The sequence below is a fragment of the Corylus avellana genome, chromosome 10 (assembly GCF_965113065.1).
Source record: "Corylus avellana chromosome 10, dhCorAvel1.hap1.2, whole genome shotgun sequence".
Lineage (NCBI taxonomy): Eukaryota > Viridiplantae > Streptophyta > Magnoliopsida > Fagales > Betulaceae > Corylus > Corylus avellana.
In genome coordinates this window covers 863191-998012 of record NC_142499.1, presented here as the reverse complement: position 1 = coordinate 998012, position 134822 = coordinate 863191, and the positions used below count along the sequence as shown (strand labels likewise).

Genomic DNA, 134822 nt, shown 5'->3' with positions numbered 1-134822 from the left:
ATATATAAGTTAATTTTAATTTAACAATTAAATTGGTCCCACCTTTTAAATTTCAACTCATTAGTTTTATGATAGATTCGTGTTGGTTCTTAACTCATATAAAAAATTGTTTGTTTTTTTTTTTTTAAAGCATATTTAAATGTTGCGTGTTGAATTCATATCGTATTAATGCATGTGTATAAAAATATATAGATCAATTATAACTTAATTAATTTAATTAAACAGATCAGACCCTTTAACTCTAATTCGTTAATCTCATATTAAGTTTGCTGATCGTATCCAAAATTGTCAAAATCATGATTAAAGGTTTGTTGTATTGTTTGGTAAATTTGGTTGTTTCTATTTACTCAAAGAAAACATGTTAATTAAATACATTTTCGTTAGCACAATTTTCAAAAAAGAAAAAACGACTTTAAACAATATACGACATTCTAATAAAACTTTCCGACAAAGGGTTTTAGTACGTGTTTAGATTTGCTGACCATCAAAATCTTCTTCAAAGTCCAAATTGAATGATTATGTGGCATGCTCAAAATACACGGTGTTGACTAATTCCAAACGCATGAAATACTTGAAAGTTTCCTATCTACATGATGCCGACAAATTATCAATTTTCTATTTTTAAACTTCTTAAATTATAGACGTATTTGATGAGCCCTAGGGCCTAAACCCATGATTTTTATTAAGACTTTTTTAATTATCCCGGGTTGAATCTAGCATCTTTCTTTTATAGCTAGAAGGACGTCATGATTAAGATAAAAGGATCAACGATATAATTAATCAGAATTACATGATAATATTGTATAGAACAAGAGAGATGTTGAGGCAAACCCGTAACTTCCATGTGTAATTCATCAAATAAATCATGATATGGAGATAAATAACCAAGAACCCCACTCCAACAAAGAGCTTAAAAATTTGATTAGCATATGTGTAAAAAAAAAAAAAACCCAAACAAAGGCGAGTAAGTTGTCAAACAATCTAAAATTTATTTGAACAAATGAATTTTTTATGGATCGACTCACAATGTGACAACAAATTATTAGAGGTTCTAATTCTCGATAATTACCTCTAGGAAACGTTAGAAAGGGTCACCATCTCCAAAAACATGTACTTTTTACTCAACTCGTTATATTTCAATTTTTTTTTTTTTTTTTTTTTTTTTAAGAATACTTTGCATACTTAAGCATCATAGACTCACCGATCTCCGCGACTGACATCTTTCTAACGACCTTCTGTTGACATTTCAAGAACGTGTCAAATTTACAGAGAGATCAACATTGTCAATGTGTGGGCACCATTGAGATCTGTTTGTACTTTCAAAAACTAACATGGATAGAGAAAGTTCTCCTTCCAATTGGACTACGAGTAGCCGTAACTTTATTGGAATTAATTAATGAGAAACTGCTGGTTTGCTTGAGATGAAAGGAAGACATTTAACCGAAATCTTGCTTGATAGAGAAGCAACATTTGGATTTCAGATCCAGGAACACAGCTCCTTTTTATGGTTTGTGGTTGCTCAGCCAAGGTTGAAATGGTAGATTATTATACAATTTTGGTAACCAAATCCACCTAACACAGAATGCTTAAACTACGTATTACCTAAGGCATTTAAAAAATAAAACTTAATTAAATTAAAAATAAAATAAAATAGACAGGGTGAGGCATTTGGATCAACATGGGTCCAAAAGTCCTGGAAGCTAACAACAAAAAACAAATCTGTTTTTGCAGCACATGTGGGGTTTAAAAAAAAAAAAAAAACTCAGTGAAAGAGGAATCTCATGTGTTCTTGCCAACAACATATATATAAATATGTTTTTGGCACTCATCTAATTAATTAATTAAGTGATGATACCTCCCACAAAAAAAATAAAAATTCCTAAAGATGGAAACTTTGTGCATGCCTACATTCCAATTCAATAAAAAAGAAAAAAGTCGGTTTAGGAGCGGGCGAAATCAAGATTTCTCATCGAGAGACCAAACGTAATTTTGATAAAACCTAAGCCTAATTGGAGGGCCGTGGCCCTCCTAGGCCCCTTGGTTCTGTGTCTGGATTTAGGCGTATAATTAAAAATGACTTAATCATCATACACTTTAATTATGTAATGAATTACCCAGCACAAAAAGAAGTAAAAAATAAAAAAGAATACATAATGTGTAATGTAAGATTCATGAACTGGTTGGATTTAATATTTATAAGCTGAAGGCCACTTCCTCTAGAAGTTTTTATAGAGAATGTACACAAATTCAAAGTTTCCTCACGCTCATGTTCATTTACAGTTTTTCTCTTTACTTTTTCCCCTAGCAGGCGCACAAAAAATGCATATTCTATGGAGTAAATGTGAAAAGAAAAGCACTAAAAATAAATAGGGAGATTCCCTAGTGATGAGCATGTGGGGTTAAGGAATTTCAAGTCCACAACACATTAATTTATCTAAAATTCATTTTCCAAGTGGTCACAATTCAAATTCAAAGATTAAGATTTTTAATAATTTGCCGTTCAATGTTCACAATTTAAGCAGTATAATGTAAGACTGTTCATACTAGATCAATTTACCTAAATAAATATTGAACAACTTATTTCGATAAGTAAATTTATATGGGCTCTCTGAGGTTATAAGGATTGAATTACTTGTAATTTGAACAATAAATTGTTGAAGATCCCAATGCAACAATTTAAGTGTGTTACAAGGCGGGAATCCAATTATGCAGCTCATGGTTTGGCCAAATACGCCGTGCGGAATCAATTTGAAAACATTTGAATGGAAGAGATCTCTAATATTATTTTTGATATTGTAACCTCAAAGTCTTGTGCTCTTTCTGTTTAGAGTTTTACTCTAAATGTTTTTCTATGGAATGAAATGAAAGGAAGTAAAAACAATTTAAGTGGGCTAGAATTATTATTAGTTATAAAATAATACTATATATTATATTTTTATTTTACTTTGTCGTTGATGTGTCATTGTCAATTCATCGATAATGTAAAATAAAAATAATTTTCTTTAGTATTATTTTATAAAGAAATGCAATTAAATTAAGCAATTGTGGGATTTCCAATAAGTGCTTTGGTAAAAGGTGTAGCTCAAAATCAAATATACACTTATGACCTTTTGAAGAGTCCCAACGAAAAGAATAACAAAAGAAGAAAAGAAAAAATCTCTCGAGGAAGATAAGTTAAAAAATATATATATATATATGCTAATAGACTTGACTCATGACTGTTTGTTGTGACTTGAGAATTGGGGGACCACTGAGCAAATTTTTAATTTAATTCCTCTCTCACGCCAATTTGAATGAATAAGCATGAAAAAAAAATAAAGCTGCAGTGTTATAATTAAAGTGATATACACAGAATCCAAATCCTTTTCGGCTTCTCTCCATGTGCCTTGGTTATGCTAATTATCTCACATTCGCATGCGTCATTAATTAATAAATCCCCTTTTTTTTTGGGGATCAATTCCTCACCCTTTCTGCTTAATTTATTATATCAAACCCCCAAATTTGGTTGGGCCATGTGATTTGATAAAAACAGCTATTTTGAACGTTGTTCGTAATTTTTAAAAACACAGTTAAGTATTTGAAGGCTTCATTTACTTGCAACCGATCAAAATTTCTTGAACAAATAATATTGTGTCTTGTTTTTTTTTTTTTTTAAACAAACTTTCCATTCAAAAACAAATCAGAGAACAAAATTACAAATGAGAGGGGAGTGAATCTTTTCCACTACAGATAGAAATGGATGAGTAGAGGGGAAAGAGAGTGAGAATGCAGTCCGAGTAAACTCTTGCCATAGCCCAATAATATTGTGTCTTGTTATCATAGTATATGTACACATTTCACATGCGACTGTAGAGTAAAAATACGACAAGAAGGTGATATTATCATGTTAAGACAAAGAATGAAGGAAACAAATGTCGTATTCCACATACTCTAGTGAAAGAAAGTAGTTCCTGGGTCACTGGGATTTGGGTTTCCTTCTAGTAAACGACCCTTATTCCAATTCTCCCATATAAGCAGGGGTTTTGGGCACAAACCATTTTAATTGGGTATTTGCTAGTTTTTGTCCTTTAGGGGCTATTGATGTACCCAACTTCCATTGGGATACAGCAAATAACTCTACGAACGAATGGATCAGATCAAATTGGAAAATGGTCAGCCCTAGGTTTCCTCGGGTCCAAACAAGACCAGACCGTCTACTGCCGAAGAGCCCATAAGGCTCGTCAGCCAAAGGCCCGTCTTTTGAAGGGAGAGTATTAAAGAAATTAGCTTTATGGGCTATTGAGAATTATTAGTTAAAGAAATCAGCAATGTGGGCTTTCTAGATTTATAGGATAGGCCGGCCCATATTAGAAGGGACCGAACCTCAAAAGATCCGGAAAGATACTTTCACACCGTCTTTCTTGTTTCAAACTAATCCATAATTGTTGGGAAAAAATAATTTGTTTATGGCTAATATTTTGGGCTTATTTGTTAAATTATCTTTTATTTCAAAAGCACAAGTAAGAAATTAAGAATTTAATATATATTATAAATTAATATTTTAACACTCTTTCTCCTACTTGGAACTAGAAAACTCAGTTTGATTCACACAATTTTATAAGCATGTATGAGATTGGTGGTGAGAGTTTGTAGGTTTGTTTCGAGGATATTGGGAGTTTCTGCGTGGTTCATAAGAAAGATATTAGTTAAAATAAAAAATTGAATATGAAAATTATATTTTAAAAGAGTAAAGAACGATTTTGAAAAGCAAGGTGGTTAAAATAAATAAAAATAGTGAGTTTTTTGGCTAGTCCAATGCTAATGCTCTAATACCATTTGGAGAGATCGCAAAACTAATTGTGCCGAAGCATGAGATTCACAATTCTATAAGATTGAATATAAATTCAATTAATACATTGATATGCTTAGCATTTGACCATTAAATAAAAGAGACCGAAGATCCATTGTTTGAACTATAAAACTGGTATTTAACCAAAGTCATCTTTTCATGTAATTAGAAGGAGAGATAGAGAGAGAAAAAAAGTCATCTTTTCATGTTGTTTGGACTTGAAGAACCGGTCAAGGAGTAAAACAAAACACAAGAAGTAGTTGCTTGGTTTTTGGCTCCATTTGTAGACTCAAGACTGACGTCTTCATGTTTTGCCATAGTTGTCCCATCTACCTTTCTTGTTGCCCGTTGGGCCGCCAAATGTCATTTATAGGGGTATAGTTTTAGGATAAGGGGTGATTTAATTCTTTAAATTTTATTTATGTTATTTATTTTTTATTTCAATTAAAGGTGAATAGATTCAATACAGTGATAAAATATTAATTAAATTATTATATTTGTACATTTTTCTATCAACTTAGATTTTTTAAGTGATGATTTAACATACCCTATTAGATATGATGAGTAGTGCTATTTTTTACATATATTTATTAGACATGTTTCATCCGCTGATAAAGAGGGATGAAACTAAAAATTCAATTTTAAAGAGGCCTGACTGTATAAAAAATAAAAAAATTACATGAGCCAGAATAAAAAGAAAAATGCTTCTTTTTTTTTTTTTTTTTTTTTAACAAATTTAAAGATTAAAAATATATCTTAATAATTTTGTTTAAAGGTAGGGTTGGGGAAGGGAGCCATGGCCCTCACAAACCCCCTTTAGTTCTGTTTTTGCCGATTGACGTGACGTGTAATTTAAGTGACGGGCGTCACTAAAAATAAAAAATAAAAAACAATGAAAAGAGTATGAAAATGATGTAAACAGTGATATATACTCCTACAGAGTCCTAATAACTATAAACTTGTTGAGCTGAGGACAGTTGTAAGAAAGCATATCCTTAATTAGATTGCCCATTCGCCTTTCCAAAGGCAAAGGGCCAAACTCTGAAACTCCCAATGCTGGACAAGAAATCATCTTACAAACGAACAAAAAAATTGACTAATTAATTAATCAAAATGCACGAATAATTAAACACACACAAGACATCCATCCATCCCACCAAGGCAAAAACAATTGAGCAGCTAAACAATGACCACATGCAGCCTATAATACAAAACTACAAAACCCGGATCCTCTCACAAGCAAACAAAATAAAGTAGATATTTTTTATTAAATGGTGAATAAAAATAGATACATATGGAAAGGAAAGTGCTTTGTTGTATACAACTTTATATTTGTTACTTCGGTTACAAAACTAAATTACATGAATTTATAAACAGAAATAATATTTAGGAAACACTGGCTTTTTAGGAAGTCTGTTTAAATATTTGATTGGGTATTCGTACTCTCGATAGTAGTATTCATTATCAGTATGTGCCGTGGCAAGAATTTTATCGGGTTGCATTTGCATTTTTTTTTTTACCGTTTATGATTTCATTCCTATTTTTTGAGCTCTGGCTGGTTGAGATTTACGGTAAGCTTGTATAGAGAGAAAGGAAAAAAAAAAAAAGAAAAAAGGAATTTGCATACCGACCCGAAACGACAAAGCCGAACGACGCGGATAAACGAAGGTTGCAACTTTTACAACACAAAACTACAAAGCCAATCGACCCGAAACGACAGTTCTACGCCAGTATTATAATCACCGTAATATGCGAAAGCATAAACCTGAAATAATCCGATAGTCTCACCTCGGTTTGACAGATTTTCTACACTATATGGACTTGTCCCTTTGCTATCCTTTCTCCGTATAACAAATCTGCGCACCCACCTTCCCCCACCCTCTTCTTCGTCTTCTTCTCTTTCTTCTTGAGGTCAATGTTGCTTCAGATAGTTGGTGGTACGCACGTCTCAGTGTTCTTTCGTCTCAACGGTAAGTTATTCTTTGTCTCACTCACTCACTCACGGTTCTTTGACTTGACTGGTATTTAGTTATTCGTTATGGGTTTTAAAAATAGGTGATTTTGACTGAGATTTGGCTTGGTGATTCGTTTGTTGTCTGAGAAAATGTAGGAAGATTTCCAAGAAAATAAATGAAATTTGGGTATTTGAAATGTATAGGACCTAAAGCGAGCTCAACTCAGCTGGGTTAGATAATTGTGTCTTCTTTTTCATCTGTTTTCTGGGAAACCAAACGAGGGTTATGTTTAGCATAAGGGTTTTTTTTTTTTTTTTTTTTCTCCGGCGCCCATTTTTAGTTTTTGTATTAAATTTTGCTGCTGAGAATGGGGTTAGTTCAGCATAAATGTTCTCACTTTTCATTCTCCTTTCTGATCCTTAGATGCAATTGACTTTCTCACTGTAGCATAAATTCCCATATTCTAACTTTTTGACTTTCTAATTTTTTTGTTACGTGCTTGATTTACAGGAATTGAGGTTTCTTTTTGAACTTTTAGATTGGTTAGGTTTGAAGTGTATGCATTCTAATGGGGGGTGAGAGTGGGATTGAGTCGTGGTTTGGTAGTATGAGGTGGATTCCATGGAAGGGTGTGTCAGATGCTGAAAAGGGGGGGATTGAAATTTTGGCGTTTGAAGTTGCTAGCTTGATGTTGAAGGTGCTTAATTTATGGCAATGCTTGAGTGATAAGGAGGTTCATAGGTTGAGGAAAGAGATTGTGAACTCGATTGGGCTTAAGAAGCTTGTATCCGAGGATGATGATTATCTGATGGAAATTGCCTTGAATGAAATAGTTGAGAATTTCGTAATTCTGGCGAGGTCTGTGGCCAGGCTTGGGAAGAGGTGCAAAGACCCTTTGTATCACCGTTTTGAACATTTTGTTAATGACCCTATTCAGAATGGCTTTCAATGGGTGGGGTGGGAATATAGATGGAAGAAGATGGAGCGGAAGATGAAGAAAATGGAGAGATTTGTTGCCTCTATGACACAATTTTCACAAGAGCTGGAAGTGCTGGCGGAGCTCGAACAAACTCTTAGGAGAATGCAGAATACCGAGCTAAACCGGGTAAAAGTGCTCGAGTTTCAGAAGAAGGTAATCTGGCATCGTCAGGAAGTGAGAAATCTGAGAGAGATGTCCCCATGGAATAGAACTTATGATTATGTTGCCCGGCTTCTGGTGCGATCACTTTTTACGATACTAGAGAGGATGAAGCATGTCTTTGGAACTTATCAAGTGCCTTCTTTAGAGCGAATGACTGATTCTCAGCTTATGAATATTGAATGTTTTCCTCGCAGCCATTCCTTTTCCACTCTTCTGCATTCATCTGTTCATCCATCTGAGAATAATCTGCCTGGGTTCTATTCAGGACCTATTGAGAGGTCGGTTTCAACGCGAGGAAAAAATGGTGACATGAGTAGGAGAAAGGACAAGCAACGACATGAGCGTCATTTGTCATCGACCATACATGGAAACCACCTAAAAGTGGAAACCAATCAATTAGCTCATGTTGGATCTTTCAAAGGGTGGTGCATGAATGCTGCAAGCGAATCTCCTGTTATGCTGAGCTGTAAGCCAACCGGCAGCGGTTCTATGAGGTTGACTGGTGTTCGTATGAAAAGTATTGACAAAACCAGTAACACAAATATTGAATCTTTATCTTGCAGTGACAGGATATATTCTAAATTGTTGTTCTTCAATAAGCGTAGGTTGTTGACTGCACCCCCATCCACTCTTGGTGATTCTGCTTTAGCTCTCCATTATGCAAATGTGATTTTATTGATTGAGGATCTGGCTTCATCACCTCACTTAATTGGCCTTGACAAGAGAGATGTTCTGTACAATATGTTACCCACGACTATAAGAACTGCTCTGAGGGCGAGGCTAAAGTCATATGCCGGAACCATGGCCTCATCTGTTTACAATGCTGCCCTAGTAGTGGAGTGGAGTCAGGCGCTTGGGCAGATATTGGAATGGCTGGTTCCACTTGCTCTAAGCATGGTGAAGTGGCATTCTGAGCGGAATTTTGAGAAGCAGGATGCATTTTCTGGAACAAATGTGATGCTGGTCCAGACCCTTTACTTTGCAAATCAAGCAAAAACTGAAGCTGCAATCACCGAGCTTCTTGTGGGTCTGAACTATATCTGCAGGACTGGTGGACAGCGTCGTGATAAGGATGTGCAGGAGCCTGCTGGCTGCAGAGTTTATAATGATTATATGTCCAATAGGGATGACATTGCTGAATGCTGATGATGTTTTATAAATTACGAGAGATTTTTCTCCTAGGTGTCGTAAAATGTACATTATCAATATAGAGAAATGTTCCATTCAAATGGGATGTGATGGGGTTCAGAACATAGAAGACATTCCTTCAATTATTAAGGTATTGTTCTGAGCTTCCAGTTAACTTTTCTTACAGGGATTTGGAGATTCTTTTATTTGTTTATGTAGCGGATGAATTTGCCATTTCATGTAAAGCATATTTCATATTGTAACATGAAGCTCCCTGTTATCTCACATATTTAAATCACTCTTTTAACATGAGTAATTTCAACACAATATCTTCTGTTTCTTCCTTAACTGGATAGCACAATCATAATCGCATCTCTTTTCCTTACTTCTCTCCTGTTTTTAATGTGGCTGCACAGCCTTACGTTGCCTGTTTTGCAAAACCTTGTGAAGCCATAGATCAACTCAACGTGCAACCCTGATTGATGTTCCGCAGCTCTGAACTCAATGTTTATGTCTTCCTGAACTTGTGTGTTTCTGGTCTGGGGATTCACTTCCCCATGAAGTTGTCATTTCAGAATTGGGATTTCGTGGAACATTTTTGCCCAAATTTCAGGGAATTCAGCGTTTGCTAAGAAAATACCAACCAACGCTATGATTTGTATTGAGAATATTGTCGGTGTGCTGTGTGAGCTAAGAAAATACCAACGAACGCTATGATTTCGTACTCTTGCAAGGCAGCGTGAGGAGTTGCTCAAGTGAGCTTGATGTCATGTTAAATAATTCATTATTATAAAAGTTTTAAGTGGATAGAAAATAATGAATTTAATCATTTAATTATTATTTTAACACATTTATTTATTTGAGGACTCAATAAACAAAACCCAAACACCAAAAATATTTAATTGAAAATGAGAAATAAATTACAAAAATAACATTAGACCATGTTACCTTCGTTCTGATAGCTATCATGTTAAATAATAAAACAAAATAACATGTGCAAAAAGCAGAAACTAAGAGAGAGAAGACAGATAAATTTTGTTAGAGACATGTGTCCGCCACTAAAAAGACCCCGATATGACTACATTATACAATTGTATTAATGGTCTAGGAAAAACATGGTTGGCAAGGTAAGATAGAAAAGGTACAAACAACCATGGTAAATACATTACATTTATACTAGATGTTCATATCATTCTCATCCCATTTGACTGATGTGGTAATGCCCATCGGTCATTGTTAAAAAATAAAGATCAAGGGTTGAAATTATAGCATTTAGCATCACATCACCCTAACGAAATGAAAGTTTAGTACCTAACATTACTTTTTCAAGAAGTAGACTTCTAAACAAAGTGGTTCCAACTCTTCAGTGTCTATACAAAACATGTTTTAGGCACTGCCATCAATGGTTCTGACTTCCGCACTGTTACACCCAAGTTGTCCTTCATGTCCATCGTTTCTGGAGTCACATTGCCATCGAGTTCCCAGTCAAATTTGTGAAGCAATGAGCCCAAAATAAGGTGAAGAACTCTGTGAGCCAAAGGCACCCCTGCACACATTCTTCTCCCAGCTCCAAACGGGATCAGCTCATAATGTTGCCCCTTATAATCAATCTTTGTGTCCATAAACCTGTCGGGCTTGAAAGCCAAAGGGTCTTCCCAGACATCTGGGTCTCTTCCAATTGCCCAAGCATTCACAAGAACCTGTGTGTTTTTGGGTATCTGAAACCCCATGAAATCGGTGTCTTTCATTGCCCTTCGTGGGACTAGGAATGGAATTGGAGGATGTAATCGCAGTGTTTCCTTGATTACTGCCTGCAAGTATGGGAGATTGTCGATGTCACTCTCTTCAACCTTTTGCTTTGGTCCAACTACTCGCGCCAGCTCGGTTTTGGCCTTCATCATCGACTCAGGATTGCATAGGAGCTCTGTCATTGCCCATTCAATACTGCTGCTTGTTGTTTCTGAACCAGCCAAGAATATTTCCTGCATCAAACATACAACTATTATTACTTTCTTATGTACATTTTTGGACACATGTCAAAATTTTGTCGATAACATTTAGAATTTGTTGGGTGAAGAAAAGCCCAGAACCCACTTCCTATAATTTTTTTTACAGATGAATCACTCCATTGATCTTACAAATCCTTCCATTATTGAGCTATAAGACATTTTGCCACTATTTGCCTTCTTCATCCAAACAATGATACCTTAATTAATTTCAATTCAACTAAAACAATATCTCAATTAAATTGAGATGGACTCCAAAAAAAAATGTTCCCCTAAGTTATGAAAAATTAACTTATTATGAATTTTTATAATTTGTCCCAATCTAGCAGCAGCATAACCGATCAATATCCTCTCTACTACAATAGAAATGGAGAGAAATTTTTTCACCAAACAAATTAGATTTCATAAATCTAATATAATAAGTTGCTAATTTCACAAGATAATATTATATATAACATTTTTATCTCACAATACTAATAGTCTCAATCAATCTTTGAATAAGTCTTTTTTTTAAAAAAAAAAAAAGAAGAAGACTAAAAAATATGGTTCATAGCATTTTTTTTTCACATAAGAGTAATACTAAAAATTATATTTTTATCTCACAACTATTTCATAATACTAATTTATAAGTCCTTTATAAGTCCTAACTAATCAATTCTTATATATATATATATATATATATATATATATATATATATATAATTAAAAAATAAAAAACATGATATATAAAGTAATATTATAAAGTATAGCCTCTATTCATTAATTTTTCTTACCTACCCACTCAAATGAGTGGAGGATAAGGATGAAAAATGTATCATTAGATTCGTTACTGAATAGTGGAGGGTTACTAATTAAACTTACCAAAATAAAAATATTTACGTCCCTATCAGAAATTTTGATGGGCTCATCTTTTCCATTGCCTTCAAACTCAAGCAACACATCCAAGAAGTCCTTCCTCGTATCTCCGCCGGCCTGCCTATCCTTCATCCGCTCCTCCACAAACTTGGATGCAATCTCCATAGCTTTCCCAAGATCCCTCTCCATGTTCCTCCTCAACCCCTGCGGGTCCAGCCACCGCAGCCAAGGGAAATAGTCCGCCATGTTCGCATGCCCCGACCACTCCGCCAGCGCTATCATCGCCGTAAAAAACTCCGACACCTCCTTCGACTGCGGATCCAACAAGTCACGAGAAAGCATGAGGTTTCCGAGGAGATTGAACGTCATGAGGAAAACAAACCTCGCCACGTGCAGTCCACGCGAGGGCGCGTCAAGTTTCCTCGCCTCCTCCTCGATCCACAACAACATTTTGTCCACGCATCTCCTGCGTATGTCGGCCGACTCGTTCACGCGCTTGGCGACTAACATGTCGACCGTTACAAGGCGCCTCAGCACACGCCAGTAGGAACCGTAAGGCGCGAGCGCTAACGAGCCCTGGTGGTAGTTGTGGGCGCGCATGGTCTCGGTGACGGTGCGCTCGGCGAAAGAGAGATCGTGGTTTTTGAAAAACTCGGTGGCTGCTCCGACGGAGAGGATTGCCATGGAGTTTCTGGCGCCGAACCTTAGCCATATAACGGGGCCGTACTTTTGCCTTAGGCCCGCCAGGGTGCGGTGTGGCATTGCTCCAAGATCGAACATGTTGCCGAAGATCGGCCATCCCGGTGGCCCTGGAGGAAGCCGGCGATTAAGGCTTGACTTTCTACGGCGGATGAAGAGGAGTAGAGCTGATAAGAAGAGGATGAGCAAGCGCCACTCCATGACGTCAAAAACGAGCTGCTCTTGCTCTCTCTCCCCTATTGTTTCTTCTAAGCTAAGCTAATGCTTCTACTTACTCATTTATAGACTGTTGTTGTAATTAATTAAAGAAAATAATAATAAATCATCTACTAAAGTTCCTAATATTTGGTCATGTACTTGTCTGTCTAATTGAAATTGAGGAGTAGTTTATTGGTTTATTATTAATATTTAACTGAATAAGTAAAATAAAGAAGAGATGTAAATACTTAAAATTATTAAAACGATTCCTTAACTAAAGAATAATGAGCAGCCCATCTTTGTCGTGAGCTAAGATTTAATACGGTGATGCTTACTGTAAACTAGGATCTATAGAGCATTATGCTTAATTATGTTTTGCTATCTATAAATGTAGCTCTATTCCTTTAAAAAAAAGAAAAAAAATATATATATTGAGCCGAATTCTGGATGCTGTACGTACGCTTGAGGTCACACACATATTGAAGGAAATTAAATGCTTATTTTAAATATACAAATACAAATATATAATATTTCCGCTGACGGGATAGTCTATCCAAAAGGGAATGTATATTATATTAAAGGAAAGTTAGATACGGAAGGTACTGAAAACTGGCAAAATTTAATGCTATCCGACTAATTAAATCGGGCAGTGATTCTAAGCACGCCTAGCTATTTATTTATTATTATTATTTTTAATATTAAAAAAAATAAAAATTGCCAGCGTGCCGTTGTATTTAGCTTCACCCAATTAAATCAGAGATAAACTTCCAATACATTTACACCTTACGTGACTTTTTAAGTTATTATTAAATTTTAGATTAATTATTATTAAATTTTAATTGAATAGTAATTTTAAAAGCCATATTAGCGTAAAGGGGATAAAACGATGATCTTAGCATTACTCTTTTTCATGAACCTTGCTGCCAGCTGGATTGGATACTCACCAATTTGATTAGGAAAATGATCAAGGCATAACTTAAACTCAATTTTGGCTCAACTTTTCTCTTAAGTTTTTTTTTTTTTTTTTTTTTTTTTTTAAAAAAAATGTTTGTGGAGGAGAGAGAGCCTTAAACTAGAGAGAGAGAAATTTGGTCTAAAAGTTTAGTTAAAGTTAAGTTTAAGTTGTGATTAAATCACACCTCGATTGATTAATTGGTATTCACACTGCAACTAGAGTATCTATCTAATTTACTTATCAAAATAGGTGAACGGGTTATTAAATACTTTATTCAAGCTTTCTTAAGCTTGTGGTCCCAATTAGTAACAATTTAGACAACAAATTTGACGGGGTCTTTATCCAACCTAACTGGCAAAGTTTGACTTTTATGTTTCATAACTATAATATATAACAAGGGCACGGGCACATTACTCTAGTAGAATATGGGTGTAGTATATAGCGTTAATTTTTTTTTAAAAAAAAAAAGCTTAAGTGACCATTGAAATTTCACATTTTATCAAATCGCTCTCTAAAATTAAAAGATATCAAATCACTCCTTAGGATTCAAAATATTTCTAAATAACCCCTTTCGTCCTCAATTAATTTTTCAAGTGATATGTGACCATATACACGCTACGCTAGATTGCCACCTCAATCTAAATTTTAAAAACAGTACACATAAATCCCAAAAAAGAAAATTCTATTTTGAGCTCCTTAAGAAATAGTAGCATCAACCCTTTTGCCGTTACCTTACTACATCCCTCGAGTCGTTGTGACGCATCTCCATTTGGATATGCTATGGGCTTTAGTTTTGGCTTTATTGAAGCTCGATATGTCATCCTTTGGCAGCCGCACCCACCAATGCGCCCCTCCATTGTCTTCTCCAGCAAGCTCGCATCCCATCGCCACCTTATGCACATCTATTAGGCCTTCACGTGCCCACATGTGAATCTTACTCGCTTCTGCGTTCATGTCGTCTCCACTATTGGTGTTGATGATTTATAGGCGTAAAGATTTTTTTTTTTTTTTTTTTTTTTTAAACTAATTTTTATGCATGTATGTTATGTGTTGTTGCTTTCAACTTGACCCAAACCGTTAGGCTTTAAACTCTTTTTCTGTGAAAGATATTCCATTTCCATTGTTCATTTTAATTTTAGTCCGTCAATTTTATCGGAAGCTAATATAGATCTAAATTTTTAAAAATTCTCTTATTCTAAATGATTTTACATGGTGCAACTTTCATTGGTTGCATTCACAAATAAATTTCAATTTTCTTCGCATTGAGCTGTTAGTCGTTTGTGTAGATAACCTAGATTTTTTAATTGTTTAAGCTTAAGCTTGTATTTTTATTTTTTTTCCTATTTTAATAATGTTAAGGTTGTATTTGTTTTCGTTTAGTTCTGTTTGTTGTCCTTGTTGCTGTCCTTCGTAATTTGTTTTGGATGAGCTTATTAAAAAAAAAAAAAAAAGAAGCGAGAAAAACATTGGTCTGAGAGAGGCGGCAGAAGAGAACCTTCACCCCCGCAAACGTTAAACAGCTTTGAAAAATGTGCAGCCGCCCTGTAAGGTGAAACGTGACGGTGACTTCTTTTATATAATAATGTATTTAAAAATAAGTTAATTAATTCTACGGTCATCTCAAGGGAACACACCCGACTGAAAACGTACCTCTAATGAATAGGAATTGGAGGTACCTTTTATATAAACGTACCTTCTTTTATATAATAACGTACCCCTAATGCCAGCACGAACTTCAATACCAGGATACTGTAGCTTGACCTGTTGCCCACTTGCTGCGCTTGTTGTGTTGAAGCTACAGTGCCGTGGAAAAAGCTACAGAGTGCAAGAGGGGTTAACAAACATACCCATAGACAAACAGTATCTTCTTTGGATAAACTCATTCACACACGAAGCAAATAAATAAATAAATTATTTGCAGGTTAATTCATACAAAAATGAAATAAAAAAACACTTGATGAACTGACATCATATGTCCTATGTATTACCGATGAATTCAAATTGGGTGACCGATAACCACCTAAATTTTTAGTTAAGGAAAATGTTTTATTTTTTGTTCCTATTTTTCTCGGATAAAGTTTTTCTTTAAACTGAGTTTGAATAATTTTTTTCAATCTACTTTATAAAAATGACATATGTCTCTTAAACATGTGAGATGCACATATTTTTTTAATAGTAGAGATAAAGCTTAAATATATTTTATTTAAAACTCATATGTATCTTACATATTATTAAAAAAAAGAACACATGTTAATTTTATAGAGTGGGTTGGAGGAAAACTTTGTCAATTTTTCTCCTATTCTCCTACTTACTAAAATCAGTAAAATAAGTGAAATAAAGAGAGAGGTATTCTACTGTTAATATTTTATTAGTAAAGTCTACTTAACCCCCTCAAACTAACACTCTAATGACAATTTATTCCATAAATTATCAATTAAGATAATTTACCTCCAAAAACTACCAAAACAATGACAATGTATCCTCAATTTTAACAAATTGACGAAATTACCCTAACTACAATAAAAACAAAAATACTAAAACTTAATTTTTTTTTCTTCAAAATTTTAAGGGTAGTTTTGTCTGATTAAAATTTCTATATGGGTAATTTCGTTATTTTGCTACCATTGGGGGGTATATTATCATTGTTTTGATAGTTTTTGGGGTAAATTGTCGCAATTAATAGTTTTGAGGGTAGATTATCATTGTGGTGATAGTTTAAGGGGGTTAAGTAGACTTTACCCTATTTTATTTTATTACATTTAATATAATGTATATGGTTTCATTTAAATATTTTTAAATAATACAACACCATATTTAAGATATGGTAATATACACACTATTAAAATCTTTTACGTTTAATTCGAAATAAAGAAGATCCTCATTTATCAATTTACTGGTGTCAAATCAAACTTAGAGTAAGAACTTGCACTAATCTTATAAATTTGAGTGATGCAAATGCAATCATTTAACACTAAAATTGAGATGATGGGAGTGAGGAAAATAGCCATAAATCATGACGGGAAAGTGATGGCATCGATGTGCACACTACAAAGCCACATATTTATAACCTGAATGTGACGGTTTGAAAGGTGATAGAATTTAGTAGAAATTGGGATTTCAAAATATCATGAAGAAAGGAGATGCATTGAAAATAATTATAACTTTGCAAAGGGATTGGTACAATTGGAGCATATATGGACATTTGATAAATGATACCAAAGTCCTTGTGAACAACTTTTAATCATGGTATGTGGGACAATGAAGTATGCAGCAATTAAGTTAGATGCTGCCTTCCAAGCATGCTTGGGAGTTGGGGCTCATTTTACTTTCAAATCTTATTTAATTGTAGCATATAAGTTAAGCTATCGATCCCACCTGGACAAGTATGAGATTGGTTCATGTTGCTCTCATAGATTAGGAAAAATGAAAGAAAATTTATTGGGTAAAGTCCACTTAACCCCCTCAAGTAACTCCCAATGCTAGCAAAATGACGAAATTACCTCTATAGAAATTTAAATAAGACAAAAATACCCTTAAAAATTTGAGAAAAATTAAATTTTAGTATTTTAATTTTGTTAAAATCGGGGTACATTGTTATTGTTTTGGTAGTTTGAAAGGTAAATTGTCGCAATTAATAGTTTGGGAAGTAGTTTGAGGGGGTTAAGTGGACTTTACCCGAATTTATTTTATAGTCTAAATTTTATTTTGTTGCATTTTATGATGTACATGGTGTCGCGTCTTTTAAAATTACATATACATCATTAGACTTGTAAAATTTAATTTAAACCATAAAGGAATATTAATTAAATAATAAAATTCACTATTTCTTACCCGTTTAAGCTTTTAGGATAAATGTTTATTTAATATAGTATCAAAGCAAATGTTCTGAATTTAAACCCTATTTCTTCCATTCATCTTCTATTTTAATTAAATCTTTTACGTATTAAACCTGATTTAACATATTAGTCCCGAATAATTCAAGTTTCAATAAATTATTATGAATATGAAGCATTTTCCAAAAAAAAATTAATAATAATAATAAAGTCCAGAGGTTTTAGCTATGGCCAATCCTGTAACCTTGCTTAATTCATAGGGATTCCTATTGCTGTTTGGCAATTGGATTCAGGTTTTAGGCAACGCAATTAGCGCCATTAATGTTGGAAATGAATTATTAAAGCGATGCATAAAAAACTGGTTTCAAGAAACTGTTGGGCCTATTAATAATGGATTAGGAATTCCCTTGTCACCTTAATTGATGATAATTACTAGTCCGGGGCCCAAGGCCCGGTGCTAAGTCCAACTGCAAACTTTGCCACCATGTGTCAGGATCTCTTTAGAAAGATTTTGAGGCGATAAATAAGACATATGTTTCATTAATAAACATATGTTTCAATTCATCCCATGACCCTTGGAGCTGAGGTGGTCTCCCGTCACCCCTTAATTTTTTTTTATTTTTTAAATTTTTTTATTTTTTAATTAAATTTAAATTATATATAATATTTTATTTTTATTTTTATTAATAGGACATATGTCTCATTTATGGCCTCAGAATCTATCTAGAACCTGACCATTAACTAAATATTTTTTGGTCTAGACCGGAGAAGATCCTGTTCCAGGATCAGCAGCAGATTCAATTAATTCTTTTTTAAGATCATATCAATTATATAATAAGAAATTAGAAAAAAAAAAAAATTATATAATGAGAAGGAGAAATGGCAATGCTATATATGGACTCCATCCTCCTACCTTTATTTTATTAGGCTATGTGGCAGTACCTATAGGTTTTCAGACTTGTTTTTTTTTTTTACAACAATCAGTAAAACAGATATTAAATGGGATACATGTTATACAATCATTTTTTTAATTTTTATTTATTTTTTACAAATTTAATAAATAAATCATTGGATTTGTAACTTATGTGGGTCCTATACAAATTCAATGGTTTGATTCATCTATTCACTATATGGATATGGAGATAGTTAAAAGATGATTAAAATAATTAATTTTATAATTTTATAATACCTAAATTACTCTTCTATCATCTTTACATTTTTTGCTTTGACAAAAATAAAATTTGAGCAGTTCAAGTTAAAATTTTGCATGTACTCACATCGTGTTGAATTTTCCATCAATTTTAACGCTACAATCTAAAGGATGGTGTAAATAGAAACAAATGGTAGTCTTAACATCCCAAATAATTTTTAAGTTAAATAAATCATTATGAAATATGAATAGGGATAAGCTCATGCATTAAAATAATAATAATAATAAAGTTTGGATCAGGTTGGTGGGTATTGGGCAGGATGCTTTAGCTAGCCAATCATCCTGCAACCCTGCTTTCTAGGGAATCCTGGTGCTGTTTGGCTATTGGATTAGGTTTTAGGCAACGCAATTAGCGCCAATCTGTTAATGATGGAAATGATTAATTATTAAAGCGACACATAAAAAACTGGTTTCACGCAATGGATTTGGCTTACATGCTGTTATTAAAATAAGAGCATGTATACTGTAGTTGAATCAACGGTTAAGATTGAATTTTTCAAAATCTCTTTTTCATTTTCTCTCTCTTATTAAATGCTTATAAAAGTAAGTCAACTTTAAAATTCAATCTTGACCGTTGATTCAACTACAGCATACATGCTGTTATTAAAATAACAGCATGTAAGCCAAATCCGCAACTCAACAGTTGGGCCGTTGAATTTCTATCATCGGCCTATTAATAATGGATCAGGAAATCCCTTGTCACCTTAATTGATGATACTTCAAGGGATTGTCTTAATTAGAGATGCTGCTCATGTAGCCTTGCTGTCTAGAGTAATTTTAGGAGGCCTACTTGTGTTTTACTTGTATCTTACTAAGAATAATGTAGCTATTAAAATCACTCTTGGATCAAAACTTAATAATGATCAATCACAAGTTCAATGGAGATTTTAATAACCACATCATTCTTAGTAGAACACAAGTAGGACATAAGTAGGTCATTTAAAATTACTCGTCAATCTGGCCTCTTCATTGGCTTGTTCCTCCCCAATACTTGAAACATGATAATATTCAGTTAGTTGTATTGAATAAGTATTTTTGTTTTTTGTTTTTTTTTTTTTAAAATAACAAAAATACTCTTACAATACAACTAACTAAATATCATTTAGTTTAAATGAACTAAAAAAAGATCATAATTCCTAATACTTAAAGGAGACTCACTGTTGTCAGTCTTCGCCATCAACAAACCACATCTCTTCTCGGAATGGGCCAATGCCTCAATAATATCAAACACCCTCTAACAATTGCTTTTTCTAAAGAAGTGAACTGCTTCGAACACCTTTAGACATGCAAATTGATGCGCATATTAAGTTTCAAAATTGGCCACTTCTCACCAAATATTTGAAAGTATTCCCAATAATTCCCCATCCTCTCTTCTGCTATGATTAGAAGTTATAGAAGACCCTTATAATTGTTTCCCTTTTTATTTTTTATTTTTAATAAAATCGACTTTATGCATACAAATTTAGGACGACACACTAGTCATCATTGATATTTGTCATGAAAAGTTATCATGCGACATCGCACTAGTCGCATGTAGATTTTTTTTTTCAAATGCCTCTTTGTTATTATAATGATTCATTTGTTTGTTCTTTTATTAGTTCTCTTTTATTGTAGATACGACATTATGACAACTCATTTCCATTTGTAATTTTCACCATGTATATTCCATTGGCATAAATGAATAGTATAACAATTTATCTTTTATACACCCAATATTAATAACTTAACACTTATTTTAAACCAATGCTATTTAAATGGAGGCTTTGATCTAGTGTGTTGTAAATATTGAATGATACATGCAAGTTATTATTATTATTTTTAATTTTCCTGAGCTTGGATATGATGATACCTCTCCACATGTTCTTTATGTAAGTTTTCTAATATACCAAAAGTCAACTATATTAATTGCGTGAAGAAAAAAAAAAAACCTCTTGGAAAATCTTATGCTCCTAGCTAGCTAGCCGGACTTTACTTGAACCAAGAGTTAGTCCTCTGGGTCATTAGGGAGAAATTGGGGCTTGTTGAATGGATGTTTTTACCAGTATTGTACTCTTCATGTTTGATCAATATAAGCAACTATGATTTATCAAAAAAAAAAAAAAAAAAAAAAAAGCTAGCTAGCCGGACATTACTTGAACCAAGAGTTATTTTAATATAATATTTTCATATTTCTAAAAGCTACAATTATTAAAAATAAATTATTTTTGAATCAGTTTATACTTTAATGGGTCTCAAGTTATTTAATTGTGGTAACAATTCAAGGATTTAATCTCAATAAATAGTTTTTTTATTGGATGTCTACATAAGAGAATTTCTAGAGCAAGACAAATATGATGGCTAAGAGATGTGCGATAAAACGTAAGTTGGTGATGATGATGTTTACTATTCGATCTCATACTACTCGAAGTGCATGCTAATAACCCCATACCTCTTTCTTCCGCTCCCACTCCACTACCATCCAACCTTCAACCCTTCCAACTTGATCTATATGAGAATATGACTTATATTCATCGTTGCCTTGAAATCTGTTACGTTTTCGGGACTCCGAGCGCGTAACTGGTTTATGAACTGGAAAATTACCAGGATCGTTTCTCCTTAGCTTCCTTATTATTGAGAAAATAAGCAAAACAATTCTAGCGGTAGGACTTTCGAGGAATCCTGGACCTCCTTTGGTAGAGCAATTCGAGAAGCTCTTAAACTCCCACAAACACAAAGTTTGAATAAATTCTTGACTGACTTCTTATTCCATAGCAATGCAGTATTTAAAGAATAGAATTACAACTGAAATATAGTCCCACACGTGTGTGACTTATGACTCCTAAAGCAATAAAGATAGGAACTCCTAAAACAATAAAGATAAGACTCCTAAAGCAATAAGGATAAGATCTCCTCAAGCGATAAGAATAAGAACTCCTAAAATAATAAAGATAAGACTCCTAATGGAAATAATAAGAACTCTAAAACAATAAAGATAAGACTCCTAATGGAAATAAATTACTGCATTGTCTACGTTGACACACCCACCAACCCTTAGCCACTTATACGTAACACTCCCTTCCCCTTGAAATTGTCCTTGTCCTCAAGGACAAATGATGGAAACCGAAGCTGCATGTCATTGAAATTCTCCCATGTTGCATCAGCAGGAGAGAGCCCCTCCCAATGGACTAAAACTTCAGTAATTCCCTTCCTGGTGCGATACTCCAGTGCCATTTTAGGTCTTGGCAGCACCCTTCCCTCTGCATTATCCACATATGGCAGCGTGTCTTGTACCACAACAGTTGTCCCCACTTGCTTCTTCAACAATGATACATGGAAAACATGATGTATTTTGGAACCTGAGGGAAGATTGAGCTTGTAAGAAACAGCCCCCATTTTTTCCAGAATCTGATATGGCCCATAAAATCTAGGAGACAACTTCAAGTGTTTCCTCACTGCTACCGACATTTGTCTATAAGGTTGTAGGCACAAATAGACCCAATCCCCCACATTAAACTCCCTCTCTTGGTGGTGTTGGTCATAGATTTTCTTCATTCTTGCTTGTGCTTCTTTCAAATGCTCATTGGCTTCTTTAATAATGTCATCGCGATCCACCAAGAGTTGTTCCACTGCTGCTACCTTTGAAGTGCCCGGCACATACGACAACAAAGTAGGTGGTTCTCTACCGTAGACGACTTGAAAAGGAGTGCACCCCAATGCTGAATGTAGACTTGTATTATAACAAAATTTCACCCATGGCAGCCACTGAACCCAATCACTTTGCTTGGAGCTTGTAAAACACCTTAAATACATTTCAATGGTGCGATTTACTACTTCCGTTTGACCATCGGTTTGGGGATGGTAAGCATAACTAAAATTGAATTGTACTCCATTCAAGCGAAAAAGTTCCTTCCAAAAAGAGCTGGTGAAAGCTGGATCACGATCACACACAATAGTTTTTGGGATTCAATGCAACTTGAAAATATTTTCAAAAAAAACTTGGGCCACAGCAGGGGCTGTATAGGGATGGCTAATTGGAGTAAAGTGACCATACTTTGACAATCTATCAACTACCACAAATATAGTTGTCTTACCCTTGGAGGTTGGCAACCCATCTATGAAATCCATAGAGATGTCAGCCCAAATTGCTTCCGGAATGGGTAAGGGCTGCAATAGTCCATTGGGTTGAGTAGTAGCTGCAATGTGTTGTTGACACACATCGCATTCTTGTATAAAACTCCGAATCTGACTCCTCATTTCAGCCCAAAAAAATACTGACCTTATTCTATGAATAGTTTTGTGGAAGCCTTCATGGGTGCTAGAATGGTATTCCCTGATGATCATAGATATAAGAGGAGAGTTACCATCAAAGTATATTATGTTTTTGAAGTAAATCAGCCCTCCTTTGTACTCCCAAGGCCCTACTGCCTCGTCCCCCTCAATCTTCTTCACTAACTCTTGCAATTGCGGCTTTGTAGCAACTTCTTCTTGAATGGGCTCCAACCAGTGTGGTATGGGATGAGAAATGGCAGCCAACTCTCCATATTCTGCTCTCCTTGAAAGTGCATCTGCTACTGTGTTTTCCACACCCTTCTTGTACTCAATTGAAAAATCATAACCAAGCAATTTGACCAACCATTTTTGTTGCGCTGTAGTAGTGATAGCTTGCTGCCATAGGTATTGTAGACTTTGGTGATCGGTGCGAATAATGAAATGGCTGCCCAATAAGTACGGTCTCCACTTTTGCACCGCTGTGACTAGTGCAAGCATTTCCTTTTCATAGGTTGATAATTGAAGGTTCTGTCCTTGTAAAGCTTGGCTGAAGTAAGCAATAAGGTGCCTTTCCTGCATTCACACAACCCCTATACCACTCCCACATGCATCACATTCCACTACAAACTCCTTAGAGAAATCGGGCAACGCTAAGACGGGAGCTCGAGTCATGGCTTTCTTCAATTCCTCAAAGGCATGCTCCGCTAATGGTGACCACCCAAAGGCATCATTTTTTAATAATTGAGTAAGAGGCTTTGCTATTTCCCCATACTTCCTAATAAATTTTCGGTAATACCCCGTCAATCCTAGAAACCCTCGTAAAGCCTTTGTGTTTTTAGGGATAGGCCAATTTATCATGGCTTATATTTTTTCTGGGTCCATGGCTACCCCCTTTTGGCTAATAAGGTGGCCGAGATACTGCACTTCTTCCAACCCAAACTGACATTTCTCCATCTTTACAAACAACGCGTTTTCTCGAAATATTTCTAACACCCTATTTACATGTACAAGATGGTCCTTCCAATTCGCACTATAAATTAATATGTCATCAAAAAAAACAAGAACGAACTTACGGAGCAATTTGGAGAAGATGTCATTCATGAGTGCTTGGAATGTTGATGGTGCATTTGTGAGGCCAAATGGCATAACAAGGAATTCGTAGTGCCCTTGATGAGTTCGAAATGCTGTCTTTTCCACCTCTCCGGCGTACATCCTGATTTGATGGTAACCTGACCTCAAATCCAGTTTAGTGAAAAATTGTGCCCCATGCAATTCATCCAAAAGCTCATCGATCACCGGTATAGGAAATTTGTCCTTGATTATGATATTGTTTAAGGCCCGATAATCAACACACATGCGCCAAGAACCATCGTGTTTCTTTACTAATAAGACTGGTGATGAATACGGGCTTGTGCTAGGCCGAATCACCCCTGACTCTAATAAGCCATAAACTATTTTCTCGATTTCATTTTTCTGGTAGTGAGGATACTGATATGGGTGTACACTGACTGGACCCGTCTCTGGTTTGAGTGGAATGCGGTGATCATGTTGTCTTCTAGGAGGCAAACCCCGAGACTCCTCAAAGATTTCTGGAAAATTGTCTAATATTTTTTTCAAGTCTGGGTTATCTGAGCTGAGACCCCCTTGGGATGTGCCTAGGTTTATTGAGAACAAAATAAATCCTAATTGCTGATTTTGGATTCCCTGCACGATTCCTTTAGAATTCACCAATCTATTCCTAGGTACGGTCAGTCCCCATAACTCTACCTCCTTTCCCTTCCACATGAACTTCATATTCAGTTTTGAAAAATCGCACAGAATTGGTCCTAAGACCCGCAACAATTGTGCCCCCAACACTGCTTCACAGCCCTCCATTGCAAGCAAAAAAAAATCCATCACAAACTCAGCCTTATTGAGACATACCTGAACTCCATGGCAGCGACCTTCACTGCGAATTCGTTCCCCGTTTGCCACAGCCACTTAGCCACTTCGAAGCACTCAACAGCTTTTAACGGCAGACCCAATCGCTTCGCCACACCGATGCTCATGAAATTGTGGGTGGAACCCGTATCCACGAGTATCACGGCCGTGCCTCCCTTGAATTGGCCCCGTACTCGCATCGTCTGGGGTGTTGAAACTCCAGTCAGGGCGTTAAGGGAAATTTCGGGAACCCCAATTCCTTCAGCCGTGGGTTCCAACTCTTCGGCAAACAACTCTGTTTCCCCGTCATTCTCTGCTTCCTCCCCTGCGTAGATTCCCTCAATTACGAACAACTTCTTGCACTGATGACCTGGACGAAATTTTTCGTCACAGTTGAAGCAAAGCCCCTTCTCCCTTCGATCTTTCATTTCCGCTTCATTCAATCTTCGTGTGGGTGGGTTATTGTTGCGAAAAGAACCAGAGCCTGGTGTTTGAGAAGATTTCGGTTTGCTGTCTAGCGTGAAGGTTGGCTTTTTTTGAGCCACAACACGAGCCTCATAGAGTTTAGCTAGACCCACAGCAGCAGTCAGGGTACTTGGCTTCACAGCTTGTACATCAGTCCCTATAGGCTCCTTTAATCCACTCACGAACCCTCCTACCTGGTACGCCTGAGAAAGTTTTCCCACTCTACTAAGTAATTTCTCAAATTGACACTGGTATTCTTTGACACTACCGTTTTGTCTCAATTTTGAGAGATCTCCATAAAAATCTTCAAATTGTGTGGGCTCGAATCTAACATGCACAACTTCCTTCAAAGTTTCCCATGAAATATAATTTTACTTAAAATTATTAAAACGATTCCTTAACTAAAGAATAATGAGCAGCCCATCTTTGTCGTGAGCTAAGATTTAATACGGTGATGTTTAGTGTAAACTAGGATCTATAGAGCATTATGCTTAATTATGTTTTGCTATCTATAAGTGTAGCTCTATTCCTTTTAAAAAAAGAAAAAAAAAAAAATATATTGAGCCGAATTCTGGATGCTGAACGTACGCTTGAGGTCACACACATATTGAAGGAAATTAAATGCTTATTTTAAATATACAAATACAAATATATAATATTTCCGCTGACGGGATAGTCTATGCAAAAGGGAATGTATATTATATTAAAGGAAAGTTAGATAGCGGAAGGTACTGAAAACTGGCAAAATTTAATGCTATCGGACTAATTAAATCGGGCAGTGATTCTAAGCACGCCTAGCTATTTATTTATTATTATTATTTTTAATATTAAAAAAAAAAATTGCCAGAGTGCCGTTGTACATTTACACCTTACGTGACTTTTTAAGTTATTATTAAATTTTAAATTAATTATTATTAAATTTTAATTAAATAATAATTTTAAAAGTCATACCAGCGTAAAGAGGATAAAACGATGATCTTAGCATTACTCTTTTTCATGAACCTTGCTGCCAGCTGGATTGGATACTCACCAATTTGATTAGGAAAATGATAAAGGTATAACTTAAACTCAATTTTGGCTCAACTTTTCTCTTAAGTTTTTTTTTTTTTTTTTTTTTTTTAAAAAAAAAAAAACTGTTTGTGGAGGAGAGAGAGCCTTAAACTAGAGAGAGAGAAATTTGGTCTAAAAGTTTAGTTAAAGTTAAGTTTAAGTTGTGGTTATATCACACTTCGATTGATTAATTGGTGTTCACACTGCAACTAGAGTATCTATTTGATTTACTTATCAAAATAGGTAAACGGGTTATTAAATACTTTATTCAAGCTTTCTTAAGCTTGTGGTCCCAATTAGTAACAATTTAGACAACAAATTTGCCAGGATCTTTATCCAACCTTTCCGGCAAAGTTTGACTTTTACGTTTCATAACAATAATATATAACAAGGGCACGGGCACATTATTCTAGTAGAATATGGGTGTAGTATATAGCGTTAATTTTAAAAAAAAAATGCTTAAGTGACCATTGAAATTTCACATTTTATCAAATCGCTTTCTAAAATTAAAAGATATCAAATCACTCCTTAAGGTTCAAAATGTTTCTAAATAGCCCCTTTCGTCCTCAATTAATTTTTCAAGTGATATGTGACCATATACATGCTACGCTAGATTGCCACCTCAATCTAAATTTTAAAAACAGTACACATAAATCCCAAAAAAGAAAAATTTATTTTGAGCTCCTTAAAAAATAGTAGCATCAACCCTTTTGCCGTTGCCTTACTACATCCCTCGAGTCGCCATGACGCATCTCAATTTGGATACGCTATGGGCTTCAGTTTTGGCTTTATTGAAGCTTGATTTGTCATCCTTTGGCAGCCGCACCCACTAATGCGCCCCTCCATTGTCTTCTCGAACAAGCTCGCATCCCATTGCCGCCTTACGCACATCTATTAGGCCTTCAAGTGCCCACACGTGAATCTTACTCGCTTCTGCGTTCATGTCGTCTCCACTATTAGTGTAGCTGATTTCTAGGCTTAAGATTTTTCTTTTTAATTTTTTTCTTTAACTAATTTTTATGCATTTATGTTATGTGTTGTTGCTCTCAACTTGACCCAAACCGTTAGGCTTTAAACTCTTTTTCTGTCATAGATATTCTATTTCCATTGTTCATTTTAATTTTAGTCCGACAATTTTCTTGGAAGCTAATATAGATTTAAATTTTAAAAAATTCTCTTATTCTAAATGATTTTACATGGTGCAGCTTTCATCAGCTGCATTCATAAATAAATTTCAATTTTCTTCGCATTGAGATGTTAGTCGTTAGTGTAGCTAACCTGGATTTTTTAATTGTTTAAGTTTAAGCTTGTATTTTTTTTTTTTCCTATTTTAATAATGTTAAGGTTGTATTTGTTTTCGTTTAGTTCTGTTTGTTGTCCTTGTTGCTGTCCTTCGTAATTTGTTTTGGATGTGCTTATTAAAAAAAAAAAAAAAGAAGCGAGAAAAACATTGGTCTGAGAGAGGCGGCAGAAGAGAACCTTCACCCCCGCAAACGTTAAACAGCTTTGAAAAATGTGCAGCCGCCCTGTAAGGTGAAACGTGACGGTGACTTCTTTTATATAATAATGTATTTAAAAATAAGTTAATTAATTCTACGGTCATCTCAAGGGAACACACCCGACTGAAAACGTACCTCTAATGAATAGGAATTGGAGCACAAATAGACAAACAGTATCTTCTTTGGATAAACTCATTCACACACGAAGTAAATAAATAAATAAATTATTTGCAGGTTAATTCATACAAAAATGAAATAAAAAAACACTTGATGAACTGACATCATATGTCCTATGTATTACCGATGAATACAAATTGGGTGACTGATAACCACCTAAATTTTTAGTTAAGGAAAATGTTTTATTTTTTGTTCCTATATTAGTTGCTTATATTGATCAAACATGAAGAGTACAATACTGGTAAAAACATCCATTCAACAATCCCCAATTTCTCCCTAATGACCCAGAGGACTAACTCTTGGTTCAAGTAAAGTCCGGCTAGCTAGCTAGGAGCATAAGATTTTCCAAGAGGTTTTTTTTTTTTTCTTCACGCAATTAATATAGTTGACTTTTGGTATATTAGAAAACTTACATAAAGAACATGTGGAGAGGTATCATCATATCCAAGCTCAGGAAAATTAAAAATAATAATAATAACTTGCATGTATCATTCAATATTTACAACACACTAGATCAAAGCCTCCATTTAAATAGCATTGGTTTAAAATAAGTAAAGGTAGGGAGGATGGAGTCCATATATAGCATTGCCATTACTCTTTCTCATTATATAATTTTTTTTTTTCTAATTTCTTATTATATAATTGATATGATCTTAAAAAAGAATTAATTGAATCTGCTGTTGATCCTGGAACAGGATCTTCTTCGGTCTAAATGGACTAGAAAATATTTAGTTAATGGTCAGGTTCTAGATAGATCATGAGGCCATAAATGAGACATATGTTTTATTAATAAAAATAAAAATAAAATATTATATATAATTTAAATTTAATTAAAAAATTAAAAATTAAAAAAAAAAAAAAAAAATTAACCGGTGGCGGGCGGACCACCTCAGCTCCAAGGGTCATGGGATGAATTGGAACATATGTTTATTAATGAAACATATATCTTATTTATCGCCTCAAAATCTTTCTAGAGAGATCCTGACACATGGTGACAAAGTTTGCGGTTAGACTTAGCACGGGGCCTTGGGCCCCAGACTAGTAATTATCATCAATTAAGGTGACAAGGGAATTCCTAATCAATTATTAATAGGCCGATGACAGAAATTTAACGGCCCAACAGTTTCTTGAAACCAGTTTTTTATGCATCGCTTTAATAATTCATTTCCAACATTAATGGCGCTAATTGCGTTGCCTAAAACGTGAATCCAATTGCCAAACAGCAATAGGAATCCCTATGAATTAAGCAAGGTTACAGGATTGGCCATAGCTAAAACCTCCGGACTTTATTATTATTATTATTATTAATTTTTTTTTGGAAAATGCTTCATATTCATAATAATTTATTGAAACTTGAATTATTCGGGACTAATATGTTAAATCAGGTTTAATACGTAAAAAATTTGATTAAAATAAAAGATGAATGGAAGAAATAGGGTTTAAATTCAAAACATTTGCTTTGATACTATATTAAATAAACATTTATCCTAAAAGCTTAAACGGGTAAGAAATAGTGAATTTTATTATTTAATTAATATTTATTTATGGTCAAAATTAAATTTTACAAGTCTAATGATGTATATGTAATTTTAAAAGACGTGACACCATGTACATCATAAAATGCAACAAAATAAAATTTAGACTATAAAATAAATTCGGATAAAGTCCACTTAACTCCCTAAAACTACTCTTCAAACTATTAATTGCGACAATTTACCCCTCAAACTACCAAAACAATAACAATGTACCCCCGATTTTAACAAAATTAAAATTTTTGTATTTTAATTTTAACAAAATTAAATACTAAAATTTAATTTTTCTCAAATTTTTAAGGGTATTTTTGTCTTATTGAAACATCTATAGGGGTAATTTTGTCATTTTGCTAGCATTGGGAGTTACTTGAGGGGGTTAAGTGGACTTTACCCAATAAATTCTCTTTCATTTTTCCTAATCTATGAGAGCAACATGAACCAATCTCATACTTGTCCAGGTGGGATCGATAGCTTAACTTATATGCTACAATTAAATAAGATTTGAAAGTAAAATGAGCCCCAACTCCCAAGCATGCTTGGAAGGCAGCATCTAACTTAATTGCTGCATACTTCATTGTCCCACATACCATGATTAAAAGTTGTTCACAAGGACTTTGGTATCATTTATCAAATGTCCATATATGCTCCAATTGTACCAATCCCTTTGCAAAGATATAATTATTTTCAATGCATCTCCTTTCTTCATGATATTTTGAAATCCCAATTTCTACTAAATTCTATCACCTTTCAAACCGTCACATTCAGGTTATAAATATGTGGCTTTGTAGTGTGCACATCGATGCCATCACTTTCCCGTCATGATTTATGGCTATTTTCCTCACTCCCATCATCTCAATTTTAGTGTTAAATGATTGCATTTGCATCACTCAAATTTATAAGATTAGTGCAAGTTCTTACTCTAAGTTTGATTTGACACCAGTAAATTGATAAATGAGGATCTTCTTTATTTCAAATTAAATGTAAAAGATTTTAATAGTGTGTATATTACCATATGTTAAATATGGTATTGTATTATTTAAAAATATTTAAATGAAACTATATACATTATATTAAATGTAATAAAATAAAATAGGGTCAAGTCTACTTAACCCTCTCAATCTACCACCACAATGACAATCTACCCTCAAAACTATCAATTGCGACAATTTATCCCCAAAACTACCAAAACGATGACAATGTACCCCCCCTAATGCTAGCAAAATGACGAAATTACCCATATAGAAATTTTAATCAGACAAAACTACCCTTAAAAATTTGAAAAAAATTAAATTAACTTTTAGTATTTTTGTTTTTATTGTAGTTAGGGTAATTTCGTCAATTTGTTAAAATTGAGGATACATTGTCATTGTTTTGAAAGTTTTAAGAGTAAATTATCTCAATTGATAATTTAGGGAATAAATTGTCATTGGAGTGCTAGTTTAAGGGGGTTAAGTAAACTTTACCCAATAAAATATTAAATGTAGAATACCTCTCTTTATTTCACTTATTTTACTAATTTTAATAAGTAGGAGAACAAGAGAAAAATGGACAAAGTTTTTCTCTAAACTGGGTTGGAGGAATTTCCTTCAACCTACTCTATAAAATTGAGACGTGTTCATTTTTTTTAGTAACATATAAGATGCACATAAGTTTTAAATAAAATTTATTCCAACTTTGTCTCTACTATTAAAAAAATATGTACATCTCACATGTTTAAGAGACACATATCATTTTTATAGAGTAGGTTGAATAAAATTCTTCTAACTCAGTTTGGCATAGAGATTATCACAGTATGGAGTTCTGTATTTCTACCATCCTTCTTAGATGCCTTTTTAATGATTCAGATCATCCTAGAGATTATCCCACCAAAATTGCATTTGTTAGGATAAAGTGCGCTAATCTTTGTTCAGGAAAGTGAACCTTATTGGCATCAAATATGCCCCATGTATAGTAGCTAGATTGCTATGAAGGGATAATGAAGAAGCATTAAATATCTATATCTAGAATAGATGAGCTCCAAGTTTGGTAAATTGTTCTCAACTACTTGTATAACTTTATCTTTACGGATATGAATACACACATTTAAAAAGAAGATATTCTTCTACAATATATGCAATTTTTTTTTTTTTTTCTCATATGTCATATCGTAAAAGAACACTTCAACATTTTTATACACATACCACATTATGACTTGTTGCCCATTCCCTATATACACCTAACTTCTCTTACTTCTTGAACTTGTATTGGTGGTTTCAGGGTGACTAAGATGGCATTGACGGGGTTGGTGAGCGGGATGATCTTGAATAGTTGGATTATATGTATAACGTACAACTCCTAGTTTATTGCTAATTTATTTTTGTCTCTCTTGAATTATAAAAATATAGATATATTGATACTTTTACTTGATTTTGTATTTGAATTATGGTTGTTGGAATGACTGAACCCAAGCGTGTGTTATATTGGAGTCGTTCATATTATTATGCTATATGTGGGTTGATTCATGAGACCATGTTAAATTTTTTGTTATGCATGTTTAGTTCTCGAATATTCAGTCATTTGGATATATATTGAGACCTATTTTCATCATTTTATAATATAATAAATCTACCCTATTGAAAAATGAATAGGCCGATCCTCTCCATTTCAATTTTTCATTATCCTATTCCATTGAAAAAACTTAACAGATGATGTTAGCATTAGCATTATCACTAAGAAGCACTTTTAGTGATAAGAGCCACAAAAGCATTTTCTTTGAGCTCGAGGTTCATAAACGTGTATATATATAAGTGTTTCTAAAATGCAATTTAAAGTGTTTTCAAAACATAAAACCAAAAATAATACAAAGAATTAATCGGTGGCTGAAGCGTCCAATTCAAAAAAAAAAAAAAAAAAAAAAAAAAAAAAACAGACTTTGTTCATACAAATAGGTTGAAATAGCTCAACAAAATCTAAAAGAAAGTTTAAGAATTAGAAAAAAAAAAAAAAAAAAAAAAATTACAAAGTAAATCATTTCATCAAGCTAGGCTTCTATTTTAAGAAATTTTTATTACGAATTTCTGTATAAAAAATCATCATATATGGTTCTGGACCTCTGGTTAATCGAAGCCAAGCTAATTAATATTATTTCCATATATCAAAGTCCCATTTTATTGGATCCACGAACAATACCATCTTGGTGATCATCGATGACAAGAGATATGGAGCCATGCATTTCATATATACGCATAGCTTTTAATCATAATCTGCACGTACACATGTATTGTAAAATCCTATCCCATGAACTTCTTATATACCAACACAGCGCCGTTGGTAAGGTATTGGTACGGCCTTCAACGGGACGGCTTTCCTAAGCGTTATCCCCATCCCTTCGGCCATGTCCATCTCCTCCGGCTTAAGCCCGTCGGCCAAGGCCCAATCAAACGAGTGCAGGAGAGACCCGAGAGCCAGCGGAAGCACACGAGAGGCAAGCGGCATGGCTGGGCACATGCGCCGCCCAGATCCAAAGGGTATGAACTCAAAATGGTGACCCTTGAAATCCGCCGCGTTTGGCTCCAAGAACCTCTCTGGCTTGAAAACCAGAGGCTCTTCCCACGTCTTCGGGTCCCGTCCGATCGCCCAAACATTGACGAGGATTTGTGTTTCTTTTGGAATAGAGTAGCCGAGCATGTTGCAGGAATCCATGGACATGTGTGGGACTAGGAAAGGGAGAGGTGGGTGTAGCCTTAGCGTTTCCTTTATGACAGCTTTGAGGTATGGAAGGTTCTCGATGTCCTTCTCTTCAAGCTTCTTGTTTGGGGTTATGGCGATCCTCATCTCGGCCTGGACTTTTTTCAAAGTTTCTGGGTTGTGGAGAAGCTCAGCCATTGCCCACTCCAGCGTGCTTGTCGTTGTGTCGGTCCCCGCTGTAAACATCTCCTGAAACCATAATCAAATTTTGACAGTACTCCTGATGATCGATCCCTCATAAAATATAGGACCTTTCTCTATTTTTATTTATTTTTTTTAAAAAAAAAATTAAGGGTAAATTTATAATTTTATAAAAAATTGAGGGGTATAAACGTCATTTTATCACTTTTAATGTTTAAAATCTGACGGAGGGGGGTCAATTGAATCAAATTAAAAGTTCATGGGTTAAATTGAAAGCTTTTGAAATTTAATTAGGAACGGGCTTATCAAAACGTGCGGTAGTTCAAAGGTCTAAAGTGAAGTTTATTTTATTTTATTTTCTAAATTTTTATGATGCGAATCTCGTTAAGGCAGAACTCTTTAGACCTTTGCTTAGGGAGTAAATTTCCGATATACGACTTTACTTGCCAGAATCGTATATCAAGTAAAAAAACACTCCGTAACGCAGAATCGAACTCAAGAAATTTGAGTCTTTAAGTCATCCTCCTAAAGCATGTAATTCTTACATATACTTTAAAAATGCTTAAGAAAATTACTTGTGAGACATGTCATTTTAATATAGAATAAATTGAAATAATTTCCTCTTTTTGTCCCAAAATGATATATATTTTAATGAAGCTTAATTAAACATATAAAATTTAGGTTTATATGCGTGGAAGCTGCAAAAGATCGATAAGAAAGAAAAGATGGCTTACAAAAACGACGACGTTGATGGTTCTTGAAGAAAACCTTAAGGGTTCCTCCACACCGTCGCCACGAAACTCCAAAAGCGCATCCAAGTAGTCCTTTCTCTTGATCTCTTCATTGCGGCCATTTTCCATGCTTTCCATCCTCTCTGCGATGAACCCTCCTGCGATTTCGAAGGCGCGTTCGACATGGAACAGTGTCTTTCTTCTTATACCCTGCGGGTCAAGCCACCTTAGAATTGGAAAGAAATCCGCCACGTTCGGCTTCCCGGCGAACTCCATCACCTTTCCTGCATGGAAGAAGAACTTGGCCCCTCTCTCTGATTTGGGGTCCAGCAGGTCTTTCGAAAACATTAGGTTTCCTAAGAGATTGAAAGCCATCAAGAAGAAGAACCTCCCAACGTCGATGCCTTTGGTACCAGATGCACTAGCATCTTCTATGAACTGCACCATTTCATCGATGCACCTCCCACGAACTCCTGTTTGAACATATCATCTGTAAATTACTCTGTTCTATAGTTAATTAATGATTTAACTGCATATTCCCTTCACTACAAAAAAAAACTAGGAACGTTCAAATTGTAATATTTTGTAAATGTTCCAATTATACCGACTATAATTAAAATTATAAAGTTTGAACAGTGAAAATGTCCATATTTTCACTGTTCAAACTTTATAATTTTAATGGTGCGCACACGTCTCCTTTTAAAAGCTCCTTAGAATGCCATACAAGCTTTACATCTACTACATACCCCATTTAAAATGGGCATTTTTCAATGTTGAAATGACCTCCTCAAATAGGAGGGGTCGTTTAGAAGCGACCCCTCTGAGTGGGGTTATTTACTCTTGAAATGCTCCTCCTATTAAAACAATCTTTTTAAGTGGGGTATTTAACTGTTCAAACGACTCATCTCATAAGGAGGGGTCATTTAAACAGTGCTTTACTGTTTAAATGACCATTCTTTTTTAGAGGAATCGTTTTACTATTGAAATAACTTACAGTGAGATCGTTTTAACAAAACGGCCCAATTCCAAAACCTCATTTTTTGTAGTGCTCAAAAATAAAGATGATGGAATTAATAAGAGTACCCCTCATGGCTTCCAGACGGCTTGAGACGAAAAACTCGGCGGTGGACAAGCGCCTCAACATGCGCCAGTGAGAACCATATTGAGCAGTAATGAGGGAGCCCTCATTACCATAGTCTCCCTTCATGGCCTCATAAATCTTCCTACCGGCAAGAACCACGTCATGGTTCTTGAACATGTCTCGAGCCACTTCTTTGGACGAGATGACCACCGTGCTCATTGACCCTAGCCAAAGGGTCATGATGGGACCGTGCTGTCGAGCCAACTTTGCAAAGGACTCGTGGGGTGCCCAACCCAGCTGGAAAATGTTTCCAACCACTGGCCACGATCTAGGCCCCGGTGGGAGCCGATCACCTTTCTCCTCCAATCGAAGGTGTCGGCGACGGCGCCGTATCATTATCACCCATGCAACCCATAGCAATATTGCTAGGATCAACCCCAGATCCTCATAGTAGTACTTCATGTTTTTATGTTGGGTTTTTTGGTTTGTTTGTCGCCTGCAATGACTCTAGCTCCCCGGTCGGTTTTTATAGCAGTATAATTCTGCCTAGTTATGTGACAAATCTTTGGGAAAAATTATCGTATAAGGAATCTTGGATAAGATATGCGTCTCAATCTATATACATTTTTATTTTGTTTTTCTTCATTTTTATAATAATTTATTTTAATTGCTCCCCAGAACAATTAACAAAAGAACATGATGAACAATAATTCTCGTTGATGGGAACAGTATAACAAACAATATTATTGAAATATATTTGTTTGGGTAGCTTTCCAAACCATTTTTATTTATTAATTTTGACATTATCGATAATTTTCTTTTCTTCTTCTTGTCCCCCACCCCCCAACACTTTGAAATTATAAATTAACGCATATCATCACAAGCTCCCAAATTTGCACAGACACCGTTGACCATTGCTGGCTAGCACAAGGTCAAGTTATATATATATACAAGCTAACTTTGTTCTCTAAGGGAAAGCATCGATCGTAAGTTAAGAGTCATGACGACGTAGTCTATATATATATATTGAATTTGAAAAGGAAAATGATTGGACACTATAGTTTTTATTATAATTTTTAATAAATTCATTTGATAATCCACATTTTATGGAAATCATCATCATATATATATATGATGATGATGATTTTCATAAAATGTGGATTATCAAATGAATTTATTAAAAATTATAATAAAAACTATAGTGTCCAATCATTTTCCTTTTCAAATTCAATATATATATATAGACTACGTCGTCATGACTCTTAACTTACGATCGATGCTTTCCCTTAGAGAACAAAGTTAGCTTGTGCATGGGTTAAAAGTGAGGGGACCGTGGTCCATGCATGTATGACAAAATTTATATTTCTTCTTTGTTATCGTTGCAAGGCGACATATATTTTTATATATATTTGAAGGTACGACTATAGCATGTGACAGATATATAAATTTATATTAACAACTCGTTCAAACAAATTATTATATATAAATTGCATCATGGAATGTACGGTGCACGATTACATAATATATTATATGAGATATATGGAGGAAAATCCGTTCAAGGTTACGTGATTAATTAGCTGGTGATAAAAGGGCAACTCCAAATATGTCTTTCTTAAATATATGTCTGTTCCTTCGAAAGCTCATTAATTATTCTTTTTCTTTTTTCTCTTGAACCAAAGGTCATTGTTGATCATTACATCCCTCCATGACCATAACTTTTTGATAGTTTTATTAGAATAAATCAATAATAAATATGTTCTTTCTCCGGCCATGGCATGTATAAATAAATCTAACAATGGTATACCTTCAATATTCTTATGACATGCTTTACATATCTACCTTCATGAATCTCCTGTAGATTCATGAAGGTAGATATGTACGTAGAGGGAGACTATTACTCTCAACCATAATTTTCACATAATAACTTAGTGAAGCTTAATGAGCAAACCTCACTTAAATATAGGGTGAGATTAAATGGCTTCCTCATGTGTCCACAAAATTGACCCATCCCATTATGGGCCCAAAACAAAACAATTGATTATGCTAGTCCACCCAAAAGAAATAAATATAACAATCTCCCACTTGGACAGCCTAAGTCATTTAACCACAAGATAAACACAAATAAACATTCTAAACACACAACCTAATCAAAATGTGTTTGCAAGTAACAAGTTAGAATACACCGATAGGATGCATGACATATAACAAATACTTACAATCATGTGACCAAGGAAAATAGAATGCAAGTGTAAGACGCAAATAATATAAATAGTGATCACTATATTTTCAAATGAAGACCATTGAGACTAATACACAATGTCTCATATCACAACACCAATGCCATAGTTAACACAAATGCGCGTAGAACAATATATGGCAACACAAAAAAAATACTCACGATATACATAAGGCGCATAACTCCTACTAACTTAATAGAATAAAAGACTCTAACAACTACATATGAGTCGCATGCTCCTGAAACACTATAGGAGCCAAAACCCTTGGTCAGTGGGTCCATCAACATATGTTCTGTGGGGATATGCACTACACAAATGTGAGATTCAGCTAATTTTCTCTCTAGCAAACATATACTTTTATGTCAATATGCTTGTATAGTAAGGAGTTCCTAGTGTTCCGAAAGAAATAAAATTGCTATAGAATTAACACAAAATAACTCTAATGGCATCACAATGGCATCTAGAATGCCTAGCCCTGAGATAAAAGTTTGCAGTCATGTATACTGACACGTAGTTTCACAATAAATTACACATTATGTCTCTAAAGTTGAGGAAGCTATAAGTATTTGTATAATACTTTTCCACGAAATAGCTCTTCCCACCATCACAAATACACAACTTGGACAACTAAAATATTTGGCATTACAATATCCAACTACATTAAGAATGTCGGATTACCGTTATGTTAGCACAAAGTCCCTAGCACCCCCACAAGTACCTTAGTACTTTCTTTACAGCTTTCCAGTGACTCAAGTATTTCCCAAGTACACCAATAATATAATCATATAATGTTATGTACATACTTAAGTCCACATCAAGCTATACACAGTTGACTCAATTAATATGATTGCTTGAGGCAATTGAGACTTGGAAGCTATTACAATTTCATAATATGTATCTTTCCAAGAGAGATATGCCAGGATCGTTAGGATTGAAGATGTCACAATAAATTTATGATGTATATATAACAAAAAAAAAAAAGAAACATGCACTCATAAATATCCTCATTCACCAAATAGTAAAATTTTTATCTTACACATATGCTAGAGTTCAAAATAAACATTGCACTCTTACACATTATTTTTATCTCCAGTTCATGCTAGAGTCTCCAACACATAATGACTTTTACGCACTATTTTATGTCAAATCCATGCTAAAGTGTGCAACACACAATTGACTCTTACACATTATTTTTATCTCAAGTTCATGCTAGAATCTCTAACACATAATGAACTCTTACGCATTATTTTATGTCAAATCCATGCTAAAGTGTGCAACACACTGTTGACTCTTACACATTATTTTTATCTCAAGTTCATACTAGACTCTCTAACACATAATGAACTCTTACGCATTATTTTATGTCAAATCCATGTTAAAGTGTGCAATACACAATTGATTCTTACACATTATTTTTATCTCAAGTTCATGCTAGACTTTCTAACACATAATGAACTCTTACGCATTATTTTATGTCAAATCCATGCTAGAGTCTACAATACACAATTGACTCTTACACATTATTTTTATCTCAAGTTTATGGTAGAGTCTCTAATACATAATAAACTCTTACACACTATTTTTTCATGTCAAATTCATGTTAAAGTCTATAATACACAATTGACTTTTACGCCTTATTTTTATCTCAACTCCATGTCAGAGTCTATAGTACATAATGGATTCTTACGCATTATTTTTGTCAAACTCTATGCTAGAGTCCGCAATACAAAATTGACTTCTATGCATGATAAAAACAAAATAATTAAATACAAAGACTTAAAATGACCCTCTATCGAGAGGATAAGATTGGATAACCAAATGCAAAGTATCTAACCATTTTCTTCATCGTCCCAAACATCCTACTATATAATAATTTACCGATAGGGCAAAGTTATTATCTGTATGGACCTTGGTATAATTATTACGATTTACAAAATAATAACCCAAAATTTATTTATTTATTTAATTCGAATAATATCCGATAAAACCCAATAATTTATCATGGTTAGTCTCACGATAGTCAAGTACGTAACCACTTAAAATAATTCATTTTGATGTACAACAACATTATTCACATTGAACCAGTAAATCCCCATAATTTATCATGATTAGTCCCATGGTAGGCGGGTACATAATCATTCAAAATCATCGGTTTTAGTCTACAAAAAATTATGCACATTTAACAAAAAGTTCATTTATCCCTAAGTGAATATCATTATACATGCAAGTAGTTCAACTTCTATTGGAAGATAATAGAAAATCACAAATATTACCTCCAGTCATAATTAAAATGAACATTAGTCATAGATTGTATATTTCATTTAAAAAACTTTTCTTATGGAAAAGAAATCAATTTATAAGTCTCACTTAGTCCAAAAATATGTTCACATAACTCATTAAAATGATTACCAAGTACACCTTTACAATAATAAAGACACAACATATTAAAAATTACTTGATAATCATTATAAAATATAAGGGGAAACTTCACTTAGGACCCCCAAACTTCCACCCGTTTTGAAATACCCCCCCTGAACTTCAAAGTCTCTCAATTTAGTCCCCTGAACTTTCAATTGCTATCAATTTGGACCCTTTTAACTTTTTATACCCATTTTACCCTCGACTAAAACTACGCCGTTTTGGACTTAAACAAAACTACGTCGTTTTTACTCCAAAACTACACCGTTTTGAGCTTCAGAACTACATCACCACCCAACCCAAAACGACGTCGTTTTGGTCATTAATATTAAAAAAATAATAATAAATAAAATAAATTTAAAAAAAAAAAGAAAAAAAAAAAAGAAAAAGAAATCGGGGGTGGCTTCAGCCACCCCCTTGGCCAAAATGGGGTGGCCGGACCACCCCATTTTTGGCCAAGGGGGTCGCTCAGCCACCCCTGGCTGGTCTGGGGGTGGCCGGACCACCCCCTTGGCCATGGGGGTGGTCCGGCCACCCCCAAAAGGCCGAAAAAAAAACGCGGGGGGGGGGGGGAGTGGGGGATCGTGGGGGTGGCCGGACCACCCCCAAGGGGCTGGGGGTGGTTTCGGCCACCCCATACGGCCGGTATGGGGTGGCCGAAACCACCGCAGCCCCTTGGGGGTGGTCCGGCCACCCCCAAAGCACCCCGATCCCCTTTTTTTTTTTTTTTTTTTTTGGGCCACGGGGGTGACCGAACCACCCCCTTGGCCATGGGGGTGGTCGAACCACCCCCAGATCGGCCAGGGGGTGGCTCCAGCCACCCCCGATTTCTTTTTTTTTTTTTTTTTTTTTTTTTTTTAATTTATTTATTTTGCTTTTCTTTTTTAAAAAATAAAAAATAAAAAAAAATTAATGCATAAAACGACGTCGTTTTGGGCTGGGTAGGTGTTGTAATTTTAGGACACAAAACGACGTAGTTTTGGGGAAGGGTAAAATGGGTATAAAACATCCAAAACGACGTAGTTTAATGTTACAAGGGTCCAAATTGATAGCAATTGAAAGTTCAGGGGACTAAATTGAGAGACTTTGAAGTTCAGGGGGGGTATTTCAAAACGGGTGGAAGTTTGGGGGTCCTAAGTGAAGTTTCCCCAAAATATAATGGACAAATTGGATTTTGTTCCTTTAAATAAGAATTTTATATTCACAAATACTTTATAGATTTACCCCAAGATATATTAAAAACAAACTAGTGATTTAACCAATAGACACTAAAATAACATTCAATCAAAATAACAAAAAACTATGGCAAGCACCAAATTACACCACATGCACGGCATCATTGAATTACAATAAGGACAATAATGTATCATGTATTAAACATATCGATGCTCTCAAGGTTCGCAAAACCCTTTATTGAATTAACAATAAAATTCAACAATTTATTGCAGTTATTCCCACTATAGGTGAGAGAATAACTTGTCAAAATCATCAATTTTATGTATAACATAATTATTCGTTCACAAAAAAAAAAAAAAAAAAAATTGAATTTATGATAAAATCCAACAATTTATCACAGTTTGTCCCACGGTAGGTGGGAACATAACCAGTCAAAATCATCGATTTTTATATACAACACAATTATTCATATTACACAAAATTCCTTAATCTCAATAGGAATGTATATAAATTCACATATAAATCTCGAAAGGAATGCATAAAATTTCACAAGCAACAATACATGCACCCTTTATTTATTTATTATAGCACATGCCTTAAAATCAGTATTTGTTCATAACCAAATATTTCAGAATCACAAATATGATGAACAATGTATACAAAACAATATTGTATACAAAATAAGCTGATATTAACATTTATTTTCTTCAATATAATACTTACCCATTTCTTTTCATTTCTCAATGTGAGACATAACACTAATACATGAATTTACAACAAACCTCCCCCTCATGTGTGAGTTTTTTTTACATTGGCTCAACTCTCTCTTATATGTGAGTCATTTTACAAATCATAGAGTGTCATGTATACAAGAGTTATACTAATAGCATTTTATCAAATGATAGGCTGGAACCAAAGTTTTATGAGAAAATATATAACTCACTACTCCCATAAGATGACATATCCTCAAAGAAATAATACTGAAAATCTCTTGGGTCAAAAAAACGCTTGTTGACCATGACAAATGAAATAAAAATTTGGATTATAGGCTCCACATTTAACACGCATACAGGAAATTGTCAATCCATGCACCATAAAGCTTACATCTTTATGTTGAACATAAATATACTGTATAACACATTAACAATTTTTGCTCGACAAAAAATATTTCAATCAAAATAAACATCACATATGATTGAAGTAAATATCGATGGAGTTGTCAAAGCCCTCCTTTTAGGGATAAAAAATAATATGTATACTCAAAATCATATGTATATATACATAGAACAAAAGAGTGTGTATATTCACAAAAATAAAACACATTGTTGAAATAAATATTGCACAAAAAACTTATCAATCTCAAAATAAATACCGCAATTGAGACCAATCTCTTTTCCGCCCAAATCCTCAGATCCAATAAATCCAAGTTTATAAAAAATATAAACAACTCATGGTTGGACATAAAATGACATGAATTTAGGATAAGTTCACACATATTTAATCTTTAACCGCTTTGTTTGATAAATATGTAAATTAATGTCAATGCAAAAGTCTCATCACTCCATCATATATGCACACACCGTTGAAGTTCACACATATATAGCTCTATCACATGTCCATCTTTAACATTTTTTATTTTTTTAATAAAAATTTTAAGTCTTTATACTTCGTATGAAACAAACATACACGAAGGACAAAATATGTCTTCACATTTGCTTCTTTAACGAAAAAGAAAATTCTTTTAATTCAATACACAACCAAATTAACCCCTCCCCCCCCAAAAAAAAAGGATTAAAAATGAGACTCATAGTGTAGAAGCAAAAAAAAAAACCATGTAGAACATTAAAAAAAATAGACCCCAAATCGTATAGCATCTGACACACTATTAAGAAAAATTGAGGTGTCTAAATCATGCAATTTTCAAAAAAGATAATATACATATTATTTTAAAACAAGCTGCAGTAGCATGCTAAACAAATTGACAACCGTCTTCTACGCGTTAAAAGCCACATAACAACGAAAGAAAAATAGAATCACAATCCATAAAACACTGCCAATGGCTCTGCACGACGGCAATGCGAGATGGGGATGGTACGCTTAGATTACCCATAGCAGTGGTGGCGGCAAGAAATTCAGATCCACTACCGCCTCCACTCGAAACCAAATCTCGTTTGTTCACAATATTTTTCAGATAAAAAATATCAGTCTAAACGAGATTTATTACCGCCATGAAGAAAAGAAACAGAGGCTCTGATACCAATTATTAGAATAAATTAATAATAAATATGTTCTTTCTCCATAGCATGTATAAATAAATCTAACAATGTCATACTTTCAATATTCTCATGACAAGCTTTTCATATCTACCTTCATGAATCTCCTGTAGATGCCCAAACATATATGTAGAAGAAAACTGCGTTTTGTGTGTGGAGAGAGACTATTACTCTCAACTATAATTTTCACATAATGATCTAGTGAAGCTTAATGGGCAAACCTCACTTAGATTAAATAGCTTCCTCATGTGTCCACAAAATTGGTCATCCCATTATGGGCCCAAAACAAAACAAATGATTATGCTAGTCCACCCAAAATGAATAAATACAACAAGTTTTCGTCGGGCCCTCTCTTGGTTGACCCTAATTACATGGTAATTGTTCTTTAATATGAGACTATCGATCATGATCATGAATTATTTTTTCTTCAAACAATGACTGATTTTAGAGGTTGATTGGCATTCCATATCAATAGAGTGAGTCAACCTATAAGAGAGTATTTATAATAAAAGTTATAATATTTACTCACTCAGATTAATATTATATATTGTTATTATTATTATTATTATATATATATATATATATATATATATATATATATATATATATATATATATATATTATGCTTTCACCACGCTTTGCTCAGCAGCGACCATGCGTGGTCCAGATCATAATGGCAATTATATGGGTTTTAAAATCGAATTATTTTATTAAAGTTTGGATGATATATAGTATATGCACCAGCTGAGTATGATTCCAAAGTCATGGACGCACATTACCTCATTTTCCATATCAGATTCACACTAACTGTGTTTTAGGCCAATTGGTTCATGCATATTCCCGTTATAAGGTACTTTTTGATCCATGAACTTGGCATTGCATTGGGTGTTGGATTTTTGACATCAGAGAGCCTAATATCAAATATATTAACTTATATAAAAAAAAAAATTAAACTTAGATTGAAAAAGCCACATACATGATAATATAGCATTCAAAGCAATTAATTATTGATAGGATCGGAAGATGTCCCAACAGGGTAGTACTCAATCGGTTGCAGATCACACTTCATAAAGTGGAGGTCATATCAAATGACCTTAGCATAAGTATCTAATGGAGTCTTTTTTTTTTTTTTTTTTTAGGGAAATCCATTCTGATTTTATTAATAGAGTAGTCAAGAGCTAGCGTAAAAGTTCTAACAATCACAAAACATAAAGTTCTGAGAGATCAACAACATAACAAATTTAATAAAACACCATAACAAATTTGTTAATCCAAAAATCTTAAATCTATATATTTATATATGATTATGTTATAATAACTTTAATAGAGTAATTAATACTACGTACGTACATACACTCTCATTTCACTCTTTCTCTGCTCTCATACACTCTTTCTCATAATACTCGAAGTGCATGCTAATAACCCTATACCTCTTTCTTCCGCTCCCACTCCACTACCAACCAACCTTCAACCCTTCCAACTTGATCTAATGAGACTATGACTTATATTCATCGTTGCCTTGAAATCACACTTAATGAGTGTGTACCAGCATGGCATAGAGATTATCACAGTATGGAGTTCTGTATTTCTACCATTCTTCTTAGATGCCTTTTTAATGATTCAGATCATCCTAGAGATTATCCCACCAAAATTGCGTTTGTTAGGATAAAGTGCGCTAATCTTTGTTCAGGAAAATTGAACCTTATTGGCATCAAATATGCCCCATGTATAGTAGATTGCTATGAAGGGATAATGAAGAAGCATTAAATATCTATATCTAGAATAGATGAGCTCCAAGTTTGGTAAATTGTTCTCAACTACTTGTATAACTTTATCTTTATGGATATGAATACACACAATTAAAAATAAGATATTTTTCTACAATATATGCAATTTTTTTTTCTCATATATATATTGTAAAAGAACACTTCAGAAGGTTCATTGCCAGTAAGTTTTTTCTTGAAAAAACTATATTTAATCCTTAAACTAACATTTTTTTTTCTTCTTGTTGCAAAAAGAAGTATCATTTATGGTACTTAGTTCTTTCAAACTATCATTTCATTGCAATTTACGTACTTGGTTAGATTTGTATATTAAAGTGGATGAAAAGTTGCACATCTAATTCGCACGGGCGAATTTTAAACTTGAAATACCTAAGCTACTCTTCTATCACCTTTACCTTTATTTTTGTTTTGAAAAAAAAAAAAAAAAAAAAAAAAATCTGAGTATTTCAAGTTAAAATTTTGCACGTGCACATCTCATGCTGAACTTTCTGTCCATTTTATTGTTATAATCTAAGGGAAGGTGGTGTAAATAGCAAAAAATGGTAATTTTGAATGAGCATAATGAAGGTATTTTTGCAAGAGAAATGTCACTGTATGGGGTCTAAGCGTAATATTTTTTTAAAAAAAATTATCCACCACATTATGACTTGTTGCCCATTCCCTATATACACCTAAATTCTCTTACTTCTTGAATTTGTATTGGTGGTTTCAAGGTGACTAAGATGGCATTGGCGGGTTGGTGAGCGGGATGATCTTGAATAGTTGGATTATATGTATAACAACTCCTAGTTTATTGCTAATTTATTTATGTCTCTCTTGAATTATAAAAATATAGATATATTGATACTTTTACTTGATTTTGTATTTGAATTATGGTTGTTGGAATGACTGAACCCAAGCGTGTGTTATATTGGAGTCGTTCATATTATTATGCTATATGTGGGTTGATTCATGAGACCATGTTAAATTTTTTGTTATGCATGTTTAGTTCTCGAATATTCAGTCATTTGGATATTGAGACCTATTTTCATCATTTTATAGTATAATATACCTACCCTATTGAAAAATGAATAGGCCGATCCTCTCTATTTCAGTTGAAATTGAGAATATCTATTTAGTGTAAAATGAGTGGTAATATTATATTATTGTCTTAATATTAAAGTTGAAGGATAATTTACAATATTACCACTTATTTTATACTAAATAGATACTTTTCATTACAAATTTTCATTCGAAATAGAGAGGATCCTATTCAATTGAAAAAACTTAACAAATGGTGTAAGCATTAATTGCAGATTCCTCTTTTTTTTTTTTCTTTTTTTTTGAAGTGAAAATTAAGAAGCGCTTTTAGTGATAAGAGCCACAAAAGCATTTTCTTTAAGGTTCATAAACGTGTATATATATATATATAAGTGTTTCTAAAATGCAATTTAAAGTGTTTTCAAAACATAAAACCAAAAATAATACAAAGAATGTATCGGTGGCTGAACCGTCCAAGTCAAGAAAAAAAAAAAGAAAAAAAAAAAGGACTTTGTTCATACAAATAGGCTGAAATAGCTCAACAAAATCTAAAAGAAAGTTTAAGAAATAGAAAAAAATCTATATTTACAAAGTCAATCATTTCATCAAGCTAGGCTTCTATTTTAAGAAATTTTTATTAAGAATTTCTGTATAAAAAATCATCATGGTTCTGGTTAATCGAAGCCAAGCTAATATTATTTCCATATATCAAAGTCCCATTTTATTGGATCCATAAACAATACCTTCTTGGTGATAATCGATGACAAGATATATATATAAAAAGTTATATATTGAATCACACTGTATAATGCACAGAAGGTGCTTATATATAGGCTAATAATACAGACCTAGTATAATAAAAAAAGATAAACCTAGTAGACTTAGAATACCAAAAAAAGTAAATAATAATAACATAATATTATTAACAATATATATATATATAGAGCCATGCATTCCATATATACGTATAGCTAGCTGTTAATCATAATCTGCAAGTACACATGCATTGTAAAATCCTATCCCATGAACTTCTTATATACCAACACGGCGCCGTTTGTAAGGTATTGGTACGGCCTTCAACGGGACGGCTTTCCTAAGCGTTATCCCCATCCTTTCGGCCATGTCCATCTCCTCCGGGTTAAGCCCGTCGGCCAAGGCCCAATCAAACGAGTGCAGGAGAGACCCGAGAGCCAGCGGAAGCACACGAGAGGCAAGCGGCATGGCTGGGCACATGCGCCGCCCAGATCCAAAGGGTATGAACTCAAAATGGTGGCCCTTGAAATCCGCCGCGTTTGGCTCCAAGAACCTCTCTGGCTTGAAAACCAAAGGCTCTTCCCACGTCTTCGGGTCCCGTCCGATCGCCCAAACATTGACGAGGATTTGTGTTTCTTTTGGAATAGAGTAGCCGAGCATGTTGCAGGAATCCATGGACATGTGTGGGACTAGGAAAGGGAGAGGTGGGTGTAGCCTTAGCGTTTCCTTTATGACAGCTTTGAGGTATGGAAGGTTCTCGATGTCCTTCTCTTCAAGCTTCTTGTTTGGGGTTATGGCGATCCTCATCTCGGCCTGGACTTTTTTCAAAGTTTCTGGGTTGTGGAGAAGCTCAGCCATTGCCCACTCCAGCGTGCTTGTCGTTGTGTCGGTCCCCGCTGTAAACATCTCCTGAAAGTACCATAATCAAATTTTGACACTCCTGAGTGATCCCTCATAAAGGACACTTTTTTTTTTTTTTTTTTTTAAATTTTTTTTAATTTTAGAACCTTCACTCTCAATTTACGCCCATAAACTTTCAATTTCAATCTATTTACCCTATTCGTTAGTTTTAGCAATTAACTTTTAACATAAATGCTTAAAAAGACCAAATTACTATTCGATTTTCATTTATTTATTTATTTTTAATTTAAAATTAAGGGTAAATTTAGAATTTTATAAAAGATTGAGGGATACAAACGTCATTTTATCACTTTTAACGTTTAAAATATGACAGAGGGGGGGTCAATTGAATCAAATTAAAAGTTCAGAGAGTTAAATTAAAAGTTTTTGAAATTAGAGGGTCTTTTCGAAACACACGGTAGGTCAAAGGTCTAAAGTGAAGTTTTTCATTTTATTTTTCATTTTTTAAATTTGTATGATGCGGATCTCGTTAAGGCATAGCTTTGTAGACCTCTGCTTAGGGAGTAAATTTCGGATACACGACTTTACTTGTCAAAATCGTATATCGAATGATAGAAAAACTCGTAACGCAAAATCCAACTCAAGAAGTTAAGAGTCTATAAGTCATCCTCCTAAAGGATGTAATTGTTACGTGCATTTTAAAAATGCATAAGAAAATTGCTTGTGAGACATGTCATTTTAATATAGAATAAAGGGTTAAATACTTAATACCTCCTGAGATTTAGGAACTTTATTTTTACTCTTATGGGGTTTCATTTTTATCACAGGATCTCTCTAAGATTTTGATAAAGGATCAACTTAGTCCATCCGTTAGTTGACCGTTAAGACTGACACATGGACCAATCAGATGTTGACATGTGGCACCTATTTAATTTTTTTTTTAAAAAAAAAATGTATTTTTTTAAATTTAAAAAAAAAAAGGAAAAAAATTGGGGGTGGCTCGGCCATTTGGGGGTGGACCAATTTTTTTCCTTTTGTTTTTTCTTTTTGTTTTGTTTTTTTTATTAAAAAAAATACTTTTTTTTTTAAATTTTTGTATAAAAAAAATTAAAATAGGTGCCACGTGTCAATATCTGATTAGTCCACGTGTCAGTCTTAACGATCAACTAACGGATGGACTAAGTTGGTCCTTTATCAAAACCCCAGAGGGTCCTGTGATAAAAATGAAACCCTAGGGGGAGTAAAAATAAAGTTCCTAAACCCCAAGGGGTATTAGGTATTTAACCCTAGAATAAATTGAAATAATTTCCTTCTTTTGTCCCAAAATGATATATATTTTAACGAACTTAATTAAACATATAAAATTTAGGTTTATGTGTGTGGAAGCTACAAAAGATAAGAAAGAAAGAGAAGATGGCTTACAAAAACGACGACGTTGATGGTTCTTGAAGAAAACCTTAAGGGTTCCTCCTCACCGTCACCACGAAACTCCAAAAGCGCATCCAAGTAGTCCTTTCTCTTGATCTCTTCATTGCGGCCATTTTCCATGCTCTCCATCCTTTCTGCGATGAACCCTCCTGCGATTTCGAAGGCGCGTTCGACATGGAACTGTGTCTTTCTTCTTATACCCTGCGGGTCAAGCCACCTTAGAATTGGCAAGAAATCCGCCACGTTCGGCTTCCCTGCGAACTCCATCACCTTGCCTGCATGGAAGAAGAACTTGGCCCCTCTCTCTGATTTGGGGTCCAGCAGGTCTTTTGAAAACATTAGGTTTCCTATGAGATTGAAAGCCATCAAGAAGAAGAACCTCCCAACGTCGATGCCTTTGGTACCAGATGCAGTACTAGCATCTTCTACGAACTGCACCATTTCATCGATGCACCTCCCACGAACTCCTGTTTGAACATATCATCTGTAAATTACTCTGTTCTATAGTTAATTAATGATTTAACAGTATATTCCTTTCACTACAAAAAAACTATCAAAATAGTGATATTTTGTAAATGTTCCAATTATACTTACTATAATTAAAATTAAGAAGGTTTAAACAGTAAAATATGAACATCCCCTTTTAAAAGGGGACGTGTGAATGGTGCACACACGTCTCCTTTTAAAAGCTCCTTAAAATGCAATATAAGTTTCTTATTCAGTTCATGTCCCTTTTAAAATTGGCATTTTTCATTGTTGAAACGAACTCTTCAAATAAAAACAACCTCTCTAAGTGGGGTATTTTACTGTTTAAATGACTCATCTTAGAAGGAGGGGTCGTTTGAACAGTGCTTTACTGTTTAAACAATTATTCTTTTTAAGAGGAGTCGTTTTACTATTGAAATAACTTATGGTGAGATCATTTTAACAAAACGAACCTCTTTTAACTCTGAGAGTTTTTGTAGTGCTTAAAAATAAAGATGTGGGAATTAATAAGAGTACCTCTCATGGCTTCCAGACGGCTTGAGACGAAAAACTCGGCGGTGGACAAGCGCCTCAACATGCGCCAGTGAGAACCATATTGAGCAGTAATGAGGGAGCCCTCATTACCATAGTCCCCCTTCATGGCCTCATAAATCTTCCTACCGGCAAGAACCACGTCATGGTTCTTGAACATGTCTCGAGCCACTTCTTTGGACGAGATGACCACCGTACTCATTGACCCTAGCCAAAGGGTCATGATGGGACCGTGCTGTCGAGCCAGCTTTGCAAAGGACTCGTGGGGTGCCCAACCCAGCTGGAAAATGTTTCCAACCACTGGCCACGATCTAGGCCCTGGTGGGAGCCGATCACCTTTCTCCTTCAATCGAAGGCGTCGGTGACGGCGCCGTATCATTATCACCCATGCAACCCATAGCAATATTGCTAGGATCAACCCCAGATCCTCATAGTAGTACTTCATGTTTTTATGTTGGGTTTTTTGGTTTGTTTGTTGTCTGCAATAACTCTAGCTCCCCGGTCGGTTTTTATAGCAGTTTAATTCTGCCTAGTTATGTGACAAATCTTTGGGAAAAATTATCGTATAAGGAATCTTGGATAAGATATGCGTCCCAATCTATATACATTTTTATTTTGTTTTTCTTCATTTTTATAATAATTTATTTAATTACTCCCCAGAACAATTAACAAAAGAACATGATGAACATGTACAATAATTCTCGTTGATGGGAACAATATAACAAACAATATTGAAATATATTTGTTTGGGTAGCTTTCCAAACCATTTTTATTTATATTAATTTTGACATTATCGATAATCCCCCCCCCCCAAACACTTTGAAATTATAAATTAATGCATATCATCACAAGCACCATTGACCATTGCTGGCTAGCACAAGGTCAAGTTATATAGATATGACGATCATTTCCATAAAATGTGGATTATCACATGAATTTATAACAAATTATAATAAAAACTATAGTGTCCAATAATTTTCCTTTTCAAATTCAATATATATATACATACTACGTCGTCATGACTCTTAACTTAGGATGCTTTCCATTAGAGAAGAAAGCTAGCTTGTGCATGCATGGGTTAAAAGTGAGGGGACCGTGGTCCATGCATGTATAAGAAAATTTATATTTCTTCTTTGTCATCGTTGCACGGCGACATATATTTATATATATATTTGAATGTACGAATATAGCATGTGATAGATATATAAATTTATATTAACAACTCGATCGTTCAAACGACAAATTATTATATATAAATTGCATCATGGAAAGTACGGTGCACGATTACATAATATATTATATGAGATAACTGGAGGAAATTAAAATCCGTTTAAGGTTACGTGATTAATTAATTAGCTGGTGATAAAGGGCAACTCCAAATATGTCTTTCTTAAATATATGTTTGTTCCTTCGAAAGTTCATTAATTATTCTTTCTTTTTTTTCTGTTGAACCAAAGGTCATTGTTGAAAATTACATCCCTCCAGGACCATAACTTTTTGATAGTTTTCGTCGGGCCCTCGCTTGATTGACCCTAATTACATGGTAATTGTGCTTTAATATGAGACTATCGATCATGATTTTGAATTATTTTTTCTTCAAACAATGACTGATTTTAGAGGTTGATTGGCATTCCATATCAATAGAGTGAGTCAGCCTATAAGAGAGTACTTATAATAAAAGTTATAATATATACTCACTCAGATTAATATTATATATTGTTATTATTATATATATTATGCTTTCACCACGCTTTGCTCAGCAGTCACCGTGCGTGGTCCAAATCATAATGGCAATTATATGGGTTTTAAAATCGAATTATTGAGTATGATTAGTCATGGACGCACATTACCTCATTTTCCATATCAGATTCACATTAACTGTGTTTTAGGCCAATTGGTTCATGCATATTCTCGTCGTAAGGTACTTTTTGATCCATGAACTTGGCATTGCATTGGGTGTTGGATTTTTGACATCAGAAAATGGAGGTCATATCGAATGACCTCAGCATAAGTGTCTAATGGAGTATATTTTTTTTTTAGGGAAATTCATTCTGATTTTATTAATAGAGTAGTCAAGAGCTAGCGTAAAAGCTTTTACGTACAATCACAAAACATAAAGTTTTGAGGGATCACAACATAACAAATTTAATACAACACCATAACAAATTTGTTAACCCAAAAATCTAAATCTATATATTTATATATGATTATGTTATAATAACTTTAATAGAGTAATTAATACTACGTACATACACTCTCATTTCACTCCTTCTCTGCTCTCTTATGTGATAGTGTCCTGCCAGACAAAAAAAATTTGCTCCCCATCTCCCCCCATTGAGCATATGAGAGTGGTCGAAACCACTAGATCAAAGAGATGGTTGTTGCAAACCATTAAATTATACTTCGGGGGTGAATGACCATCTCTAATAACTTCAATAATGGTCGTACCACTCTCAGAGGTTTGGTTGGAGTGGCCGACCACTTTCTTTATAAAAGCTAGGCAATTTTTTTTTTTTAACTGACATGTGCCCCACGTTGCTACCACACCAATAGACATTTTAAATGGCTGATGTGGCAATCCCCGTCACATAAGAAAATATAAAAAGTGGGAATAATAAGTGTTTTTTTTTTAAGCATTTTCCCATCTATTTAGAGACATGACCAATCATGCTCATACTCAATGGCCAAGGTCCAAACCCCAAGCCCAAATGCCCTCTGGCCATTTCCTCACTCATGTACGATTGATGCACGAAAATGTTTTGTTTGAATTCGAGCAAATTCTGTATCAAATCAGGCCCCGTTCGCGCAGCTTCGCGCCCCGGCCCCACCGAGCCCACGGAATTTGATACAAACCCACAAACAGCCAAACCCGGGAACTCAAAAGAAAGTAGTAGCGTGCGAAATCTGGGAATTGAAATGGCGGCAACAGAGAGTGGGAGGCTGATGTACAAGATCTACAGGGCGCTGAGCTACGGTGTATCGCCTGCGCTGAACCTTCACCTACGGTATCGCCGACTCCGAGGCCGCGAGCACCCTCACCGCTGGACCGAGCGCCTTGGCCGGGCCTCTCTCCCTCGGCCTCCCGGCCCACTCCTCTGGTTCCACGCCGTCTCTCTAGGTTCTAATTTTGTTTATTTATTTATTTAATTTAATTACGTATTTGCCTTTTGTTCTTGTTTTTAAATTTTGAAAATCCAGGTGAAGGAATGTCGGCGATTCCTATAATCAAACAATGCATAAAGCAAAGCCCTGATTTGAATATCTTGATGACAACCACAACAGTATCCGCATTGTAAGAAATAATATTGTTTATTATATGCAAAATTGTTCAATTCGTGGGGCTTATATATGTGAGCTTTTTGCTTGGTGCAGTGAAGTAATAGATAAACGGCTTCCAAGTGGTGTGATATATCAAGTACTGTATAAACTTTGATGCATTGCTATTTGTGTTTGTGACATTTGTGTTGATGTGGTCTAATCGTTACGGTTGAACCAGTTTGCGCCAATTGATACTCCAACTGCAGTGGGCGCTTTTCTTGACTATTGGAAGCCAAACGCAATTGTCTTAATGGAGAGTGAATTGTGGCCAAATCTTATTATGAGTGCTTCAGAAAATGGTGTAAGTTATTTCTTCTCATTGGCTCATGTTCTACTCTACCTTTATCTGTTAATTTAATAATTAAATTAAATTTTTTATGTTAAGCTTTTTAACATGATATTGGAATTGAGTTCTTGAGTTTGAATGTTGACTTTGCAGTTTTTATATATTTTCAATTAAAAATATTCTACATGTTGTTTGGTCCACACGTGAATGGGGAAGTGTGGAGTGTGGAGTGTTGTGGTATTCATTTTATGCTTTGAGATAAGTAGTGATTTAACATATTTTTTGAAAAGAAAATAAAGGTTGTTTGTCCTTGCGCTTTTAGTATCTAAAACCAATATCTCAAGCAAGAAGGTTGATGTAAAGACATGATGGTTTGTAGAGTAGGTTTTTTTAGGATTAAGATCTAGATTTCTTAGGATAATTCCACGGTGGTAATCTTAATATCTCTCCATTATTTTTAATGTAATTGATTCAGATTTTGCTGCCTCAACATTTATCACATGAATTAGGATGCAATGAAATCAAGAAAAATTAAGGATCTCCTAAACATGGTAAGTGCTGAGGTGGCAATATCTTAACCTTTAGATTTGAATAATGGTTGAGATTTTAAGAACTTTACCAAGGAGTTACCTTATGAAATATAGACATCCTAACCCATTGTTTTATATGTATGCTTAACTGCTTGTTTTACAAGCCTATTTTTGCAATCATGTGCATGTCGTAGTGTATCAACATACTTATAATTGTATTTGTGAAATATGCATTTTCATGTATCTCGCCTAATGTTATTGATTTTCATAGCCTATATGCCTCCATTATCTCTTCAGGTAGTTTTGGCATTGTTGAATGCTCGGATGTCTACAAAATCCTTCAAGCGTTTTTCAGGACCCATGCTACTTCCACTGATTTCATTGATGCTTTCAAAATTTTCTTTGATTGTCCCATTGGTATGTAGACCAAGTTTTTTATGGTTATGATTTGTGTTATATTGTCACTGTTAGAATATTAATTAAATGATTAAATTTACTCTTTCTTTTCACCTTAAACTTTTAAGATAAGTGGTAATTTAACATAAACCAAATCAGAGGCCTTGAGTATAGTCTCTGACTCCATAGTTTACCCTCTATCAGTGGTGGTTCCAAAGAATAAGGAAAAGAAAAACTAAACAAATTTGTAATTTATTGCTCATTAGTAAGGTGAATGAGCACATGATTTATACTAGTTTCCCCATGAGACAAAAAATATTTTTAAAAAAAATGGTAACACATGTTGCTATTGAGAGGATATGATATCAAACTCTCATAACACACACCAAACAAAGGTACAAGACAGCAAATAAATAGCAGCTAGCCTATGACGCTTTTCTTTTCCCTCTTTTTTCATGGACCTTATTACAACAACTGTAATAGCAATGAATAAGCTCTAGACCTAATCCTTGTACTTCATCTCAGACGTCAAGAAGTCGGGACGAACATCAATTTAAGCTTTCAGGATAAGTGGTATTAAATGATTAAGTATTTCACATGTTGGGCCTCAACATTTGCTAAAGAAGATGGTTAAAATATTAATTAAATGATTAAATTCATAATTTTCTACTAGTTTAAGCTTTCAAGATAAATGGTAATTTAACAATAACTAATTTTGTTCTATGACACAGAGCACTATGCAGGCAGTCCACTTTCAGCTACTACAAGCTCCTCCTTTTGTCATAAACTTTTCTGGTGACTTGAAATATGGTATGCCTGTCAATTAGGAGTACGAATCCTTTTAGTAATACTAAATGTTGATCTTTATAAATGATGATCCCTAATGAAAAGCAATTATTTTTCTTTGACTTAGTATTAATGCACTTCTGATAACTAGGTTGCTGCCATTTAAATTCCTGATTTTAACTTTTGGAAATTTTTTGATAAATATATTTTGACAATTGTAGAAGAAGATGAATATAGTCTATTCTAATAAGGTGTTACTATTTTTCCCATTTAGTTGTAGAAGATTTTGATGTTTCTGAGGGGTATTCAAGAAGTATAGAAGATCTGAAGATACAGTTTGCCCAGAGGAAGGTTTGGATGGCGTCTTCCATACATAGGGGTGAAGAAGAAAGTCAGTTCTCACTTGTCTGTTTCCAATATTATACGTACTCTAGATTGTTGTCATTTTGAGTCAGAATTTTATGCAAAGACATCAACTCCTTGAAATGGCAATACCTTACTGCGTTAATAGCAGTTGCTGCTCTATAAAATTTTGATTTAATGCATAATTTTGGACTCAATAAATGTAATGCTACCGAAAGAATTGACATATTGGGGTCTTTGGATACCAACAACGATGGCTATATCATTGTTATGAAAATTATTTCACTTTGTCTTTTCGCTTTGTACTACTTGCTAGTTTTCTTGAATTTGCAGCATTAATTTCTTGTAATATGTTACATCATTTTCATATTTTCAAGGGCTTTTTTTTTAAAAAAAAATTAATTTTTTTCTGTAAAGGAGAACGAATTGACCAACAATGATTTCATTGAATGTTTGAGAGTTTGGTTTTTATTTATTTTTTATTTTTTATAGAGTTGTGTCATTTGTGCTGCTTACAGATTTGATATTACTTTTTTTCTATGGGGGCATTATAGTTAGTTTCTAACATATTCATGGACATGTTCTAGCAGTTTCCGGGTTTTTCTTTACTATTTACGCTGTTTTAGTTTTCTTCACTTGTATTAAGAAAAGTTGAAGTGCTAACAAATGCTCTCTGCAGTAATGCTAGGAGTTCATAGAGTGCTCATGCAAATGCATCCAGATGTGGTCACTATACTTGTGCCTCGAGATCCACAACATGGACTTGAAATTGCTCAGGTATGATTCTGATGCAATACCAGTTATCAATATGATTATATTTCAATTCTTTATAACTGCTTCTTTTTGTGTGTGTATATTACGATGCTTTGTGTTTTGGTAGTAGTAGCGCCCAAGAAAATAAATCACATAGAATAATATTGATATGTGAAATGACTATTCCATTAGTAAAAGGAATAGTTATTCCTAGTTATAGAAGGTGATATGGAGTAGCTTTTCATATTCCTTAACTTGATTGTAACAGTGAGATAGAACACTAAATATGTATTCTTTTATTTGATTGTAACCCAAACGGCATTTTGCAGCTAACTTAGGTTGCCATTGAGCTTAGAAATATGTGTATAATTCATGAAGTGATGATCCATATGCATTAAAACTTTATACAACCGATGTTTCTGAATAAGTTTATATTATTGAAGATTCAACACATAAGAGGTAGACCTCCAAATATTATTGGATTTTTATGCTCTTGCCTTAAATAGTGCAGGAATTGAAGAAAGAAGGGCAAAATGTAGCATTGAGGTCTCGACATGAAAAACTTGTGGCAGGAACAAATATATATGTCGTGGACACATTAGGTATTTCTTTTACTAAATTTCTTATCAATTATATTTCTTTCCTACAATGACACCAAATAGATCATTATTAATTCACTTAAACTCATATTAAAAGTGGGGCGTTCATGACGCACATGCCATGTACCTAGAAAGATAGTTTGTGCCTTAAATCCTTTATTAGTTACGATAGATGATGCTTGGTAATGTGGTTCTTGTTTATATGCATGTTTTCTCCACATTGTCCATTCTATGTGTTTCTTATAAATTTGTCACATTATGGTACCCATGCTTGCTATTCATATTGAGGCTTAAACTGCATGGTGGGAGCAAACGTAAAAGTTTCACCTGCCCTGTGCTCATTAATTCATTTTAACTGGTGGTGTCTAAGTTTGTATTTGACAGATCCTGGATAAGTGTTGCTACCTTTGCTTTGCGGAGTTTAGGTAGTGCCGTGCCCCATTAGTTGACATTTAGTTTGTGCCTGCTGATATTCTTGAACTTGGCAGGTCTGACTGTGAGGCTTGAGTAAGAGGCGATAACATGTAGTGATACAGAGCTTAGTATTCCATTAGGCCATTCCTGTGTGAAAAGCATACCTCTTAAGGGTGTGAATGTTATGCATACTTTTGGGGAGATCTGGTCCATAATGTCACTATATTCTTTCAAATTTGTTTTGTAGGTGAGTTGAGACAACTTTATAGGTTAACCCCAATAGCTGTAGTTGGAGGTTCGTTCTTCCCTGGTTTAGCTGGCCATAACATATCAGAAGCTGCTGCAGCTGGCTGTGCTGTTTTGACTGGTGAACTTTTTTTTTTTTTCCTATTGTACCTCATAGTGAACATGTAATTTTTTAATTACCATTATAGAAACTTTGTTTTTTGGCTTATATCAGGTCATCATGTTGGGCATTTCTCACACATGGTACTTGAGATGCAACGGTTAAACCCTTTGTCTGTTCTGCAGGTTTGAAGAACTTATTGATAATATTCTTTTTACAATTTATTTGACAGTGTTTGAAAGATCAGTTGTTGAAAGATCAGTTGTTGAAACTCTTTCTGGAATCAATTCTCCGAAATGACAATTGATGTTTCTACAGTATGATAAGATAATTGTGTTATAAGAACTATGGTATAAATAAAGAATTATACCAATTGATTTCCATATCTGTAGTACCCCATATAAAGTTAGTCTATTTGTACCTGAGTTGTTCCATGATCTGCTTGTAGCGCACAGACAATCCACAAGTGGAATCCACCTATGTAGTTGACTTAAATATTCATAGATGATATTATGTTAGCAATAATGGATTGTTATGATGTAGGGATGAAGTGTCACCACTTGGATGGCTCTTTAGTTGTTTAGCGGTTTTAGAAAAATTATAGTAACATTCCCTACTATGGTGAACTCTTTGAGAAAATCCATGAATTAATTCACTTACTTGGAACCATATAGGCTGAAGAGGCTTAAATCCAGCCTAAATTTTAAGCTGAATCTATTAGGCTTCTATATGCTGAAATCATGATATGAGATAGATCAATCAAATACTCATTCCTAATAAAAAGGCCTCTTGGATTATATTAAGGACTTGTATTCCGTTACAACAAATAACTGTTATGTAAGTTTATACTTTATGAATTATATGAAACTTTTCAATGAGGGTCTTTTACTGTGGCTGCCCACCCAGGTTTCTGGAAAAATAGAGCTTGAGAAAGCACTCAAAGAGCTCTTCAGTGATGCTAAAGTTCTGGAAGCGCACTGCACCGCTGCAAAGCAAGCATTTCATGCTCTGTCCAGTGGTATCGTCGCCAATGTTTGGAATCTACTAAATTCCCATGTTCTCAAACGGGCTCTTTGCTAGAAGTAAATGAAGACTGGCATGCAACACAAGTAAATGTGAAGGTGAAGGTTGTTGCATTCTACAACGGTGAAGTACTTCTTGATGGTATGCCATTAGTGCAACTGAAACCTGTTACGGTTCGTCATTATCACACATGAAATTTATGGAACCTCTAGCTGTATCTTTCAAGTCACAATGATCTATCATCTATCAAATCTCACTCTGCAAGTGCTATATTGGTGGCTTGCTCTCTGTTTGGGTACACTCGATTTGGGCATCAACTTTTTCCTGTAGGAGAAGGTGAAAGAGGAATTAAAGTGGCACTATAATTAAAGTGGCATTGTATCGAAGCTGCATTTGGCCTAGGTTTGGATAAAATAGAAAGATAATTATGCAACTACAAACTGGAACAAATGTTTCTTTGTCGCTTGTGCTATCTTCATTTCTTTTACTTCTGTTTCTATGAAATCTATGTATATTGAGCTTACACTTTTTTCTTCATGCATCTACCTACTTCAAAAGGTACTGTTTCAAAACTAAACAACCATTGAGGGAATTATTTTCTGCTCTTTCTGTCTTTCTTTCTTCTTTCCCCCTAACTTGAGATGTTTTGGTGCTCCAGAATTCATGTTTTGGAAGCTTCAAGGTGTGATATAATCTTCTTTCATATCCGTTGTAGTGTTGGCCTCTAGCGGCTTGGATCTAGCAGACTTTTTGATCTGCCTGTTTTTTTCTGAATTTCTAGCCTGAGAGCTCAAAACATTGAATAATAGAGAAGGTAATACATTCAACTTTTAGTATACACCTTTCAGTTTTAGATGTGTTAGTTTATATCTGCTGGTACATGACAATCAATTTTCTTTTCTTTTCATTCTGATTAGAGAACAGATCATCTTGGACTATTCTGTTGTTTAGGACCATTTACAAGATTGTGTTTCGGGCTCTGAGCATTTTCACCCTTCTATAATTCAAAGAAAGATCTGCATTTATAAAAGTTGACTGATTTTGGACTTGGGGTATGTTTTGGCCATGGCTGGATTTTGCCTATTAAATTATTTACACTTATGGGGAGTTCAAGGTACCAGTACCCTGTCGCCACTTAGGTTCCTGTATAATATTCATAGTATTGATTAATTTGCAAGACTACATTGTATATCTTACATCATTCTAAATTTTAGGCTTTCAGTTTAATTTTAGGGGCCTAATGCTTTATTTTCACTGCTCAGAAACAAGTTTCACTTGAATGGAAACAAATTTGATGTGCTTCATCTGCATTTTTATCTATATGTTGTTTCTTATGGATCAAAGAAAGTTTAACGAGAAATCTAATTGATCAAAAAAAGGTTTGAGATGTCACTCTGTTATATGGCCCTTGTCTATATAACTAATTTTGTGTATGAAACTTCTACCCTTATGATCTATTGGTTAAATTCCAGTCTTTCCTGTGTGCTGTGTTTATTTTATGTGAAAAGTTTTTTAAACTTGCATTGAATGTGAAAGCCATAAACATGTACTCTACTTCAATAGCGTACGGTAATATGTTATTAACCTTTCAGTAGCAATTGTTAAACAATGCTGCTTGTCAATCTTTAATGGTCAGCAGGAGACAGATTGCGTCTGCAGTATTGCTCCTTCCCCTACTGCTGCAGCTGCCGCTCTAGCATGTTGATCTTTTTGCAAGACCTTGAAGAAGTGGTATCGAGTCCCTCCGTGAGAACAATCCCAGCTTTTCCACACCCACATGACAAGAGAATCGATTCACGTTCAGACCGCCTCCAAGTGACCAGATTATTTCTTGGAAGTGAAACTCGTCACAAGGTATGGCCAGAGGACCACTCTTGTTGTGACCATATTCTTCATAAGCTTGATCTAGCAACTCTCGAAATACTGGGTGGTTCAGGTAATCTGCCCTTATAACAAACCTCCGGCTAGCTTCTCCCACTATAACAGCCAAGTGGCCTGGAGGAACGTCCCGGGGTGGTTTCTTCTCACGACCTCTGGCAAACCTCCGCCACATGCAAGCTATCCTTTTGAGCTTCACAATGTTACATATGTCACATCTGGAATGCTCAGTAGGAGCAGCCATTACATGAGGTCTCAGGTATTCATGTAAAGGATTTAGGAGCGTAGAGTGGAAATGGTGGCGTATTTATCAGGAGGGGAATATCCTCTGCTGTAAGATCCTGTACAGTTTGTTCTTTTACATATCACAAGGACCCATATGCTTGGTAGTTACGTGGCGCTTTGTCCTTTTTAGAGAATTACTGAATAAGGGATCGCTAGGTTTTGTCAAAGTTTGATTACTGCATGAATAGTATACATTACGCTACCAAGTGATTAGGGTTTCCCCCGTTAGCTTGTCACCATTGTTACTTTTTCAATTTGTTTTTCAGACACTTTTTCACATCTCACATGCTTTGAGAATACATATCAGCTCAATAGACTAGATTAGATGAATTTCTTCCAATCCAAAATTGGAAAAAAACTGTCATATCGTTTTTCGGGGTTAAAGTGATCCACTTTAGTTGCCTTTGAATGCGTATATCTCCTGTTCTCTCACATGTCCGATGACAAGTTTTTCCCAACATGTCAAGTGGCGATAATAGTGAGCCTTGCTGCCATGGACAAAGTACACCATGGGAGCCAAGAATTATAGTACTTCTATTAGTGGTGGGACTTTGGGAGCTGCATAACGAGGAAACGACCCTTGTGGCACGTGTTTGGTCGGAATCCGTTGCCTTCTTTCATGTGCCGTCGCATGTGCTGCCCCGCCAGCTAGGACTGATATTTCTACTTCAAACACTTGGCATGGGATTGGGAGCCACTTTTTGATGCACTTCTGCCGTTTTTGGGTGATAATGGTCAGCATCGCAATTTATAACTTAATGCACAGTTTTGTATTATTAGGGAGGAATAGCTGAACAAAGATGCTTTAGATTTGGGATAACTCAATGATGGAATTCTTAAATTCCTATCAATTACTTTTAGTTAAATAGTTTAGATTTTCTTACATAAACAAAAAACTTGATGAGAAAACAATGAATTGCCTATTGAGTAAGAATTATAGATTATGTAGGGGTAATAAATAATAAGATAAACATAGAGACTATTTAATCTCAACCAAGTAGTTCTCTTGGAAAATATAGAAATACTAATCTAGTAAGGATCCCAATTTCAACGTCTAAATTCCCAAGAATTCGGACAGGGAATGAAAAAGGAAATCTTGAGACCTGAGGTGCCTAAGGTGCAGAGTCTACCTGTCCATCACCTCGGATCTTGGATCTCCTCTCTTATTTTCTACTTAAATTTCTTGGTGCGGGGCCCTCTTGCGCAGCACTTTGGGTACTGAGATTCTTTCTCTCATTCCCTACTTGAATTCCAAGAAATTCGGGCAAGGAATTCTAAGAATCCCAATTCAATCCCGTAAAACGCAAGTGTTATTGGGTCTTTTTCTTTTTAAGTTTTAGTTGAAGTTGGGTTTAAATGTAAACTAGTCTGAATTGCTTCTTTACAGAATTGGAGGGTTTGTTGGCTGGTAAGTTCAAGCTCCATAATGAGTGCCCCATGTGGATGCTTAAAAAAAAACATAGAGTTTACATTGGATGCCAAATCACTCTCGGTGCCTAAAGGTTAATTCGGCCATCCTATGCGATGGGACAATGATGGAAGAGGTGATTAGATTAGATGAGCTTGAAGTGATAGAGAGGGATATGGATCCTCTCCGTTTCATTTTTTCAAATGAAATGGAGAGGAACTGGTTAGTTGTTTTTAGGAGGGCAATTTTGTAATGAATTCTTTCCATTTCATTTGAAATAGAGGGAATTATTCTCCGTTAGAGAGATGGCAAAAGAGCTAAATGAGGCAGCGGTTGGCAGAAATGTGAAATAACGAGTGAATGAGATGCAAATTTTTTTTAATGTCTTGATGGTTTTTAGCCATTCATTTTATATGAACCGTTGATATTAAAAGTTGCTCCCTGTATTGGGATCTCAATCCATCAGGGAGTAATTTAAATTTTATTGGACATCCAAAAGCACCTCCATATGTTTGAAGGACATAACGAATGTGATTACTACAAACCATCTTCACTTTTATGCAGCTTTTCCTCAAAGGAGGATCTAAAGTTTATTGCCAATAACCCATTGGGCAATTGGCAGAAAGTGGCTCGAAATATGAACAGGTGTTGGTATGTGTCAGTTCTTTTTCTTTTTCATTTTTTTTTTTATTAGTAAGGAAACAAAAGGTTACAAGTGTATGTGTCAGTGCAGTTGCTTATCTTATAGTTTTCTTTTAGAGAGTGTTGACATGTGTGAGCTCTCTTGCTTATGATTTCTTTAAGACTAATTTGGGATAGTCCAGTACAATTTCCCAGCTGGTACAAGAGAGTTGGGTATTGTTACTTTTGTTTTCCCTTTTTCTCGTGTTCATATATGGCTCAGAAGATGAACATTTCGTGTGAAATCAACACTTCCCATTTTCGGGCTATAGATGGGCAACATAGGTGAAAGCGTCCCAAGTGATCTCCACTCAGTTCAGGTAGAGCAAGTTGTTTGTTTCACTGTTTTTAAGGCCGTAATGTTGAGGTACCAATATCTACATATGGACCAAGATTTTCAGCAATTATTTGTTCGAATTACTAGCAAATCAGATAAATAATTGTGAGTGTTTATATGCAGTTTACCTATCTAGGCAAGTGCTTGGACAATGCAAAACTTGTTCGGATATATAGGCTCTATGAGAGTTTCTCTCACAATTACCTGTCTAAATTGTTAGGTAATTGCCGAAGATCTTGATCCGTACCTAAACTAGACTTTGTTTGATAAAACTTTTTCCTTCTCTATTTTGTTTTCTTTTTTCAAAACAAAAATATTATTAACAAACAATCTAAAACTCAAAATACTTACAAAAACACTCAATTATTTTCATTTTTCTCACCTTAGCACTTTTTTTTTTTTAAAAAAAAAAAAGGTGGGTGGGGCCGTGGGGGGGAGGGGGGGGGGGGGTGGGGGATTAGTTTAGAACATGGGCAGTTCAGACAAGGCAATCCTCCTCTGCTTACCTCTTTTGGTAGGGTAGAGTATGGTATATGTAGTATGTGCTTTTGTTTTGCATTTTTTAGTGCCATGATATTTAGTACAGAAGATGAATATGCCGTGTGGGATAAAAGAATTACAAATATGGGCTTAACGGCCAACTTAACTGAAAAGGGTCCCAACCAACGACCTCAACCCACTTCCGTTTAGAGGCCCTAGATCTTAAGACCTGTGCTTCATTATTATTACACCATCCGACCCATCCCACTCAATTGGTTTCATAATAACCGTGAGTAAAAATTGTTAGTTTTATTTATTTATTTATTTTTTTTAAGGAGTAAAAATTGTTGTTAATATAGTTTAGTGGTTTCGAAACTGGGCGATTTGAATGAGTAACAATTTTAAAATGTAATTAATAAAAATATAAGCAGTTAAGCATTTAGTAAGACAATTGCAAAATTGTGAGACCAAACTCATCCTTAAAACAAATAATCCCAAGATCCGCTTGGATCAAAAATTGTGCAAACCAATAATTCCATGATCCGCTTGGATCAAACGTTGTGCAGGAAAAGTGTTGATGTGGAACTATATATGAAGTTCATAATACTTGATCAGTTGGTCCATTCTTAGCCTCTAACTTATTCCAAATTCAAATTTTTAGAAATTCACTATTCGAATAGTTAATGAGAGAGTTCTTATGAGGTTCCAAACATATAAGCAAGCTACCCAGAGTCTACTGGCTTTATAAATACTCATATATCTATTATCTGAAAATTACTAGTAATAAAACTGTAGAAATATGTATCTTTCTTGCTTAAGATGCTTAATTTTTATTTTTTAACATAAAGTTGGACGCACAGATCGGAAACCCAAAAAAGTTGAAGTGACTTTGGGATTAAAAATCAAAAATAAAGACCGACATACAGTCAGATACTTTTTTTTTTTTTTTTTCTTTCTTTTTGTTACGGAAAATCACATGGATCCAAAACACCTTGTGAAGCCAACAGCAGGCTCAGGCTTCTGCTTTGGATTTTTTTTTTTTTTTTTTTTAATCAAGTAGGGGAAGGGGGTTACATGATGAAACAAACATAAAAATGAAGGGCACCCCAACAACGACATCCAAAAGGTAAAATGCAGTATAAATACAAAAACAAATTCTGAATCCGGTCCAAAGGACCAAACAGCAGGTAATGGTGATTGACAATGGTCCCAAAAGAACTATAAGCAAGTCGGACCTTTTCCAGGGCTTCTGCTGTTAGATTTATTTGGGTCTAGAAACATCTTAAAGCTGAAATCCCTATGCTTTGTTTCATTTCCAATGATCCACCCTAAAAATTTATACAAATTCTTTTAAAAAAATTAACATTTTATTCTTCCAAAAAGTTTTTTTATTTTATTTTTATTTTAAATTTTATTTTCCAATCTTAAAATTATAATTCCGACAGGGTGAATGAGTGACAGAAAATTAGAACGCCAATCCCGCCTTCAATTTCTCCTTCTTCTGTCTTTTTTGTCGACTTGATAATAGCATGTGTTGGTAAGTAAAGTGCAAAACGCATCTTTAATGAAGCAGAAAAAGAAGAAGAAAGCTGAAGCAAGTCCTTCACTTTTTGCGACAACATTACTATACTCATGAACATCAAGGAAGGGTGAGAGTTGGGGTTTGTACCACCAATGAGCCCACCATGTGGCATTGAAAATCAGGAAAAAAAACTAATTAAAACTTTTGGAAGATAATTCTCCAGCTGGAAAGCTTACAATTCTATCTGGGTTTGCACTGCATAGTCAACCTAATATGAAGGTGAAGATCAACATTTTAGCCCATGTGATAAAGTGGTGCATATTAATTAATGATATGTCACGTTTATTTATTCTTTATAAATAAAAATGTTAGGCTAAATATTGGATTTGGACTTTGTACATTAAGAAAAAAAAAAAAGTGTGTCAATTTAATCGAGCTGTTACGTCGAGTCTGTTAATTACATGATATTCCGATCATCATTATGGAGGTGGTAGAGCACCTTTGCTTTCTGATGACTTAAAGTTGATCAGTGCTTTTTCCTTCCACGACATGATGGAAAGGAAGGGTGGGCAGCAGGCAAATCATTATGTATCCATCCATCTCTTTTGTGTTTTTTACTTCATTTTCTTTTTTCCTAATTCCACCCCCATCATACAGTTGATCACGTATCAGTAGTCTAGTTAAGATTAATACTTGAAAAAACAAATTAAGATAAATATAGGTGACTTACGGGGAGAGGCCAGGGGGTGTGCAACTATCCATCGGTCGAGGTTCCATCAATTAGCAATCTCTCTATGGAGGTCAATACAGGTTGGACCATGTAGTATTTTATATGTATCATCACTATCTTAATTTACATAAAAACATAGAAAAAACAAAATTAAGACTAAAAGTTTTCCTTTAAATTGGTTTAAAGAAAATTCATCTATTATTTTAATCTATTAAAAAATTACAACTTGGTTTATTTTTAATAAGATTAGATTATCAAATAAAAAAATGTGTGAGAATAATAGATAATCTAAAGACATAGAGGTCAACTCAACCGACTGGATTAGAGAATAAGCATGGATTTTTGACATTGGGCAGGTGGCAATGTTAAATATGGTGGTCAACAGCAAAACACAAGTGGGGCTCTCAACTTAACCTGTTCATGACTCAAAACCTATGTATAGTTTGTTGGCCTTATATGACAATATTGACTCTGGAGTGGGGGACTTCCTTTTGCCCCCATAAATTAAGTCTAAAATGATAATTATGCATATTAAACCCTACCGCCACAAAAATATTGGTCCCACATATTTTAGACCTTGTTCATAATAGTTTATGGCTCTGTTCCTGACCTTGACAGTCCTGATAAATTGACAGCCCTGATAAACCGCCTGTAATAGTTTATGGTTCTGTCTCTAACTTTGACTGTCCTAATAAACTGAATTCATGCGACTGCAAATTTGGCTAGTTTGCGACTATCAGGCTAATTTGTGCTCATTGTAGACTTCATTTTCTCCTTGTTGCTAGGCAAACAACTTGAATCATTTGCAAAAGTAATAAAGCATGCAGCTGTGGATTCTGTGGTTGATTGAGAATTGATACAGGGTGAAGGGATTATAATATATATAGGGATTCTTGAGTCTTTGTTATTATGTAGAAAACAGCTTTAGTCAGCCCTACTGACTGTTGTAATTAATATGAAATCCATTCAATTACATAGGAGCACAATAATGTGCTCATAGTTCTCTACCACTTTCTAGGAATTCGCAGGATCAAAAGTCACACAATAGAGAATTCATAATTTAATAAGCATGCCATGATCTTCTTCTTTTGTTTAAGCAACATGATTCTCTTCATGGTATATATATTTTAACTCTTTTTATAATTTTTAACACATGTCGACTTCTGATTGATTAGAGTAAAAAATTATGCAGGAATTAGGAGTCCCTGGCTAGATTAATGGATGCAAAATATGCAGGGGCACCCCAATGTTGAATTGGTAAAAGAAAAAGAGAAAAAGAGATCCTTGATTTAAAGAGCTTCCCACTCATTCTATTTGAGAGGAGTGGGAGGGAAGTGCAATCATTCACCCAACCACTCCCCCTCCACAGTCATTCCCATAATATTATTATTTGTCACCTTTAATCATACCCACTCTCTCAGCTCTCAAGCATACCTTAAAAAAAGCTATCATAAACTCTCATTCCCCTTTAATCATACCACTCCCCCCTTCTCTCTCTCTAGACCACATGGCATGAGAAAGAAAGAAAGAAAGAAAACATTAGATTTTAACTTGGGAGAGAGAGAGAGAGAGAGGGTATCTATGAGTCTATTTGAGGTTTGAAGATATAATTATACAACGATTTTTAAAACACTCTTCGATCTCCTTTGCCTACTCTTCCCGCCCACACACCAAAGATGAAGACAAATCCTTATCCCTTACTCTTAGCCTTGGCCTTGGTTTTGGGCTTCCTTTCCTTCTCTCTCTCTATCCCAAACGACACGGACGCACTCACCCGATTTCGCCTACAGACCGACGCCCACGGCGAGCTCGAGTCAAACTGGAGTGGCGGAGACGCCTGCGCCGCATCATGGCTTGGTGTCCGCTGCTCCTTACACCACAGCCGAGTCATCGCTATCTCACTCCCTTCGCTAAACCTCCGTGGCCCGCTCGACTCTCTCGCCCAGCTCGACCAGCTCCGCCTCATAGACCTCCACAACAACCGCCTCAATGGCACCGTTTCGGCACTCACCAACTGCACCAACCTCAAGCTGCTCTACCTCTCTGGCAACGACCTCTCCGGCGCGATCCCAACCGAGATATCCGCCCTCCCGCGCCTCCTCCGCCTCGACCTCTCTGACAACAACCTCCGAGGCCCGGTTCCGAAACAGCTGTCTTCCTTGACTCGGCTCCTCACGCTTCGGCTGCAGAACAACGCGCTCTCCGGGGTGGTTCCTGACCTCTCTGTCTCCCTTGTGAACCTCAAGGAGCTCAACCTGACGAGAAATGAGCTGTACGGACGGTTACCGGACGGGTTGCTAAGAAAGTTCGGCGAAAAAAGCTTTTCCGGGAACGAAGGGCTGTGTGGGTCGAGTCCGTTGGCGAATTGCTCGCACACGGGCGTTCTTCCGGCGTCTGCTTCGTCTCAGACGACAGTGCCGTCGAACCCGAGCTCGTTGCCTCAAGCGCCTGCGATAACTCAAGGCAAAGTAGGATCACGAAAGGGGCTGAGCACCGGCGCAATAGTTGCCATCGTGGTGGCGAACTGCGTGGCGTTGCTGGTGATCGTGTCGTTCGTTGTGGCGCATTACTGCGCGAGAGACCGGAGCTGCTCGAGCTCGATGACGGGGAGCGAGAGTGGGAAGAGGAGAAGGAGCAGCTACGGCGGGAGCGAGAAGAAAGTGTACGCGAACAATGGAGGTGGAGATAGCAGCGATGGGACAAACGCGACGGACCGAAGCAAGCTGGTGTTCTTCGATAGGAAGAAGTTTGAGCTGGAGGATTTGCTGCGTGCGTCGGCGGAGATGCTTGGGAAGGGGAGCTTGGGGACGGTGTACAAGGCGGTGCTGGATGACGGGTCCGTCATGGCGGTGAAGCGGCTCAAGGACGCCAACCCGTGTGCGAGGGCGGAGTTTGAGCAGTATATGGATGTTGTTGGGAAGCTCAAGCACCAAAATATTGTGAGGTTTAGAGCTTATTACTATGCCAAGGAGGAGAAGCTTCTTGTCTACGATTATCTTCCCAATGGGAGCTTGCATTCACTTCTTCACGGTCAGTATCTTAATTTGAATAATTAAACCAGAAATTAATGCATGCCCATGATAATAAGAATTTTGAACCATGATACATATTTTAGATGCTTAGATAAGATGAATGACTGAAATTTAAAGAAAAAATTAAATAACTATTTGGTTTATATAATTTAGGGAATCGGGGTCCGGGGAGAATTCCTTTGGATTGGACTACGAGGATCAGCTTGATGCTAGGAGCGGCTCGAGGACTTGCAAAGATTCATGAAGAGTACAGCATATCGAAAATACCTCATGGGAATGTGAAGGCTTCGAATGTGCTCCTTGACAAGAATGGCGTGGCTTGCATTTCTGATTTCGGACTCTCGTTGCTTTTGAACCCCGTTCATGCGATTGCGAGATTAGGAGGCTACAGGGCTCCTGAACAAGCAGAGGTCAAGAGGCTGTCTCAGAAGGCAGATGTGTACAGTTTCGGGGTCTTGTTATTGGAAGTTCTTACGGGGAGAGCTCCGTCACAGTACCCTTCACCGACTCGGCCACGTGCCGACGAGGAGGAACAGGCTGTGGACCTTCCCAAATGGGTTCGATCGGTTGTGAAGGAAGAGTGGACTGCTGAAGTGTTTGATCAGGAGCTTTTGAGGTATAAGAACATTGAGGAGGAGCTTGTGTCGATGCTTCATGTGGCGTTGGCCTGTGTTGTGCCACAACCTGAGAAGAGGCCAACAATGGTGGAAGTGGCAAAGATGATAGAGGACATCCGGGTGGAGCAATCCCCTATCGGGGACGATTACGATGAATCGCGCAATTCTCTTTCGCCCTCGCTTGCCACCACTGAAGATGGCCTGCCTTGATGCATGCTCATCTTAATTTGCCTCAGTAATTTTCCAGTGCTAAATTGGTTGCTTCTATCCTCATTTATATCCTCCATTTTTCATTTGCATTATCTCGCTGCAAATTCTGGCTGTTGCAGACTCTCTCTTGTTAGACCCTATGGTTGTTCTCTGTAATATTTGTAAGCTTTTATGTTTTCCGGTTTTGTTGGTGGTGGAGACATCTGATATATGGTATTGTTCAAGACCCAACAAGATAGTCCTATTTAGTCTTGTGTTATGTAATTTATTCTTGTTATTAGTTATTTTCGAAGCAAGAGAATCTCAGAACTGGTGGTTGTCCAAGTTGCTTTTTTTTTTCTTTTTTTTTTTGCTCTCCCTTAATTACCTTGCAAGTTCCTGTGCTTCCGAAACTTATCTTCAACGCTGTTCAAAACACAAAAACATTTTTTACTTTTTTATGTAGCATCATTCTTTTCAAACCAAAAAAACATACTTCCAAAACACATTAACAAACATACCCACAATGCCAAGCCACTTGGTTGCTCTTTGTCCATCCTCTTGACACACAAATTTGATAATCAGCCTACCAACATGAAGAGTGGCATTAGTTCAATGATATTTTTTTGATGAATAAGCATTCGTTCACTCATGTTCCTCACTTTCCACTCTTCAATAAACCAAATCCTGATCTTCATCTAGAATAATCCCTTCAAATTCCAGGACCTCATAGTTTCTGAGGTTTCATCAAGTATGAAAAATGAACCATATACGAACACAATCATCTCACATAATGCGAATATGTCAATCATACAGCATTCTACACCTCCCAATTTTATGCATTCCACTCTCTGAAGCCAATGAACATACAATATTATGAAGCATTACTTAGGAGTCAAAAACACATTTAAAATAAAATATCCGAATTCCATCGTTCATGTTACAGCAAAAAACAATTACAATCTATAAGAAGACGACTCATAACTTTGAACAGTATATTTTGCTCTCACACCCACTATCAGTACACTCACTGTTAATTATTTATTCGCCTGCATTAACTGTTCTATCCCAACTAATGCTTCTGTTAAGTCAGCAACATTTACAGATATAACATACAAGAAAAATCAGCACCTCACTAAGATGCAGATAAAAACAGAGCAAACAGTAAATAATCAACAAATAGCACTGGGCACGTCGAACCTTAACCACCTCTCGCGTACATTACAGGCAGCAAATTATGAATCAAGAGAACCATCCAAGCCTTGATAAATAGTAGCCGGCAGCTGAACTAAAGGAGCCCACCAACCTTTCTAAGGTCTATTAAGTTGACATGGCATCTGAGGTTACAAGACCTAATAATGCATCAGATAAGAGCCTCATAGATACACTAGCTAATCCTTCCGGTTTGATCAATCAGTGTACCAACTTGCTCTCCACATAGTGCTTTTGAAATGTTGCCAGGCTCAAGAAGATTAAAGACCACAACTGTACATAAAAAAAATATAACTTAATTGGTATGGGATTCAATCATCATAAACAACCCAAAAGTACTTCCCAGTTCATTCGAATATATTGACAGCTTATCATATCCAAAAGTACTTCTCAGTTCTTTCACAATAAAAGTTTACAGTTAGATAACTTGGTGCATATAATGTTTGTTAAGACTGATAGGACTAATTTTCTGTGACACTGAATATTATGCACTGAGATAAGTAACCAAATGAACTCAAAATGTCTGTGTCAATATAAAGATGCACCCTGAAACCAAAACAAACACAACAAACTACACAAACCAGGAATGTTGTTCTCTTCACAGTAGTTCAGTGCCATTGAGTCCATGGGGGTGACTCCTCTGGAGGCCAAATCCCTGAAAGATATGTGCTCAAATGTAAAATTGTTGTCCCGGGAGGTACAGTCATATACACCATCAACATTGGTACCCTTGAGAACTGCCTCTGCATGAACTGAGGAGAAAAAGAGCACTAAATTTACAAAATGACAAAATGTGTGTACAAACATGTGCTTGCCCATTGCGTCTACATAAATTTACGTGTGTGCATGTTAAAGCACGCACATGGGAACATGTATGAGAGAGAGAGAGAGAGAGAGAGAGAACATGTACACCAGTCTAATTCAAAATTTTGATAATTTGAGAAAATTATATGCAATAACTTTGACGAGGCAGATACAAACCCTCTGTAGCTCGAACAGCTGCAGCAGTGTCAGTGGTGAAGGGTGGATTTCCAAAACCAGCACCAGTGCCACCAAAAATTACGACTCTGCCTTTTTCCAGATGCCGGATGGCCCGTTGCCTATTGTATGGTTCAGCAACTTCTAGCATTGCAAATGCAGTTTGCACATGTGTCTGAATTCCCATCTTCTCTAATGCTGACTGGAGCAATACGGAATTCATCACAGTTGCCATCATACTGGTGCATATTATGAGTTAGAATCATAAGACATTATTTCATCACAGGAAAAAAAAAAAAAAAAACTGGAACAGTGAAATATATATGGAAATGACAAACAACCCTTCTTCCTCAAACGCAACACATCCGAACCAACTCTCCCAACAGTATACATATGTTCAATACTCCTTTAGAGAACTGCTTAAGCATGAGAAGCATAAAGAGCAGACGGATTATGCTGAGACAATTTTAGAAGAATATTACGGAATGCTCTATGGAGGTATACATGTAACATTCATGTAACAGATGTAAGAGAATTGAGAATTCAACTTTGCTACTGAGTGGTTACACAGACAGTTTATTATGCATACAAATCAGATTTACAACAAAAGAAAAAGCCAATATCTTTTCATTGCATTTTTAGAAGCTGTGTCTTTCGATGCACCTTCTTCTGTTTTATTCTAGTTCTATTGAAAGAGAACAACATTCAGCAACAGATAAAGCAGTGGCAAATGGGCGTCAGAAAGGATGTAGCCAAGTTCATAAATTTTATTAAGACAGTTGAATAAAATTGTATAGCATATTGTGTGACGATTATCATCACTAGACACCCAAGAAAACTTCAACAACAAAAAATCCTAAAATTTCATCTTACATGCTTCATTTTCTTCAGGTATAATCATTACTCAAAAGAAAAGGCACTAGAATTTTTTTTTTGATAAGTAATAAAAAGTTTTATTGAGAAAAGGCACTAGAATTCAAGAATGCAAAGTCTTTTAAACCCAACAACATTACCCAATTTGGTATGCAGTACATCTTTCTAAACCTGTTGCATTTACCCATGCATCTCCGCAAAAGAAGTTACGACCACCTATAACAATTGCCACCTGGAATATCACAAAAAAAGAAGCATGTTCCACGTCAGCTCAAACCATGAGAAAAAATGACATGTTGCAAGGAGCAATCAAACCAAGATTAATACCTCTACACCAAGGCGGGAAGCAATTGCAACTTCTCTTGCAATCAACATTACAACCTGACAATCAAGAAGAAAATAATTTAACTTCGGTTTACAGGCCAGATAACACATTAGGATGAGAACATTTACTCCCTAAAGAGGTCAATATTCAAGCTTATGCCATCAATCTTTCTACATCTATAATGGGATTACACCAAACCTTTGGGTCAATATTGTTAGGGCCAGTGCCAGCAAGAGCAACACCACTAACTTTGAAGACTACTCTCCGCCATCTAGGGTTTGATATTGATTTTGATTTGACATTGTTTACCTGACCTAGAGGACCAGGCAATGCAATTGCAGATCTGCAAAAGCAAATTTGATATAACATACAATAAGGATTAAAATGGTACATTTGCGTCATGGTGTTGACTATAAACAAGAATGCAAACATTCTTCATCCAAACTGACATAATTTAATATATAAACTACAAAACCAGTATTCAAGATGAAAGACAGATATAGAGAACATCAAAATATAGAAACTATCAAATTTGGGATCAAATCATACTGATGGCAATACAACCAAAGTCCATGCCAACTAAACAGCCAGGCCCCTACAAATAAAATTTACCTCAAACCTTAATGGCCCTGAAACCAAAATGGGGAGGACTACGGAATACATTGGCTATCACACAAAAGATTAAAAAAAAAAAAAAAAAAAACATAGGCTATCACACAAGGAATTATGCAAATCAAAATCTTTCCAAACACAAAATATGGTTTTCTTCTAATCAAGAGAAAATTACTGATAAACACTCAAAAGTAAAAGCAAATCACACCTATTGGTTCCAGTTCACTAAGCTTTACGTTTCCTCATATAAACTAATCAAGTAGGAGAAGATATAAGAATAAATGATGCATGGAACTCACAACAGTTAGTAATTAAACACGCCTAGCTAGTTTAAGTTTCAGCAAGACTGTGTTGAACCCAAAACATGAAGTGAAGGATCAAAGAATGATGATGCAAATTAAATACATACTCGCATAAAATAAGCAATATCCTAACATATGAAAACAATTCAGATGGTGTATATCAACCACATCAATAAAAGCACAAATGCATAAAGCACAAACGCTTGAAATTTACATTTTGGTGCAGCTGAAAGTATACATAGAGTTGCACATACAAACAAAGATTGTCAACAAGTACATAACCTACACCAGGGTGTCAATTATAATCAATTGGCATAACCTATCAAAAAAAATTATAATCAATTGGCATCTACACAACCAAAAAGGAAACTAGAAGTTCTAGGAGAACGAGGAGACCAGCCATGTACACTTTTTCAAGATAGATAGCCTGCTACGCTTTCAGACACCAGCTTATAAGATCAGCTGCAGCTAGGTGCTTTTCCATCTAAGCAGTTATCCACTTTCATAAGCAGGTTAGATGAGCAGCTCTAAAATCTCACCTGGTTGCTGATAGCTACTTGTAAACATTCCAACTATCACAATGATGCATAAACAATAGTCAGAGAGAACGTGGGAAAGAAAATTCATGCTCCTTAATTTGCAAAAGATATTAGTTTCTAATTATGAATATTGTATAAAAAAAACTGTTTTCTTTCGTTTATGTTGTTCCTATTACAATTTATGCAACACATGGAGCTCTAAATAAAACCAGTTACTAGGATTATTCCATAAATCCTTCCTCGTTTTTGGTTGCCCCCTTTCGCTTTTAATAAATTTCATTTACTTATTAAATAAATAAATAAATAAGACGTGGTGAGAGCAAAACTAATCATATGTACCCAAAGCATTGGGAATCAATATCCCCAATCCACTAGCTTCATGCTAAAACTCGACTACCAAAACACTTCTACCAATTTAAGGCAGAATTTCTTATCAAAAAACCAAAAGCATAAACCATTTTCTGCAAATTGCTATCTCACATCTCCAAAATCTAACAATCACAAATGCAGAATAGAAAATAACGCCATTGTAATCAGATTCAGCAATAGCGTTTGCAAACAATACAAATAATATACCTCTTCGATTGCCTAGGGGTGCTTGTGGCCGAGCCACCACCTTTATCGTCATCGGTAGCGGTCTTAACCGGCAGCGAATTCCCCACTATGTTCTCCATCTGCTTGAACCACGGCCAATGGCTGACCGAAACGCCGCCGTTGGTCATCCTCTGGCGCTCGAGTTTGTAGCGCTTCTTCAGATTGTCCACCTTGTTCTTGCACTGCTCCACGCTCTTGGTCTGCTTCTCGCACCGCTCACTCACCGTCGCCGCCACCTCCTCCCAGTCCCTCCCTCGCAAGTTCCCCCGGTTCAGCTGCGTGAACTTTTCCGTGTACGCGTCGAGCAGACAGGAGATCGCAGCGTCGCTCCACTCCTCCCTGTCCTTCCGATAATCACCGCCGCCTGACGTGCCCGCGCCGCCGGAAGAAGACTTGGATTTCTTGTTGTTGTTGTTGTTGCTGTAGCCGTAATTGTTGGTAGCTCCGTCGCTGAGCTCCTCGCGATCCTTCCTTTTATCGCTCCGTACATCAACGACTCTAACTCTAGCCGGATCGGAGCCATTCTCGAACGCATTCGAACACAAAACGGCGTCGTTGTAGTCTTCGCCGTCATCGTCTTCCTCTTCCCCCCCACTGATTCTCTGCGGACTCCCGGCGGCGGAGGGAGAGATGATCGGTTGGGTCGGAGGTGGTTGCGCGTGGACCGTAGGCGCCCTCGCTCCGAATCGGTGGGGCGCGTAGGATTGGTGGAGATGGTGAGAGTTTGGGATTTGGGGATGGTTAGGGTTTGATTGGTGGTGGTGGTGATCGTCATCGAGGAGAGAGAAGTCGTCACAGGAGGCCATTGGAGGACGTTAGTCAGGGTTAGGGCCTGGGGAACGACGACGTTAGCGGAGAAGGATGGGGAATTGGGAACTCGGAGGAGGTGTCTTGACGGAACCGTCAGAGTTGGTGTAGGATGGGCCGTCACTGCTTCTGACGGTCCCGTTAAGTGGTTGATAAAACGTACTGGAGCGTGGAAAGTGGGTGGGACCCGGATGGGTGAGATCGAGAATCGGCATTGTACATCTTTTGTTTTTTTCATGCTCATCAAATTCAAATCATTTGCTTTTGTTTGCACTGAACTTGTCCTCAGCCTAGCAATGTGCACCATCACAGTGACAGCGCTGAGAAGAATAATTAAAAGCTTATAAATAATATACAATGGGTGAATTAAACAATATACAATGTATATAATAAATGAGTATAAAAAGTAATATTGCTTCAGTAGACAATGCATTGGTAACTCGGATGGTATCATTGGGCCTCACCACGAATGGGCCTCTGCCACGTCTTCATTGACATCAACCAGCAGTTTTAATCTTTCTCATAATGGATTGCCCGAAGATTTCAAGATGTGTTAATTTTAGTGTATACCATATCGCTAAATGAGCGATTTTAAACTTTGTATTTTGAAGCATTCTCACTCATTTTCTTATACTTTTATCTTGAAGATTTCGAACCGGAAATAACCCATTGTAATCCCTTTTAACCCTTTGAATAAATAATAATAATAATAATTTGGATGCTCTAGGCCAACCTAAATTGAATCAAAATTTGGGACTAAAATTTTCATTAAACAAATCTCACAAGATATTTATCAACAATCATCATATTTTATTGGGCTCATGGCCCACAAGAAAATGCATGTCAAAGTCGGACTCCAACATAGGTGTCATCTTCTTTATTGAATAGTTGCAAGCGTGAAGCATGATCGCTTACAAAGGTTCAAATGAGTTGCATAAAGACATAGTTTTTTGCAATAATGTACTTGTCCATGACTTATTTAAGTTTTCAACAAACATTTATTCAACTATAAACCAAGTTCATGAGTTTATTGATAGGGAAAAAAAAAAAAAAAAGGTTATAGTTTGAAAGGCATGAACGTGGTTTAGCAAGCTCTATCTTCAGAGTTCAGACAATGACCATACATTGTATGTGACTAGACATAGTGAATGGGGCATAGAAAATATGACATGGAGGTTGTATGCACCAAGTTGAATAGTTCAACATTAACTACGCTTTTTTAATCGTAACAAATTACTCTCTTAGGTATTTTTAAGCGTCAATGAATATTGAGAGAGCATGTTACTTTTTCAACAACTTGCATGCTTTAAGAGACAAAAACTATACGTAAAAAAGAACAATAGCTAAAAGTCCTAATACAACTACTTTTAATGTTGAACACGCAGTTGTTATCATTGTTGAACACATTTAATAGAACGCAATTACTTTTAATGTTGGGTGCACAAATTATATTATTGTTGAATTCAATTGCTATTATTACCAGACCCGTAGCTATTGTTGTATGTGTAATTATTATTATTGTTGTATGTATAACTACTTTTACTATTGGACATACAACTATTGTTATTGCTGAATGTGGGGCTGCCATTACTGTTGGATGTGTGTTGAACGCCGTTTCTATTATTGCTAAACGTGACATTATCATCACTACTGAACTCATTAATATTAATAAAGATATGCTATACATTCTCCACTCATTCTTCTAGCCAAATATATTCGTAGATGACTGCTTAAGGCTTACGCAATATATGTCGAGAGTCGTGGAAGGTGCCAGTAAACAACGTCCAAGACGTCTAATTGTGTCGGTCTAGACAAGAAAGAGGTTAAAAACAAACCATGCAACATGGCTGGTGGGTTTAGAAAAATTCTGCACCATTAATTCAACTATGGCCTACAAAGCACGCCAGCCGCAACCTAAATTGCACCCTTCAAAGTGGACAACATATTTAAATGTCCGATTCTCGCTTCTCTTTTTTGTCTTTTTTGAAAAATAGACTTTTTAAATTCTTATTAATGAAAAATCAAAATGAGGAGATTTATAGTTCTCTCTAAATTAATCATATCACAGATAGAGTTGGAGATTTCATCCACTCAAGTCATATTTATGAAAGTGTTAACTGCCAATTTTAATCTAAATAAAAAAATAGATTCTGAAAATTCACGACTAAAAACAATAGACTACCTTTATTTACTGCTATATTTCTTTAATAAAATTAATTAAAGATAATAATAAATTATATTTTATGATTCAAACTACCATCCAATTTCAAACGTGACACCAAATTTTAAAATCGGTATAACTTATATCTTATAATTCAAAGTTTTAGTTTCAATTTGCCCTTAACATTCAAATTAATCGTTAGGTAGATGAAATAACATATAAAGTTATCTAATTATTTCTAATTGAAAAAAAAAAAATTCACCAAACCACAAAACCCATAAAGTGGAGAGTACGTACGGTTGCTATAAATTTATAATATATTTACTCTAAAGTTTGTAATGATCAAAAGTTCATTTATTCAATATTTTTCTTTCGCTAAAGTTACTCGTTAAGAATAATATTTATTTTGTTACGTAAATATGAGTCCGGAGAGTAAAGAGTTTCAAAGGACCACGTGGTGGAGTTGGAAATTTTTTATTTTATTTTATTTATTGTATATTTCAATACATTGAATTAAATAAGAAGTTTATAATAGTATTAATCATAAAAGAATAATAAGTTTATTTGCAAGAGATTTATGTAAAGTTTTATCTCTCAAATGATATGTGGAAGAGGCTTGAGATTCTCTAATATCTTATCATTTTAATATATTTTCAATAAAAAGAGGTTAAAATCCTTTTTCTTTCCGTATTAAGAGGAAAGTGACCCAATCCAAAATACTTGTGGGAAGGTTTTAGTGGTTTGATTTAGTAACAAATAAATCAATGTGGTTTTAAAATGACCTTATAAACCATTGCGGTATGTGCCTCTAAAAAAAAAATGATATATTTGTATACATTTCAGCCATTTTTCAAAAGAGACCGAATATATTTATAATTTTTAAATTAACTAAAACATTATAAAAAAACAAAAACAAAAAAAAAAAACAAAAAATGAAGAACATAACCAAAAACTTGGTTTTGGGTGGCTAAGGCCTAAGGGGATAGCCCACTACCTCTCCAACTGCATTTGGAGGTTATCGAACCACCCTAAAGAACTATAAAAGTAGTTAAACAAACCCTAAATTTGGTCCAAAAAAGTGGCCCGACCATCCCTAGTGATAATAAAAATGGTTTGACTACTCCTAAAATCGGCAATTAAAGGCTTTAAAAAGCCTTTACTTAGAGTGGTCAATCATCAAAAACAAAAAAAGGCTAGAAGGAGTTACCAACCCACCCCCTAAAGGCCTATATAAATGGTTTAGTTACCGCTACGTTGATATTTTATTTTTATGGTTTTTTTTTAAATTTTTTTTTTTTTTTTTCGGTTTTTTTTGTTTGAAAGTGGAATTATTTTGACAAGGACTAAGTTGAAAAAAAAAATCAAAATTAGTAAAAAATGATCATTTTGTTAATAAAAAGTCGTATCATAGAAATTTATAAACTTTTTTTGAAACAAGTTGGATTTATTTATTATAAACTCAAATAACAAGCAATAATTTAATAATTATTTGCAGCCAAAAACGCATGCACAACGACCGTACTAAAGCGACAGCCCACAGGAATTGACCGCTCAAAGCTCCCCTTGCTACGTCCAAAACAGGATTGTGATTTTCGTTGGGCGGAAGCAGTAACGCTCATTTTCGGTTTTACCTTTACCGCTTCACCAAAACCCAGCAACGGCAACACGTGCCCCTTTCCATTGAGCTGCCTTAAAAACCACCTACTTCCTTGAGCACGTGGATTCTTAATTTTGAAAACGCGCTCCCTTCCTAAAGCTTGTAAACCACGCGCACGGCATGGACCCGTCCGGATTGGTCCGTCCAGCACGCATCACGCACTCGCGTGGCCACTCGCACCTTCCCCTTCCCCACGAAACCCCCGCTCGTGCGTAGTTACGCGCGTCCGGTCGCTGGATGACCACCACGTGTAATACCTAATTTCTCCTTGAGACAGTGAAGTGGTCTTCTAGTTCTGGTGGGAGTTAAATATATATGTTTTAAAAAATTAATCTAAAGTAGAGCACAAGTAGAAAAGCATATTCTGGGATTTGCAGAGAACTTCAACAAAAGCCCTCGCGCACCTGGATTCTGATAGAAGACTCTCTTTCTCTCTCTCGACCTTTCTCTTCGCTGCTGTGTTTGATCGTGTGAGCGAAGATGCATTCGACCCACTTGCTTCTTGAGGAGCCGATTAGGATGGCTTCGATTCTCGAGCCATCCAAGGCTGTAAGCGTCTTCAATCTGCTTTTTGTTTTTTTTTGTTTTTGTTTTTGAACCAAAGCCTTTTCCTAATCTGTTGTGACGTGGATCTGTGCCGCAATCTCGTTGATAGGTTTTGTTTGGGAATAAATTGCCAATGAAATTTGATGTGCCATTGCTGAACTGTTTAGTTTTGATTGTAATTGGGGATTTTTTTATTGTTTTTTCAGACTTTCTTTCCTGCAATGACGAAGATCGTGGGCACTCTGGGACCCAAATCTCGATCCGTGGAGGTTATTTCTGGCTGCCTCAAGGCTGGAATGTCGGGTATGACGGCTTTTGCTTGCTTTTTGTTTGATTACACACACACACAGATGGTCTTGCAAGGTTTGTTAGTAGGATTGTGATGGTCTTGGAATTGGTTGGTGCTTTGATTGGCAGTGGCCCGGTTCGACTTTTCTTTGGGAGACCCGGAATATCACCAGGAGACTCTGGAGAATCTGAAGGCGGCTGTGAAGAGTACTAAGAAGCTTTGCGCTGTATGTTATGTTATGTTGTGTTGCGTTTCTAAGGGTCTGATATCAAATGTTCTATGAATTTCTTTTTCCTAAGTCTTTGTTTGGGTGCTGAGTGGATAATAGTATTGGTGCATTTTAGTATTAATCGATAAATAAATAATTAGGTTTCTTACTATGGTGGTAATAATATGGAGTAAAGTGGGTTGGTTGGTAAATGAATGTGTGAGAGTTTGAATTTGTTAATAGTGCTGCCTTGTTCTACTTAAATTTATTGTAAGATATAGATTAAAGTCGTAGATGAGAAAGCAGGATATTGCATCTTTTTCGAATAACTGTTTTCGAGAGAAGAAAAATATAAAGAAGCCAATGAATTGAGCTCATTGAACGTTTTTGTTTGGAATAAAACCTGTGTTTGTTTATTTTTCTTGTTTTCTTGGGTTTGATATCCTTTTCTCACTCCTTAAGAAAAAAAAGGACGGAGAGTTAATGTTTACTCATTTGGGCCCTCTGTAATTTATTAGGCATTGTTTGGTTTTTTTTTTTAATTACTTGTATTGCTTTTGGAAGCGCTGATTTTGATATTTGGCCATTGAAATGAAAAGATTGGGCATGAAATGGTCACCAAACAATATTTAGTTTTTGCCAAATATTAGTATTTAAGTAGCATTTACTAATTGCTTTTGCAAAAACAGTGGGGCTTGTCCCTTAAGTGACTGCTGTTATGAAAAGGAATTTAGCAAATTTCACCTCTTTGCATTTCAGGTTATGCTGGACACAGTGGGCCCTGAGTTGCAGGTCGTTAATAAAAGTGAGAAATCTATTTCACTTCTGGCGGATGGTTTTGTTGTTCTGACACCAAATCAAGAAGTAGAAGCCTCTTCGGAGCTTTTGCCCATCAATTTTGATGGCCTGTCAAAGGTATGACAACAATACACGTGAAACAATGTGCATCAGTTTTATCTTAAATCAGATGAAATGTGTAATTACATTGTAATGTTGCCTCTTTGTGGTTTGATTTTTGCAGGCAGTGAAGAAGGGAGACACCATTTTTATGGGTCAATATCTATTTACTGGAAGTGAAACTACTTCTGTTTGGTTGGAGGTAAGAGCTAGGCGTCCTAGAAGGCCAATGCCATTAGAATATCTTAGAATTGTATTTCATTTTCTTTACAAGTAGAATTTCTGACACAAGCATGCATGGAACTGATTAACTTGTGGACAACTGATTAGTTATATTTGGAGTTGAGCAGGTCTCTGAAGTGAAAGGGGAAGATGTTGTTTGTGTCATAAAGAATTCTGCAACCCTGTCTGGTGCATTGTTCACTTTGCATGCCTCTCAAATTCATATTGATATGCCAACTCTCACCGATAAAGATAAGGATGTATGGGCTACAGTGCCTCCCTCATATTTTTTGGTAACTTTTTATTTTTTATTTTTTTAAAGTGCATTTTGTGATATTTATTCCTCTTATCAGGTTATAAGTACTTGGGGAGTTAAACATAAAATTGACTTCCTCTCTCTGTCATATACCCGGCATGCAGAAGACGTTCGCCAGGTAAGTAATGCTTTTTACTCTGTCTTTCTAGAATGGATAATGTTTCTTTATACCCTAGTTATTAGGGTTCTTTAAATAACTTACAATAACAGGCTTTTTAATGCTGAAATGCAGGCCCGTGATCTCCTTTCTAAGTTGGGTGACCTCAGTCAGACTCAAATTTTTGCAAAGATTGAAAATATAGAGGTGAGTTGCATATCTTATTAGTTCATAATATTGACTGAGTTCTTTAGACAAGTCAAATTTGATATCAATATCTGTGCTGAGTGGATTGCTATTTATGCATTTATGTTTCTCTTTTTAGGGGTTAACCCATTTTGATGAGATCCTTCAAGAAGCAGATGGTATCATTCTCTCCCGTGGGAATTTGGGGATTGATCTCCCTCCTGAGAAGGTTAGTTTCCTAACTTGGACAAAGTAGTCATATTGATGATGTTAAGCGTTTCTAGCCAAAGTTAATCTTTTGCACTTGTGAATTAGGCAGCTAAGCGAGATGTATATACAATGCTTTATTTTTTCTCATACATGGACAAATTTTCTGCATATATAGATATAAGTCATATGCGTATCTCTTTACCTCTATTATTATATTCTCATTTACACACATTTCAATCTTCCTATTTATAGGGAAAAAAATGGAGTTTCACAATACTCTTTACCTGTGATGTGTAATGTTTTGTTTTAGCTTATGTTTTAGGTTCCAAGCCCAGATTTTCAAGTACCAATATTATAAAAGTTTACCTACCATAGAAAACTCTTAAATGCCCCTTTACACTTTAAAAGTTGAAAAAGATAATTGTCGTTTGTGCTTGCTTAGAAGAGGATTAAATAAGTGATGTTGGGTTTATGTAGCATGGAGAAATTATATTTGTAAAGGGGGAGATCCAAGAGAAATCCTTCAAATTCTTTCTCAGTTTCTTCAAGTATTTTGGGGGCATTAACAAATATTTTATTATTAAAAAATGCCTAGAACAGACCATTTTTGGCCTTAAATTGTCAAAAATATTGGAAGGGTCTCCGAACACTCAAGATTTTCATACTTCAAATATGTTAAATACTGAAGGGCCTGTATCCTTTGTATCCTATAACTGAATAAGCTTCATGTCATTACTGTAGCCTACTGCTAACATATCCTACGTACCTTGCAGGTGTTTTTGTTTCAAAAAGCTGCTCTTTACAAGTGTAACATGGCTGGAAAGCCTGCAGTGCTGACTCGTGTTGTGGACAGTATGACTGACAACTTGAGGCCAACTCGTGCAGAAGCAACTGATGTTGCCAATGCTGTATTGGATGGTATTTCACTGTTTTTTTTATTTAACACTTATTGCTTTAGAGGCCTTTGAGGCCAAAGTCATGGATTTCCTTGATATGGAATTGCACATAATATGTGATTGTATGTGAAATACTAAGGTTGTGTTTGTCGGATTTAGGTCAATCTTATGGTTCCTCTCCTCTCCTTTTGAGTTTTATATGATTTCCATTTGACTTTTTTTTAATGTTACGACATGCAAAATGGACTTCTTTTCTGACACATTTTCTAATGGGTGCAGGAAGTGATGCAATTCTTCTGGGTGCTGAGACTCTGCGTGGGTTGTACCCTGTTGAGACTATTTCTATTGTTGGTAAAATTTGTGCTGAGGTATATCTTTTCTTTGAGGCCATTTATAATTTTGTTGAGAAAGTAAATTTGTTTTTAAATGTGAGCTTCGAACTTGTGCAAATTGAAACTATGGACCTCGTTGTACCTTTTAGTGAGTTGAATTTTGAAATTTGGTATTTGGAAAGTTTTGGTTTTTTTCTTATAAACATCCGTAGCATTTATTTTATGGTGCTTATTTTGTATTCTCTCTGTTTGAACTTGGACCTGGATGTTGACTTTGCATCTTTCATCTAGACAAAAGTTTGTTATTTTCTATTTGTTCTTGAAAGTCATGTACTCCTCATGGATGCTTACGGATCTTATTATAGTCTTCATACCTATTTTCTTAACGAAGCTCATCATTCACCCTTATTTAGAGGTCCTTCTCTTTGGACCCTAATAATATTTTGGTAGGATGTCAGTGGGCTACCCTTGTGCAGGGTTGGATCCTTGTATTAGCTATTCACATGTACAATTTACTTGCATGCGTAATGATTGTGGGTGCTAGTAGTGTTCTTTTTCTTAGAAGGGAATTGTCATTGTTCTCTATCTTGTTTGCCTTTTCTTACTAAATAGAGATGTTGGCATTAAGAGTTGAAACACAAGGATTTGGCTTACCAAATTGAGATGTTGACATTAAGAGTTGAAACGTAAGGATTTGGATGGAGAGCCAATACTCGGCAGCATGGATCCGGGATGTTAATTACTGAACCAGTAAAACCCTGAATGGTTGAGAATGATAGCATCGGAACAAAACCAAGCTGTTCTTGGCCTTATGTCCAACCTGTTGACACTCCTGTTAAGTAATATAATATCTGTACATGTGTTCATTGACATTGCTGAGGTACTATTGCATGAAATGTCAACAATTGTAATTTGTTGCCCCTGTAGTTGTGAAATTTTGAAATTGAAATTTAGTGATTATTACAATGTACCAAGCGTTCCCTCCCTAATGTTGCTTGGGTTTATTTTTCCTATATTGATGTCTTATTTCAGACCGATGATGTGCACAAATTTCTTCTAAGTTGCTTTGAGAAGAAATCAGTTTTTGTTTTAATGTGTTATCAGAAGACACTACTAATCTCCATTTCGGTCTGGATACTTTCATATTGCTGCATGTCAAGTACTCGGGGTGATTAGTTATGGTGGACTTGCCATCAATATGTATATATTATCAATGCTATCAGAATTGGAAATAACATGTATTATTATGCTTGATTTATGTTAGTACACCTTGTACAAGGTTTTTCATAATGTTGTTTTTTCCCTCCGAAATAATCCTTTGTAGGCAGAGAAGGTTTTCAACCAAGACCTTTATTTCAAGAAGACTGTCAAATATGTTGGAGAGCCGATGACCCACTTGGAATCTATTGCTTCCTCTGCGGTATTCACTTTTTAATGTTGCCCTTTATTTACTAATTTATTTTGTTATTAACTAAATTCATGATTGTAGTTCTGGTTGAAATTTTTGCGCTATTAATTGGATGTCTTATAAGCCAATATTCACTTATCTAGGTGCGGGCTGCCATTAAGGTGAAGGCATCTGCTATTATTTGTTTCACTTCTTCAGGAAGGGCAGCAAGGTAATTTCTTGGTGGATAGTTACATACAAATGTGCATATGTCCTGGGCATCCTTGAAAATTAAATGTATCCTTTTGTCCTTCCAATTTATGAGCGTGCATAGAGATTTTGTTTTGACCTTACAGAATTTCTAAATAAATTTCATGTATATGCAGATTGATTGCTAAGTATAGGCCAACAATGCCAGTTCTGTCTGTTGTCATCCCCCGGCTTAAGACAAATCAGCTAAAATGGAGCTTTACTGGAGCCTTTGAGGTATGCCCTTGACTCAGAATTATCTATTGCACATTTACTGTGAAGTTTCTTACTTAGCTTCTACAGTGGTTGTGATCTTAAAAAAAAAAAAAAAAAAAAAACTAGATTGTTCTTTTGACTTGAAAGAAGCCTTTTTTTTTTTTTTTTTTTTTTGTGGCATGACAAAATATATTTAAGAAATTCCTTCTGGTAACAAATTCTTCTTGTTCAAATAGTTTTGTGAGGTTTGAAAGGATAAATTGGTTTCCCTCTAAGGATTCTGTTCTTATAATGTTCAGCGTGTGAATACAAGCCAGATTAATCAGTAATTCAATGACCATTTAGGGGAATGAATGCTTATTAAAACTTTGTCTTGTGCTGTTCTTTTCTTGTTTATGCTATCTTCCCCTCATGTTGTTGGTTTGAAGCTCAGGTTGATGTCCTCTTGTTTTCTTGTCCAGGACCCACTGTGTAATCTATCGAATCATATGTGGGAAAGCCTGTTGTACCCCTTTAATGTAATACTCCTTTTATGTATTCTCATTTAGTACTCACTGGATTATTACCTGTATCACCAAACTCGGTTAATATCTAGAAAGTGTAGCTAAATCTTATTATGCCTTGGTTTACAAAAAATATTGCCTTAATTTGCTGTATAAACTGGATATTGTTATCTATGGTTTTAATTCTATGTTACTAACTAATTTGCTGAAACATGTTTTCTTTTTGGGGGGAAAGGTGCATTGCAGTGCACTTTTCTGAACTCAATTTTTTTCTTCTCTCAATTTGTTGTAATTTCATGGCCATTTACTTCGTACCTTCCTTTTTATATTCAAGCTAATGAGTCTTTATCTGTTTGGTTAATTGTTAGGCAAGGCAATCACTTATTGTGAGAGGCCTCTTCCCCATGCTTGCGGATCCCAGACATCCTGTAAGTTGATTTTACTTTATATTTTGTAACTTGATAAGTGTTATCGTTGGAAAGTATCCACCAAAAAGAAAATTCTTGTTGGAGGAAGGAGATGTAATTATTTTTTGTAGTGGGGTTCTCCTCCAGTATCATGATAAAATTAGTCTTCAGTTAAGACCTTTATTTTAATGCTGAAATGCTGATTCCAATTACTTTCCAGGGATCAACTCTTTCCATAAGTTTTCTTCTGACATCCAAACATGCCTTCCTCTGATCGTTAAAATATTTGTTTTTTTGTCTTCTGTTTTCTCTTCTCAAAACAAAAACATCAACAAACAACTCAAACACAAAATCCTCCTAAAAACAAGAGACACCATCCAAAACACTTTTTTTTTTGAGCATCCAATCCAAAAACACATTAACAAACAGAGCTAGAGCACTCTTTGGAAACACCCAATGCTTTCCTGGTTACCTTGGTATTGATTGATTATATTTGATTAAATTTCTCAATCTCCTCCTATATGACTTTTGCAGGCGGAGTCGACAAGTGCAACAAACGAGTCAGTTCTAAAGGTTGCACTTGATCATGGAAAGGCATCAGGAGTCATAAAGTCACACGATCGAGTTGTTGTTTGCCAGAAAGTTGGGGATTCGTCTGTGGTGAAGATAATTGAGCTTGAGGATTAAATATGCTTTTCTTCTTGCCCTCAGTTTTGAGGACTTTTAAATTTTTTCAAGTGGTGGACGACTGTTGCTGTCACCTATGAAGTGTTATATCTCCAGGGTTATGGAGAAAAGCTTTTGAATTGACATGTATTAAGAATTTACACTCGGGCAGTTATTTTTGTTTATCGAAAGTTAGTCATGGGAAATATGCCCGCGATACCCATTTTTGCTTTATTATAAACTCTATACCATCCATTTATAGTATAATTCTATAGGATCTCAAATTGATCGAGTTAGAACCTTTTTCTTTTTAATCCAAAGTAGGGCTCATTTTTTTCATTTTTTCTTTTCTGATGAGCAAAATATAGGACTGAAAATGGATATTTATAGAATGGCATGGTTGTAATTAAATTGGTAGGAATATTTTTGTCGGTTGGTAAATTCAAGCATCAATTTTATGCTCTCTTTTTTTCCCATTTAAATGCAGATTTGGAGTAATGCTGAACTTTATTACCGTTTTGCTACGTTTTACGTGGCACTGTGAATCTGCGTTTCCCCCGCATTTACAGATCCAATGTAAATGCTGCGGTACCCATTTATTCAGATCCAGAGGGTGCGATCCGCAGAATTTCCAAAAATGGTTGGACATGAACATATCCAGAACCAACTGCAACTTTTCTTTTGCATCAAATTTAATTCAGAACAACATCGTACTGATATTCAAATGCCTAGAAAGAAGTTCTATTGTGTTATATATATATATATATATATATATATATATATATATATATATAAAACCCACCACCTTTAATTAATTTTAACTCCAGCTTGAGAGAAATAAGATGTAATTGAAATGAAAGAACAAGAACCGGAATAAATACAGAAGTACCCAAATTCACAACAAAATTTGAAAAATCCAAACTGAACAGGACAAAACAACCTTTGTTTTTTTTTTCCCTTTTCGGTCTACCTAACCTGTCTTGTAATCTAACCTATACTACCATTCAACCGGTAACAGAGGATGGTTCACACCGCTTGTTAGAAGAATGCTGTAGGTGTTGCTGTGGTTGCTGAAGATCAAACAACTCCATCTCTTTCTGGCGTACAAGCAAAACCATTCTCTCATTCTCAAGCCTTCTCCGCTCGTTCTCAAGCTTAGCTCTCTCCATCTCCCTCTCCTTCTTGCTGCTAAACTTCACCCACTTGAGCCGCTGCTTCTCCAGCTCAAACGCTTGCCCTTGGTAGCTCACTTGCTGCTCCTCCAGCTGTATCATCCGGGCTCTCATCCACTGCTTTTTCTCCCACGGGCTCTTCCCCACGTCTTGCAGCACGCTCATCACCTCGCCGCTCAGTTGCCGCATCAACTGCGACGAAATACAAAACATTCCCTTTCTTGCTCTTTTCCTCGAACACCTCTCGTCGTTATCGTCCTCGTCCTCGTGTCCATGCCCGCCGCTTTCCACTCCGTCCTCATCCTCTTCCTCATCAGAATCATCATCATCATCCTCATAACCCTCTTCTTCCTCTTCACCAATTTTCGACCCCTCGGTCACCATAACCGCATTATCCGACGAATGAAAGCACTGTTGCTGTTGAGCCTGCTGCTGCTGCGTATGAGATGGCTCTGGCGACGTACCTGCTCCTCCACCAGCAGCCCCATGACTACAACTATTGTGGTAAGCGCACATTTCCCTGAAAAACAAGTGCTTCGAATTCAGCAACTTCCGAACCTCTTCTTTCATCTTAGGTGACAACTCCATCGTCTCCAACAAGCTCTGGTTTTCCACGACCTTGCAAGCCGTGCCTTTCCCGAGAATATCGTTCACTCTCTTATACCTCTTGTTCAAGTCATTGAACTTGTCCTCGCACTGCTGCGGAGACACATAAAACCCCTTCTCCATCATTGCCCGAGAAACAGATTTCCACTTCCCTTTCTTCTGCAACAACCCCGCAGACTTCTTCTTCCCCGTCAGATCGGTCCCTTCGGACCCAGCTTCGTCGCCGATGTAATACACCGCCATTATTAGCAGCCTCACCATGGTGTCTGTCCACTTCATTCTCTGCCAAGGCGACATTTTTCTCTTGGCATCCCCTGAGTTGTTGTCGTCGGCAGCAAAGCCAGGCTCGTCTTCATCACTGTGCGCCGTCACAGATTGCTTGGGTTTTGAGGCAAATGGGTATTTCGCGGATTGCTGGGTTTGTGATGGGTGGTGATCAGCGTGGTCATGCTGTGGATAGGAAACCCTTACCGGCAGGTGGTTGGGGTGGAGGAGGTGGTGAGGATTTTGAGCGTTTGTGGGGCTTTTTTGTTGTTGTTGCTGCTGCTGCTGCAGAGGAAGTTCTAGTCCTAGCATCCCAGAACCAATGTTCGGAAACATTCCACCACCTAAACCATTTGGTTCCATCAGAAACCAAGACTGGTACTTATCAAAGGCTGTTCTCTTTCCAAGACAAAAACACAAACACCCGGGTGAGAAAATTGTCACCACCTACTGGTTGAGGAAAACATTCAGGGAAGTAGAAGTAAAATCATACCCCAAAAATTGAATGGATTAATTTGAAGAAAACCCAGAAAATTAAACTGCCCAAAGCGCTAAAATCCGAAAGATTGGAATCCAATTGTCACATCTAAAGCTGCCCAGAACGATAAAATAGGCTTCTTGAACCTTTTGCAGATACAGATGCCACAACAGAGAAAGAGATAGATAGAGAGAAAGAGGGAAAAGGTGGAGATACATTAGATTGAGTGATGGGATAGAAAAAGACAGACATATATACAAAGAGCGGAGCAGCCGGTTTTGGATTGGTAGGTTTTGTTTGGGCTGACAGAAAACTGCCCATGGTTTTGCTTCTTCCTGCTTTGCTTTGTATTGGGAAACCCACAGGATTTCCAATACCAAAACCAATGTACTATTTCCAAAACCCAAAAAAGGCCCCTCTGAGATTTTTTTGTTACATGGCGTCACCCCGTTTAACCAAAAGAAAGTCAACTACTTTACGAGTCAATACATTTTATTTTAATACAAGCAAATATATTGGTGGCTAGAGATGCAAGTGATATACCATCAAAATTGAACTTTTAAGTCAAAAAGAGTTTTTGAGCAAAAGCTTCATTTTTTAGTTCTTATCAAAAGTGCGTTTTGACTATTTTTAAGTTTTTTAAATTCTTAAAAATGCTTTTAATTTTTTTTTATCAAACGAGTACTTTTTTTTCTTTAAATATATTTTTTAAGTATTAAAAACACTTTTAAGCCCCCATCAAATACTAAATAGACCCTAAGATTCAATACGAGGAACAATAGCTTTTTAATTTGGATGTATATTTAAAATAAACGACCTAAAATATGATAGTTAATTTAAAACCGTACAAACCACTTATTATCTCTCTTATATCTTGTCATGTTATAGGCTGTTCTTTTAAAATAGTGGGTTCTTGAAATACTATTTAGTTTATTTTGAAAAGAAACTTATTAATTAGTACATTAGCTTATATGTTGATCAAATACATATTAAAAATTGTTTATACAATTAAGATGAAAAAAGAAAAATTGGAGTTTATGGATAGATCTGTCCAAGAATACCATAAAAAATAAAAAAATAAAAAAATAAATAAAAAACTTTATTTGTTAAAACTTTTTCCTTTTTTATTTTATTTTATTTTTTTCAAAGCAAAAATATTAACAAATAACTCAAAATATAAAACATTCAAAATTACTTTTATTTGTATATCTTGTCATACAACTTTTTTAAATAAAAAAATAAATTCCTTTAAAAATGATTAACAAACAGAGCCATCATATCTTTTCAATGTCATCCTAAAAGAACAAAAAAAAATACATATATCTGATTCTCTGAATTGAAGGGAAACTACTGCAATGGAAAATGTGAATGTGAAGGTCCAATCATGATGGGAAATCAGTGGTCTCACATTCTCAACGACGAAAGAAAGTCAAGATAATATGTCTAGGTATTTTGGTGGAAAAGGAGTTGACTGCAGTGCAGCACAAGGTTTGGTTTCCTTGGTATTATGATTTAATAATAATCACCACCGAAGGAGCTTTGTGAGGTTAATTTCCTGGATTTTCACCTAACCCAGGATGGATGGACCAGAAAATCCGGTTCATCTTCTGGGACCCATTTCAAAGAGGAAAAAGATTGAAGCTGCGCCTGCAAGCAACCAACAAGCATCTTCTTTCCTACCTCTCCACTCACAATATGCAACAATTAACCTTTTGTTAACATAACCCAACTGATTAGACTAGTTTGGGTCCAAAGCCTAAGAATTGATGGGCAGGGATCCCTTGAAATGAGAGAGCGGTGCCGGTTCTGGACTTCTCTTTCTCTCATTTTCTGCCTGAATTCTCTTGCTTGTTCTTTTGGACCCTACTTAATTGAAAAAAACCCATAAAAGAAAAAGACTTGCAAGTGCAAGGGGGTTTTAGAGGGACTTTCTTGGCCTTTGGGCTTTGGAAAGGTGGTCCCAACAAAAAAAAAAAAATTATAAAATTTCTATAAAATTTAATTTTTGACCCCCAAATTATTATTATTTTTTTAATTTTGCCCCCAAACACAAATCTCTAGTTCCGCCCGACAAAGAGCAGCAATGGATTGTCTCAAAAAAGCCCACGGGCCTAGTACAATCAACTTGGAGATCGACGTTGATGGACAGGAAGCTCCATCCCCACCTAAATGGAGCATCTTATTCCATGAAGTTTCTACATGAAAGCCCATGAATCGTGCTCTTATTTCCTTGCACCACTAAACAAACCCCCCCCCCAAAAAAAGAAAAGAAAAGAAAAGAAAAGAAAAGAAAGAAAGAAAGAATTGGCATAAACTAGACCCTTCAATTATTCTTGTTTATGAAGTGGCAGCAGCAGTCATATTTACCTTTCTTTCATTGTTTTCGAGTCCCTTTCATCACCACTTCCAAGTGTTTTCAGGAAATTAGACATGCACATGGCCTGGTGCCATAGTCCAACCTCGTAACAAAACCTAATAACAACAAAAACGAGACCCTTGTAGTGTCATGGTTTTTTGTTTTGTTCCCTTTTTTGCCTATTTAAAGCCGATAAAGTGCGCAAGAATTATAAAGGGATATTTTCCGTTCTTAATATTTTCCGTTCCAAACATATAATTATAGAAATGTTCAAAAGTTGGCACATCTTAAAATCTTCAAAACAATCTACCCTTTAAAGAAAAGTAGATAGATGCTCGTAAATATCGGTGATAATGGAGACATGCAGCCGGTCTATGAAAATGTGGCATTTGTAAATTGACAGAATAATTAAAGATCGATGCAGCTTTGCTGGAGGCAATATTTTGGTGTAGGCAGCCAGAATAAAACCATTATGGTCACTAAGAACAGCTGCAATAACACAGCAAAGAGAAAAGGCACCGCCACATCAATCTTCTGAAAGTATGGCATCAATGAAGAATGCTATGGTATATACCAATAACATAATCATCAAATTCAAATCAATCATAGATGAATTAGAGCCATTGAAAATGGGATGCTGGATATCAAAATAACATTCATTATAGATAATAGATGGCTCCGACAGAATATTCCAAAGAAGCATCTAAATGGATAAGAATGAAGAAATATTTTTATACTCCGACAGACTTATTCTACAACATAGATTTAATCGATAAGTTGAAAAACATTTTTTTTTTTATTTGTCATAGTGGTGGATCAACCGCCGGCAAATTCGTTGTTGTTATTTTTTAATTTTTATTAAGGGTATAAATTAAGTTGCTTTAGCATTCCACAAAGTTTAGTAAAAATATATTTTAGTCCAGGATGATTTCGAGGCTAAAATGTCACATGCAACATACTTGATGCAATTTCCGTCCGACTAGATTTCAAAACTTAACTGAAGGTACAAAGTATCACAACTGAAATAATTTGTGGGATTTGAGTGTCACGTCTTAAATTTTGGAAGTAAAACTGTACGTCAAAGTAGTAGTGAAACTTCTTAAATTATAATTTATTCAAAAAACTTAAGCTATAATGTGGAAGAGTTAATTAGTGAAACCCAACACTTGAAATATTTAATTAAGAAAAAAAAAAAGTGAATGACAGATGCAATATTCAAACTCATGATTATTGATATGATACTATTTATGTTTAAATCTTAAACATTCTAATTTATATTATAACAATACTTTGTAAGGATTGAGTGTCATCCACTTAATTCAGACTTAATTCTTTTGGACCACCAGATGGAATGCTTTAGAGTTGAAGCAATTCTCTCAAAGGGATTCAGCTTTCTCCACATGCATATTATCTAACCTCCCCCACTTTGGACCCAAATCATGCTGTTTCTTTACACCTCCCACAAATGTTTATGTCGCTCAATTTTTGTTCATTACAGTTTGATAAAGCAATAAAGAGAGAGATATTGTTAGATTCATCATTGACTTGAAGCTTCTCACAATATCAAAATTGAGTAAAATGTGTATTTTGAGATATGATTTATTGACTTTTGATATCGAGGTGATTTTAAAAGTTATATTACATTTGGAATGATTCTAAGAAGACTTATAGCGGTGTGTAATGGACATTAGAAGTGAGGTTGAATTGAAGGTTGCGTTGTGGTGGGGTAGGGTGTACCACAAAAAGAGTAATAGTCCAATAAGAGGCAAGAAGAGCTGAACAACCACCATTTTATTCGGTGGACTTTTGTGGAGCAAGCATGAATGGTGCCGCGTGATACACGTGGTGCTCCAATGCCACTTGATCTTTGTCCCCACCTTCACCGGAACTTCTTCCAGGTCCCCAACTACTCACCAGCACACGCAAACGCAAGTCGCAAAAGTCACACTCTCTGACCGAAGAGGAAAACTTTCCCGGTAAATACGAAGGGAAATCAGCACACAGCGCCTGAGCGTCTTACTCCTTACGTTCTCAGTAACCAAACACAAACACGTACAGTCAACTCTCTCTCTCTCTCTCTCTCTCTCTCTCTCTCTCTCTTTCATCGGGCCTGACTGGGATGCCATGACTTGAACGACTGAGTATTGCGAAGAGAGTGGGTTGGGAGATGGGCGCGGCGGTGTCGGGTCTGGGGGACGGGGCGAACGGGTCGGGTATGGGTCCGGGTCTGGGTGACATACCGGAGAGCTGCGTGGCGTGCGTGTTCATGTACCTGACACCGCCGGAAATTTGCAATTTGGCGAGGCTGAACCGCGCGTTTCGGGGCGCGGCGTCGTCAGACTCGGTCTGGGAGTCGAAGCTGCCGCCGAACTACCAAGATCTGCTCGATCTGTTGCCGGCGGAGCGGCACCAGAACCTGTCCAAGAAGGACATCTTCGCGCTCCTTTCTCGCCCCGTGCCCTTCGATCAAGGCAATAAGGTTTGCACAAAATCGTAGTGGTTTTTGTCAATTTAGGGATTTGGAGGGATAGAATTTGGGGATTTTTACGTTTGTTGTGGAATTTGGGGGTTTGATGTGCAGGAAGCGTGGTTGGATAGGGTGACGGGAAGGGTTTGCTTGGCAATATCGGCGAGAGGCATGGCTATAACCGGAATTGATGACCGGAGATACTGGAATTGGATTACTACCGAAGAATCTAGGTTAGATATTTTCACTCAGTGTCACATTTTTATGTGGTGGTTTTGGAAATGGGTTTTGCAATTATTTTAGGTTTTGATACATATGGTTTGAAAATGTATCTTCTTTGAAGTTGGTCAACATGCATTGAATTAGGCTTGAATCCGCTTGATATTGACATGCTCGTGAAGTTAAAGCTGCCAACTTCGTGTGACATTTTGTTTGTTTGGTGTTAGATACGTGGTACTTAGCAACTGTCCCTATGGAAGCCAAATTTTTCTTAGCCCTTTTATTTGCACATATGGTGTTGTTGGGTTATGTCCGAGTGCTCTATCTAAGCCTTTTGAATGCCAATCTATCAATCAAAGCTTTGGAAGAATATATAATTAGACTCTATTCATGACGTGATGTGTGCAACTTGGATAATTTTGGTAAGAGGGTTGGGATTGAATATTTCAAGGGTGTAGTTAACAGGAATTGCTTTGCAAGCTCTGTGATGTTAGTAATTTGTCATTAAGTTTTCAAGGAATAAGTTCTGTTAATGCGATGATTTCCTAACATTCCCTTAAGTGGATGTTAAAAGCTGTACATTATTTGCTACTTCTGAATGGTTCTAAACCTACTAGAAGTGAAAGGCTTTAATGAAATTTGTCTAGTTTCTGTCCCACTTTGGACCTAGTATTTCCTTTAATTTTCAGAAAATCTCTTTTGATTGGTAGAAATTGGAGGATAAATTCTCATGCTTCCAGATAGACCAAAAGGTTACTGGTTTTTTTTTTTTTTTTTTTTGGAGACCATGCTACTCTTTACTCTTTCTTTGATCTCTTACCAACTAGGTTGTTTGATCTGTTTCTATTACAGTATATTACTTGTGGTCTATGTTTGGGAATTTTGGAGAGAAGGGAGAATAATGGACAGAGCATATACTTAGGGAAAGAAGGGGAGATGAAAGGATACTGATTGTCTCTCATATCTTTTTTGGTGTCGATGAGAGACAAGAAACTTAAAACTATTGATTTATTGTTGTGCCTTCGCTTATATTGTTTGATTTAGTCCGCGTGAAACCCTGCATTCCTAACAATTCTTAGTTACCTATTTATTTTTGCTGATATAAGACTTTGAACAAAGCCTGATTATGGCCTACTCAAGATCTGGCCATATGCTCTCTCTCTCTCTCTGGGCTGACCATATGCTCTCTTAATGAGCAACTTGATATGACTGGAAGATTTCCAACTGAAGCTTTAAGCTCTTGGAATAGTGGTGAAAGATGCTGGTGCTTATGTGGAATATGTACTCATTGGGGCTCTTATTGTGACTTCATGAATTAACTATATTTGAAGAAAGATTTGCTTTTATTTTTTGAATATTGATTTGGAAAAGCCTTATTTCTTATGGGGAGTGATTTATTGTGATCGAGAACTGTTCTTTGTTCTGCAATCTTTTCTGTTGATTTTTCCTTGTTTATAAGTTTTTGATGGTGAGCTTCGAGATCAGAAAACATGAATATTTCATTTCATTAGCCTTGGAGGGTTCACAGGTTGGTGTCTTATGGGCTTGCCTGCTTTGTGCAACATTCTTTGTACTTGCCCTTCTGGAATAGTAAAAGCATGGTAGGTCCTTTTTTTCTTGTCCCTAACTCTTCTATCATGTTAAGTATTAATGTTCTAAGTAACTGAACGAGAGAACTATATTTTCAAATGAAATTCAGAGTTTAGAACAACTGTGTTCTGCATTCTGGAATGTTGACTTAAGTCAGATACCAGGACCTGAGCACTTATTAATGATCATTATGACCCTCTTTTGCAATCTGAATTGCTAACTTTTATTTTGGTACTCATTGGGGTCTAGAATTTCTCATGCTGCTGTTGTCTGTTATGAACTTTGACATAATATCATGGTGATAGTTGCAGATGGCTTTTCGGAATTTGAAGAGAACTTTCATATTTTCTCTCTTTAACATCATTTAATTATTATGCTGCCTCTGACATGAAGTTGATGCTCATGACAGCCAGCCCTTGTTCGTTTGTTATATATGCTATGGAGTGTTTTGCATCATTTGACTCCGCTATAGTGGTTTTCCTAGATACTTCTTGTTGCAGTTAATTTCAGTTGTAAGGTCCTGACCATGGAAGTGTCACTTCATGACTCCAATGTTCATTTGTCATTTCCTCTACAGATTTATGTTTTTCTTTTTAATTGCTCATTGTGGATTTCTGTTTTTAGGGTTGCCTCCTTAGATAGTGGAAATATGTCGGTGGAGAATGTTTACTAAATGATTAAATTCCTTTATTTTCTTCATCCCCCACTAAACTGTGATTGGGCTTGCTGCAAGAGCTGGGACTCTTCCTAGATTTTCAATTGCCACTCGTCTAATTACTTTTAGTTTTATTGTTTCTGCGTACTTTTGCATAGTCTTATGCTCTTACACTTTGAAGGTGCACCTCTTTGTTTGCAGGTTCAATATTGTGGCCTATTTGCAGCAAATATGGTGGTTTGAAGTAGATGGGCTGGTAAAGTTCCCCTTTCCTGCTGATACTTATACTCTGTCATTCAGACTTCATCTTGGAAGGTTTTCCAAAAGGCTGGGACGACGTGTGTGTACCTTTGAGCACACCCATGGTTGGGATATAAAGCCAGTACGATTTGAATTTTCTACTTCGGATGGTCAGCAGGCATCATGTGAGTTCTGTTTAGATGACACTGAACATGATGATGCCAATGGCAATCATAAGCGTGGATGCTGGATAGATTACAAGGTAGGTGAATTTGTTGTTAGTGACTCGGAACCTGTGACTGAAGTCAGATTTTCCATGAAACAGATAGATTGCACACATTCTAAAGGTGGGCTTTGTGTAGATTCTCTATTTATTATCCCCAGTGATTTAAAAAAGCATAAAAGAAGAGGGGTTTTGAAGTAACCATAGACTTAACAGTGAAATTGTTTAGTGATGTCAGTCGTCCCAGAGGACTTTAGATGTGATTTATTATACAGCTTATACTTCTGAAGGCATTTTTTATTTTGAAGGAAGTCATCTTTGTAGGTTTTTGCCGTAGGTATTTTGTCCTCTGTGGTTATGTAATTCAAATTTGTGTATTCCAGTTTTGTCTGTCTGTATGTATTACCTTTGCCTACAAGATTATGAAAACATGCGATGGCTTCTTTCCTTTGATTGTGCCAGGCGCTTTCTATTAGCGTTGTAACTAAGTTTTGATGCAACTGAGCTACATATCTTCATTGTTTGCATATTTAATGAATATCTGCAATGGCAATGAATATTTATGCTTCTCATGAATATTGCTTAGGCATTATCTTTTGGGTGGTGAATGATGATGTCTCTTGTACTGATTTCACATGGAAAATGGTATCAAATGCGGGTGCAACTTGCCCAACCTGTGAATTGATCCAAAGCATTCCATATTGGGCAGGTTTAGCTCCTATGCTTGGTTCAGTTCTGTTAAAGGAGAGCCAGTGGTTTTGGGTTGTTGGGTCGGATAAACCAACTTGACGCGCCATTATAGTCAAGGAACAGAAGGTAGAAGGGTTGACCAACTGGTTTTTAGTCTTGCGGGGGGAGGGGAGTTTGAAAATGTGTTTTGATGGGACTTTAAGGTAAAAATGTGTTTTGAGTTGACCAACTGGTTCTTCATCGGCCAATTTTGGTGACTTTGCAATTGCCACTAGTTAGATTTGGTGGCCACTGCCAAGGCCGCCAAAACACCACCTAGGTGGCGACACCGCCATTGTAGTTCAACACTTTTTTAAATTTTTGTTAATATATATTTTTATTTTGTAGAAATATCTCTCAATTTTTATTTTTTATAAAACACTTGCCGAACTAGTACTTTTACAACTTTTCTCTGATGTTGTTTACACCAAATCAATTCTCTAACTTTTACCTTTTCTAAAACTCAAAATTCAAGGTACTTTTCAACATGAAATTGTGAGATGATCCTTGTGAGGTTTACTTTCTGGCGTAGTTGTTTTGGTATCTTAAGACTTGTTCGGATTTATGCCGCACCAAACATTCAAAAATAGAGAAAATATTTTGTGTCGAAACATACGGGCCTTAGGGTTTTTAAGGTTGCAAGTTATTGTGAGCCACAATAATGCCTACCTCGAAAATTACCCTTTTCCTTTTCCTCTAATCTTCATCTCTCCTTTCTTCACCTCATATTTCATGTTTTCGATCAGGAACATGTGGAAATTGATGTTGTTGTGTTTCCACGGTATGTTGAACTTTCTCATGTTCATGTTCAGTTCACTTAGGATTTGATATTTGAGATTGTTGAAGGATTTGAAACAATAAAATCTGTATGTAATTAAATGTGTTGCAGCAGTGAGAAGTGAACTTGTTGAGGGTTTTATTGCCGGTTCTTCACTTTGGTTGGTCTGGTACGGGCAACTACTGATGAAGTGTGAATTGATGATACCAACTTGTACAAAACTTAGTTGCATCCTTTGAACAGCTGTGTGGCCAGTTGTACAGAGAGTTCAAAAGCTACGATCCACTGCAGGACCACTTGGAATCAATATTAGCAACTTTGCTATGTTGGTTGCATTCCTGGTGGAATTAGTGTCTTATTTTCTGTGGGTAGTTAGTAAGAAACCGGGTTTATGTGGACCAACAAAATACTGTGATTAATGATTGGATTTAGCGGAATGACCACAATCATGTGTAAGGAGGCTGCATTGCACTGTAATTGATAGCTTATGTGAAAGATTATTCAAATATTATTGCTCGTATAAGTGTTTAGACAATTTGAGTCCACCGTACAAACAATCCAAATAAGTGTAACCTAGATCGATTACTTCTCACATAAGACTATTTATTATAGCTGTACAGGTCGAACAATTTTTTTGAAAGAGAACTTAATTGTACTCTCGTTCTTTTGGGATTTTTTATACTCATTTTTGCTTTTTTTTTTTTTAATTATTATTTTTAGAATTTATTATTAAGGAGTCCATCCCTCTTTAAATCTGTGTTCCTCTTTTCTTTTAATATGATGATGTAATAAAAATAAAATAAAAAATTGTGCTATACATCTTTGCACAATTCACGATTTACCTGCATCCCGAATACTTCCACTAGAAGAAAAGGGCGGGAGAATTTGACGTGTGTCACCCTAGCACCTGTGACCAATTGTGCCGTACTGTGGAACATTGTTCAACAAACTACCTCTTTTTCAGAGGATTTAGGAACCATTTTTTTCCTTAAAACTCCAATAAAAGCTGATCGAGTTTATTACTTAGTCCCTTCATTCATTTGTCTTACTAGGCTTTCAAGGAAAAAAAAAACAGATGGAAAAGCAGGAAATAGGTCAAAAAGTAAGGGATGATGACTTTGACTTCTTTCTGTGCAAAAATTAATAAGGAAGATTGTTTCTAGGAAAAAAATAAAAAAATAAAAAATTGGAATTGTCTTCCAATCTTCCAATCCTCACCGTTAATTTTTTGCAATGGAAAGCAAGCCATACTTGGACCAACTTCTTTATTGCATTATACGATAATAATGTAGAGATATTGTGATATATGTAAATAAAAGTTTTTGAATTTACCAATTTAGTGACAAAATATTTTTGTCTACAATCCGTTTTGATAAGGTGTTCATAGAAGACCCATTGAGATATTCATCCGCAACCTTGTCCAAAAATTGTTTAAACGAGCTGATTTTTAATACCCGTCGAGAAGCTTGTTGAAAATCTCGTTCGTAACACATATGTCCGAACGAGATATATTTTTGAAACCCATCAAGTGGCTAGTCCGCAATCCGTACGGACGGGCTGCCACAAGAATTTTGGTTTAGTTGTGATTAATCTAGTTGCGTTTGGACAAGTAAGGACCTCGTATGGACGCGGATTAAGTTTTGCAGTTATCCTGATTTAGTTTGTATTTCATTATCTTACACTAGGGTCTCTTGTAGTCTATATATAGGGAATTGCTATGAACGAATTCTTTAGAGATTCTGTGTAAGAATCAAGTGAGCTTTTGAGATCTAGAGCGTAAGCGATAATTCTCTATTGTAAGTCGCTTGTCTTGGTACAAGAGGAAGCCTGTTACAAAGGTTATGTAAATGTAATTACTTGTACAACTTAATTATTATTTTAGTTAATTAATTTTCTAGATAGGCTGCTCCAGAATTCTTCGATTAAAAGGTATCCATAAAAATTTATGTGTCAGTTTCTTTATTACTTGATCATATGTTGGTCATTGTTTGTTTGTGGTTGGTTGATTTTTTAATTCCACATACATATTATTAGCATACACCTATTCAACTCCCTTTTAAGTCTAGTCTCTAGTCTTATAATATATATTTTTCTCAATATATAATACATATATATACGAACTGCAGATCTCTGGTAGAACTTTTATAATCCACTACTTCATATTAAATACTGCTTCATCATTCATGTGTATTTACGTAGACAGATAACTAGACACAGCCACACAGGTCTAGAATCGGCGCCGCCTGAGTACAGTGTTTGCCTTCTTTTGCAGCCACTTCCCATTATCTAATTCTCTTAGGCTGTCCTGTCGGGGGGGACGCATCATAGATTCGATTTTCATTTACTTCTGCGGAAAATGTGTTCATTTTTATGGTTCAAAAATTGAATATATAGTTTACCCCCTGGACCACCTATATTCCAAATCTTTCTGTCTAACCCAAAGTTTTTCCTCATAGGCAGCAGCGGTTGTCAACAACCTAATATATACTTGGTCGTCTTTAGCTGGTCAAGAGTTAATGTTGGCCAAACCTAGATTATCCTAGAGAGCTTATGTTCTTAGGCTAGTGGAGCTTTTTAGGTACCTCTTTCACTGAAATACCTAGTGTTTTTCTGGTCAAGTGAAGCTTCTGCAACAGTTGTTCTGACCCAAATGGTGCAATATGGAGTTTGAAACTATGTAGGTCTTGTTAGTCACAATGGAAATCACATTGTACGTCAATGAGCATGTATGAAGCTAGTTACTTCAGGTTATTTTGAAGCTTGGTTTTCACACATTCATGGCTTGCAACAGATTTGGTTTGATTGCTGCTGCAAAATGAAAAATATCTAACTACACAGTTTTCCTCAACTGGGTCGGAGGAATAAATTGACACGTGTTTACATGTATGTTGGACATGTGTCATATTAACGATGTGGATAAGAGAATAATCTCCCTAGGTCTATTATCAACAACTACAATAATGCTACTCTGTGTGAGGTTTTCAAAGCCAGCTGCAAATTCAACTTAAAAAACCCATACATTAAAAGTAAAAATTGAGCTCGTATGGCAAACACCTTTTAGGGCAACTTTTTGCTTTCTCAACAAACAACTAAAAATACTTACAAACTATACATTAACATTTATACCATACCATAACTAAAAAGCAAAATCTAAAAAGTTTTACCAAACGATAAATACAAATTCGGACAACAAATGTGAAGAGCTCCTAAGAGGCCCACGTACATGACCGAATATGTTTCGATCAGTACCACTTGCTTAGATAGACTATGACCTTATAAGAGCTCTCTCACGTTTATAGCTCAAGATCCAATTCAGTCCAAACGAACTTTGGAATGTCACCTCACCTATCAAGTTTCCAGAACTAGCAAACTGGTCAATTGAATCAGGTTTTGAAAGCATGGAAGGATTAATTGACGAATTGAAAGGGTTGTATAATATAATATTAGATGGTCCAAAGTTGTATGTGATAGTTCAAACGGATAGGTGGTCCAATTCAGAAACTTGTCCTGATTCAAGAATGCATGCATATACCTTTCTTGGACTCTACTCTTGCCGTGTCGGGAGCCAAAGTCTTACACTAGTCAGTTAAGCTTCAAGGACAATTTTACTTTTCCACAACAAAAAGACTCAAGAAAATTTTAGAAAGGGAAAACCTTTTAGGCATTGTAGGCTTTTGGATTTTTGTGGTGACATAAAAAAAATAAAAAAATAAAAAAATAAAAAAAAAGTAAATTTATTTTCTATCACTTCGGATTAATTAGGATACTTTAGAAATATTCTTAGGCTAAGTATTTAATTATATATCATCATCAATCATTGCTTTCAAACTCTATATATCATCAACTCAATATTTATCATGACTTCAGTAGGTATTATATATATTTTTTTAAATTTAAAAATAATAATAATAATAATAATAATAAATACTAACATGACAAAATCCTAACCATTTAATTTAAAAGCAATAATGGCTAGGATTTGAGGAAATTTATTGGATAGAATACCTAACTAAGTTTAGAAAATCTTAGACCCAAAGGATTTTTGTAATAAAAATAAAATGAGTGTATCCTGTTGATCTGAAGTGTCAATATATAGTACTGATTGTACATGCAGGATCATGGACCATTCATCATAATAATCCCGAGGACGACGTTGCAGAGATAAACAGTTTCATATGTGCCTGGATTCGAGGAAATAATTCAAGATGCAGGAATGCATGGAAAAACTTGAAAAGATCGAATATTCTAATACTCGTCATCTTTAGGCTTAAAGAGCGTTAATCCCAAGTACTGAAGGTCAATTAACTGCATGACGGGGACTGATTGGAGGCTATCTGCATTTGTCATTGTTACATCAGTTGACCTTTAGCCGTGGCAGCGGCTTCAAGTATATGCAAAGAAAAAGAAAGAAATATTAGCGTGTATATATATCTATATATATATATATATATATATAAGAGCTTCTCGGATGTACCAGCCGGCATAAGATAATAATATCGGAGAGCAAGAGCATTCATATTGAGTTCTTTATATTTGACTTTTCTTAAAAAATTTGAAAAAACTCATAAAAATAGTTATTGAACAAACTCTCTACTTTATTTTAAATTTAACTTTAATCAATAAGACTCTCCAAATACCAAGTGCTAAAAAATGAAAGTTATTTAGTTTTTTAATCTTATATATATTCATTTTCCTTCTCCCTTATGATCATCTACTAAGAACAAAAAAATAATTAAAAAATAATAATAATAATATTTAACTAAAGTAGAGGAATATATAGTGAGTTTGATATTTGGTTCATTTTAAAAATAGCTCTTCAAATTTACAAAAAGTGAATTTTTCTCTTCAAATTTAACTTTTATTTGAAGAGCTTAATACGGATGCTCTAAGAGAGAGAAGGAGTCTAAAGTCTCATTTTTATTTACTTTTGATCGTCTTTTATGGATCCGGCTTACATGCTATTATCATGTATGTTGTAGTTTAATCAACGGTAAAAATTGAATTTCTCAAAATCTCTTTTCATTTTCTCTCTCATATTAAAAATTTATAAAAGTAAGTCAACTTTAAGATTCAATCTTGACCATTGATTAAACTACAACATACATACTGTTATTTTAATAACAGCAGGTAAAAAGGATCCGTCTTTTATAGTCGGTTTGTCACGGCCAACAGCCACGTGGCAGCATTTTTTTTGGATGCTCTCCAATTACATGTGTTGTTCCCTAGGTCCTTGACCATTGCTGACCATAATTTTGTATTGAGATGGTGAAGATCGACCAATGTTGATGTCTTAAGAGATGGGATTTGGTGTGCGTGATGCCTGATCATGGTTATATTCGGGCCGATTGGTTGGTGACCAGTGCTCAACGGTCATCAATATGCTACTCAATGATTTTCAAGCTCTGTCAAGTCTTTGGGTCACAATGACTTCATTACTACTGTGGCAAAAGGGTAAAACAAAATAATTTGCAAAATTAAAGGCCATGCCATTTAAACCTTAAACATTCATGAATTAATAAACCGATTAGCTTGTTGGGAAGACAATTATAAGAAAAAGTTAGAAGTTCATGCATGTTTGTAAAGGATGTAATTGGATGCAGAAAACCACCCAAAAAAGCAGCAACATGCAGCGGTACTGTTCCTGCGTCACAACTCAATCAATGCTTTCTGAACATTTTTAGAGCTTGGGGTTTGTCTCAGATCCCACGGTGGTCTCGCCATTAACAATGAGGTGTAGTAGTTATCATGAATTCAGAAATCGGTAGAAGAACATTTCATATCAAAGAGCTGGGAGACCCTCTGACTTCTCATCCATCTCTTTCACCATTTCGGGTGCCATATTGTCTTCTCTTACCGTTAAACCATTCACGTTTTCTTGTGGAAAGATACCCTCTAATCTCTCTGTACTGTACGTACGTACTCACTCACCTAGCTAGACTCCGCCCCACCTCCCCCCTCTCATTCAATTGCAATTCAACCCTACAAAAAAATATAGAGACAGGAGTGTGTGTGTGAGAGAGAGAGTCAGCTTTCTTCTCTGCCACACTGCCAAGTTTTTATGAAGGTGTAGGATGAGCCCCATGCAAGTTCCTCTTTTCTTTTTCTTTATTTGTCTTTTATTGGTGCGGAAGAGAGAGCAGGTCCGTAGTGATTCTATGCCACCCTCTTATAAATCCCCACGTCTCTTCCTACGTTGCATCTTCGCCACACCTACCCCTACCCCCCCCCCCCTCTCTCTATCTATATATATATATATATATATATAGAGAGAGAGAGGGGGATATATATATATATATATATATATAGTGCAAAATATTTATAAATATTTAAAATGCACATTAAATTATTAAGGTCATTAATTTTGCCACACCTACGCCTACCCCTACCCCCTCTCTCTCTCTCTATATATATATAGTGCAAAATATTTATAAATATTTAAAATGCACATTAAATTATTAAGGTCATTAATAACAGTTTGCTAACTTAGACGAATTGAGATCTCTTACAATTTTTTTTAAATTTAAGATTCTTAAATTAATAAATTTTAGTAATTTATCTCATTTAAGCGTTTAAAATAAGTTATATTTTAGCATTTAATAAGAAAGTTATGATTCAATTATTTTAAATAAATTAAATGATATTTCTTCCCTACCGAAAGAAATTTCTGTCATTTATGTTTATATTTATATTGAGAGAGAAAGAGAGAGAGAGAGAGAGAGAGTTGTCGGTTGGATAGTGATGAAAATGGAAGGGTGGGATCAAAGGTCTACATCTGGTCCCAATAGTCCTGCTCCTATACAACTGACATATGCCTTCCCTTTCTCACGCCTCCTCCTGACTTCTTTTCGAGTACTATAAATCTCATCTCTATAAAAAAAAAATAAACACAAATATTTGCAGCACCCAAAAAGAGAAGTAGGAAGAAACGCCTTCACTTTTTTGTTGGCACCGTAAAAGAGAAGAATAGAACCTAATTACATTACAGCACTCCCTTCACGCCTCCCTAATTCCATCCGTCGCCTACTATCGTTTTTCTTTGTGGTCCAACCCACTCAGTCCATATAACATTGACAAATTTTTGGGTTCGTCTGAGGCAAAGAGACAGAAAGTGGAGGCCAAAATGGACTGGAATGGGAACTTAAGACCCTTTGTTTCTCGACCAGAATCTTCTTTAAGCTTCCTCTACAACTATAACTACGACCCATTTCCAGGTAAACTCATCACTCCCTCTCACTCTTCACTGTTTTCTCAATCACGGTCTTCTCTTTTTTTTTTTTTTTTTTTTTCTTCTTTTTTTGCTTGAAAGACTAAAGCAAGTGTACTTTACATGCATATGCTAGCTAGCCTCTTAATTGATCTTAATTATCTGCTGCTCCTCCTCCTCCTCCTCCTCCTTTTCTTCTTCTTCTTCTTCAATTTATATAGTTAATTTCTTGTACACTTGAAAATGCTTTTAGGGTTATGAAGTGTTAAAAAACTTAATGTTATAGAATCAGGGTTTGAACTTATATCATCTGCTTCAGTACCAGAGCACAAGTTTTAAGTTCGAATCCAAAGATATGCATCTCATATTTGAATTAAATATTTCATATGTTGCACTTCAAGTTGGGTGATTTAACGGGAAGGAAACAAGCTAGTAAAAAAAGGGCATGTAAGAAAAGCATTATTTTGAGCTTTGGTTTGGTAATTTCAGGAATGGAGGTGAAGCACCCGGCAATGGTAGTGGAGTCTGGAGGGCAGGGGATGATGGCGGGAATGGAGAAGAACAGCAACTATGGGAGCTGCCTACAGGATAAGAAGAAGCGGCTGACGAGCGATCAGCTAGATTCACTGGAAAGGAGCTTCCAGGAGGAGAAAAAACTGGACCCTGACAGGAAGATGAAGCTTTCCAAGGAGCTCGCGCTGCAGCCTCGCCAAATCGCTGTTTGGTTCCAAAACAGGCGCGCCAGGTGGAAGGCTAAGCAGCTTGAGCACCTATACGATGAGCTCAAGCATGACTATGATGTCATCTCTAGGGAGAAGCATAAGCTTCAAGATGAGGTGCGCGCGTCTAATTTCCATCAAATTAGTCATACACATTCACATGCAATCTGCATAAAATAATCAACTCTTTTCTTTTCTTTCTTCTCTCTGTCTAACTTTCTATTATCTTATTAATTTGTACGTAGCTTGAGAATCTGTTTTCACCATTATTCCACCCGTTTTTTTTCTTACCCACTTGTTGATTGTCACTTAGGCACCTTGGATAGAGCATAGGGTTAACATCTTTATATATATATATATATATAATAATTAAGAACAATAATATTTGAGCTTCATATCGTATTAAAAAACTTTTGAAACAAAAAAAGAAAAAAAAAAAGAAAAAAAGAAAAAGAAAAGAAACAGAGTCTGAAAATGAATAGAGGAGACAGGATCTGATCCAGCTGGTCCATGGGAGACATTTCACCAACTTGCTTGCATCTTTTGCTGTATATCCAACTAAATGAAAACAAAACTTGGTGATCCCATTCCTGGTATTTCACTGTTGCTTGCCTGAAGTAAGTACTTACAGACACTCCTTCGGACGGGAGTGGGGGGCTCCCAATGCACAATAAAAACGGACGCGTGTAAGCTAAACGTTAAATGCATCTTCGACATATGTCAGACATGTTTGTGTGCGCCCTGAATCTATAAAAAAAAAAAAAAAAATTAATTATAGTGTCAGATTATGTTTTTTTTTGTTTTTTTTTGTTTTTAAATAAACAATATCTTTGTTAAATCATTAAATGAGAGGGAAACCGTGACTAAATTAGCAAATCATTTGAATACTAGTTAAAGTTTTCTTCCCAATTAATAAATTAGTTTTTTTTTTTTTTTTTTTTTTTTTTTAATGTAGTTTAAAGGGAAACCTTGTACATAAATATATATATATATATATATATATATATATATATATTGGACTTTAATTTTTAAAACAAGATACTTGTAAGATTTTATCAAGTTTAGGGTATTTTTGTTTTTTTTTCTAAGAACAAAGTAGAGATTGGGTTTACATACTGGTTTTCAATTTAGTCAATTTAATAAGTAATTTTATGTGGCTTATTTGTGTCCTTCTAAGAATGATGTGACTATTAAAATCACTATTAGGCGTTTGATTGATTATTAATTTTAATAGTCATATCATTTTTAGTAGAACACAAGTAGGATATAAATAAACCATCTAAAATTACTTCAATTTAATAATTTATAGCGAATATAAGACTTTTAACTAAAGAGTTGTGTGGACATGTCCAAAAAAATAAAAATAAAAAATTAAGAAAAAAAGTTTTTTCATGTCGTTTTTGTTAATTAGAAAAAGTGCAGTAAGATATATATTTTGAAATATTTTCTGAAAAAAAAAATTATATATGTATATACACTCATTAGTCATTACCATATCCTTGTCTGTGTCCCGCTTTTCAAAGATTTGTCAGTGTCCCATGCCTTTTAGCTTGCTTTGCCAGCCCCAAGCCGCCTCCTTCCGCTTCATAAACAAGACATTAATCAAATATGTACGAACAACAGCAAATGTTGGGAAAAGGAAAATCAAAGCAGATTTTTGATTTAAATGTTTTTTTTTTTTGTTAAATCATCCAACACAGCAATTAAGTCGGTCTGTTGGTGCAGGTTATGAAATTGAAAGCCATGCTAAGAACAGAGCAAGTGGCGAGGAAGCAAGTCTCCACAGGGTACACAGAAATCTCTGGGGAAGATACAGTGGAGAGCACGTCAGTCGCCATTAATGGCGCCTCTCAAAAGCAATGTGGAACGACGACGACCAACCAACCCAATGCAGAGTGCAACTATCTATTCAATATCGTCGAGGAGTACAACCCTGTACCGCCACCTTACTGGGGCGGTGCTCTGCCTTCTTATCCCCCATAAAACCATAAAACTGTGCTGTTTGGTTGTTCATAATCTGATCTTTAACAGAGTTTGTCTGTCTAGGTTAGTAGGGTGAGAGAGGAAGTAGTTTGCTGTCTGAGTGAAAAGACACTGTCGTCTGATCCTGAAATTTTCTTGATTACTCGCATATGATATGATGTACGTTCTAATTATTGTAGTTGTTGTTGCTGTTATAATGCTGATGATCATTAGTTCCTTGGTTTTTCTATTATTTTTGCTTTTTGGTGCGTGATGTGATGAATGAAAGAAGTAAACACTTGGATTAACCTCCCAACTTTATTTTTGTGCAATAAAGAGAATATCTCGAATACACGCTTGAACTTTCTAGACAACTGCTACCATGCAATAGAGACAATTCATTGCACCATATCTCCATTCCTGAAAGCTAACGGTGCTACACCGTCTGAGAGGTTAGAGTTCTGGCCTAGCTTCGGGTTTTTTTATGAATATTTTTACACCTATTTATCACACTTATTTTACACTAAGTAACTGACTTAGCGCCCATTTTATAAAGATTGATGTAGTATACTTTAAGTGAAACACCATTTTTTTTTTTTTTTTTTTTTTAAGTTATTATCATAAAAATTAATTTAGAAAACGTCATCAAGGGGACTTCCCTTGTCTGAGCAGGAGCACAGCCGAACAAGGGCCCGCTTCAAACAGGAGAGTTTGAGCTCAGGTAGGGCCCCCTCTCTATTGGCCCGTACACCTAAACCCCGGCCCATGAAGCGGGTAAAGAATTTGAAGTTCAAGTGAAACATCAAGTATTTTGTCAAAAAAATTTCACCTGAACCCCACCCCACCGACCCCAGTACCCTCTTGAATGACACCGCGGGCATCAAGCTGAAACGAGGTTTGGCAAAGCTCTTTAGCAAAGCATGCAGCTTTGCCAAACAAAGGCTTCCCTTTTTCTTTGTTGTTGTCTATCACCATTTTCCAAAAGAATTAACATCAAAATATTCCAATTTTTTTTAGTTCTTATATCACATCATTCATTTTTTATTATTATTTAAATAAAAAAATCACTACAAAATAAATTTTTTTCAACTATAGCATCTAAAAAAAAAAAAAAAGCTTTGTCAAACAAAGCAGAGCCCTTGAAATAGGCAAAACCTAATGACACATTTGCAATGCCTTCATTTGACTACGTAACGTTTAAACTAGATGATTAATGTCGTGTCGGAAAGAACAGAATTCTCTCATAAATTGGAAAAGATTCATTTTACAGTTCAAGTTCTGTTGTGTTAAGTCTAATTGTACACGTAATACCACATCATTTACAAATTTTAAATAAGGTGACAATATATTGACCATATAACAACATATTTTCCATTAAAATGCTATAAAACAGAACCGCAAAGTAAAGATATTCTCCTGTGATCAGAAGAGTTAAAAAGCCGTCAGCCTGTCACCATGCCAAATGAAACAGTTTTGTTTAAAAACATTTTTTCCTACTTCATTTTGTTTTCTATTTTTAAGACAACTTCTCGTCTTTATATCTAGTCAGAAGAACACATAGATTACTTGTTTGATTTTACAGCATGTGAATCAAGGGATCATTTCTACATGGGCATCAACACAAAATCGTATTTAATCATCCAGGTACCTCAACACGACATCTGAACAATTAGCAAGCCCCTAAACCCAAGATAGTGAGCTTTCACATACCAGTGCGGCAGTACATTCACACACAGTAGAAAAACTGTAGAATTATAGTTACTCTCGGAAATACTCAAATTCAGCAAGATAAGCAGATATCTCTTCAAGAACAAGGTGCCGGACATGCGATAAAAAACAGAAATAATAAATGATTCGGCCCAACAAGGCTAATGAACTCTTACAAAACATTCAAAACTGAAAGGTTATAGAAACTGTTTAGTCCAGCGGCTCAACGCTTTCCACCACCACCTCCAAGTTTAGGACCCTTTCCAGCTCCCTTGGGAATGCTACCCTTAACCTGTGACTTCTGTGACTTGGACATTACTTCTGCCTTCTTTGCCTTCTTTTCATCTTTTGTTTTTTTGATCCTTTCCTTGATTTCACTGCACAATACATTCAATTCGTCAAAATATCCGTATGACAAATGGTCAAGGAACCAGTAAAGGAACATTTAAGATGCATATGACATGTAGCAAGAGCTGCACAACAACCGACAACCTTATAACAGAGTAAAAGGAAAAGCTCAGAGAGAAAGAAAAAAAAAATGTAAAAAACAATCTAAATGAGAAAACACACCGCAGAGCAGCTTCCCTGGCAGCATCACGGACTTCCGGCTTTTCAGCTCTCTTCTTCTGGATAACCTCTAAGGTGGCACCAACTATGGACCTCGAATAAGGCTTCTTGGTAGCACGTCGCCTCTTCTTCACAGCCTCTTGGGCAATATCCTAAGCATGTCAAGATCAGTGTCAGAAACTTTTTTTTTTTTTTTTTTTTTTTCAATTACTAGGTGCAAATGTAATTTTCATATGTTTCAAGAAGCAAATGTAATTAGTTTTTAGGTGCACTGCTTTTAGTAGGTACAAATGTAATTAAACATATGTTTACCACCAAAGGGATCACCCTAATTTTCATTTGTTTTCAAGATGCCAAGCGGAGGCACATTCAATCAATTCAGCATCAAATATCATAATAATGTGTCTTTGTTCTTTCTTCTTTACCAGATATACACGAGAAATAGATGACACATCGAAACATTTGAGTCAAAAAGTAAGATTCCAATAACCACTGCCCAGGAGCTTTGTGGGCAAGAATCATTAATTTACACTTTCAATCCTAATATCAACTTTAAAAGTTTAAAATTCCAATAACAACTGTCCGGAAGCTTCATGGGCAAGAATCATTGAGTACATTTTCAATGCTCATATAAACTAATCAACCTATTTCTTGTTTTGAATTAAATAATAGATCTAAACTCAGTTATTAGCAAATCCTGACCTAAGTGCAAGAGATATACGGTGCTATATGTAAAGATCCCAAATGAATATAAATAAGTAAATCATTATTCATATATATACACATATATATACTTATGAATATATGTATCAAAGCTTTCTCACCTTCTTATGCTGCTTCCTGTACATGGCTGTCCAGGTAAGCTTCGACGGCTTCAATCGGTTGTGGAAATACCTCTTGCATTTCGAATTAGCAAACAGGAAAACCTGATTGGATAAACAGAAAAAGGTCCTTATTTTCAATAACTAACCAGAAATGAATCAAACAATGCTCCCAAATTGAATCAAAAAAATTACCTGAGAATCGGCGCGAATAAATCTAATGCCTCTTCCCGGGTATATCTTGGCTCCGCTAAAACGACAGAGTTCCGTCCTGGTATTCCAAAAGCATACATCAATTGACAGAATATCAAACAACAATAAGGACCAATCGAATAATCCATCACAACACAATCCACATTTGCACGAGCAATTTTACACACAACCTCATGCATTTAGAAGTTCATTAAAGAAAAATCTTCAAATCGATCGAAAACATAGCCAATACTGTGATTTATGCGTTTCAATAGACAAGAGAGACGAGAGACGAGAGAGAGAGAGAGAGAGAGAGGCGTACTTGAGAACCATGGCTGCTGGTGGTCGTGTGGCAGATGCAGAAACCCTAGAAGTCGAATAGGAGGAGATATCGACATATCGTATATATATGAGGAAGGTGAATAACTAAGCCCTTATATTGGCAGAGAACCACGAAAATGCCACTGTGAATTCTCATTCGGCCCAGCGTGTTCTCATTCAATCAGCCCGCGTATGGTTCAGATGGAGCGGCCCAAAAATAATTAAGGGCTCATTTGACAACAACTTATAAGCATTATTAAAAAATTTCTAAAAAATATGTTAACATTGATTTCATATACAACTTTAAATCATAACCTATAAAATAGATTTTTTTTTTTTTTCATGTCATTTGAAATTGAGAATATCATATTCTACATAGAAAATACTCCAAACAACTTTTACCTTTACGTTACGTTCATCACAACCAAAATACCAAAAAAAAAAAAAAAACACAATTTGAAAGCATTACCAAACGAGAAAACTTTCACTTCCTTTATGTCACATACATATGGTAAGAGTAATGCTATTTTCCGTTTGAGATTGTGCTAATAAACTTAAAATGTGCTTTCTAGTACATAAAAATTTGTGGTAAACAAAATGAGTTTGTTTGGCAAAAAAAAAAAAAACTTAAAAAACACTTTGATGAAGAACTGCATCTTGAAAAAAACTTTGAAATAACGCCTTTGCTAAAAATCGCTTTTAGGCTTTCCTATAAACAAAAGCTCTATTTCCTAACGCAATTCCAAATTTGTTTTTAGTAAATTCTCATATAACTGTCATAAAAATGGTTGACATGCAAGTAAAAATTAGCCATTAAATCATGGTTTGTAATTTTTATTTTTTATTTTTTAAATAAACCTTATTCAATTTATCTCATGGGAGTCCAATTGATCTCAGAAAAACCATTTTTCATAATTGCATATATGTTCCCTTGATGTTGATGTAGGCGACTCTTCAAGTAGTTCATCTTTTTTCTTTTATTTTTATTTTTATTATGTAAATAAGTATAGCTCATCATTTGGATTGCTTAAAAAAATTGTCAATCTAATGGCGCTTTCTTGGTGGTCAAATCAAGAAGATATTCGATTGGGCAATGCTCCTTTTTTTCAAATAATTTGATTGAGCTCTCTTGTATTTACTTTTATTTGTTTTTTAGCAATTCAAGAGCTTTGTATTGACTTCATTGGACTTTTTGTAGGAGATCGACCTCCCGCTCCTTAAATATCTATTTTAACTTTAATAAAATTCAGGACAAAATAAATTGGATTGTAGGAAGATTTTTTAAACCCAATTTATAAAAGTGATAAGCGTCCCTTATCATACTAGAACTGTATATGTTTATTTTTTTATAGTATAAGCTTGTTATATATATTTTTTAACAACATTACAAAAACAGAACGTGCTTCTCACATACTCAAATAACACATGATATTTTTATAGGTTGTGTTAAAAAATTTATAAGTAAAAATTATTATTTAGGAGCCCATATGCCTCTACACGGTAGAAAATTGCAAAAGTTTTTCAATTAATAAGAGAGGAGAAATGCTATTTAACATTTTCAAGTGTATATCTTTCAATATTATTATTTCTGTGGGACATTAATGTTCACTTATTTTATTTTGTTATTTTTAAAAATAAAAATAAAGAACAAAAGAATAAAGAAAATGCTAAAAAAATGGGAAATAAAAAGAGAAACACGAATAAAATAGAAAATGAAAAAATAAATAAATAAAGGAGGGTGAAAGCACACAAAGGTGGAGCAGTAGTTCTTCTCATTATTTCTCATGATGATGATGATGACGACACCTCACTGATTCCCAAGAAAGCCCCCATCGATCACTTCAGCCTGTTAAGAAACCCTAAATTTACAGCTAGACAAAACTCCGGAAGCAAAGAGAAATTTCGGTCACGTCTCTCTCTCTCTCTCTCCCTCTCTCTCTTCACATTCTTCCCAACCAAGACCAAAGCCCTAAATCCCAAGGCCAAAAACCCTATATAGATTTGGTTAAAGATCGCTAAATTTTGAAAGGGGTTATGGAAAGGGAGGAGAAGAAGAAGCAGCAACGTTGTTCTTCGGAGGATGGGAGTTGCGAGAGCAGCGATTACACGTCGGAGGACGAAGGCACGGAGGACTACAGGCGTGGAGGGTACCACGCGGTGCGAGTCGGCGATACGTTCAAGAGCGGTCGCTATGTCGTCCAGAGCAAGCTTGGCTGGGGCCATTTCTCCACCGTCTGGCTCGCTTGGGACACCCGCTTTTCGGTAACTCTCTCTCTCTCTCTCTCTCTCTCTCTGCTTTTTTTGGGTGATCTTCGTGATTGATTGAATGTAGCCTGTGAATGAAAAGCAGTGAACTTTGATAGTTGAATGCGACTTGGTGTGGGTTTGTAAGATTGTGATTTTTGAGAATAGTAGTGTTTAATTGATCTTGTTCGTTTCTGGGTTTGTGTTATATTTGGTTGCCGAGAGAAAATTTTAAGAGAAAAGGTGAACTTCTAAATTCTGAAAAATGTATCATGTTTTGAGACCCAAAAAATGCTATTGTTTTGTTAGTAACTGAATGAATGGATTTTTTCTTTCCTGTTTGTTTTATGTTAATTTGCGAATTGGGGCAGCGATATGTAGCTCTGAAAGTGCAAAAGAGTGCCCAACATTACACTGAGGCGGCCATGGATGAGATAACCATCCTGCAGCAAATTGCTGAAGGTGACCCAGATGATAAAAAGTGTGTAGTGAAGCTTTTGGATCATTTCAAGCATTCGGGTCCCAATGGGCAGCATGTTTGTATGGTTTTTGAGTACTTAGGAGATAATCTTTTGACCCTTATAAAATATAGTGAATACCGGGGTATGCCCATTCATAGGGTGAAGGAGATTTGTTTTCATATTTTGGCGGGGTTGGATTACTTGCATAGACAACTCTCTATCATACACACTGATTTGAAGCCAGAAAATATATTGCTAATGTCAATGATAGACCCTTCTAAGGATCCCAGAAAGTCAGGTGCTTCACTCATTCTTCCAAATAGTAAGGATAAGTCTGCATTGGAGTCTGCAGTTGGGAAGGACATCAAGACATTAAATGGGGATTTGACTAAGAACCAGAAGAAAAAGATTCGAAGAAAGGCTAAGCGAGCGGCTCAGGGTTGTGCGGACAAGGAAGTTTCTGTGGAAGCGGATGCAGATCCAGAATCATCTAGTGCTGTGGAGTCTTCTCCTAGTGCGAAATTGAATGTGGGTTCTGTAGAAGACCATCCTAATAGTTCTGCCGGGACAAATAGATTGTCAGATGCTGATGGAACAAAGGGCACTGGGCTAGGAAATCAGGCTAGTAAGAGAGGAAACCGCTCCAATAGGCAGAAGCTGTTGGCATCAGTTGAACTCAAGTGCAAGTTGGTCGATTTTGGGAATGCATGTTGGACGTACAAACAGTTCACGAACGACATTCAGACAAGACAGTATAGGTGTCCAGAGGTGATCCTTGGATCTAAATATTCTACTTCAGCCGATCTTTGGTCCTTTGCTTGCATTTGTTTTGAACTTGCAACTGGTGATGTACTCTTTGATCCTCATAGTGGCGACAACTTTGATAGGGATGAGGTATGTATGTTATTCAATTATTTACTTTTTTTCTTTTTTTTTTGCAACATGTTATATGGACTGCATCCCTATTTTTTTCTTATGCTTTTTGCTTTTGTGCCATGTATATGTTAATTTCATCTCTGCTCCCCTGCCCCCGCCTCTTTCTCAATATTTTTTGCCATTGTTTTGAGTACTAATGGAATGGTCAATAATGAAATGAGTAGGAGTTATGCAATTTGCACAATCCTCTAATTGCTGCTGTATTTGTAAATTATACTTCTAGAAGATAGGGGTTGTAGGTCCTGTGTAAGATTCTAGCATTATTTTTGTTCTCCACGCGATTAGTGAGTTCGCAAGTAAGAAAACATAACAAATATCTTCCCCACTTAAAGATTCTAGCATTATTTGGCGGAGTAAGGCCCCCTTTAAAGTGACTTTCTTTGCTTGGTCAACCGCTTTAGGTAAGATCCTCACTTTGGATAACTTAAGAAAGAGGCAGATTATTATGATAGATTGGTATTGCGTTTGTAAGAAGAGTGGGGAACCGCTGATCACCTTTTACTTCATTGCGAGATAGGTAGTGCCTTATGGAACTCTATCTTCGGTTTCTTTGGTTTAGCATGGGTCATACCCCATCGAGTAATAAATCTCTTCGCTTGTTGGAGAGGGCAGTATGATAGTCTTTAAAGTGAAACTGATTGGAAAATGATCCTGCCTTGCTTGATGTGGTATATTTGGAGAGAAAAAAACGATCGAGAACAATGGTGAATGCCTTTTTCTTCAATACCCTATTTCAATGTATGGTTGTCTATTAGCGTTTGCATATTTCTAGTTTTCATTTTTTTTTCCTTTTCTGGTTAAGTATTTTTCTTGTATACTTCTTGTGTACTTGGGGTTGTCCTTTGCGTTTTAATGAAGTTCGTTTACTTTTATAAAAAAAGAATATTAAAATTATTATTTTCTGAAAAAATAGTTCAGCCAAGATTTTCAAATATAGAAAACAGGCTGATAGTGTCGAATAACATAATATTGCAAGTGATTTTATCATGTGGTTTTGCTGGACAAGAATGCTAGTAATATTGCAATAATGCATTTGCAACATGTCGCTAACCATAATAGCAATTTGTCAATACAAACAAAATCCTACACAATCAGTGTCAACACTGATGAAGTAGACTTTAACCAAGTTTTCCATGCTATATTATGTATACAGACACTTTCATGATCTCTTAGATTCAGAACTCACACAACTTATTCTCAATCTTGACCAGTTCCACGGACATGTCATAACATTTCTCTCATGCTAGATAATAGAATTCTTGATTTCTTGGTAGCTCATTATAGTCACATATGTAACTTTAATTTACTATTCTATTCTGTTTATGTATGCTACAGCTGCCATGCACATGAGCAAGAATATCTAGCAGTTTGAATGCCAAATACTATTACTCTTATAAACCTACAAGTATATGATAGATATTAAAGAAGAAGAAAAAAAAACTTACCGATTCCTAGAACATGGGAATGTTGGTTTAGTTGCTCATAGTCATCCTCGCACTATTTTCAATGTAATGAAGAGTGAAGGAAAGTTAAGTGGGTGAGGGAAAATGTTGGGAGGAAAGTACTGTCTTTTGTTTGATTGAGGGGAGAAAAGCGGGGAAGGGAAGGGAAATGGAGAGATCTCCCTTCTGTCTGGGCCCAACCTTTTGTTTCCTCCCATATTGGAAGGACATGAAGAGAGAGAGAGAGAGAGAGAGAGAGAGAGAGAGAGTATCTTGATATTTGATTCTTGTGGGACCCATGATATTTTTCTTTTAAATAACTCAAGGGACGAAACTTTTCCCTTCCTTTTCCTCCCCTGCTTTCAGTCAAACATAGTGTTAGGTTAATGTAATCAATTATTGCTGAACAGTTCTGCAACTGCACCTGGTTACATCCATAACTTTGCCTTTGGCCACAGCTTTGACTATCATTTGCAATGCTGTTGAAGGACATTTCCCAGCCTGTAATGTTTATCTCCATCAACTTTCATGTTGTCTAACCTTTCTTTACATTTAATTCAAATTAATGCTTCAGATTTTAAAACAACCCAGATACTTAAATTTGGAGGACTTTAGCTAACCCTGGTGAATTTGCAAAGAAATGGTCATCCTAGTGTTACCGTTGCCATAATTTTGTAGTGAATTTGATCTAATCTAGATGGAGTAAACTAACTAGTGAATGCAACACAGTTACTAAATCTTAGTGGAATTATTCTGTTGATGCTGTTGCATAGGCTAATTGCTTTACTGCAGGATTTTGGAGCAAATATTGCAAATAAAACAAAAAAGAGACTTTTTCCAACGTTACTCTGTAGCAGCCTTAAATTTCAGAGTTTCAAGTTAGCTGCTTCTTTGACCTATATAATGTAATTGTCACTTCACATGAATCTGTACATAACTAAAATATAGTCCTGAGTCCAGCATATGTTGTATTTTCGAAAATTTAGCAAAGTACTAGGAACATATTTATATTTTCTAATTCAACCAACCCGTGACGAAACTGCTGGTCGCCGGCCACATAATCAGATGTGCCAATTGTTGTAGATGCTGCTGCTAAAGGCTATCCATATTTTGTTAACTTAAAATATATTAGCTCTATATGGTACCATCTGTTGGTAATGCAACCAACTGATGAATATGAATATTATCTTTGTCAATGGTCTTTGAATCAAATGGCATCTCCTCTTCCCATAAAAAAAGGGTGGAGATGCTGCTGACCCAAGCTAAAAGCTATCCATATTTTGTTAACTTAAAAATATATTAGCTCTATATGGTACCATCTGTTGGTAATGCAACCAACTGATGAATATGAATATTACCTTTGTCAATGGTCTTTGAATCAAATGGCATCGCCTCTTCCCATAAAAAAAGGGTGGAGTATGAGGTATTGGGTGCAGTCTAGTATGGGTTTTTGAGTTATATTTAGTATTTACATTTAAAATTGATGAATATAATGTGAACTTAAAAGGAATGTTTGTGTCTTCTTCTTTAGTATTTGTTGTTACATTAAAATCTGAATACATTTGGGGTCCTAATCTCAATGTACTAATTTAAGACAAATTAGGTTTGCAGAATAAAACTCAAGCTGCCAAAGTATTGATCTTAACTGAGATGATATTTCCAAAAGGGGGGGGAACAAAAACTCATTTGATCAAGCACTGAATCTTTAAAGTCCACTAGATTGCATTTCTAGTGGGGGAACATAAACAATCTTTGTTTGCGCTTTTCTAGGATAAACTTAGTTCTCAGAGACCTAATAAAGACAAGTATATTCATAGTCCTTTTTGCTTATCCGTCATGTTCTTAGTCTCTGATATGCATGTATATAATTTAATATCAACAAGATGGATTGTGGAACTACGAATTCCTTCGTCTCTTTAAAACACTAATTATTTCAAATATTTTTCTGGATTGGATTAAAAAGTCCATTTTGACATACAATCATCTTAGCAAGCATCAGTTTGATGATAGAAGAGCAGTTTATTTTCATCATAAATAATTACTTGAAAAAAAAGCAGTATATTCTCTTGCGACAGTGTCCTTTCAGAAACAGGTTTTGAGTATTAAGAGTTTCTCCTTGGCTTGATATTGATCTTATTCATTGCTGACCTGCTGTGCTGTTGCTGCCTTTTTGGATGTATATATGAAGTGCTTCGAAATAATTTTCCATGTCACTGGATTAGAACTTGTGCACGACTTCAAACGTTTTCTTAGCATTAATTTGAAAAGTGCATTAAATTTAGTTTATGTTCTGTATATTTTTCCTTTATATGAAATTCTGTGCTACAATATTCCTGTCACTGTATTCACATGCAAACACTTCTGTATAAAATCTGTAAAAGTTTGTCTAGCGGTCATATTATATTAATGCTGATATAGTCTTATATGAGTGGTCGCATAAGCTGTTCTTCTTCCAATTCCTTGTTTCATTTTAGTTTCCCTTGAGTGGACATTTGCATTACCCTCGAGTATCTTGGTGTTTGACTGCCTGTTTTGATGTTTTACATGGCATGCTTTTTCTTTCTTTCTTTCTTTCTTCTTTTTTTAATAACATGAGATTTGAGTTTCCTTGAAGGAGGATTGATCCGAGTGATTATATGTGCTGTTCTAACTGTTCTTTCTGCCATAGATTCAGGGTTTTCTTAAGTGGTATGGATAAGTGTTCACCTGTAATACAACTTTTTTAGCTTTCAGCATATTTGACAAATATAAACTTTTTGAAAAAAAAATTAATGATCTCAGGATCACTTGGCATTAATGATGGAGCTTCTTGGAATGATGCCACGCAAGGTGAGAAAAGTATCTTTCCCATCATTTACAAAAGCTCACTTCATAAGACACTTGGGCTTAACTTCCCAAATGCCAACAATTTTTTCAGATTGCCTTAGGTGGCCGCTATTCCCGGGATTTCTTCAACAGATATGGCGATTTAAGGCACATCCGTCGGTTGCGTTTCTGGCCGCTGAACAAGGTTCTTGTAGAGAAGTACGAGTTCAGCGAGCAAGATGCAAATGACATGACTGATTTCCTGATTCAAATCCTTGATTTTGTCCCTGAGAAACGGCCCACTGCAGCTCAGTGCCTCCTTCATCCATGGATCAATGCAGGACCTCGCCTCTTGGAGCCATCTATTCCTTCTAATGAAAACCATGCAGCGGAAAGTGTCGTTTCTGAGAAAAAGAAGAGGGAGAAGGATGAAAGGGAAGCAATGGAGGTTGGTATGGGGAACATTGCCATCAACTCAGATTGTAAACAAGTCAAAGATAAACCTTCTAAGGTAGCCTCTGGTAGTTCATCTAGGTAGAACCGTGGCACACGTTTCTTATTAAACCTGCCTTGTCATCATTATCATCTTCGGCATAATTTTGTTAGATAGCCGCTGGCATTCATGAGAGACACGATTGCTTGCTTCTCTTGTTTTCGTTTGAGTATTTGTTTTGTGAATGGGCGTGGGGTGGATAGCATTTGGTTCTAATATCTCTAAGAAGCTTGAGCGAAGCAACAGCTGAAACAAAGTAGATTCTCTGATTCTGAGAAGATGCTCTTTCCATCGCATTTAGTCGCATACAACGGGACGTGTGGCATTTGTTACGACTGACTTGTTCATGAACATTGTTTATTTGAACAATTTCAATTTGACCCATGTACTGGATCCAGATTCTATTGAAAGTGTATTGATACTTTACCAAATCTTATATCTTTTCCTGAGCATATTTGAGGTGGGTTTTCCATTTTCTTTGGATCTTTTAGACTTCATGCATAATTTAGCCAAATCTGCATTATGAGCTCGCTTATGTTGTATAAGATGTTCTCAGTTTTATGATGGTCGGGTTGGGCTAGTGGGACTAGCATCTTTTCAGATTGAATTCCAGTTGAAACTAAGAACGGTTGGAATGTGTTGAGTTCCAACTAGAACTGGATCAAAGCCAAACCCATTTGAGGTAAGGTCTTTTCCTTTTTAATGATCAAAATGTCATGTCATAAAGCATGCTGTTCCAAAACAATCATTAATTATTTGTTTAAGAGCGTATGGGTCAGGTTTTATACATTTAAATTATTACAGACGTCGATTTCTCTGATTTCCAATAAGGTTAAGAAAACGACGTAGTTGCTGAGTGGGAAGTAAACCTTTAAACTTCCTACCAGTCTTCCTTCGTCCTCGATATTCATCACTAGAAGAATCACAACCTTCTTTGCTGTTGTTTGGGGGTCCTTCTCTCCCCACCCATGTGTGCTTTGCTTTTGTTTGTAATGGAATCTTGCCTCTGACTAGAAAAAAACAAATAAATAAATAAAGAAGACTGGTTCGTTGTTGAAGATTTCTGTTCTGGATTATCCCAAGTCTATATAGGGCCAAGACACAAGGATCAAGGACAACAACATATGATTAAAAGCGTGATTGTTTCAACATAAAATATTTTCGGAAGAATTAATTGAAAAAACTTTCTGCAATTTTTTTTTTTTTTTTTTTTTTTGGGCTTTTGATTTACAATTTAATAGTCATCCTGAAATTATTTTTCGTTGTTTGGTATGAACTGAAAATTATTGATATTTTTATTTACAATTAATAATTTTTTATTCACTATGAGACATTACATAGAAAGTCGAAATTTTTTTACCGTCTATAAATGCTTTTAGACAAAGATTTGGTGTTTTAACGTGTTCTTCTGGCTTTGCTCTCTACAGGACCTGTTTCCTTCAACTTTTTCAGAAATAAAATGTGAAAGGAGAAGAAACCAAATCGAACTGTCCATCTTAGGACCTCCATGTGAGTTGTGGGAGTGGGTGTTTGTCGTCTCAATCAATCTAAACCGCCCATGTGCGAGCGGAAGAAAACAAAAAGCACAAAAGCTAACATAAGAGAACAAAACAGATGTCATTTTTATCAGCATGAGAATAGTATGTTGGAATGAGATTTAAATTATTTAATGGTATATAGTTTTTCTATTTAAACGTAATTATAGTAGCACTTTGGCTTGCTCGCTGAAAAGTATAGAATATTTTCTCAAGTTTGATTGAGTCATAATTTGGAAACAGGATTCTCTTCCGTTCAAATAAACTGGATAATATCCAATTAGTTATAGTAGTAGATGTGTATTTTTGTCTTTTTACTTTTTGAGGGAACAAAAATATTCATATACTATAATTAACTGGCGAGGGAATCCTAATTCCATAATTTGACCTAATCAAATTAAAATATTAATAAGACTCGAGACGTCTAATACCGAAAAATATATCTCTCAACTGAGAGATATAAGTTTGAAAGAGTGGAAGGAGAACTTCAAATATTCTACTTTGGGAGATGGACAAATATTTGATAAAAGGAACCAAATAATTAACAAAGAAAGATATGCCAATTAAAGAATCAAATGCATTTATTTGAAAAATAGAAGCATGATGGTAGATAGAGGTGTCAGCCAGTAGCTAACACTCAAAGCAACCAGCTGCCTAATCCACACAATCATACAAAGCTGCCATTTATTGTTCCATGAGAAATTTTAATATATATTTATTTATTAGGGAGGAAATGTTGGTCAACTAGGTATTGGCCATGACTCCCCCAATGGTCTTCAACCCATTTTCCTTGCCATTTTCTTCATAGAACTTCTATTTTGGTTACATGCTCCAATCGTTGCTAGATATCACTGACTGCTACAGAACCCTAAAAATCCCATGAACTCATGGTTGCGTATCATTTCCAGGCTAGTCTCAATACCAACGACCCCTGAGAGTTTTTTTTAACAAGAAAAAAACCAAAACATACTAATTAGCCAAAATAATCAAATATACAATTTAAAAAGTCAAATTACAATTTTACCAAACGCTTATCTGCGTTCTTAAAAATCATACATTTAAAAACGTACGTTTTGAAATCGCAATTTCAAATAGACATTAACTACGCTTTTAAAAATAGCGATTTCATTAACTTTTTTTTTTTTTTTTTTTTTATTTGAAATTGGTATTTATGAAACTGCTAAACCGAAGGGACCAAGATTTTAGATAATCCAGAGGTGGTTTTAGGTTAAAGAGAATTGTTGTACCCATTGTGATAGCGCTAGCAAAGATGACACCAGAGAGAATGAATACAATAAGAGATGCCCTCTTAAGAATTGTGATCATTTTTCTTATAAGGAACTGCCCCCAGAAGCCAGCACAAACAGACACCAACGTCAGGTATACAGCTGCAAAAAGTTAAAGGAAAAAAAAAAAAAAAAAAACATTACAGAGATGGAACACAAAAAAATAATAGCAGAAATATTTCAGATGTTGAGAGGTATATATATACCGTAGGGAATAGGGAACCTCTTGAGCAGGTAGAATTCCACTACGGATAAGGACGACGAGAACATCATCACAAATGTTGCTGTCGCACTCGCAACCTGCGAATAAAAACAAAAGTTAAAAGTTTGTCAAATTTTCTTGCTGCTTCATCATTACTACTTTATCAAAATTATGAGACTGTAAGAAAATATTACCACAAATAGTAGTGATATTCCGCCAACCGACTTGTTTAGTAAGCACGTTGGTGTTAAAATATTATAAAATATTATTTTTTTTAATATTTAAATATTATTTTAATAATATTTTAATACCAACATACTTACTATTTAAACACGTTGATTGGCCAAATATCACCAAACGACGTGTTTAGTAAGCACATTGGTATTAAAATATTATAAAATATATATTTTTTTAATGTTTAAATATTATTTTAATAATATTTTAACACCAACGTACTTACTATTCAAGCACGCCGGTAGACCAAATATCACTACTCTACCACAAGCAACAAGATTTCACTAACAACAAAATTTTTAATATGAATAGAGAGAGCGAGGGAGATATTCTTTTAACCATGTGATTTTTATCAAACGAGTACAAACGAACTTTTTAATACTTTTAGGCATCTCAAACGTAATTTCAATTAAACCCTTCTCTCATTTCTTTTAACCATGTGATTTTTATTAAACGAGTACAAACGAACTTTTTAATACTTTTAAGCATCTCAAACGTAATTTCAATTAAACCCTTCTCTCATTTCTTAAAAAAAAAAAACAAAAACAAAAACTAAAAAAAAAAAAAAAAAAACAGAAAATCTCAAAGTATATATTGATATTGAAGATATAATTATTAAACCTGGGGGATGACTCCAATCTCTAGGAGAAGGGGGCCTAGAATGAATCCACCGCCGGAACCAAGAAGGCCCCCGACAGTGCCTCCTAGGATACCACAGAGTGAACAGAAGGCAATGTGGACAGCAGTCCATTCGATGGAAGCCTCGCAAATGCATTCTGTGTTGCCGGTGCTCATCCTCTTCTTCTGTTCTTTGTATAGCTTCACTGATTCATATCCAAACACCCCAAGTGCAATGGGAAACTGACACAGAAGCAACCAAGAGTTGATGAGATTGACCCCACATCAGAAAAAAAAGTCAGGATAGTAGGAGAAATCAAAGGCAAGTGTATGTCACCTGCAGGCAGAACAGCACCCAATACCATGCACTGCAAACCTCTACATCATTCTGCAAAATAAATTTATAACCATAAAGACTCATAATTTTTTACACCAAAACCCGACGAGCTGTTAAGAAAGAGAGTACTTGCCTTGATGATCTGCAAGGCTAGGAAAGCCACCCATACAAGTAGTAGTACAGAAATCATTTTCCACCTAAGGTTGAAACATAATAATTGCTGAAAGATATAGAGCATAAGATCAGTTGGTCTCACCAAAGAGGATTGGGAAACTTCAAAGATGATAAAGTAAACTTTTGCTCACCATTGGAGATTTCTCTTCTCTAGGTATTAACGGTTCATACTGTGTATCAATCAGAACTGAAATTTACAAAAAAAAAAAAAAAAAAAACATTAAGTTTGACTTAAAGCCATTCACAAATAATTCATGAAAAAGAAATAAATACTTTGGCTTCTGTTCTGTATGTGCTGCCTTACGTTCGCCACGAGAGTTAACCACTGTTTCTTGTCGATTGACCATTTCTTTCTGCAATATTTTTTTTTTCCCAACAATCATTACCACAAAAGGAGCCACTTTTGCAAGAAAGAGCACAACAGTATATACTTTACAAATCATAGAAGCTGACCTTCAAAATAGTCTCTTCCTTCCACATCTCGAGTCCCTTGAAAAAGGACCTTGACGAGGTCCCTGATCATAAAAAAGAAAAAAGTCGTCAGCAATAATTTTCTGCAGATGGGAACAGAGCAGTAAAAGAATATTGTTGATTTTAAACAGACCCATGAAGAGGATGATGATGAGAACAGTGATAAGCCAGTATGGGAAGACAACACTAAGCGCCACGCCGATGGTGATCCCAAGCATAAGCATAGGCTGGAAGAGAAGGGCAAGATCGTAGTCTAGGATTGGCACTTCCTTTGTTGGATGTGGAACTCTTATATTGTACCAAACTGATGATACCGATGCCCCCATTATCATACCTGCAACAATTCCATGTTACAAATATAATTCTATAATTATAAAAGTAAAGTAAAATATATCACAAGAATTATACAATTGGTCTTCCCATAAAAAGTGGTACATTTTTTATTTTTTTGGGGGTCAGAAAAGGAAAAATAATTGATTTCTGGGATCAATGGAAAGGCGAAAAGCGGAGAGACCAATCACAGAAATTGAAAGGGACCAATTGGAACAGAAAATGTAAAGGAGCAGGTTTCAGCCGCCTTTTCAGCTATTGTAGTTACCGTATTTGACTAATTAAATTTATTTTACTGAAAGTCATTAATCCATTGAAACACCATATTTGAGAGAGAGAGAGAGAGATGAAAAGGAAGGAAGAAAGAATGTGAGAGCAAAAAATGGAAGGAAGCTTACACTTAGAAAGCGCAGCAGCAGACTTGGTATCAAATCCAACGATCAAAGTAAGCATGGGAACAAAAATGCCTCCCCCTCCCACACCGCCCACAGTTCCACAAGCGGATCCCAGAAATCCAATCAGAGTCACCACAACAAGTCTCCAATTAAACTCTAATTCCTGCATCCAAAAAAGAAAACCCAATAAGCAAATATCATCAATGCCCTCATATATACAATTACAAACGCATATATTCGTATTTTCATGTAAACACGACGAAAGGGAAGAGAATAACAGAGACATACGGGCCAAACAGCATCGGTGCTGGATCCATACGAGGAGGAGTGGAGCAGCGCGGAGTTCGGAGAAGACGGACGTTTGTGGTCTGGATTATAACCGCTAAAGTCGCTGATAAACAGGACAGAGAGAATAGCCACAGAGAAACCAGAAAGGAGATAGAGCACGAATCCCCTTGTCGCCATTGGCGTTACCTCCAAGAACTACCACAACAATTTTCTTTTTCCTGAAACGCCCAGATGCCTGGTTTCACAGATTAAATTATTCAAGAGCCTATACAATCATCAACTGCTATATAAAAAACTGCTGCGTCAGAGAGAGAGAGAGAATGAGAGATAGAGAGAGACACAGAGAGCGAGAGATACTAGGTTGTCGTTTATAGAAAGAAAGAAAATACTAAGCAGGGGGAATTACATGGTGGCTGGCTGGGGATGTTTTTTCTAATATTCTTTCAAAAAATATCTCCCTAATCTCTTAAAAATTAAATTTTTTTAGTTTTATCTCCGAAATTTCAAATGCTTCCGCCCCTGCAAGTAGGAGGTGATTTAACATGCATCGCAAGCACAAGAGGGCAGAGCCAGACCAAAGACCGAAATCAAGTGAGGTTACTAAATACGATAATGTTACACGTGGCATGATAACAGTGGTGGTGTGGATGTTTTACAGATATTTTTTTCTTTTGTTTAAGGAAAAAAAATCAAGCTCACGTTATTCTTAAAATTATTGTAATTCAGGGTATAAATGAGTCAAATGACTCTTAAATATATAACTAATATTACTCTTTTCAAATATGCCATGACATTAATTTCTTACCAAATGTAAAATGGAAATAAATTACTCTTTATTTCAAGTCAATAATTAAGTGAATAAGAGCAAATAAATCGCTTAAAATATTTGTGTCTCTTTTTTTTTTATTTTTTTATTTTATTTTATTATTAATATTTTCATGGTGTCACTGTCAAAGCCACCGGCTAATAACGGTGGATTTGGGGTGGACAAGGCCACCGCGAGGCTCGGTGGAGGCCGCGGCCACCCTCTCCCCTGTTGCCATTGGAGGTGGCCAGGCCACCCTCGATGACCTTGGGGGTGGTCGCACCGCTCCCGGGGCACCTCGAGGGTTCACCCCAAGGTATTCTGAGGGTGGTGCGACCACCCCCAGGTCCTGCCAGGAGGTGGTCGGCTACCCCTTGAATTCTAACTGATTTTCTCTTTCTTTCTTTTTAATAAAAAACAAATTTAAGGGTTAAAATAAACTTTTTGAAAAAAATTTGGTTTTTTTTTTTTTTTTTTAAAGTTGTCAATTCCTTCCTATTTTGAGAGGAATAGCTATTTCTACGTGGAAGTAATTAATGATTCTTACGGCAATAACTATTTCTATGAATATATTCTTACCAAATAAAAGAATGATTATTCCATAGAAATAGTCATTCCATTCTAGGAGTTTATTCTGCAAATCAAATAGACCAACTCTCGTCTTCATAAGATCGTTTGAATTGTTTGCAATTCAAAACCCTAAGGTTTCGTTTGGTTCGTAGAATTAGTATTTTCGCCAGAAAAATTAATAGTTATAATTACTAGGAATAAACAATAGTTGAATAAAATAATTAGTCTTATTCTTTAGTTTGGGAACAATATATGTGTTCAAAAAAAAAACCTAAAATAAAATTTGTTTTTTAAAAAAAAAACACTATTCTATAGGAATGGTTATTCTACTTCCGGAAATAATGCTACACTTACTTCTACTTATTTTCACAAATTTTTCACAACCATAACGACTTTTAAAATCACCATTAAATATAAGATAGATCTTTATTGGGTTTTGATCAAATTGTAGTTTTAAAAGCCACTTATGTGGTCTCCAAGATGTAGCTCAATCGGCTGGGACTACGCCTAACGAAGCGGAAGTCACTAGTTCGAATTTCCTTCCTCTTCTCGTGCGGATATGTAAAAAAAAAAAAAAAAAAGGCCACCTATTTTTTAAAAAATTGTATAAATAAATAAAAATAAGTGTAGTATTCCTCCTAATCTTGGGTATATTCTGCAAACCAACAGAACCAAAGTGCAAGAGATCCGGATCTACTTCCACGTGGTCACCATACTATGCAAGTGGCAAGCGTGGCATATCATAAATAGACCCCCCGTTGTCATAAGTGATAACTATTATTTCAGTTACAAAAAAGAAAAAAGATAACTATTATTTGGTGGTGCCGATCTAATAGGAGCCCAACGTCATAGCCACGGCCTTGCAAGTTGACTCGGATAGGTTCTCTTTTAAAAATGGGCCACGTTACTACTTATAGATGATAGAAACCAATAAATTTATTTTAACCTACCCATTTTATTGAATTAATGTTAACTTGCCCATTTTATTGTAAATAAATTTGGAGATAATAAATAAATAAAACATTTGTCTTGGGTTTGAAATTTCAACTCAATATATTAAACTATATATATTACATGCATTTTTAATATTTCCTCAAACCAAATTTGAAATAAAACTTTATGCAAATTATGCGATATCGCATTGTACCTCCAATTTTTCACTTGACATACCTAAACGGGAACATCGATCTTCATATATATTATTAATCCAAAAAAAAAAAAAATCTTCATATATATTATGTTTTTGGAAGAAATAATTGAGGCCGGGAAATTCTTATTATGGCGAAAATAGAAATATATTAATTGTTGGCAATATGAGAAAAGGAAAATGTTAGGTGTTCTCCTCATCATAGGTGAAAAATATTTTATAAAAATCAAGTAAGAGAAATAAGAGGAACTTTCTTTTTTGTTTTTTATAAAATAATTTTCACATAGTATCAAAAAGACACGAGAAGAACACCAAAAGAACACCTAACATTCCCCATGAGAAAATATCATCCCATATTTCATTTCTCTTTGTTGATAATTAATTACTTTGCATTTTAGTATTTTTTTCATCCTTCCTTTTTGAAAATTAATCATTAAATTTGTCAACCCACACATTCAATTATGTGGATTTTACAAATTTAATGGTTATTTTTTATTTTTTATTTTTTTTATAAAAAAATAGCATATATATTTTTTTTTTAAAAAAAAAAACAAAACAAAAGCAAAGCAAAGGTTTCCTAAGGAAATTTAGGAAGCTTTTGGTTTTGCCATTTCTGTTACTTGTTTTAGATTAATTTAATATAAAAGGAAAGTTGAAAGTAATTAATGACGTTTATGGACCAACACAAAAATATAAAAGGGTTGCCTTGGAACTTGGAAGGAATACAAGCCTAACAAAACCAAAGCCAAAACATATGCCAAGCAAGTTTATTTCCGTAAGTGTTATTAAGATTATCCTAAGCTTTCAGAAAAGTGAACCATTTTTCCTTAATTTTGATAATTTTTCTTTATTTCTTTACAACCAATAATTACAAAACAGTCTTCAAGGCATGAGTAGATTTTAGGAAATTGGTTAAGGTACAACGACTTTTATTATAATTTATTTATAAATTAATATGATAATTTATGTGACACTAACATAATAACATTATTAAATTTAATTTTTTATTGGTTAATATAATAAGTATTATGTGTACGTAGGACACTTGAACTATCAAGTCAGTTTGTAAAAAACTTATGAAAAAAGTAATAACACCCGGTCCCTAATAGCAAGGATAGATTTAAACAACCATGTTAATTTATGCATTGTAATATAATTTATAGTAAAGAACGAGTAGCTTGGAATGTTTGAATTGGTTTTGTTTTTTAAATTTTCTAAGAACTTGTATAGAATTGTGTTTGAAAAATAAAGTTTTTAAGTCAAAAAGAGTTTTTGGACAAAAACTTTATTTTTAAACTTTTGTCAAAAGTGCATTTAAACCATTTTTAAGCTTTTTGGACCCTTAAAAGTGCTTTAAATTTTTTTACTAAACGAGTATTTTTTTCTTCAAACAAATTTTTTAAGTCCTAAAAGCATTTTTAAGACCTTCAAACGTAATCTCAAATAATCTCGAGCATTCCCAATGGAAGAGCCAAATATTACTTTTATCTAGAATAGCTCTTCAAATGTTCAAAAAACCTCCCACATTGGATGAGCCAAAAATATATGTAAAATAGATATTTGATTAGAAGAGCTAAAAAAAAAGTTAAATGTAGCAGCACTTTTTAAGGGAGCCATTTTATTTTTTAGTGTTTCTCTCTCCTGTTTTATTTTTTTCCCAAATCTTTTCTCACCTTTTTTTTTTAGAAATATAGCTAATCGGATATGAAAACACTTAAAAATAACTTAGCTAAACTAGATAAAAATAAATTTTGAAGAGTTATTTTACATAAAAATATGACTTTTCAATTAAGAATAAAAATCTAGAGTTTCTACTTTGTAGGAACGTGATGAATGAAGGAAGGGTAAACAAGAGCTGCGCATGCTTACGTGGGGAACTGCGTCACTAAAACTATAATGTTTTTTTTTTTTGTTTTTTTGTTTTTTTTTTTCAATCATGTAACTGACAAAGACAAACGTGAGACTGAGAGCTACACTATTTTGAAGTGCAAGATGGTTTAAAATAAAATATCGTGGCCCCAGGAAAAGAAAATGAATGTTTTTTTTGTTTTTTTTTTTTTGTTTATATAAAAAAAAATACCAATTTTTATCTCAGAAGATTGATGTAGTTTTGGGCATTAATGTATTTTTGAAAATAAACAAATATTATCAAACAGATATTTAATAATTAATGTGCATAAAACCAAGTGGTGATGGCTACATGAGGTGCAAGGGTGATTGTACGGTTAATGGTCATCAGAATGCAGTACAAATGAAAGTGGCCAGTGTCCAATTGAGTGGCATAGAGATAAAAGCCCTCAATCGTACCATCTTAACTTTTATCATTTTGGTCAAATCAATCAAGTAAGATACAAATTACTTCTTTTCGTCTTTATCTCCATTATTTAATTGTGGACATAATACATTTTGTACGGGTGAAGCAAAACAGCGCACTGGCGTGCATGCCACACCCCGTGTAAAAATTTTTTTTGGTGATTTACCTACCACAATGGCAGTTAGCCATCCCAATAGCTACATCTGTCTTTTTTTTTTAGCCATCCCAATAGCTACATCTGTCTTTTTTTTTTTGGTTAATTTAGACCGTTCATTTGAAATAAATGATCCGAATAAAAAGTACTTCATATTTGCATTAGACGCAATGCTTAGGATTTGCACTTAAATCTCAATCGGGATGTATATAAATAATGTATCTTTAATTCAAATCAATTATATAAACTTTTTTATTTATTCTAACTCAATGTCTACTACCCACCACTGAAATTTTTACTTACCTCTGAGCCCTCAACACCATGGTCTCAAAAACCAACCAAAACGGTGGCTTCAATAGTTTTATCGATGTGTATTTTGTTTATTATGTATTTTGTCAAGAAAATGAAAATGATTTGATGTGAATGATTATATTATTTTTTTTATGTTTCAAGCTAAGGTGTTTGCTTCATATTAAAAGGTGCAAAATACTCGATTTACATCACGACTTGATTGAAATTATTATCTATATATTATATATAATTGTAATTACGGTCTACATGAGAGTTACTTTTTTTTTTTTTTTTTTTGGGGAGGAAAATGGAAATTTCATTGATGAAATTTTATGAGCATAAAGCTCTTACAGTACAAAGCATATAGCTCTTAAAAATCATAGCCAAAAGCTATGAAGGTTACAAAGTCATAAAAATGACTTCAAGCTTTTGCTAACTCATGTACAATTACATTTAAGGAACATATCTGCTTCGTGCATACTAGATTTAGGACATGGGTAGCCCAAATACAAAACAAAAATAAAAACAACTTGAAACTAAAAATTCAACCATGAGAGTTAAGCCTCCACACCGATCTACTTCATTCTCAACCCGAAGGGTAGGACAATAATTTCATCTTGAACCTGAAGGCCAAGACAAACAAAAAACAAAAACAAAAACCCCACAAGCAGCAGCGGAGGAGCACAACATCGTAGACATCTCTTTGGAAGACACGCATTGGCTGAAGAAGACGATCAGATCTAAGGTTGAAGAGACTAGATCTGGATTTAAATCTAGATCTAAAGCAACCTACCAGAAACGGAGACCGGTGGAACCTACAGAGAAGACACTGAGCACTGCTACCGTGAAAGGGGAGGATGGAAGATCTAGATCTAGATATTTCTTTCTCTTGAAGTTCTTCTTGGTGTTATCTAGAAGAAAATAGGAAAAAATTATAGAAAGGAGATTATTTTTGGACCCCAGTTACATGGGAGTTACTCTTGCTTGACATAAAACAATGCAATTATTGGTGTCTAAACACCTAATCCACTATATATTAAGCTCATTTTTTTTTAACAAAGCTATATATTAAGCTCTAGTCACAATTATTGGTGTCTCTTGCCTGATTAATTTGATTTTAGGAGAACATAACCAATATGTGTCCCACACAAATTTGGAGGTTTCGAATAGAGAATGGAGAATAATGAAAATCGCCATACAAGAAACGTATTGATCATGTGATAAATCTTTTGTTATAATCCTAATCGTTATTACGGGTTTAACCAAATTAATATTCAATAGTCATAAGATTTTTGGATCAATGGTTAGTCTTTTAAAAATTAGTATCAAAACAGACACTAGATGAGTTATGATTGGAGATTAAAACCGCCAAAAGAAAAATGATTGCCATTGAGTCCGTGTCATAGAGTTAAACGATTTATTCAAATCAATATCCATTAAAAGCTCAATGATTAACCACTTGATTTCAAAGCTAAGCTCCAAAGCACTTGATTTTAAGTGCATGTCACCGTCTCATCTCTTGGCACCTGTCGAGACAATGCTTGGATGAAGCTCAAAGACATCCCCCAAATTCTTCCAATTAATTGATTACTACCAAGCTAAAACATGAGAGTGATATATATGAGCATGTTTATTTTGCTTTGATTAAGACTTGTAGATCAAGGTGATTGAAACTTGAAACTGTCCGGCTTGGGCAGTTCAACCATTAGGCCAATTAAGTGGCCGCTCAAATCACCTCATATCTTTTCTGCATTGATGTAACTTTTAAAATTATTATTGAATCAAAATTCAATAGTAATTTTAATTCAATGGTAATTTTAAGAATTATATCAATTTTTGTATTTTGTATTTTGTATTTTTTTTTTAACATTACTCATTGCCTTAGACCTCAAAATGTAATCAGACATGCTGTTGGGTAAGATTGTATGTAAACCGGAATAGATGGACTCCACGTCTTTAAGGTACCAATACCAAGTGGAATGGTCATTCTCTAACATTATTTCAGAGGCGAACGA

At 35.4% G+C, this 134822-nt stretch overlaps 14 protein-coding genes and 1 pseudogene across 19 annotated transcripts; 7 read left to right on the top strand and 8 right to left on the bottom strand.

The window, feature by feature from the left end:
- Positions 1 to 6629: 6629 nt before the first annotated feature.
- On the top strand, positions 6630 to 9711 carry LOC132192028 (protein PSK SIMULATOR 1). Of its 2 annotated transcripts, XR_009441314.2 has the most exons (3): positions 6630 to 6798; positions 7294 to 9203; positions 9469 to 9711. XR_009441314.2 is itself a non-coding variant. In XM_059607212.2 (2 exons), exon 2 carries the CDS (start codon positions 7352 to 7354, stop codon positions 9068 to 9070), a length of 1719 nt encoding a protein of 572 aa, XP_059463195.2. In that variant the 5' UTR covers positions 6630 to 6798; positions 7294 to 7351; the 3' UTR covers positions 9071 to 9339. The 2 variants fall into 2 exon arrangements, 1 of the variants encoding a protein (XP_059463195.2); XM_059607212.2 differs by lacking the exon at positions 9469 to 9711 and having other exon boundaries at positions 7294 to 9339.
- A 481-nt stretch (positions 9712 to 10192) lies between these two features.
- LOC132192159 (cytochrome P450 76A2) lies at positions 10193 to 12938 on the bottom strand. Its single transcript, XM_059607411.2, has 2 exons — positions 11920 to 12938; positions 10193 to 11034 (listed from the first exon to the last, which is right to left on the bottom strand). The coding sequence occupies exons 1-2, from the start codon at positions 12811 to 12813 to the stop codon at positions 10423 to 10425; spliced, it is 1506 nt and encodes a 501-aa protein (XP_059463394.2). The 5' UTR covers positions 12814 to 12938; the 3' UTR covers positions 10193 to 10422.
- Positions 12939 to 32861: 19923 nt separating this feature from the next.
- LOC132191643 (iridoid oxidase-like) lies at positions 32862 to 35824 on the bottom strand. The gene is made up of 3 exons (XM_059606732.2): positions 35381 to 35824; positions 34301 to 34770; positions 32862 to 33614 (listed from the first exon to the last, which is right to left on the bottom strand). Exons 1-3 carry the CDS (start codon positions 35772 to 35774, stop codon positions 32985 to 32987), a joined length of 1494 nt encoding a protein of 497 aa, XP_059462715.2. The 5' UTR covers positions 35775 to 35824; the 3' UTR covers positions 32862 to 32984.
- An 11494-nt stretch (positions 35825 to 47318) lies between these two features.
- LOC132191642 (iridoid oxidase pseudogene) lies at positions 47319 to 50790 on the bottom strand (annotated as a pseudogene).
- A 2452-nt stretch (positions 50791 to 53242) lies between these two features.
- Positions 53243 to 61643, top strand: KDTA (KDO transferase A). The gene is given in 14 exon segments (XM_059572156.2): positions 53243 to 53463; positions 53544 to 53637; positions 53718 to 53760; positions 53842 to 53964; positions 54777 to 54896; positions 55607 to 55685; positions 55936 to 56052; positions 56704 to 56801; positions 57289 to 57379; positions 58038 to 58157; positions 58251 to 58321; positions 59043 to 59201; positions 59203 to 59973; positions 60799 to 61643. Coding segments are annotated over 13 exon segments (1341 nt in total). The 5' UTR covers positions 53243 to 53261; the 3' UTR covers positions 59227 to 59973; positions 60799 to 61643.
- On the bottom strand, positions 60853 to 61281 carry LOC132191641 (auxin-induced protein 6B-like). The gene has a single exon (XM_059606729.2). It carries the CDS (start codon positions 61279 to 61281, stop codon positions 60853 to 60855), a length of 429 nt encoding a protein of 142 aa, XP_059462712.2.
- A 5779-nt stretch (positions 61644 to 67422) lies between the features above and the next one.
- LOC132162542 (Leucine-rich repeat protein kinase family protein) lies at positions 67423 to 70581 on the top strand. Its single transcript, XM_059572785.2, has 2 exons — positions 67423 to 69510; positions 69666 to 70581. The coding sequence occupies exons 1-2, from the start codon at positions 68157 to 68159 to the stop codon at positions 70337 to 70339; spliced, it is 2028 nt and encodes a 675-aa protein (XP_059428768.2). The 5' UTR covers positions 67423 to 68156; the 3' UTR covers positions 70340 to 70581.
- A 625-nt stretch (positions 70582 to 71206) lies between these two features.
- LOC132162543 (aspartate/glutamate/uridylate kinase family protein) lies at positions 71207 to 76774 on the bottom strand. Of its 2 annotated transcripts, none has more exons than XM_059572787.2 (7): positions 75736 to 76774; positions 73905 to 74049; positions 73709 to 73762; positions 73522 to 73613; positions 72512 to 72747; positions 72112 to 72282; positions 71207 to 71803 (listed from the first exon to the last, which is right to left on the bottom strand). In XM_059572787.2, the coding sequence occupies exons 1-7, from the start codon at positions 76557 to 76559 to the stop codon at positions 71706 to 71708; spliced, it is 1620 nt and encodes a 539-aa protein (XP_059428770.1). In that variant the 5' UTR covers positions 76560 to 76774; the 3' UTR covers positions 71207 to 71705. The 2 variants fall into 2 exon arrangements, with proteins under 2 accessions (XP_059428770.1, XP_059428771.1); XM_059572788.2 differs by having other exon boundaries at positions 74016 to 74049.
- Positions 76775 to 80700: 3926 nt separating this feature from the next.
- On the top strand, positions 80701 to 88239 carry LOC132191543 (pyruvate kinase 1, cytosolic). Of its 2 annotated transcripts, XM_088511089.1 has the most exons (17): positions 80701 to 80927; positions 81131 to 81227; positions 81342 to 81439; positions 82181 to 82336; positions 82443 to 82520; positions 82669 to 82800; positions 82894 to 82974; positions 83089 to 83160; positions 83279 to 83368; positions 84123 to 84267; positions 84525 to 84613; positions 85902 to 85997; positions 86129 to 86196; positions 86351 to 86450; positions 86891 to 86947; positions 87301 to 87360; positions 87874 to 88239. In XM_088511089.1, the coding sequence occupies exons 1-17, from the start codon at positions 80859 to 80861 to the stop codon at positions 88024 to 88026; spliced, it is 1641 nt and encodes a 546-aa protein (XP_088367215.1). In that variant the 5' UTR covers positions 80701 to 80858; the 3' UTR covers positions 88027 to 88239. The 2 variants fall into 2 exon arrangements, with proteins under 2 accessions (XP_088367215.1, XP_059462612.1); XM_059606629.2 differs by lacking the exon at positions 86891 to 86947.
- Positions 88240 to 88808: 569 nt separating this feature from the next.
- LOC132191870 (sequence-specific DNA binding transcription factor) lies at positions 88809 to 90873 on the bottom strand. The gene is made up of 2 exons (XM_059606986.2): positions 90541 to 90873; positions 88809 to 90446 (listed from the first exon to the last, which is right to left on the bottom strand). The coding sequence occupies exon 2, from the start codon at positions 90408 to 90410 to the stop codon at positions 89010 to 89012; it is 1401 nt and encodes a 466-aa protein (XP_059462969.1). The 5' UTR covers positions 90411 to 90446; positions 90541 to 90873; the 3' UTR covers positions 88809 to 89009.
- Positions 90874 to 94686: 3813 nt separating this feature from the next.
- PP2-A15 (phloem protein 2-A15) lies at positions 94687 to 98750 on the top strand. Of its 2 annotated transcripts, XM_059571800.2 has the most exons (4): positions 94687 to 95360; positions 95463 to 95581; positions 97079 to 97168; positions 98014 to 98750. In XM_059571800.2, exons 1-4 carry the CDS (start codon positions 95049 to 95051, stop codon positions 98474 to 98476), a joined length of 984 nt encoding a protein of 327 aa, XP_059427783.2. In that variant the 5' UTR covers positions 94687 to 95048; the 3' UTR covers positions 98477 to 98750. The 2 variants fall into 2 exon arrangements, with proteins under 2 accessions (XP_059427783.2, XP_059427784.2); XM_059571801.2 differs by lacking the exon at positions 97079 to 97168.
- A 7912-nt stretch (positions 98751 to 106662) lies between these two features.
- On the top strand, positions 106663 to 109911 carry LOC132192309 (homeobox-leucine zipper protein ATHB-22). 2 transcript variants are annotated; one of them, XM_059607604.2, is made up of 3 exons: positions 106663 to 106993; positions 107476 to 107822; positions 109431 to 109911. In XM_059607604.2, exons 1-3 carry the CDS (start codon positions 106903 to 106905, stop codon positions 109686 to 109688), a joined length of 696 nt encoding a protein of 231 aa, XP_059463587.2. In that variant the 5' UTR covers positions 106663 to 106902; the 3' UTR covers positions 109689 to 109911. The 2 variants fall into 2 exon arrangements, with proteins under 2 accessions (XP_059463587.2, XP_088367337.1); XM_088511211.1 differs by lacking the exon at positions 106663 to 106993 and having other exon boundaries at positions 107068 to 107822.
- Positions 109912 to 111403: 1492 nt separating this feature from the next.
- On the bottom strand, positions 111404 to 113345 carry LOC132161876 (large ribosomal subunit protein eL24). Its single transcript, XM_059572088.2, has 5 exons — positions 113277 to 113345; positions 112958 to 113033; positions 112766 to 112867; positions 111945 to 112093; positions 111404 to 111751 (listed from the first exon to the last, which is right to left on the bottom strand). Exons 1-5 carry the CDS (start codon positions 113285 to 113287, stop codon positions 111598 to 111600), a joined length of 492 nt encoding a protein of 163 aa, XP_059428071.1. The 5' UTR covers positions 113288 to 113345; the 3' UTR covers positions 111404 to 111597.
- Positions 113346 to 115040: 1695 nt separating this feature from the next.
- SRPK4 (ser/arg-rich protein kinase 4) lies at positions 115041 to 122136 on the top strand. Its single transcript, XM_059572086.2, has 4 exons — positions 115041 to 115537; positions 115891 to 116874; positions 121140 to 121187; positions 121276 to 122136. The coding sequence occupies exons 1-4, from the start codon at positions 115310 to 115312 to the stop codon at positions 121699 to 121701; spliced, it is 1686 nt and encodes a 561-aa protein (XP_059428069.1). The 5' UTR covers positions 115041 to 115309; the 3' UTR covers positions 121702 to 122136.
- A 1612-nt stretch (positions 122137 to 123748) lies between these two features.
- LOC132191838 (Sulfite exporter TauE/SafE family protein) lies at positions 123749 to 127916 on the bottom strand. Its single transcript, XM_059606951.2, has 12 exons — positions 127527 to 127916; positions 127242 to 127401; positions 126647 to 126847; positions 126496 to 126557; positions 126347 to 126395; positions 126174 to 126229; positions 126002 to 126088; positions 125869 to 125919; positions 125535 to 125774; positions 124684 to 124777; positions 124439 to 124579; positions 123749 to 124122 (listed from the first exon to the last, which is right to left on the bottom strand). The coding sequence occupies exons 1-12, from the start codon at positions 127701 to 127703 to the stop codon at positions 124040 to 124042; spliced, it is 1401 nt and encodes a 466-aa protein (XP_059462934.2). The 5' UTR covers positions 127704 to 127916; the 3' UTR covers positions 123749 to 124039.
- Positions 127917 to 134822: the final 6906 nt, after the last annotated feature.

Coding starts and splice junctions, on each gene's coding strand:
- PP2-A15 (XM_059571800.2), top strand. CDS start 95,049: ATGGGCGCGGCGGTGTCGGGTCTGGGGGACGGGGCGAACGGGTCGGGT. Junction 95,361..95,462: donor CCTTCGATCAAGGCAATAAG/GTTTGCACAAAA, acceptor TTTGATGTGCAG/GAAGCGTGGTTGGATAGGGT. Junction 97,169..98,013: donor TCTGGAATAGTAAAAGCATG/GTAGGTCCTTTT, acceptor CTTTGTTTGCAG/GTTCAATATTGTGGCCTATT.
- LOC132162543 (XM_059572787.2), bottom strand. CDS start 76,559: ATGGCCTCCTGTGACGACTTCTCTCTCCTCGATGACGATCACCACCAC. Junction 73,763..73,904: donor CTAACAATATTGACCCAAAG/GTTTGGTGTAAT, acceptor CTTGATTGTCAG/GTTGTAATGTTGATTGCAAG. Junction 73,614..73,708: donor CTTCCCGCCTTGGTGTAGAG/GTATTAATCTTG, acceptor GTGATATTCCAG/GTGGCAATTGTTATAGGTGG.
- LOC132192028 (XM_059607212.2), top strand. CDS start 7,352: ATGGGGGGTGAGAGTGGGATTGAGTCGTGGTTTGGTAGTATGAGGTGG.
- LOC132161876 (XM_059572088.2), bottom strand. Junction 112,868..112,957: donor TTATTCGCGCCGATTCTCAG/GTAATTTTTTTG, acceptor TTATCCAATCAG/GTTTTCCTGTTTGCTAATTC. Junction 112,094..112,765: donor ACAGGAAGCAGCATAAGAAG/GTGAGAAAGCTT, acceptor TGACATGCTTAG/GATATTGCCCAAGAGGCTGT.
- LOC132162542 (XM_059572785.2), top strand. CDS start 68,157: ATGAAGACAAATCCTTATCCCTTACTCTTAGCCTTGGCCTTGGTTTTG. Junction 69,511..69,665: donor CTTGCATTCACTTCTTCACG/GTCAGTATCTTA, acceptor TATATAATTTAG/GGAATCGGGGTCCGGGGAGA.
- LOC132191543 (XM_088511089.1), top strand. CDS start 80,859: ATGCATTCGACCCACTTGCTTCTTGAGGAGCCGATTAGGATGGCTTCG. Junction 81,440..82,180: donor GTACTAAGAAGCTTTGCGCT/GTATGTTATGTT, acceptor TTTGCATTTCAG/GTTATGCTGGACACAGTGGG. Junction 86,948..87,300: donor GCCTGTTGTACCCCTTTAAT/GTAATACTCCTT, acceptor GTTAATTGTTAG/GCAAGGCAATCACTTATTGT.
- LOC132191838 (XM_059606951.2), bottom strand. CDS start 127,703: ATGGCGACAAGGGGATTCGTGCTCTATCTCCTTTCTGGTTTCTCTGTG. Junction 126,558..126,646: donor CATCATCATCCTCTTCATGG/GTCTGTTTAAAA, acceptor TTTTATGATCAG/GGACCTCGTCAAGGTCCTTT. Junction 126,089..126,173: donor GAGAAGAGAAATCTCCAATG/GTGAGCAAAAGT, acceptor TATATCTTTCAG/CAATTATTATGTTTCAACCT.
- LOC132191870 (XM_059606986.2), bottom strand. CDS start 90,410: ATGGAACCAAATGGTTTAGGTGGTGGAATGTTTCCGAACATTGGTTCT.
- LOC132192309 (XM_088511211.1), top strand. CDS start 107,373: ATGTTGCACTTCAAGTTGGGTGATTTAACGGGAAGGAAACAAGCTAGT. Junction 107,823..109,430: donor AGCATAAGCTTCAAGATGAG/GTGCGCGCGTCT, acceptor CTGTTGGTGCAG/GTTATGAAATTGAAAGCCAT.
- LOC132192159 (XM_059607411.2), bottom strand. CDS start 12,813: ATGGAGTGGCGCTTGCTCATCCTCTTCTTATCAGCTCTACTCCTCTTC. Junction 11,035..11,919: donor ACGTAAATATTTTTATTTTG/GTAAGTTTAATT, acceptor TGTTTGATGCAG/GAAATATTCTTGGCTGGTTC.
- LOC132191643 (XM_059606732.2), bottom strand. CDS start 35,774: ATGATACGGCGCCGTCGCCGACACCTTCGATTGGAGGAGAAAGGTGAT. Junction 34,771..35,380: donor CCGTCTGGAAGCCATGAGGG/GTACTCTTATTA, acceptor ATGTTCAAACAG/GAGTTCGTGGGAGGTGCATC. Junction 33,615..34,300: donor CCATCAACGTCGTCGTTTTT/GTAAGCCATCTT, acceptor TTATGGTTTCAG/GAGATGTTTACAGCGGGGAC.
- LOC132191641 (XM_059606729.2), bottom strand. CDS start 61,281: ATGGCTGCTCCTACTGAGCATTCCAGATGTGACATATGTAACATTGTG.
- SRPK4 (XM_059572086.2), top strand. CDS start 115,310: ATGGAAAGGGAGGAGAAGAAGAAGCAGCAACGTTGTTCTTCGGAGGAT. Junction 115,538..115,890: donor CTTGGGACACCCGCTTTTCG/GTAACTCTCTCT, acceptor GAATTGGGGCAG/CGATATGTAGCTCTGAAAGT. Junction 121,188..121,275: donor TTGGAATGATGCCACGCAAG/GTGAGAAAAGTA, acceptor CAATTTTTTCAG/ATTGCCTTAGGTGGCCGCTA.